Source organism: Sphaeramia orbicularis, chromosome 11 (assembly GCF_902148855.1).
Source record: "Sphaeramia orbicularis chromosome 11, fSphaOr1.1, whole genome shotgun sequence".
Classification (NCBI taxonomy): domain Eukaryota; kingdom Metazoa; phylum Chordata; class Actinopteri; order Kurtiformes; family Apogonidae; genus Sphaeramia; species Sphaeramia orbicularis.
Window position 1 is genome coordinate 2,499,527 of NC_043967.1, and position 144,179 is coordinate 2,643,705.

A 144,179-nucleotide genomic window follows, 5' to 3' on the forward strand; every position below is an offset into this window, starting at 1 on the left:
ATTAAATGTGATCTTACTGGTTGTGTAGTTCAAACTGAGTTGGAGTGTTTTGGGTTCACTTCTCTTGGCGTTTAAAATGAAGAATATGTGAACAATAGATCGGTCGATTTGACTGGTATTAAAGACTACTGTAGCATTTGCGATCACCGATCCAGAGCTGTGGAAAAAAAAAAAAAAAAAAAAAAAAAAAAAAAATATATATATATATATATATATATATATATATATATATATATATATATATATACTGAACAAAAATATAAATGCACGACTTTTGTTTTTGCTCCCATTTTTCATGAGCTGAACTCAAAGATCTAAAACTTTTTCTGTGTACACACAAGGTTTATTTCTCTCAAATATTGTTCACAAATCTGTCTAAATTTGTGTTAGTGAACACTTCTTCTTTGCTGAGATAATCCATCCACCTCACAGCTGTGGCAGATCAAGATGCTGATTAGACAGCAGGATTTTTGCACAGGTGTGACTTAGGCTGGCCACAATAAAAGGCCACTCTAAAATGTGCAGTTTTATCACACAGCACAATACCACAGATGTCACAAGTTTTGAGGGAATATGCACTGGTCATGCTGACTTCAGGAATCTCCACCAGAGCTTTTGCCTGTGAATTGAATGTTCATTTCTCTACCATAAGCCATCTCCAAAGCTGTTTCAGAGAATTCATGAAGAAGACTGTGCGAGGAAAATGGTGGTCACACCAAATACTGACTGGTTTTCTGACCCCCCTGGACCACTCAATACAGTAAAACTGCACATTTTAGAGTGGCCTTTTATTGTGGCCATCCTAAATCACACCTGTGCAATAATCCTGCTGTCTAATCAGCATCTTGATATGCCACACCTGTGAGGTGGATGGATTATCTCAGCAAAGGACAAAGGAGAAGTGTTCACTAACACAGATTTAGACAAATTTATGAGCAATATTTGAGAGAAATAGGCCTTTTGTGTACATAGAAAAAGTTTTAGATCTTTGAGTTCAGCTCATGAAAAATGGGAGCAAAAACAAAAGTCGTGCATTTATATTTTTGTTCAGTGTATATATATATATATATATATATATATATATATATATATATATATATATATACACACACACACACACACATATATATATATATATATATATATATATATATATATATATACATATATATATGTATGTATACATGAGTAAAATAGTCAACAACACTGTAATCTCTCTGTGATGTGGAATATTCTAAGTACAATGTCTATATTTTTTCATCTGACATAATCTCTTATATTACCCAGTATTACTGCAGAGGGAATTCATTCCTCAGACTCTAACACACCACTGAAGGCTTTTCATCTGACACAGTTTATTCAACTAAATAAAGTTTCCCTGGGGTTAAAAGATAAACATAATGATAATAGTAATACCTGAAAGTCATTCTTGCAACTCCTTTATAGAATGCTTCTGTTGGACATGTGGTGACATTGGGGCAGCCATAGATGCTCTGGAGCTACAAAAAAAAAAAAAAAAATACAAGAAACTGTGCATTATACACATAGGAAAATTTCCTTTATATACTTCTATTCCCCTGTGCCTTGTCCAGGGTGACCAGGGCATCCTGATGTGAGGTCAGATACTGGAACAAGACATTCATGGAGTAGGGCAAAGAATATGTACAGATGGAGTTCCACTACGGTACCAACCCTATGGAAGTAAATCTGGTTCATCAGATTTTGAATTATAAAAGTCATTGAATTTCTAGCATTGAATTTTTTTGCACTGAAGTGAAGTATATGACTTTTTTGTCTCTGAATTCAACAGTGTTCATAAATTTAGGATAAAAAAAAATTCAGATGCAAAAAACTCAAAAGCAAAAAATTCAGATGCATAAAATTCAGATCACACATCTGTGCTGACCGTCTGCATCGGCATCACTTGACCAACCTAATGTAACTCGATTGACTGGCTGTCATTTCGACTTGAGATAGAATCGATTGCTTATCCTTGGTGTCCCAGATGTGTGATCTGATTTTTTTCACGTCTCAATTTTTTGCATCTGAATTTTTTACTTCTGAAATTTTTGCATCTGAATTTTTTGCTTCTGAATTTTTTGCATCTGAATTTTTTTAATTCTAAATTTATGAACATAGTTGAATTCAAAGACAAAAAAATCAGATATTTAATTTCAGTGCAAAAAAAAAAAAAAATCAGATACTTAATTTCACTGCAAAAAAATTCAGTGGTAGAAATTCAATGGCTTTTATAATTCAAAATCTGATGAGACAGATTTACTTCCATGCAACCCCAGTGAGAGAGGAGATACCCAGAGAACGTGGTAGAAACAGACAGTTGCTTAGAAACCCTACATTTCCACTCATTAGGAATCAGCTACTAGCACGATGTTCAAATAGAAAAGAAGCTGCTATCACAACAAGGGATTAATAAAGTACAAAAACATGTCTCATCCATGATACAAAGACCTACAGCAAGAGGGAACCAGGACAACAGATCAGCCTGAGGGGGTTTCATCAACACCCCCCCAAAAAAAAAAAAAAAAAAAAAAAAAAGGCCCAAAGCTGAACACAAGCTAGTGCTGGAGATACCACACTTTTATCATTCAATACGATACTGATTACTTTTTTGGCATATACATTCGATACTTTAAGTGATTTTTTTGGTTAAAATATTACACTTAAAAAACATTTCACATGACAAATACTGTCCATTTAACAGCTGTGATGTGCATAACCTTTGGTGGCCGTTTTTCAAGCAATGAAATAAATGTAGAAAAACAAATAATAAATGATTAACAAAAATATTAATGAAAATATAAAAATAGAACACAAATAACAAATCTAAATATGAAATGAATAAAACTGTCCATATAAAACTAGAGGAGGCATCTGGGGAGAGGGAAGTCTGGGCATCCCTGCTTAGACTGTTGCCCTTGCTGGTAGAAAATGAATGGATGTCAATATAAAACAAATAAATAGATAATTAACACATATGAATAAAGTAAAAGGAAAGAAATAATACACATGAATAAAAAAAAAAATACATAATTTCATTGAATACAATGAAATGGTCATATCTCCAAAGACCTTTTTTTCAACCAGACCTACACATTTCACATTTTTATAACAAAACAAAGTTAGAAAAGAATAAAATTGACTGCAATTCTGATGGAACTGGGCTAAATTTCAGGTTTTTAAAAAGGTTGCTAGTAAAGAGATTTGCGGACTTGGAACTGACTTTGAATCGCAACAAAAAGAAGTCGGTGCATGCGATTGCATTGTGAAACACCCGCCCCCAAGACTTGTGATTGGCCCGGTATAAAATAGATAGGGCATACACTATATTGCCAAAAGTATTTGCTCACCCATCCCAATAATCAGAATCAGCTGTTCCAGGCCCTTCCATGTCCACAGGTGTATTAAATCCAGCCCTAGGCATGCAGACTGCTTTTACAAACATTTGTGACAGAATGGGTCTCTCTCAGGAGCTCAGTGAATTCCAGCGTGGAACTGTGATAGGATGCCACCTGTGCAACAAATCCAGGCGTGAAATTTCCTGGCTCCTAAATATTCCACAGTCAACTGTCAGCTGTATTATAAGAAAGTGGAAGTGTTTGGGAACGACAGCAACTCAGCCACGAAGTGGTAGGCCACGTAAACTGACGGAGCGGGGTCAGCGGATGCTGAGGCGCAGAGTGCGAAGAGGTGGCCGACTTTCTGCAGAGTCAATGGTACAGACCTCCAAACTTCATGTGTCCTTCAGATTAGCTCCAGAACAGTGCACACAGAGCTTCATGGAATGGGTTTCCGTGGCCGAGCAGCTGCATCCAGGCCATACATCACCAAGTGCAATGCAAAGCGGTGGATGCAGTGGTGTAAAGCACGCCACCACTGGACTCTAGAGCAGTGGAGGAGCCTTCTCTGCAGTGACCAATCGTGCTTCTCCATCTGGCGATCTGATGGACGGGTCTGGGTTTGGCGGTCGCCAGGAGAACGATACTTGTGGGACCGCATTGTGCCAAGTGTAAAGTTTGGTGGAGGGGGGATTATGGTGTGGGGTTGTTTTTCAGGAGCTGGGCTGGGCCCCTTAGTTCCAGTGAAAGGAACTGGGAATGCTTCAGCAGACCAAGACATTTTGGACAATTCCGTGCTCCCAACTTTGTGGGAACAGTTTGGAGCCGGCCCCTTCCTCTTCCAACATGACTGTGCACCAGTGCACAAAGCAAGGTCCATTTGGACATGGATGACAGAGTCTGGTGTGGATGAACTGGACTGGCCTGCACACAGTCCTGACCTCAACCCCATAGAACACCTTTGGATGAATTAGAGCGCAGACTGAGAGCCAGGCCTTCTGTCCAACATCAGTGTGGGACCTCACAAATGCACTTCTGGAAGAATGGTCCAAAATTCCCATGAACACACTCCTAAACCTTGTGGACAGCCTTCCCAGAAGAGATGAAGCTGTTATAGCTGCAAAGGGTGGACCCACGTCAGACTGAACCCCATAGACTAGGAATGGGATGGACCTGACATTCATATGGGAGTCAAAGCAGGTGAGCCAATACTTTTGGAAATATAGTGTATTTCACAGCGAATGGAGCCGTTCCAGTCCGTTTGTATTGAATACACTGAGAAAACAGGATGGCTGATACTTAACTTGGGCCCTAATAAATATTTCAGCCCTAAAAAGAAGAAACAGAGCAGAAACAATAGGACCGTCCCCATCAATGTGTCACTGCTCAGGCCCTAAAAACACAGTGACTACATGAAAAACAGCTAATAATGAATAATTCACAGAGAGTGTTGGTGTACTTACCAGCTGACTGACTTGCGTATACATGGTCTGGTATTCCTCAGATGCTGGGTTGAGCAGTGCAGCAGTGAACACTCTGTTAGTGATCTGCATTGGCAGAAAAAAAGCCGTCTGCGGCTCTGAGCTGAGCTCCTCTACAGCTGTGAAGTCATGCAGCTGAAGCCCGTGGACGTTCAGGAGGCCTGTGGGTTTGAGTGGGACGGTATTTTACAAAACATGATGAATATGGACCAGGATCTGCCCTCTTACACTGTGGTTTCTAGTCTGCTTTGTTCACAAATAGTCACAGCTACAGAAAATGAAGAGTTTTTCAAAAGAAAATGTAGAAATGAATCAGTTAAACAGGGCATTTGTGAGGCTACAGAGGTACTGTATGGATTCAGCTGGGGGGTTTCATAGGTTTTATTCTCCTCTATGAAGGAGAAGCTCAGTTTGTGTGTTATGTTTGTGTTTTCTTCTCCAGGACCAGACAAGGCAGGCCTTCCTCTAAGACAGGGGTGGGCAGTCCTGGTCCTAGAGGGCCGGTATCCTGCATGTTTTAGATGTATCCCTCTTCCAACACACCTGGTTCACATGATAAGCCTATCATCAAGATCTGCAGAAGACTGATAATGACCTTCAGGTGTGCTGGAAGAGGGAAACATCTAAAACATACAGGATACCGGCCCTCCAGGACCAGGACTGCCCACCCCGATCTAAGATGAATCAACTTCTGGTTCCTCCTGGTTCCTCCTGGTTGATCTACTGGTTCCTCCTGCAGGTGTTGGTTCTTGATGTGGTTCTGGTTCCCTGTTCGGTCTAGGTTCTGTGTTGTTTCTTGTTCTTTCTTTACTCTGCTCGGCTCCTCTACCTCCACCTGGCTGAGGCCGGTACCAGCTGAACCCACAGCCCAGTTCTGTCTGACATTTTCTTTTCTGTACAGGTTTTTCTTGTCCGTCTCCTACTTTTGCTTCCTGGGGGGTTTGTTGGGTTTCCTCTGTGTACAGACTTTTTAAGGCCTTGATCTGAATTTGTGAAGTGTCATGAGATACTCATGCATTAGGAATGGTGCTCTATCAGTAAAATAGAATTGAACTGAAATAATAATAGAATATATAACATATAAAACTAGTGTGAAATGGTAAAATATATTCATCAATATTTATCAATCTTTGGAGTGTTTATCTGTCTCCCTGTGCATCAAAAGGTGAAGTTTTATGAGTTAAACAATCACTGATGTAACTTAAAAATAACTTCCATGGGTGAAGGATAGACCATCATTAACCAGGCACAAGAAGAACTCAAAATCTCACAACAGCTTTGGAATATTGTATTATCCATGATATGTTGATTTTGTGATATATATATATATATTTTTAACTGAAAATATTTAGGTGTACAAGGCATATAAATTTTGAACAAACATCAAGATGTCAAAAAGAAAAAGCATTTGAACAAATAAATTTAAAAATGGATAGATTTAAAGACACAAAGCAGAGTAGATAAATAATAGTATAAAAAAAAGTTCAGGCTATTTTAAAGAATTGTTTATAAATTGCCAGGGTGCTAGTGCTTTTTTTTTTTGTTAAAAATAAATTCAAATGATTCAATATATTTTTCAAATTCCATCAGAAAGATTTTAAAATTTGGGTGGGTTTTTGGGGTATTTATTTTTGTGTATATGAAATTTTCCAAATAGAATGATCAAATTTACAACAAATTTTAAATTATAAATGTCATGTTCAAAATATGTAATTACATTTTGAGATGCTATAGTTATTTTTTCTTTACTTTTATATGTGATATATTTTTTAATTTTAGACCAGAAGTTAGAAGAGTGTTCAAGTGTAGAGTAGTTTCAGGACAAGAGTGACAAAAGTTACACATTTCTTCCACGTCAGAAAATCGAGACAAAATAGCGTTGGAGGGATATACAGTACGTTGTGTAAAATCTTGAGATGTATAATTCTAATTTTGTTTGTAATACAGTATTTATATGGTAATGTCCATGCTTTTGACCACTCAATTTCAGAGGAAGTTGAGTTCCATAATGCTTTACCTCTTGGGGAAATGGTCCACTTTTCATGCAGTGCATTGTGATTGACTTTGTGATACAAGAAGCTCATGAACATATAAAATACACAACTGAAAAAAACAAACAAACAAAAAAAAACACACCACAAAACACACTGCCCAGCCAAAGAAAGTCATACATGCAATATTTGACTGCATCCCCTTTAGTTTTGATTCCAGGAGACATTCACTGTATTTAACTAAACACACAGTTCAGATCCTTCCATTGGTCAGTACTGCAGCGGTTCAGAATGTTTCAGCTGAACAGGTTACTGAACTCTACCTGCTGCAGTCAGTGTCCTCTCATGTCTTTAATGTCAAACAGATTGGACAAATCCAGGACTGATCAGGATCATCAGGCTGGTGACAGAACGGTTCAGGGAGAATGACACATCATTTACACATGGATTAGCCTCTATAAAGTCCAGACTCTAATGTGGGATATGATGAGGACTTGATGCAACGGTCCGATTCTCTATCATCAATAATTAAATATTAATTTTTTTTAAATGATATATATGTTTGTATATATCTATATCTATATCTATATCTATCTATGTATCTATGTATCTATGTGTATATATATATATATATATATATACTGTATGTGGGTTGTTTTAGTTGGTGTTTTTACTTTTTTTTCCTGTGTTTTATTTCGTGCTGTGCATTTTGCAATTTCGTTCTGTAACAGCATGTGGGATGTTTTTATTGAATGACAATTAATTTATCTGAATCTGAATCTAATGCAACTATGAATGGAACAAATGTTATGAACCTTATTGTGACACTACATAAGCATTATGTGGCAAAAAAGATGTGACAATGTATGTCACCTGTCATCAAAACCAAAGGTGGTGCAGTCAAATATTGCATGTAAGACTTTTTTTTGGCAGTGTGTGTGTTCTGTACTGATTAATAATCCCTAATATGTTAGTCAGTCACTTAGAATGTACACATTGGAATGTTATCATCAAGGTTTTTAAAACCCAAATCCAGTGGTTTCCAACCTTTTTTACTCCTGACCCCATTTTAACATCACAAATTTCTGGTGACCTCAGACATTCAAAACTGAGACTTTTTTTTGCTAAAATTTATTTGTTTTTGATCATGTAATAGTTTGCTATACTATGTTGCAAATAAAGGTTAATTTTACATGACATTTAGGCTATATAATATCAATTTTTATTAGTAAGTTTTAATTTTTAATTTTTTTTTTAGCAATTACTAGAAATTTCAGGTGATCCCATTTGAATTCCAGGCGACCCCACGTGGGGTCCCGACCCTAGGGTTAAAAACACTGCATTAACTGCTCCCAATCCCCTTTTTAAATTGTGTGGTGCAGTCTGTTCTTTCTCAAACTGATAAAATCTTGCACCACAAACATCTGAAACCGGCATTCAAGGGGTTAAACTGAAATGAGGAGGAAAGAGGGTCTTATTTAGAGGTTCACCTGGGGTGTAGATCCACCAGCAGCACCAAAGTTTGCATTGGAATAACGGCGATCCTTTTACAGTGAAACCTTGCCCCTTTAGTGAGTTTTTTTTTTTTTTTTGTCTTTTTTTTTAATCAATTACTAGAAATTTCAGGCAACCCCATTTGAATTCCAGGTGACCTCACGTGGGGTCCTGACCCTTAGGTTGAAAAACACTGTCCTAATCTTAAGCATCTTTGATGAATTGAGAAATATTCATATTATAACTGCAGCTGAAGTTTGTTGTAAACGAGTAAGAAACTAGAAGCACTCGGAGAGCGCAGACCTCCGCCAAGGCTGATCAGTGGCGCCCCCCGTGGGCCCCCCCACCCCCGATCACCACCAAAATTTAATCATTTCTTCCTTATCCCATTTCCAACAAACCCTGAAAATTTCATCCAAATCTGTCCATAACTTTTTGAGTTATGTTGCACACTAACGGACAGACAAACAAACAAACAAACAAACAGACAAACAAACAAACCCTGGCAAAAACATAACCTCCTTGGCGGGGGTAATTAATTTACTGTTGGTAAAATGTAAGGGGAAGTTATGTTCAATAGGATGAACTACTTTCTTCAAAGTATTACTAAAAATACTGTATATATTAAAAAAACCAAACAAAACCAGACAAACGCCCCCTCCAGTATTTTTCCGTGCTCACCTGATGCAGTGATGGTTGTTAAACAGAGAACGTTGGTCCACAGCCTCCTCATAGTGAATGCAGCCAGGAGACGCTGATCTATGGGATGTCCTTTTGTTGTGTTGTGCTTCATGTTAAGCGCTTTTATTTGTTCCAGACTTTAATGGGCAGGGATTAAAAGTCTGAAATGAATGGTATCACTTCTATGAAAGTGACTTGAATAAATGTGCTTCACATACTCCTTCAGTGTTTACATTGGCTGAAAAAGACAGCGTCTGTGTACTTCACAAAACAATTACCATCTAATCTAAGGTTGACTTGAAGAACATTAATGAAAGGAACCTGATGTATTCGCCTTTGTTAGGGTTGAATACCACAGGAAAAATCCTCTGAGTTTGTTTAACTTCTGTTTGCAATTAATTCAGTAGAAACAACATACGTCAACACTTTCCATCCAAGCTGATGTGAGTTCTGCACATAAAGGCAGTGTGTGACAAAAAAGGACACTAAACAGAAAGATGTTTAAAAGAAGTACAGGTATGCATTTTATTTTGGGAAGTCTTACTTTTATGGGCAACGGTGTATTTAGAATATAAAGTTGGAATAAAATATTTGTATGTCTTTCCATGAAATGATAGTGACAATGTGATTTTTTTCTTATTGATAAATTAGAACTGAGACTCAGTCTATGATCATTAGACCTGGTCAAATGGGATTAAATAGGATAAAAAGAGGAATGTGTCTGAAAACAACAGTATTACAACTTTAGGGAAAACAGTATATGATATCCAACAGTAACTTTAGTTTACATGAGATGACACCTGGCATCAGTGTTTAGCTTTTACACAGATCAAATAGATCATTATCTCCGCCAAGGAGGTTATGTTTTTGCCAGGGTTTGTTTGTTTGTTTGTTTGTTTGTCTGTTTGTTTGTTTGTTTGTTTGTCTGTTTGTTTGTTTGTTTGTTTGTCTGTCCGTTAGTGTGCAACATAACTCAAAAAGTTATGGACAGATTTGGATGAAATTTTCAGGGTTTGTTGGAAATGGGATAAGGAAGAAATGATTAAATTTTGGTGGTGATCGGGGGTGGGGGGGCCCACGGGGGGGGCCACTGATCAGCCTTGGCGGAGGTCTGTGCTCTCCGAGTGCTTCTAGTTCATTCATTCATTCATCATCTGAATCTGCTTCATCCTCACTGGGGTCACAGGAGTCGCTGGAGCCTGTCCCTGTCGTATCAGTCCCTGGACTCCAGCCTGTTTTGTCTGTTTTGTTTGTCTTGTCCTTCGTTTCCTGTTTTATTTTGTTAAGTTTCCCTTGTGTGTCGTGTCTGGTGTCTTTACTTCCCTTACCTGATCACCTCCACCTGTGTCTGATTACCTGTCCACGCCCTGATGTGTTGCACCTGTGTCCAGTTGTCTCCCCGCCCTCTTGTGTATATAAGCCCTGTGTCTTTGTTTGTCTTCTCCTGGTGTGATTACTTACCAGTGTCTTTGGATTCTGGTCATCTGCCTGTCTGTCTGTTCTTGACCCGGATTGTTTCTTATCGACTCCTGAGCTTCGCCTGACCCCTGCCTGTACCTCAGCCTCTGATTCTTCTCCCGTGGTCGACCTTCAGCCTGGATTTACGGTACGTGAGTTTGCCTTTCCCCAATGTCCTGTTGCCTGTCTGCTTGTCCTCCTGTGTATGACCTGGTCTGTCCCCTGACTCTCGTTTGCTTCCTCCTAGTCGGGTTACCCTTGTGTGCTCCCGACCCGGGCTGTGAGGCTTATCATTCGGATTCGGACTCCGTGATGAATTTGTGACGCAGCTTCACTGAAGACTCACCCATTATCTTTTTGTGTGAACTGTATTTACTGACTGTGTTTAATAAACACACTTACATTGGATCTCTGTCTGAGGTTCTAGCATTTGGGTTCAGATCTTGTACTACCAGTCCTAACAATCCCAGTTACTTATGGGTGAAGGTGGGGTTCACCCTGGAGGAGTCACCGGTTCATCACAGGGCTGACACAAACAACCAGTCACTCTCACATTCACACCTATGGGCGATTTAGATTGACCAAATGGATCATTCTTTACTAAATACTCATATTAAATGGCAGAAATACTGGACAAATCATAATTTGATGATAGGATACACTCTAAGTCACACAACGTGAAGAAGGCAGAAATGATAAATTACTGTAGTCTTTTATCTTTGTATTTTGCTGTTTCTCAAATACCTCATTTATTTAGCCACAGTCTGTACAACCTGTGCCTTATTAACAAAAATCCCAACAGAAAAATCCTGATCGTCATTCAAGGTTGTTGACATTAATGGTTTTTAATATTTTCAGCTAATATTATCAGTAATATCATCTGGGGTGACACAGTGGTGCAGCGGTTAGCAGTCGTGTCTCACAGACAGAAGGTCCTGGGTTCAATTCCAACATCAGTCCATGGGGGTGGGACCTTTCTGTGTGGAGTTTGCATGTTCTCCCTGTGTCTGTGTGGGTTCTCTCCAGGTACTCCGGCTTTCTCCCACCATCCAAACACATGCACTGATAAGTTAGTTAATCTAAATCACCCATAGGTGTGATAGTGATTGTCTGTGTATGTTCAGCCCTGAGATGAACTGGAGGCTTGTCCAGGGTGTACCCCGCCTTCACCCCTATGTAGCTGGGATAGGCTCCAAGCGACCCCCGTGACCCTAGTGAGGATGAATCGTATTCAGAAAATGAATGAATGATCTGCATTGTGCAAAAAAAATTTCACAAAACCAGTGGTAAGAAGTAACAGAGTACAAATTCCTTACTCAGTACATTTTGGAGGTTTTTAGCAGGTATTTACTTTCCTCTTTCAGCTCTGACATTTTAACACCTTTACTTATACTTTTACCCTTACCTTTATTATATATATTTACTATATAATGCATTTGAGGGGGAATATGTGTTTTATTCATCATACTGCTTATCGTTAGCCTAATTGCCTAACTCATACACAAATGGACAAAAGTATTGGACACTTTGAATTCAGGTGTTTCTTTTCAATAAATATCATTGCATTGGGTGGTTTGGTTTAAATTCTCATCTTTACTTCCAAAATGTTAAGTTTTTACTTAGTTTCTTTCAATGCTGACTTTTTTTATCCTTGACTTTGATTTTAAATGTTCTTCCTCTAAATTTCTAAAATATTTTTCATGCTCTGAATAATAATTTTCTACCACAACTAACCATCTACTTTCATCACATCTCACCGAAGAAGAAAAATCTAACATTAAACTTTAAGGAAATATTGATGTTCCTAAACTTTATGGACATAAATATTGGGACACATGTCTACAGCTGTAAGATGTCCTGTTCATGAGAATTGGACATAGAAACATCAATATTAACCCTTTCATGCATGAATTATGAAAAAAGTATCAAGATTTTTAACCTCCTGATACCCAGGAATATACAAATATACACGTTTTGGCTTTTTTTTTTTTTTTCAGAACTGAATAATTGCAGACATTGGAAACATTATGTTACAACAGTTTTTTCAAATGCTTTTTTAAAATTATTTTTTTATGGAATGTCCTTTGTGGTGGACAGTTTTTTTGTTGGTTTGTTTTGTTTGTTTTTTTTAAAGCTGTGAAACTCTTGTCCTCCAACAGACAGTAAACCCATAGATGGGTCTTTGGAGGTTAACTTTATGAGATCACGGAGCATCCAAATTCTAAAACTAAGATACTTTTTTTTCATTGTATTTCTTAGGGTCTATACAGACTGCCCCCATGTGGTTTGGAGAATATTATCTTTATAACCCTTTGGAAAGTGAGTTTAAACTGTGTCCACAAATGTGGACGTCATGTATGAAAGGGTTAATAATCAAAGTATGAAAGTATGTTAATGTCGTTGGTAAACGTCCTGTGCTTCTAACTCCAGTCCAGTATGCGGCAGTAATGTTCTTTTGTGTTGGTTTTCCAACCGCCATTAAAACCCAAAGGGGAAGAGGAGGGACCTCAACCGGAAGTAGCTGTAGCAGTAGCAACAACACTAGCAACATTAGCCACCGTCGACACAGAGACGGACTACATTTCTCCCATAGTTTAACCTTATATTTACCAAAACGTCTTACGCAATGAGGTAATTTTATTTAACACACCGTGCATTAAATCTAAATGTGTTTCACCGTTTTGTGTAAAAGTGTTAGTATTTATCTCTTTCTGCTGTGTGCCGATGCCATGCTACTTCCATTAGCCTGATGCTAACAGCCTGCATTGTTCGGATTCTGTTCAATAATGTTACTAACCGTATTCAGCTATAAAAGAGTGGTTTACCATGTTAGCATGTCGGAAGTGTAGGTTTTGACAGAGGTCTGTTTTGACTGACTAATTTGATGGGTAGTATCGTCAAACCACGCTAACAACGAACGAATGAATGAATGGAGTCGTCCATTTTGGATTTTTCTGGTTATATGGATGATCAGAAGGTTCAATTAACTAGGTCGTGTGGGGTTGTAAATGTCTCGTCTGGAATGTCTAAGGTTTGTTTGACTGTCAGATAAATTGTGGTCTATAACAGTCTTGTGTTTGTGTCCAGAGGGGACCGCGGCCGGGGCCGGGGGGGCCGCTTCGGGTCCCGAGGAGGACTGGTACAGGGGTGAGTGAAGCATCTGTCTGTTTATCTGTCTACACTGAACCAGGACATGGTGTTAGGACGAGGAATATTATGGTGTAGAATTAAAGGCAGTGTTGCTGTCATAGTCCAGGCTCGTAGGAGGGTCATTTACCTCTGTTCACCTCCATTTATATCATCCATTTATCAGATTCTAGGTAGTGGTGTGCATTGGCAAGAAGCTGGCGATACGATACAAATCAGAATATTAGGATCACAATACAATATATCACAATACTGTTAAAAAGGCAATTTTTTGTTTGTTTTAAAAAAAAAAAAATTTTCCTGGAAGAATTCACAAATCCCAAACACATTTTTATTTGATCACAACAGGATCTAATGCTACATCACAAAATTTTCCTGTGTTCGAACTAAAATTCTGTTTTACAGACATTACAGTTTAAGATCCTGTTCAAATGTTCATGTTCTATTGGTTCATAACTAACTTCAGAACATTATTTGAGTTCAACCCCAACAAAGAAACTAACATCTGCCTCCCAGACGGTAAAAAATGCTTTTAGGATGATTGAAATAACCATTATTTAATAAAAGAGTGTTAAATAAAAATAAATAAGATATAAAACATAAAGAAAAACAAAAAAAATGAACCTCTGCTATATCTGCATTTGAATAAATACCTAAAAAAATCGATACAGTACTTTCTAATATTGATACACTATTGTGAAATGAAATCTCGATATACTGCAGAACCGATGTTTTCTAACAACCCTAATTGTAGGAGTAAGTACTTCATATTTTGTCATGTCAAAATTCAGACAGATAATGGATAATTACGTTTTAATTATATATATACATCTAAATGTAAGACGACAAGTTTTTCCATTGGGTAATTTTTAAAAATTATTTGCGCTTTGAATTTAATAACAATGATAATAATAATAATAATGATGGATTGGATTTATATAGCGCTTTTCTATACACCCAAAGCGCTTTACATTATTGACCCATTAAAATAAATGTGTTAATAGGTTATCTGTCACTATAAGGATGTGGACATGGCTAGTATCAGGTGATGAGCTTTGGATCATATTTCACCATTACACCTGTGAACAGATTTACATTAATAGATAAATGATGACACCACAACTTCTTTATGAAGAGAACCTCCTCATGGGGGGGTTCTCTTCATAGCGACCCACCCTTCATCATACTGGTAGGGAGGGTTTTATTCTTCATTACGATAGTTCTCTCAGGAGTGTAGATTTGTGAAAAGGTTTTTTCCTCACATCAAGTTTTGTTAATTAATGTTATATTTTGCATAAACTCTTAAACTTGCCTTGTTTTTTAGATATCGACCTTTTGTCCCACACATCCCCTTTGATTTCTATGTGGTGAGTAGAAGGACAGCTTGGATTGGTGTGTGCCTGTGTGTGTCTGTGCTGGACTCACTGTTGTTTGTGTTGTGTGTCACCAGTGTGAGATGGCCTTTCCCAGGGTCAAACCTGCCCCTGATGAGTCGGCGTTCAGCGAGTGTTTGCTCAAGAGGAACCAGGACCTTAGTCCAACACCTGCTGAACAGGTGAGGTCCAACTCTCACACTAACCCCATTCTGTGTCATTCAGTTGTGTTTTGTTCATGTGGTGTGTTAATCTTATGTTCACTTTCCTGCGTTTAGTCCTCCATCTTGTCCTTGGTGACAAAGATCAACAATGTCATTGACAACCTGATTGTTGCACCTGGAAACTTTGAAGTGGTGAGTAATGAAATAACATCTGCAAGGCGCAGTTTGTTATCAGGAATGCAAATATTTTGAACAGAAAAATACTGTTTCAACCCAACTTATTTAAATCTGTACTATTTCGTATTTGCTCAGAATGCTCAGACTTCACTAAAACATTGGACAATACATGTGAAGAAGCATCAGTGTGATGTGTGAATATTTTCAGAAACACCAACATTGATTGTTAAACATGCTCTAAGTGTAAACAAACATAAACCTCATTCTCCAGGGTTCGTACACATGCTTGAACGCCTTGAAAATGCTTGAATTTCAATGTTATGTTTTCAAGGTCTGAAAAGAGCTTGAATTTTTGTTCACGTGCTTGCAAGCATAACTCTGTGATGTGATTTATTTATTTTTAATGTTAACTTGGTTAGGTCAAGGTTAGAGGACAAGCCAAAGCTTCTTACATACATCTTCTTCATCAGCTTCTTGATACATTTTGATACATGTCAAAAAAGAAAATGACTGGTGCTCTCAGGTAGACACTAGGTACATGTCTATCTTGTTATTATTATCTTATGTTTTATCTTTGTCTCAGTGTGAGTGTACCTGAACAAAGCCAAGTGGCTTCCCTTTTTTCAGATAAAACTTTGTGTTCTCCTTTGATTTTAGATGTTTATAGCATAATACAATGTACATCATTGTGATAAAAAGTGGGGAAAAAATATATGTGTACATGTATTCTTGTAGATATGTATTTTACCCCAGTGATAAGGTGCTGTGTTGGAAAAATTGGAAAATGACCCTTAAAAGTGCTTGAATTTGACCTTTAAAAATATGTACGAACCCTAATTCTTGCATATGCGACATTACTAAAGCATTTCCAGGATGTGGTTTATAGTCAAATACAGTCTAAATATGCATTAAAAGTATACATTTGGCATTAAGGCAAGTACCAAAGGCTTACAGTGAAAAATTACCCAATATCAGCATGTTTTTTTACTTCTTTGACTTGGTAATATATTTAAGTTATTATTATACCTAATTAGTTAAAAAATATACTAATGATATGTACCTTCATGTTCTTTTAGCAAATCGAGGAGGTGCGTCAGGTTGGTTCTTATAAGAAGGGAACAATGACAACAGGACATAATGTCGCTGACCTGGTCGTGATCCTCAAGATCCTTCCGACATGTAAGTGACACCGGCCGCTATGACATCAAATGATGTCATAACGAAGGTGTTTGCAGCCAGTAGGCAGTGTGAGCTGTGGTGATGTGTGTTTTCTCTCAGTGTGTCATGGTTAGGCTCCAACTCATGGTGATATGATGATGTTTTGTTCTGTTCAAGTGGAGGCAGTTGCTGCTCTGGGCAACAAAGTAGTGGAAACCCTTCGCACTCAGGACCCCACTGAAGGTAAAGCACTGTCTGAACATGCAGGCCTTAAATGGCAAAATGGAGTCATTTCAACTGGTTCTAAAAAAACATTTTCATCTGTGCAACTTTCCCATTTTCACAGAAAGAAAAGTACAATTACAAATCATGGGACAAATTTATTTTCATCAGCTAATCTACATTTTTACACACTCAGTGGTTAAATAACATGAAAATCTGAGTGTGTTTACCACAGTGCAGGTGAAATTAAGCAGTGTGTTTCAAGTATTCTAGCATTTTCCATCCAAGCTGTTGAAATGAAACTGAACGTTACTGTAAGTTACAGTTCTATGCATGTTGTATGTACTTTTACTCATTAGATTAGCTCCTTTAAGTGTTGACATTTTTTGACAGCAGCTGGTACTGGAGCAGTTCTGTGTTCGATATGCGTACGTGGTCAGTAACGTTTCCATGTTCTGTGTGTGTGTGTGTGTGTGTGTGTGTGTGTGTGTGTGTGTGTGTGTGTGTGCTGCCTTTAGTGTTGACCATGTTGACCAATGAGACGGGCTTTGAGATCAGTTCAGCAGACGCCACGGTTAAGATCCTCATCACCACTGTCCCACCAAACCTGCGCAAGCTGGACCCTGAGCTGCACTGTAAGAGCTAATGACAAACACATCTGGGACAAAAAATACAGTTGATTTAATAATTAAAAAATATTTTAATGGTCAACTATAGTGTAATCTTTCTATTTCCACCAGTGATGGTGCCAGTTTGATGGTGTTTGCTTTTGTTTCTCCAGTGGATATTAAGGTGCTGCAGAGTGCTCTGGCTGCCATTCGTCATGCCCGTTGGTTTGAGGAAAACGCCTCTCAGTCAACGTGAGACAATTCGTTTATTGCTTATCAAGCCTTTTTTTCTTTTTCTTCTTTTTTTTTTTTACCAGCTCCAGTGATTGCTTGACCATGAATAAACTATGCTTTAGTTTTTCCCCTTTTCATGTTATATGTGTTCTCTGAAGAATCCAGTTTTTAAAAGGATGCAATAGCACAGATAGCAGATAAATCCTCTTTGACCCATTGAAGTCTAACTTTGTAGGGATCCTTATGCATTTTATTAGCATTTTAGTGTCTGACATGTTGTGCTGTGTCTCTGTAATGGGTTTGTTTCAGCCAAGACTCTTTCATATGTTCAAACTTTAGTGTCAAAGTGCTAATCCGCCTCCTGAAGGATTTAAGGCTGCGCTTCCCTGGGTTTGAACCCCTGACCCCGTGGATCCTGGATCTGCTGGTAAGACCATACTTCAGCTTCACATCTTCTTGCATCTAAAGCCTTAAACATAAATGTACTTGGTGGGGCTGACTGATAGAACCAGAATGAAATTGATGGCAGTATCATTTTATATCATAAATAACATCACAAGTTACACATGTGTAAAATCTTGTGTCTTCTACATTTATTTTGTCTTGTTGCATCCTTCATGACATTTCTGTCATCATTTACCTCTGTTACAGTTAAATTAAAATCACAAATACTTATTCAGTGTTGTGTCAGGACCAGAAATCTTCCTTTAACTCAGTGGTTTCCAACCTTATTTGGCTTGTGACCCCATTTTAACATCACAAATTTCTGGCAACCCCAAACATTCAAAACTGAGACTTTTTTTTTTGTGGCTAAAATTAATTTGTTTTTGATCATGTAATAGTTTGCTATACTATGTTGCAAATAAACATTAGTTTTAGACAACGTTTAGTCTATATAATGTATATTATTGTGGACAGAGGCAGTAAATCCAGGTGTAGATTACTGCACAAAGGGAGACTTTTATTTTCCTTGGTCAGGATCTGTCCAGTCAGTCCAGCTGTGATTTACAAGGAGGACAATTAATACTGAACAAACAAGAACTGAAACTATGAATTATTAAAGAGCTGCAGCATCTGAAACTGACCACAGTGAACATTTGACAGATAAACAGAACCACAGTGCTGCAGTTTCACACTCACAGTTTGTCATGTCTGTTATGGGAAGGGATTGTCTCTGTCAACTCACCATATATTTTTTATTAGTAAGTTTTTGTTTTTTTTGTTTTTTAATTTTATCAGTTAGAAATTTCAGTTGACCCCATTTGAATTCCAGGCGACCCCATGTGGGGTCCCCACCCCTAGGTTGAAAAACACTGCTTTAACCAATAAAAATCCAAACAGACACTGGAAACCAAAGGCGTTCACTGGTCTAAAATGTTCAATAACTTCTGAACCACTAATTCTATCAGTCCATGCCAATAATTGGTGTAAAATACAGTTCTTCATCTTTTCATGGTCATCAGATATGACCCATTTGGACGTTCAGAGGCTCCGTAGTTACCGTGGAAACACTGTCATCTTCTACAACATTGATTCCCCGGTAAAACCCATGGAGTTGGATCAATGACAGTGGATGGACACACTGGGTTTATGTTCAGTTAATGATATATTTTACTGAAAAAGTCACTTTTACTTCAGTTTTCTCTGTTCTTATATGTATAACCCTCAACTTTAATCTGAGCTTTTTTGAACGTCTACACAATCCGTGAATTAAATATAGGAAAATACCTGATTTTCTCTGAAAAAACACAAAATACAGCGGATAATATTACAATAAATGGTGATAAATCACTTAAGAAAAATTCAATATGGAGAAAAAAATATTTTAGAACTGCCACAAAAGTAGTGCTGGGTTTTCATGGGTGAAGCATGAAAGAAAATATTTGACATTTATCTTGTGAATTAAAGACAGTGACTGATTTGAGCATTTTTTATCAAGAACATGTGTTCCTGTTTGGAATGTGGGTGAACTGGAGGCTGTTGTGTTTCAGGGCCACTCTGCAGTGATGAATAATCCGTCCAGGCAGCCCCTGTCCCTAAACGTGGCCTATAGGTGGGTTCCCGTCCACTCGGAGTCACTCCATGAAACCTGCCCCTGACCTTTGTGTTTGACGGTGTGTGTCCTGTGTGTAAAGGCGTTGTTTGCAGATGTTGGCTGCCGGTCTGTTTCTGCCGGGGTCGGTGGGCATCACAGACCCCTGTGAGAGCGGGAACTTCAGAGTCCACACAGTCATGACTCTGGAGCAGCAGGTACGTCTGCTTCTACTGCTGCTGTAAGTGGTGTTGACTTCTGAACGGTTCACTGCATCATAATGGTGTTGTGTGTGCGTGTGCGTGTGTGTGTGTGTGTGTGTGCGTGTGTACAGGACATGGTGTGTTTCACAGCCCAGACCCTGGTCAGGGTTCTGTCTCACGGAGGCTACAGGAAGATCCTGGGCCTGGAGGGCGATGCCAGCTGTAAGACCATCTCATCTACACTGGAGTCACATGTGTCCCTTCTCAGCTCCTTACATCATCCATGTACTGTAAAAACACAACTGTACACTCCTGATTAGGGCTGTGTATCGGCTAGAATCTGGCGATACGATACAAATCACAATACAAGGATCACGATACGATATATCATGATACTGTTAAAAAGGCAATTTTTTTTATGGGTTTTATTTCTTTTTTAAAAGATTATTTCCTGGAAGAATTGAATTACACCAGAAATCTGCGCAAATACTAAACACATTTTTATTTGATCCCAACAGGATCTAATGTTCTATCACAAAATGCTCCTGTGTTCAAACTGAAATTCAGTTTTACAGACATTACAGTTTCAGATCCTGTTCATATTCTATTAGTTCAGAACCAAAATCAGAACAGTATTTTTGTGCAATCCCAACAAAGGAACTAACATTATTTAATAAGAGTGTTAAATAATAATAAATAAAATATAAACAAAAAACAAAAATGAACCTCCACAATATCTGCATTTTGAATAAATACCTAAAAATATCTATAGAGTATCGGGAAATTAAATATCGCTATATATTGCAGAACCGATATTTTCTTACAGCCCTACTACTGAACGCAGTCTGAAGACCAGGGGGAGAATTACAGCAGAATTACTGTGCATTTTTTCTCTTTTGCTCCTGTTTCTTCTTTCTGAATTTTCAGTAAAAGCTGATTACAATCCACCAGCACCAAATGTCAATACACACAGTACATCCAGTATAATCTGTGGCCCTGGCAATGATATACTGACTAAAACAAACTAAAAACTGACGTAAAATAAACACAAATAAAATCACAGGTTATGAAGAATGTGTTTGACATTAGTTCCATCTACCCCCTTCTGTAATAAATAATATTATTAATTCTAACTGAAGTAGACTGGTGCAGGTATAGTTTAGCTGATGTTAAAATGCAACAGTTATGTTTTAAATGTATTTAAATTGTAGAATATTTTTCTGTGGGCCACCCTCCACACAACACTGTTAATGGTAAATAAGAAATGTAAGATGGTGACAGGATGAGCAGGTGAAATGTGGGTTGGTAAGAAAATGAGCAAATACTGAAAGTCTAACTCAGTCATATTAAATCTAAATCTATGGTCAAGCATGAGGACATGTGGAAACAGATGGTTGACGGTTGTGTTTTTGCAGATTTGGCCACTGAAATGTCCACATGGGATGGGGTGATCGTCACTCCATCAGAGAAGGCGTACGAGAAACCTCCAGAGAGGAAGGAGGAGGAAGACGAGGCTCTGGATGAAGGAGGAGACGGAGAAGATGAGAGCATGGAGACCCAGGAGTAATGAGGAGGCCAGGCTGAAGCAGACGGATGTGCAGGAACACACACACACACACACACACACACACCAGCCTCAGCGTCTGCACAGCCTCCAAGAAGAGTTAAAGGTGCTGCAAAAACAGAAGTGCATCAGCTGTTCCAGTCCCAGTTAGTAGTCATGTTGTTTTCGTTGAACTTTGTTTTTACATCCACTTTGTATTATTAACAGGAACTTCCTGAATTAAATGTTTTTTTTAAATTTAACTTGAGTCTTGTTTATTAAATAGTACAGCGTATTGTGTCGTATGAAATGTCTCTGACTTCGGGGCTGTTGTTGAACGTCGGTTCATCAGACTGGTTTGAAACCTGAAAAGTGACGTTTGGCTGTTTTTTGGTTTAGCTGAGTCAGTGAAGCAGCCGTTACTCTGAGTATGCAGCGACAGTTCAATCAAACATCAGTGATACGATGGAAGGTTTTCACTCTTCTATTTTAAACCTGGTCCCAGCTGGTGCTTGGTTCTGACCTGTCCACAGTGTGGACCACATACATTTAGGTCTGAACCGTCACAGGTCGGTTTACGTCAGTTTGGACCGTAGGCAGGTTCCATCTGAAAACAGGTTTCTTTGAAGTCTGTGGTTTTTTCTGTGTATTTGGACCCTAATAGTTCAGATAGTTTGAACTTGAACCCTCCAGCTGCTGCTAAACTATCTTTAGATTTATTTTAGCAAAAATCCAGTGAATTTCTACAACCTGTTTGAATTCCTTCTTAATTTATGTTTTAGTTACATCATGACATTTGCACATATCAGGTCCAGACCTCAGACCAACATTTCTCCGGTTCAACATAATTGTTTGTCGTCATCAGCGGTTGTAGTCCAGACTGAAAATATGTCCAAACTTTGAGCAGATTACCTCAAATGTTCAGGTGTTGGTTGAACGGGACAGAGCAGCACAGCCAATGACCTGGAGGGGGCGGGGCCTGAAGTGTCTCATGTGCATTTAAAGGGCCAGCGCTCCAAACCACCTTTCTGGTGTCAGAAACAGGTTGAAGATGGACCTGTGGAGTTGAATGAAGAATTCAGAGCCAAGCAGAGCATTTACAGCAGGGCTCTCAAACTCATGTTCTTTAAGGTTCCACATTCAGCCCGATTTGATCTGCAGTGGGCTGGACCAGTAAAATAATAACAGAATAACCTATAAATAATGACAACTCCAAATTTTTAGCTTACCGGCCGACACCCTGTGAGCTGTTGTCGTCATGCGGCGTCCGTCTGCGTCGTCGTCCGTTACAAAAATTTCAATTGTCTTCTCCAAAACTACAATTCCGATTGACTTCAAACTTGGTCTACAGCTTCTTTATGATGATGTCAACAAAACTTAGTGAAATTATTTGGATCTGGATCTGATTCTGGATTTGGTGCAACTTTGAAAAATGTCCCTATTATCAGAGATAGGAAGTGGATGGATGCAATAACTCAGTAAATATAAATGATCTCCAGTGTAAATGTCTCCAGTCCAGTCCTGATGGGGAGATGACCCAAACATAATGTCCACATGCTGATCAGGATCTTCTTCTGGATCCGGGAACTTACGGAAAATTTAACATGGGCTCTTATGGGGAAAACATTTCAATCGTCTTCTTCTCCCAAACTCCAGTTCTGACTGACTTCAGACAGCTTCTGTATGATGATGTCAACACAATGGATTGAAATTATTTCGATCCAGATTTGATTCTGGATTTGGTGCCACTTTGAAAAATGTTCCCACTATAACAGATAGGAAGTGGATTGATCCCATAAATCAGTATCAATGATATCAAGTTGGAATTTGAATTTTTTACAGATCTGATTGGAATATGAGCAAAACATGGACTATTTCTGTAATAGAATAAATACACAGAACTGGGTGAGAATAAAGGGCATCTGGATACATTTCCCAAAGCTTTGAATTTGGCCGGTAAGATACAGGGCCATTGGTCCTATTTTTGTCTTTGTTTTAGTGCAAAAAAATTCCATTCAATTATGAAAATACTTATTTTTATAACAAAAAAGATGTGAATAACCTGAAGAAACTGAAATTTCTTAAGAAAAATAAGTGCAATTTTAACAATATTCTGCCTCATCATTTCTCCATGTGCATTCTGGATCAGATCTACAAAGACACTAAACACTGAGGAACAGGCAGAAGAGTTCAAATTGGGCTGAATTGCCTTTAGAAATTTCAGGTTTTTCATATTTTATTGTTACAGGATAGTTTGTAAATGTAAACATTTTCATAATTTAATGTTATTTTTTGCACTGAAAGAAAAATTTGAAGTTGTCATTATTTATAGGCATAATGTAATATTATTATTTTCACATCAAACCAAGAAGAAAATCTGCAGTCATTCTTTTTTGTGGGTTCTTCTGCTGTTATTTGACTGTAGATCAGATTGGTCTGTATGTGGAACCTGAACTAAAATGAGTTCCACAGCCTGGACTGTGGAATTTTTACACTTTGCTAATTCATCCCATGGGCCAGATTAGAACCTTTGGCGGGATGCATTTGGCCCCTGGGACGCATGTTTGAGAACCCTGATTTACAGTTTATGGAGACCACAGGGAAATGTGGGAAAAGAAAGAATTCCATTAAAAAAAGCTAAATATCACTCCTTTAAGTGTGGTTTAGACCAGCTCTAAATGTAAAGTGTCATGGATAACTTTTGTGATGATACGGCACTATATAAATAAATTTGATTGATTGAACTGTAATGACAACTGAAAGTATCAAAGGTGGCTCAGCATGAAGATAATGACAATAAGAAAAGTGTGATCACAAATATATCAAATACTGTCTTTACTGGAATATGTGATGTTTAGATATGTTAATACATTAGAGTCAAAGTTTAAAACAATGCAATTTCAAACGTAGTTCATCTTTTATTATTTGCTCCTCGTTTCTGATAAAAGCACAAACTTTGTGGGAATTCCACATGAAGTGTTGTTAGGCCTAAAATACAGATTATTGGATTTTTAGGCTTTTTAAAGAAACACGATAACGAAGACAGGCACTGACTTTTGCATAAAAACGAAAACATCTGCTAGAAAATTATTCAAAAGTAACATATTATATTAATGAAGTCATTACATCAATTTAATGACTTAGTAGCAGTTACTTATAACCTGACTCATGTTAAAAGGAACCGTTACATCACACACACTAACACAGTAACAGATGGATTCCACAGTTCTACAGATTTTTGGTAAATTAAGCTGTGAAACATTTGGATGAAAACCCGACTTTAACCGACACGTGGTTTCTTATAAAATGGGTCATTTGGTTAGTCTAGAACAGAAACCAGAACTGAAAGATCATGTTGTTACAACAGAAGTGGAACAGTAGAGAAGACACCACAGCAAAACACAACTGAACGTCTTCAGATGGACACAGAACTAGACCGAGTGAAGAACGACACCGATAAACTCTGCACGTTCATCCACCTGCAGAGCACTGTCACTAAAAACTCAGAAAAGTCCATCGTTCTCCAAAGTGTTCATTCATGTTTAATGGGAAACATTTGATCATTAAATTAGTTTAAATATGCTGCAACAAGACCAGAAATCTGCCTCGAAATAATGATCTACCATTATTATTTAACAAATTATCAATATTCATATTATTCTGAATTTGACTGTGGTGGACTGTGGTGAACTATGGTGGACTATGGTGGAATATGGTGGGCTGTGGTGGACTGGTGGACTATGGTGGAATATAGTGGGCTGTGGTGGACTGTGGTAGAATGTGGTGGAATATGGTGGACTGGTGGACTGTGGTGGACTGTTGGGGCATGTGTTGGACTGTGGTAGAATGTGGTGGACTGGTGGACTGTGGTGGACTGTGGTGGACTGTTGGGGCATGTGTTGGACTGTGGTAGAATGTGGTGGAATATGGTGGACTGTGGTAGAATGTGGTGGATTGCGGTGGACTGGTGGACTATGGTGGACTGTGGTGGACTGTGGTAGAATGTGGTGGACTGTGGTAGAATGTGGAGGACTGTGGTGGAATATGGTGGACTGTGGTGGGCTGTGGTGGACTATGGTGGACTGTGGTGAAATATGGTGGACTGTGGTGGTATATGGTGGACTATGGTGGAATATGGTGGGCTGTGGTGGACTGGTGGACTATGGTGGACTATGGTGGAATATGGTGGGCTGTGGTGGACTGGTGGACTATGGTGGACTATGGTGGAATATGGTGGGCTGTGGTGGACTGGTGGACTATGGTGGAATATAGTGGGCTGTGGTGGACTGTGGTAGAATGTGGTGGAATATGGTGGACTGGTGGACTGTGGTGGACTGTTGGGGCATGTGTTGGACTGTGGTAGAATGTGGTGGACTGGTGGACTGTGGTGGACTGTGGTGGACTGTGGTAGAATGTGGTGGAATATGGTGGACTGTGGTAGAATGTGGTGGACTGCGGTGGACTGGTGGACTGTGGTGGACTGTTGGGGCATGTGTTGGACTGTGGTAGAATGTGGTGGAATATGGTGGACTGTGGTAGAATGTGGTGGATTGCGGTGGACTGGTGGACTATGGTGGACTGTGGTGGACTGTGGTAGAATGTGGTGGACTGGTGGACAATGGTGGACTGTGGTGGACTGTGGTAGAATGTGGTGGATTGCGGTGGACTGGTGGACTATGGTGGACTGTGGTGGACTGTGGTAGAATGTGGTGGACTGGTGGACAATGGTGGACTGTGGTGGACTGTGGTAGAATGTGGTGGACTGTGGTAGAATGTGGAGGACTGTGGTGGAATATGGTGGACTGTGGTGGGCTGTGGTGGACTATGGTGGACTGTGGTGGACTATGGTGGACTGTGGTGGTATATGGTGGACTGTGGTGGACTGTGGTGGAATATGGTGGGCTGTGGTGGAATATGGTGGGCTGTGGTGGACTATGGTGGGCTGTGGTGGACTATGGTGGGCTGTGGTGGCCTCTGGTGGGCTGTGGTGGAATATGGTGGACTGTGGTGGAATATGGTGGACTGTGGTGGACTGTGGTGGAGTATGGTGGACTGTGGTGGCCTCTGGTGGACTGTGGTGGCCTCTGGTGGACTGTGGTGTCTGGTTTGCGTTTCTTCAGGGCTTGAGTTTGAGCCAGGGGTGGATCATAGTTAGAATGGACAGAACAGAGGAGGCCAGACCACAGGCTCCCACCACCCCTGGTCCTGTACTGTAAATGCCCAGTCGGTCCAGGGGGATGAATATGTCACAAGTGTTCTTGAGCAGGTCCAGCAGCAGCGGTGGGTTATTGTACAGCACTGTGACCAGCAGGTGGAGCTGTTTCTGGAGCCACGCTGATGCTATGGATGGGGCCACGGCGGCGCTGGACGGGTCGTCTGAGGGCGAGACGCTGCTGGACGGGGACGAAGAGGCTTTGGTGGCTCGATAACGTGATTCACACTCCATGAGGAGACGAAGCTCATACACATCACGAGTTAGGTTCAGGATGAGAGCGAACAGATAATACCTGATGATGGAAACAAAACGTTCCAAGTCAGGATCAAGTAGAAGTAGTAAAACTGCCAAACACACACTCATGCAAATCACACACACCAGAAAACCATCCCAAAGACAAAGTTCTGATGATAAACAAAATAGATGATGAACAGAGTCTCCTTCAGTAGAGGGCAGAAGGCACAAAATGACTTTGATTTTCCAAATAATTCACATATTTTATCCACTTTATTACTAACGTTGATAATTCAGTTTACAGCACAAAAAAACACATTTAGTGTTTCAACTCTACTTGTGGTCATTTCAGTAGAATGAACTAGTATAAATACTAGTCAGATAAATTATAATATTAAACACAGGTGACCTGTGTTAATAGAAAATGCAGTTTTTAAATGTGATTTCATTTATTAAGGAACAGTATGATCCCCATGATTCATGGGGAAAATTTAACTTACAGATTCATAAAGTACGCACTAGGTTAAAAAGTTTCTGTATGACCATCTGTGGAGTCAAACTGTGGAACAAACTGTGTGTGGAGATAAAACAAATATCAAACATAATTCAGTTTTAAAAAAGATATAAAGAATTGATTCTTGAGAGGTCCAGTATTTAATAATGACAATAAGGGCTGTTTGTTTATGGATGATGTCATTGATAAATCTGCTGGAATTATTGAAGAAAACTGTTGAATTGTTGAGTCTGTTTGTATGACTGGACTGCCATGAACATTTTGTTGTGTATAATTCAGTTACTGCATTATGGATTTGTTATGGCTCGATGCTGATATTAGGAAAATTGTATTGTTTGATTGTTGTATTAAGTTAGTGATAAAGGTGTAAAAGCACTGAGGGGTTGGATTAAATAAGTTTAGACTTCTTCCAACTCCTTTTGCAAAATTCAGACTTGTATGTACTTTAAGATAGATTCTGTTCATTTAAATGTTATATTGTTTTTGTCTTAATTTTCTTCATTTTGTTTTATTTTGTTTCTTTGCATGTTTGAAATAAATAAATAAAATTAATAAAAAAAATAAAATATCCGTAAACCTACCTGGTCCTATGTGAAAAAGTTATTTCCCCCCGTTACCCTTGATTAACCACATTTTTATTATTTTTTTAATGTTCAATTCCAGTGTCCACATCCATCTGATCAGTACCAGACCAGTTGAATCAAGAAATAACTTCAACAGAACACAAAGAACACTGACAAAGTGAAGTAGGATAAAAGGTCTAAAAACACCAACCCATCGTGTCATTGAAAGAAATTCAACAACAGATGAAACAGTCATTGACATGTATCAGTCTGGAAAGGGTTAACAGCCTTTCTAAGGCTTTGGAACCAGGGTGAGAACCATGATCCACAAATGGAGAAAACCTGGACCAATGGAGAACCTTCAAAGGAGACGGACCACCAACAGGACTGCAAGAACGGAAGAACTACAGAACCAGGACAACATCTAGAGACCTGCAGGCCTCAGCTGGACCAGTTAAGGTCAGTGTCCAGGACTGAACCATAAGAAACAGACAAAAGGGAATCCAAGGCCACAGCTGGATCCATGGGAGAGGTCAAAGGTCAAAACCAATGATGACCAAAAAGAACACAAAGGCTTGACTCATGTTTACCAAAAATCATCTGGATGATCCTCAAGACTTGTGGGTGTTGAACAGACTGAAAAATCAGGTGAAGGTTTACATCCTCACAGGTTTTCCCTGGATCATCTCTGGATCTGCTGCTGTGCTCCTGCTTCTCTCCTGCCTGCATCGTCATCACTCATTTATCCATATAGTTGTGATAGTGTTTATTATATAGTTCCATAGACGGTAGAGGTTTGTATTATTTGTACTAACAGATGCAACAGTAGTATATCCACTGTTAGTACTTGTATTTGCAGTAATACTAGTATTAACAGTTATGGACGTTTGTTCTAGTTACTGGTACTTATACAAACACCAGCTGTTCTAGTTTTTAACAGTTCTAGTTCAGTTTGCTGTGCATTCTGTCCGTCCATGGGAGTGGATCTGTCCTTCACTGAGGTTCTCCCTGAGGTTTCTCTTTTTCCACTTGGGTTTTTGGAGTTTTTCTTCTTTGCCGAGAAGAAGGGTCTAAGGACAGGGGATGCCCGGGACATTAACCCATTTCCTTCATCCACTGTTTATTTCACTGTTGTTTATTTTCACATTCAACTGATTCTGTAAAGCCCTGTGAGGCAACCTTGTTGTCATATAGGGCTCTACAAATAAAACTGAATTGAATTGAATGCATCTCCCCCTATTCCCACCCTCCTCCAATCTCTCTCTGTCTGTCTCTTCCTTTATCCCTTTCTCTTTAACCCTTTATCTGCTCATGTCAGTGGTCCGTCCTCCTCAGTCAGGGTCTACTCCAGGTTTCTGTCTGTTAAGGGTAGTTTCTCCTTCCACTGTCACCAAGTGTTTACTCCTGGAGGATTCTGTTGGTGTCTGTGAATTGGCCTAAGAGTCTTGGTTAAATGTTAAGAGTCATGAGATAACTTTTGTTAAGATGTGACATTATATAAATAAATGTAATTGAAATTTGATTGATTGAAGGTGTAGGAGAGTCCTGGTCCAAGTCCAGACTTAAATCTGATTGAGATGCTGTGACCTGACCTTAAACAGGCTGTTCATCAAAAACCCTCCAATGTGGATGAATGAAAACAGTTCAGTAAAACAGAGTGACCCTAACTCCTCCACAGTGAAGTAGAAGGTTCAATGACAGTTACTGTAAATGCCTGACTGCAGCTGTTGAGGCCACGGGTGGAACAACCAGTTCTCAGATTTAACAGAAATGATGGATTTGCCATGTATGCTGTTGATGTTGTCAGCTATACTATTTTCTGCTTTAAAATACACACTGTGGGTTTAAGTACGAGGTTTTCAGGTAATTGATAAGACTGAAAGCTGTGCTGCTACTGACCACTTTATGGTTCTTTAACATTGCTCTATTTGTCCTTCATTATTCATAAATCAGGTAATGGCAAATTCTGCAGAGTTGTATCAATGAGCCTCTTACAATGTAAATACATAAAGCAGAAAAGTCACTCCATTCACCTGAAAGACCTCTGACTCCACTTGTGCTGGTCCAGTTTGGGGATAAGGCTTGTTTTTCCAGCCCACAGGATGTTGTCACAGGCGAAGTACATGGCCCTGTTGAGGTGGCTGATGGTCAGGCACAGACGGAGGACGCTGTCGGACAGGTGGATGGCCCTCTTCGCCGCCTCCAATGCTTCCACCGAGTTCCCCAAACGCAGCACTGTCAAACAAACCCTCATCAGTCCTTCAGCTCCGTCGTATCAAAAACACAACTCAAACACACTTACACTTTCTGGTCAGACTCATGTGTGCTTCCAGCTGCCTGATGGTTTGATGGAGTTCCGTCCCCGCTCCACCCTTCTGGACGGCGTAGCCCAGCAGAGTGCAGGTGTACTGGGCAGCCCTGGGAACACAAAGCACAGGGGGAACACGTTCAGCTCCATCCTAACACAGGTCTAGTCCCATTGGACAGAGGAACCCCAACAAACCCCAGAGACAGTAGCAGGGACACAGCAGACACCTCTACCAGATCTGGACCGGGAGTGGGTGGACCTGTGCCCAAACCAGCTGGATGGAGACTAACACCTGAAGAAAACACCTGCTTCTACAACTACAGACCAACAACTTCAACTACACACAAACTACAATAACTACAGACCAACAACTATAACTACAGACCAACAACTATAACTACAGACCAACAACTACAACTACACACCAACAACTTCAACCACACACAAACTACAATAACTACAGACCAACAACTATAACTACAGACCAACAACTATAACTACACACCAACAACTTCAACTACACACAAACTACAATAACAACAGACCAACAACTACAACTACCGACCACCAACTACAACAGACCAGCCACTACAACAACAGACCACCAACTACAACAACAGACCAACAACTACAACTACCGACCACCAACTACAACAGACCAGCCACTACAACAACAGACCACCAACTACAACAACAGACCAACAACTACAACTACCGACCACCAACTACAACAGACCAACAACTACAACTACCGACCACCAACTACAACAGACCACCAACTACAACAACAGACCACCAACTACAACAGACCAGCCACTACAACAACAGACCACCAACTACAACAGACCAACAACTACAACTACCGACCACCAACTACAACAGACCAACAACTACAACTACCGACCACCAACTACAACAGACCAACAACTACAACTACCGACCACCAACTACAACAGACCACCAACTACAACAACAGACCACCAACTACAACAACAGACCAACAACTACAACTACCGACCACCAACTACAACAGACCAGCCACTACAACAACAGACCACCAACTACAACAACAGACCAACAACTACAACTACCGACCACCAACTACAACAGACCAACAACTACAACTACCGACCACCAACTACAACAGACCAACAACTACAACTACCGACCACCAACTACAACAGACCACCAACTACAACAACAGACCAACAACTACAACTACCGACCACCAACTACAACAGACCAGCCACTACAACAACAGACCACCAACTACAACAACAGACCAACAACTACAACTACCGACCACCAACTACAACAGACCAACAACTACAACTACCGACCACCAACTACAACAGACCAACAGCTACAACTACCGACCACCAACTACAACAACAGACCAACTACAATAACAGAATAACAACAGACCAACTCCAGACCAACTACACACCCCCTCCAGCCCCACCAGTGCAGACAGTCCCGGGGTAGTCTCAGCTTAAGCAGAACAGACATTTAGTTAAAGTTTTGGAGGCGGACCAAAGTAAACCGGACTAAACCTGCAGCTGTGGTTCAGGTCTGATGTGGGCTCATGGTACTGGGGTCTACTGTAGGCCCGTGTGTGCTTCATGAAGTCTGTATTTTACCGGATAAGCCTCTCCTTGGCTTGGCTTTGGCCGTTGAACCGAACCCAGAACTCCATGTTTGTGTGTGGTTCTGTCAGAGCCTCTTCCTCCTGCTGCTGCTGATGCTAATGATGCTAACAGTCATCCAGATGGACCCGGTCCACGGAAGTTCGGCTTCAGTTTCAGTGTGCTCGGTGTCTCCGTGTTTTCACATCAGCTTCATCTGTTTCAGTCCCACACTAGATCCCACCTGCTTTTCCTTAGATCCCACTTACTTCCGTATCCGTCCACCAGATATTTGTTTGACTTTGTTTTTAGCATCGACACCAAATGGTGGAGAGGAACGTCCTCCTGTGACGTCATGACGGTGCCGTCGTGCGTCACTGTAAAATGAATGTTACGTCCACTCTAGTTTGTAAAGATGCATGAGTGTTCATGCACAAAAAAAAAAAAAAAGTGTTCATGCACAAACTCCGCCTCCCTCCGTAACAACACATTAACGTCTCATAATCATCCTATTAATTAATCAGATATAATCTGTTTTGTTAGCGCCTCCTATTGGACTGGAGGACATATAGCGCACAAAAAGATTTACAATGTCACAACAGCAGCATTTTATGTGTATAATAATAATAATAATAATAATAATAATAATAATAATAATAATAATAATAATAATAATAATAAACACCAAATGTTGATTTCATGTTAAGCTGTACATAATGACAATACACTTCATAACAGACTAAAAATGATCTTCCAGTATTGAAGGTAAAGCTGAAGCTCAAAGTTAGAGTGGATATATATACAGTAGTGTCATTTTTTAAAGTATGAGTCCGTGATTTTACTCTTTGTCATGTGGTAAACTGGTAAGTGACTTGTTATGTTGTAAATGTAAAACTTGTGTACATAAATGAGCTCAGCTTTTTAAAACGTTGACTGCAGTGTACACTTAAGTTGTTTGAAGATGCAGTGCAAACTGTAACATCTTTGGAAGCTTCAGTAACAAAAGAAACACAACAGAACATCTGAAATATGAACGAATTTGAAACAGAAATATCCAGCAATGGCAGATTTACCTACAGGTGCCCCCCCCCCCCCCCATGAATGTGGAAGATAAATGGATTTAGAGGGTGTGTGTTTGTGTGTAAAAAAAAAAAAAAAAAAAAAAAAAAAAAGCAAAAATTGTAAAGAACATTCATTCATTCATTTTCTGAACCACTTCATCCTCCAGAGGGTCGTGGAGTGCTGGAGCCTATCCCAGCTACCTGTGGGTGAAGGTGGGGTACACCCTGGACATGTCACCAGTTCATCGCATTTACACCTGTAGCAATTCAGATCAACTGAGACTGACAAAAACTGTTAGTGCATGTCTTTGGATGGTGGGAGGAAGCAGGAGAGAACATGCAAACGCCCCACAGAAACACCCCACCCCCATCAGCTGGTGTTGGAGTCAAACCCAGGACCTTCTGCTGGGAGGGACAGTGCTAACCACTGCCCCACTGGGGCACCCAGGTAAAGAACAGGTGTGTCAAATTTCAAAAGAACTGGGTGAATAGCATCCAATAAATCGTTTAGACAAAAATCTCAGATGGATGGAAGGACGGACAGAATTCCTGGTATATCACTGGGTGGGCAGGGGTATAAAAAATATTGATGTATGATTATTTTAAAGCAGCTGTTTAGTGCGTGTACATTTTTTCCATGAAGGTAACCGGAGGACACAAGGGTTAAAACTTATTTCAGTAGCTTGTATGTTAGTGGACACTTAAAGTCAATCAATCAAATTTTATTTATTTAGCACCACATCATAACAAAAGTGATCTCATGACCCTTTGCATTTAGAGCTGGTCTAAACCAGACTCTTAAACCAATTCACAGACACCAACAGAATCCTCCAGAGTAAACACTTGGTGACAGTGGAAGGAAAAACTACCTTTAACAGGTGGAAACCTGGAGCAGACCCTGACTGTAGAGGATGGACCACTGACATGAGCAGATAAAGGGTTAAAGAGAGAGGGAGAAAGGAAGAGAGAGAGAGATTGGGGGAGGGGGGAATAGGGGGGAGACACATGGATGCACAGCAGAGTCCTCCCTGCTTACTCTGAAATATTCCCATCATCATATTCCAATAATGTAACTGGATTTTCCTTCAGTCCAACTCCACATTATGGCAGATGGATCATATTCAGTTCAGTTCAATTCAGCTTTATTTATAGAGCACATTTCATGCACAAGGCAGACTCAGTGTGCTTCACAACAGGTATATAACATAAAAAACAATCATAAACTAGATAAGCACTTGGAGAGCGCAGACCTCCACCAAGGCAGATCAGATCACCACCAAAACGGAATCATTTGTTCCTTGTGCCAGTGTCAACATTTCCTGAAACTTTCATCCAAATCCGTCCATAACTGTGAGTTATCTTGCACACGGACAGACAGACAAACAAACAAACAAACAAACAAACACTGGCAAAAACATAACCTCCTTGGTGGAGGTAAAAAGAGAGTGCAAGTGTAAGTAAGCAATCATATGTACACACACTTAAACTCACACGTGCACATACTCACACACAACTCAACAGAACACTGTTGAAAAAAGGTACGTTTTCAACCTGTTTTTAAAAATGTCTACAGATGTGTCCAGTCTAACTGCATCAGGCAGGTGTTCCACTTTTGTGGGGCATATACACTAAGAGCTGCCCCCCCCCCCCCCCCCCCCCTTCTTGGATCAGGTGTGAGGGATGAGTAAGTTGCCCCTGCCTGTTGACACTGCTGAAGTGTTCTTTTTGGGGTGGAAGTGATGAGCATGTCTGTGATGGACTGGGGTCCAAGGCCGTGTAGTGGTCTGTACACCAGGAGCAGGATTTGGAAATCAGCTCCTTTTAACAGGTGACCAGTGCAAGGATTTAAGAACACCTGTGATGTGTTGATATTTGTTGGTACCAGTGAAAATACGTGCAGTTACATTTGGAATGAGTTGTAACCTGTGAATTGGGAGTCCAGTGAATAAACCATTACAGCAGGGCTCTCAAACTCATTTTCCTTCAGGTTCCACATTCAGCCCAGTTTGATCTGCAGTGGGTCGAACCAGTCAAATAATAACAGAATAACCTATAAATAATGACAACTCAAAAATTTTGTCTGTTTTAGTGCAAAAAATCCCATGAAATTATAAAAATACTTACTTTTATAAACTATCCAAAAAAAAAAAAAGATGTGAATAACCTGAAAAAACTGAAATTTCTTAAGAAAAAAAGTGCAATTTTAACAATTTTCTGCCTCAACTTATCCTTTCTACATGTGCATTATGGATCAGATCTACAAAGACACTAAACACTGAGGAACAGGCAGAAAAGAGTTCAAATTGTCCTTAATTTTCTTTAGACATTTCAGGTTGTTCATATTTGTTCAGGTTATTCACATTTTATTGTTACAGGATAGTTTGTAAATGTAAATATTTTCATAATTTAATGTTATTTTTTGCACTAAAACAAAGACAAAAATTTGAAGTTGTTAATTCAAGATTTTTTGCTTAATTAAGGATTTTTTTTTTGCTAAATTCAAGATTTTTTGCTTAATTCAAGATTTTTTTTTTTTGGCTTAAATCAAGATTTTTTTTTTTTTTTTTTTTTACTTCATTGAAGATTTTTTTCCTTAATTCAAGCTAAAAAATTTTTTTTACTTAGTTATGATTCAAGACTGTGGAATTTTTGGCTTTGTAAAAACATCTCACCGGCCAAATTGGAACCTTTTGTGGGCTACATTTGGCCCCTGGGCCGCATGTTTGAGACCCCTGCATTACAGTAATCTAGTTTGTTTGTTATGAATGCATGGATTTGTTTTTCATGGTTAGTGGATCATATGTGTATCACACATGGTGTTCTTTTAGTATGTTATTTAAACAGATTGACGGTATTTGTTGAAAGTTTTTCCTTCAGATGAACCATCCTGACAGGCTGAATGTGACGTCACATTTAACTGTCAAAGAAAATCCACTCAACAGAAAGAGTGAAAATAGAGTGGTTTTATTCAGTGCCAAGTGTAAATATTTCAAGTATCATGTGACGACATAAGGGCAGAGGTTGCAGTTCAAATGAATCCCTACATTTTACAATAATACTTTATTATTTGCCTATTCTTTAGTAATGGCTGACACTGATTTCAACAGTTTTTATCATTTGGTTGTCTCTGAATCCAGGGGCAGCAAGACCACAATGAAATGGACTATTCTATCAGTGCTGCTGAAAAGTGGTAAAAAGGTGAAAAAGGAGATCTGTGTGAAAAACTCCATGAACCAGTTTGGGTTCACAGGTTAAAAACAGGTTAAAAACAGGTTCACTGCTGCAGTAACTGACTCTGACAACCCTGAGTGTCCTTCATTTTTCTGGTTAACGTTAGACAGGTGGAACAGGGCCCTGGTCACCTTACATATCATGAGTCTATCTATCTATCTATCTATCTATATATACATATATATATATATATATATATATATATATATATATATATATATATATCAGGGTAGAGACTGCGATCTGGTAGGATCGGCGATTCTACCAGTAGAGACTCCGATCGTAGTCTCTACTGGTAGAAACTACGATCCTGCCAGTAGAAACTCTGATCGGGTTAGGGTTACAGTTAGGGTTAGGGTTAGGGTCAGAGACTACGATCGGAGTTTCTACTGGTAGAGACTCCGATCGGGTTAGGGTTAGGGTTAGGGTTAGAGACTCTGATCGGAGTTTCTACTGGTAGAGACTACGATCGGAGTCTCTACTGGTAGAATCGCCGATCCTACCAGATCGCAGTCTCTACCCTGACATATATATAGCCAAAGGTATGTGTGTGTGTGTGTGTTTTTCATACATAACACTGACATTTTCTGTTTTTCTTTGGAAAAATGAAGATAAAATAATAAACTGAAACATTTCCACCATAAACCGACACTGAAAAGTCACAGATTGGTGGATAAATATTGAAGTGTTTGATGCTTAATAAACCCAGACACCAGACATAAAATAAATGTGCACTCATTATTTTTATAATACACAAGTGTTTTATTACATTGTGTTTTATATTACTACACAGCCTACTGTTTTCATACTGAAAGTAAAGACACATAGTTGTCATGTGACCGATGGTGTTTCTGCAGAGCTGTGTAGAGCAGCTGGGTTGGACATTCTTAATGGCTCATACAAACTTCGTGAGATGGAAAACAACGTATTTGTAAAACATAACAGTGATCATCACATCATTAAATGTGCCTTGAAAACATACAAAACCACGAGTACCAGTTTTGAACATATGGTGTTGTGTTATACTCACAAAATGATGAGGCAGCTCTTCAAACTGGGGGCACTGTCTGTATTTAGTGTGAGTTTCACTGCTCATATATTTGATCCAAAGCCCTTAAATTAAAGCTGACTGTACAAAACCAAAAGTCCAAGAGTTCACATCCACTGTGTGGTAACTGAGCCACGAAATAACCGTGAAAATGTGTCAGTGTTACTGACATTTACCTTCACTGATCAATACAGGAGCAGGTGTGAGCTCATCCCATACAGTTAATGTGATCAGTTCAACAGAGGAGCAGGATCAATGACCTGCTGATGATCAATAACCTGCTGATGATGAATGACGCTCAGTTTGAAAAGTCTATTAGAACACGTCCCTGAATATGGCCAGAGGAGAGCACATTAATATGACATCTATATGTTGTTTCATCCATGCTGAGATTAAAATAGTGTCAAGTTTACTAGTTTATATTATAGTTTACACTCACAAAAGACTAAGGCAATAAATAATACTACTCACATACAATGAGTGCTTCAGTAATAGTTTGTTTTATCTATATAAAGCAATGAGAGACATTTGATATTGTCCATGAGCTACACAGTTTACCTGAGGGAACCACAGAATGTCATCAAACCAAATCACAATATGCAACGGGCAGAACATGGGCCGACACAAACCTTGTGCTTGTGTTCCAGACCGGTGTTGGTGCATCTACTGCAGACGGAAAAAGGCACAAATCACAAATATGCATATGGTCATGGCTGATCTTTGTAAAGCTGCTCAATCCGATGACAAATATATTCCACAGTTAACTGATAGGCTCAGTTTATGGCCTTCACCCAAAAAGCTCGGCTCACTGACAACTTCACCACAACTACTCCAACGGTCCGACGGTTCTGCTTTGACTCAACATTTCACCTTTTAGCGCTGATTCCATTTATATAACTAAACTGTTTGGATTCCTTTAAGACTAGAACTGGGCGACAAAGACATATTTACTGTCATCTAATTGTACGTCCTGGTGCAGTGTTCTGCTGTTGGGTCGCTGGAGTCTATCCCAGCTACATAAGGGCAAAGGCGGGGTACACCCTGGGCGAGTCGCCAGTTGATCGCAGGGCTGACATATAAAGACAAACAATCCATCACTCTTACTTTCACATCTATGGGCAATTTAGATTAACCAATTAACCTATCAATGCATGTCTTTGGAGGGTGGGAGGAAGCCGGAGTACCCGGAGAGAACCCACGCCAGCGACAGCACTATCCACTGCACCACTGCCCCCACTTGACTTAATTTCATTCATCAATATTTTTATATTAAAAAGATTTCATTATTACAATAGTGTTGAATGTCGAAATTATTATTTTAACAAGAAACAATCATCCTTTGTGTTGAATAAGAATTCAGATTTCACTGATTTGCTTAGTAAAAGATCCCTTTATGGATAGATTTGGTGTGAATTCCTTGGACATTTGGTGTGTTCTGATGCATGACTTCTGCTGTTGACAGTTACATACATCTTTATATCAACACTATAAATAACCTCTAACGGTGAAAAACACAAGCACAAAGTCATGAAATCAGACATTACAGCTATGATTTGTCTTATGTGGTCAGGTGTCCTCTATAGTTTGTATTTTGTTTTATTTGTGTTTATCATCTTTATTTACATTCAGTGATCAGGTAAATAGAACTTTTATTTGCTTGCTTGCAAAGTCAAACACAGTCAGTGTGGAAACAAAAAGAGGTAAATGTCTGTTCTGGGGGTTTCTGGAGGTCTTGATCTGTGCTCTGACTATATTTGAGCGCCAAAGCCTCAGGAACGTCATCGACCTTTTCCATGTGATTTGTTTTCCAAAGGTTTGACCGTCGGTTTGATGTGGACACACTTCCATCCAGGGAGCAGGGACAACAGATTACTTCCAGATCGTTTGACTTTACAAAAAATGTGACATGACTGGTTTTGAGACGTCTAAAAAAAGATCTCCAAATCCGAACTGAGAATGTGTATGTTGCTGATCTTGAACTTTCATTGGTGTTGGACTGAATGGTCTCCTAAGTCTCTACGGTGGTGTTTCCAAACCAACACATTCAACCACTGTTGGGTTTGTCACTTCTGTGTTTTTTGGCTAAAGCTGAATGACAGGTTCTTTGCATCACTGGCCAAGAATTCCATAATTCCATTTGAGGACGTTGTAATTCAACTGGTCTGACAGGAATAAAACCCTCCAGTGCCTCCTGTGGGCTCTGTTTTCAGGTTGTAGAGAATTTACACTGTGATGGAAGGTTGTGTCCACTCATCAGTGTTTTCACATTCTTTAGTCTTTTGACTAACTATGGCACACATTTTCAAAATCTGGATTTATTTTTTTTTTCCACAATTTTGGTTCCTCTAGCTTTAACTCCACACTCAAATATATATGCAGTTTAATGTTGGGTGGAAATATGATTCATATTTTTATTCAATTATACATTAATAATATCCTAGCTATGGATATTACAGTACTTTTCAGCTGTTTGATTCCCATAGAAACATCAAAGTGATAGTTTGGATTTGTGAAGTTGGGTTGGATGACAAACTTCTACAGTCAGTGCCATGATCCCATTTCAGAGACAGACATAGGAAAAAGAATCCAAGCACTGTAGGGCTGTAGACAGCGACATGCTCCAGGTAATATACTACCATTCTCTCAGTTCCATACTCCGCCTCTGAGAGCACTTTATCCTTCTGCTTGTGACTCAGAAGGCAAATCTAACCCTGCCATCTTTAAGGACATCTAATGCTGCCTTCATGTGCTATGGGAATTATAGTAAATGTTGGAATTGGAGAATTGCACATGAATGCCCCCTCACATTGTTTTTTCCACTCGAGAACTGGGGAAAAAATTTGATCCACAAGCTGAAAATAACCTTTGACCTTTTCAAAATGGTGGAGAGCAACAAGGGATTCATCATAAATGATAAACAACGCTTTTATGAACGTTCTGCTGCTGTTAACAGACGATTTTGCACATTGATATTATACACAATTTACAAAAAAGATGCTGTAGCATATGAATTAACTGGTCCAAAACTGTTATACCCCAAGTAACAGGTCACCATAAACTGTCAGACATTTTTCATTTCGTTATGTCAGCACTTGAACACAACACATTCATAATATCGAATTCACAAGTGGAAAGGATCATCTTCCCAATAGCACCTGAAGACAGCATGAGTTCCTAAAATGGACATTGAGGATTCAAGGTTCAAGGAGGGTAGGGGGTTCAAAATGTGGAAACACCTGAGAAACACATGTGGAGGCTCCTGTTGTTTATACGCAACAAATAAATGTAAAGGAATGAAGGTTTATTTTGAACCAATCATATCTATAAATGTACAGACACTGGTGCAAAAAGCTAAATATTCATTAAAGTGTCATCTTAGGTAATGACTGTAGGTTCTGGTGTCAAATACATGGAGTTAAATCATGTTCCACAACATACATGTATGTTTACAACGGGTTTGGAAGTGACTTCATTGTAGAACAATGACCCAGAACTTAGGTCTGAACTCAGTACGAGGCGTTTAGAAGAAAACCAGCACCTGGTGGATGTGCATGAGAGGGTTACTGATCAAACACCGACCCAGTCACCTCCTTTAAGAACTGCTCTGGAGTTTGGAACTGTGCCACAGCTGCTCAGGGAGCAGTTTTACACAATGTTCACTTGTACCAGTACCAGTACATCTATACATGTATGTGGTCCAAATAAACCTTCACTCAGGGTACCAAAGGGTACTGAGGAGTACTGAGAAGTACTGAGTACTGTACTGAGGAGTACTGAGGAGTACTGAGTACTGCACTGGGGGGTACTGAGGAGTACTGAGGGGTACTGAGGGGTACTGAGGAGTACTGAGAAGTACTGAGGACTGCACTGAGGAGTACTGAGGAGTACTAAGGAGTACTGAATACTGTACTGAGGAGTACTGAGGGGTACTGAGGGGTGCTGAGGAGTACCGAGGGGTACTGAGGAGTACTGAGGAGTACCGAGGAGTACTGAGGGGTACTGAGAAGTACTGAGGAGTACTGAGGGGTACTGAGGGGTACTGAGGAGTACTGTGGAGTACTGAGGAGTACCGAGGAGTACTGAGGAGTACCGAGGAGTACTGAGGAGTACTGTGGAGTACCGAGGAGTACCGAAGGGTACTGCGGAGTACCTAGGAGTACTGTAGAGTACTGAAGAGTAATGAGGAGTACTGAGGGGTACCGAGGAGTACTGAGTACTGTACTGAGGAGTACTGAGGGGTACTGAGGAGTACTGCTTCTGTTCCAAATGGTCAGTCTGCTAAGTAACAGTACAATTGCTTCATTTCTGTACTTCAATAGAGCTTTCAGGTATTTGTAGTTTACTCAAGTATTTTTCTTACATTTCCTGCTTATTGTGTCAACTTTTTATTCTGATCAGAAATTTAAATTTATTCTGAAACAAAACTGAAATCTGACTTCTTATTCACCAAGGTGTATCTAGATGACGCTGACTGAAGACGAACGAACAGAGTAACAGGCGTTATCATATGTCAGCTGTGTTACTGACGTTGGAGTTCATGTATTTAACTTTCATCTGTTCTTTTTTGTTTTTTTTTTACCTGATTTGAAGTTAAACTATTGATGTTATATTAATATGAAGTGAGGTTCAAATGTCTTTCTACATGATCAGCGGGCAGAAATGTTGTTCAAAGGCCTACTTTTGACGTGAATACTGACTTGTATACATTTCCAAGCCTCTACTTATACATAAGTGCCAGTACTTCTACTTGAGTGAAGAAACTGAGTACTTTTGCTACCTCTGCCAAATTGGTTCAACAGTTACTACAACAGACCTAATGTTCTGCAACACTGTTAAGTATCACTACACATTGCAGACAAATAAATAACTTGTAGATAAGTTGCATGCCATCAGTACACTTTAAAGTAATGTGGTGTAAAGGTAGAAAACATGTGAAAGAGGATGTTGCCTTCAGGATCCTATCAGGGCTTCATCCTGGCACTTCCACTTCCATTGGATGAGCCCTCACACACTGACACTGTCAATCATGACTAAAGTGTGTGTGTGTTTTCAGCAGAATCCTGTGGACTGCAGATGTGAGGTATTCTGGATGTGGTGATTTACACCAACATTTGGTTACATACAGGGTAGCACTCTTAAGGTAACAAACAAACAGCAACTACTTTAAAGCTTACTGTTTTTGGTTTTTTTAGTTTTTCGTAAAAAACAAACAAACAAACAAAAAAAACCATACAAAAAAAAAAGCCTGGGCTGAGCGTTATAGGAAAGATAACCGCTATCGATGCTAACAGTACAAGCACAGAGATGATGAACACTGGCTTCATTAATTTCTACATCATTTATGTTGATAGGATGTGAAAAAAAAGCACAATAGTGTTTTCAGTAAGAATTCACGGTCAGTATTTGATGAGATACGCAGTTATTAAGCTGCTCCTGGGAACTTACATGCCAGATATTTCCATGCCTTTGTTTCACTTCTGACTGTGCAATACTTCTAGAATTCAAAGAAATCCAAAGTGCATATAGAGAAATGATTTCTAAAACACAACACATCCCTGGATGTTTACAGTGCATACAAATGTCTTCAGGACAGATACATTGTTCAGTACACAATCTTGAAATCTACCTTCAGAGATCCACCTCCTGTGCGTCTGAATTTACACTGTAGAGTAAAGCATTAAAATCAAAGACACCAGCAGTTTTCTGTGTAGCCACAGATGTTTTGGTTGTTGTGTAGTTGCCTGTGATGTCCGCATGATTGTTACAAGCACAATGTATTTTCTGTCTCTAGTGTTTTTGATTCATTTTCTTTGTAAATCAATTAAACATCATATTTGGCCTCAAGCAAAAATATTCCAATGAGTTTGTCTGTGTGCACATTCGTCAAATTCAAATTGGAATTTAATCATTGATTGTCCTGGTCAGTTAGCTGGACCTGGGTCAGCCAAGGGCATAGTGTGTAACACCTCATCCAGAAGCTGCAGAGCGCGATGCAGATGGACCTCCACCCAACAGGGGGTGTGTTTGATGCTCTGCCGAGGGTAGTCAGGCCCCCAGCCCTTCACAAAGCTGAGCCGCAGAATACACAGGCGCCTCAGGTCGTCCACGCCGATGCCGGCTGCAGCAGACAGACCTGTCCATGGACACAACAGGACAGAGGTCAGGATGGGCTAACACACACCACACCATCATGTGTTAGTCACATGACCACATGACACACGGTCTGCACACTGGGGCTGTGCAATTAATCGAAATTCAATTACGATTTCGATTATTACACGCAACGATTATAAAAATTATGTAATCGAGAAAAAACGATTATTAATTTTGAGTTGTTTTAATTCACACGCACACAAGCTCCCATGAGCTGCTCTGCCCCGCCCCCCTCTAAGCTACTGCTGCCAGCTAGCCGGCAGGTCCACCCGAAGAGGAAAGTTGTACCTAGCGGTCTGGAAAAATGGCAGGAGAATCACAGCAGAAGTGCTTGGTAAACAAAAAAGGCAAGTCAAATTCAATCGTATGGAATCACTTTGGGTTTGATGAAGAAGACGAAGAGCAAAAACACATCACGTGCAAAAAGTGTTTGGTAGTTGTGTCCGCACCGACCGCTAACACAACAAACCTTTGTAACCATCTAAAGTTTAACCACCACGACCTTTATCATAATCTTATGAAAAACTAAAACACATAAAAACAACTCCGTCTACAACTTTGTCTGCAATGCAATCTTCAGTCTCCGAATCTCTTTACGCTGCAACTCCCGTATTAACCTAACCTAACCCGTATAACCCTAACGTATGTATTCTAGATGGCTGATGTATACAGAAGGCCTGAACTGAAACCTCACGGCACGCCACTGAATTTACTGTTTCATATTACATTGAACATACTTGAATTTATAATTTGCACTTTACGTGAGTTTTTTTTTTTTTTTATTGCTACAGTTCTATGGCAAGTCTATAGCAGTTTAATTCCAGTGCACTATTTATTTACAAAAGGAAACATACTTGAATTTACAGTACACTTATTTGCATTCAAAGATTTTTTGTTTCATATAAAAGTGAACATACTTTGTTTTAGTGGTTAAAAGCTTTATTTATGTTTAAAGAGTATATTTTACATTGTTTTGCAAGAAAAAAATAAACAACTTTAAGGTTAACAAATAATTGTTTTTAATAATCGTGATTTCAATTATTGCAAAAATAATCGTGATTTTTTTTTTTTTCTATAATCGAGCAGCCCTACTGCACACCATATCATGTCACTGTTTTATTCCAACACAACCTGCAGAAGAAGGAGTGTGATTTATCATGGAAAGCACCGTCACATCCTGTCAAACCCATAGATGTTACTGTACATACGATGACGCATCCACGTTGTAAGAAGACATTCAAGTCTCTCTGCCTTGGAGTTAAAGGTTGTGCAGTTTTTCCCACTTGTTTCTAAGGACAGTGCTGTCCTACTAAGTTCACCGATACACTTTATCAAACACATTGTTCTGTTTCTGTTTGAATTCCAGAAAAACCTATGGAAAATCCAAAACTGTACCTCTCCTCTGGTTTTTCACCTTACGGCCTATTCATTTTCAGTCGAGGACAAAATAATTTCTTGATGAAGCAGCATTATTGTCAAATATAAAAGGACATTGGACTGATCACCAACACACTATTATATCAGACTGTTGTTTACTCATCATTATTTACACATCAGTGTCACACAACACATAGAAAGCAACTCCCAACCTTTCATATATAAAACTAATGTGAACTATGCAGTCTAATCCATCTAATCCAAGACCAATAACTAAATCTGGCAGTAGGTGCCAGGGATAACTGAGCCAATTTAAAATTGATTATCAACTCCAAATGAGGCGGTGAAAAAAACTCCTTGCCCAGAGTTGAGATAGAAGTGCGAGCCTTTGTTCAGACCAAAGCACATACAAATACCAAAGCATCAGTGACACTCACTGACTGCGGGTGCGATGCCTCCAACACTGCCTGGACCTGGGATGTTTCCAGCCACTGCAGCCGCCTGCGCAGCTGCTGCAGCCTGCGCAGTCGCTGCCTGCTGCTGCATCTGTCTGTGGCACTGGCGCAGGTCAAACACCTACTCAACACACACAGCTTTAGTCACAAGAGCAGCACAGCACATGGACATTCAATGTGAAGAGATCAATGAGCTTTAGGAATGTTTGGGTTAGTGTTTGTAAGAACACAAATATGCACACTAACTACCTGTGACAACACTCATGATAAACATTTCTGCCACTTGACAATGACATACATGCGCAATGTTAGCAACATAAATGTAAATGTAAATATATCTGCATTCACAATTTAGTTCAAATGAATATAATTCCAAGAGACAGGGTTAGCATGTGTGTGTAGGATGTTAAATGCAGTCTAACCTTTATGTAGGCTCCAGGGTAGATCTTATGCACAGCATCGCCTGGTGCTCTGCCTGCTTCCCTGTCCAGGTAGTAGCTCTGTACAAACACAGCATGGTCGCTCATACAGCGCATCCACACATCGCCCTCACCACGGCACTCCAGCTGCACACCTTTGCCTATGTGTAACCTGGAACACACAGGAGTAACAGGAGTACACAGGGGTGCATAGGAGTACACAGGAGTACACAGGAGTACACAGGGGTGCATAGGAGTACACAGGAGTACACAGGGGTGCATAGGAGTACACAGGAGTACACAGAAGTGCACAGGAGTACACAGGAGTACACAGTAGTACACAGAAGTGCACAGGAGTACACAGGAGTACACACAGGAGTGCAACACACACTATGAGTGGCTGCACTTGCTTTCATTCATCATTTCACAGTTATTTTCAGCCATGGATGTCAGAGGGTTAGGATCAGAGGTCAGAGGTCAGGTACAGAGAGTTAGAGTCAGAGGTCAGAGGTCAGGGACAGAGGGTTAGGGTCAGAGGTCAGTGGTCAGAGGTCAGGTACAAAGGGTTAGGGTCACAGGTCAGAGGTCAGGTACAGAGGGTTAGGGTCAGAGGTCAGGTACAAAGGGTTAGGGTCACAAGTCAGAGGTCAGGTACAAAGGGTTAGGGTCACAAGTCAGGTACAGAGGGTTAGGATCAGAGGTCAGAGGTCAGGTACAAAGGGTTAGGGTCACAAGTCAGAGGTCAGGTACAGAGGGTTAGGGTCAGAGGTCAGGGACAGAGGGTTAGGGTCAGAGGTCAGGTACAGAGGGTTAGGGTCAGAAGTCAGGCACAGAGGGTTAGAGGTCAGAGGTCAGGTGCAGAGGGTTAGGATCAGAGGTCAGAGGTCAGGTACAGAGGTACATGTGTGGCCCTGCATACATCACATGTTACCTGGCTCTCTCGCTGGCATCTGTGCGGTGGACATTACTCAGCTGTCCGAGGCAGAAGCGGTCCCCTCCTGATGGGTCCACATATCCGTCCACCGTCACCATGGGGCAGCTGGAGGGCACCTTAAACATCTCTCCAACCTGAACATCCATTTCAAAGTAGGAGATGGAGCACCAAAACTCTGGGCCTATGATGAAAACACACCAAACAGGATGTGACAGATACTGTTGCGTCCCGTGTCTCCTCAAAAAGGAACATTCTACTTCCTGTAAAAAATATTTGCATGGTTATTTCTTTTGAATGTGTTCTTCCCAGTGGGGGGGCTTTGGGGGTATTTAGGGACCCTTGGGGCAGTCTCTCAGTCTTTTCTTTAAGACTTGAAGGTAACAGCTTCCAGACTGGACTAAATATTGCAAAATTCACTGCAGGGGTAAGTTGTTTGTTGAAGTCTTTCTGCTTTTTAGTGGTGGTGTTGTCATTGCTTTGTAAATACTTCATCTTTGCTCGGCACTGTTTTTGTACTTACTTTGTTTTTCACTTTTTGTGTAAATATTTTTGCACGTTTTTGAGGAGGTGGAAGAAATTAACTGATCCATCTTTCTTCTGTTCTTGAAAATGTTGAGTTTATAATGAACCCATGGCAAAATCATGGATAACAGTGAGGGGAAACAGATAATGTAAAACACACACAATGTACAAATCTTCATAAATAATCATGAAAAAGTTTTAAAATCCCTCTGAACATTGCATTTTAATGTCTACTGTTATAGACAACTTCATTTTTGTTTATTTAATCAGGCCCTTTGTTTCACACATGATCTGTCCTTCCAGCCTCAGTGGTTCCAGCTCCAACCTCTGCTACTTTGGTGTTTCCAAAAAAATCACTGTTCACAATGCACACAACATAATTGTGTAAATGACGATTTATGAGTGACAGTGACTCACCCTCCACTGGAGCACGAGCAAAAAAACATTTAAGCATCAGTGTTGTTAGGATAAAGTCATGTCACTGCCAAGTCTGTGTCTGAGTCTGTGTCCCAGTTCATGTCCAAGTCCATGTCCAAGTCCATGCCTCAGTCAATGGTCCAAGGTCCATCAACACATTTTAAGATGCACACAATCTTTATGCACTGAATTGTCTTCTAAAAGGGTTGTGTTATTTTGTCTAATTGTGGTTTTATCAACATAACAGATAGGTTACCATCGTGGTATAACTATGGTTGGAGCTATGGCCTGTAAACACTAGGGCATAGAAGTTCCTGGGAACGTTGTTGTTGAGGTAAACACAGGCTCTTATAAGAAATGATTAACATTGTAAAGGTCAGTAACCAAGTGCTGCAGTAAATTCACTCATGGTGCCTTGACAATCCAAGATCACAAAATAACACAAAACATGATTAACTGAATGGTAAACATGATAACACAGAACATAGAGTAATATAACATTGCAAAATGAGCGTAACAGTTTCACTAATCTCTGTAAGTTGTTGATACATAAACTCAGATGTCTCCAACATGTCCTCTGGGATGGTCACTTGCAAACATCAGCAGCTGAATATGATCTGAGTGATCTGAAGCCACTATTATTTTTACAATGACACCCTAATCCTAACACTGCAGGTTAACACACCTACAAAAAAGTTAATGAAACAAACACTTTAATTGCTGATAGACTCTTAAGAATCACAATACACTGAGTTAAAGAAAACATTAGCCGAGCCAAAGTAATGCTAATGCTGTGTTCCAGGCCGGTTTTTGAGCCCGTAAGTCATGACTTCAAACCATGACTCACAACTTTGTCACGTTCCAGGCAAGTCATGCCAAACTGCCTGAGCGCAAGGAATTGTGGTAGCTAGATGTAAACAAACCATCATGGTGGACCGTATGTTATGCTCATTTACAATCATTTCTATCGCCAAAGGTGTTTGTTCTTCGCTTATTTGAGGGAAACAGAGGTGGAAAAATGGTGCATAATACAAGAGAAGCTGTTCTACCTTTTATGTTATTTGTATATTTGGATTTGTATTTGGTATTAATTTATTCTTGCACTCATTGGACTGAAAACTAGCTAACGCTAGAGCAGCTGCTGATTATACAGAACATTTGCAGATAAATAATGTCAGAGCAATACCTTGTTTTAATAAACAATCTGCATAAACACCACATCCATGGGGGGGCGCCATTACTATGTGACGTCAGAACTCGGAAGTGGGAGAACATGGATCTAGTATGAGTTCACGGGTTTGACTGCCATCCCAGTGCATTTTTGCAGGTAGGAGGTTGGAAAAACAGGAGTTACGGGTTGCCTGGAATGCAGCATAATTACCCACAACAAAGACTGATGAAGCCTGGACACCATGACTGAAAGGAGCTGCTGAATCCCAGATGACCCTCCCGTCTTAAGCCTCTACACTACCTTCTGTTTGCTTAAATGATTGTTTTCTGCTGTAACTTCTGTAAACAGTTTTCCACTATAAACAAGCTTCTTCAACCAGTGGACCACATGTCACACTCCTTCACCCCCAAAATGAAACACATCGTATCATTCTTTCACTTCAAAATTAAAGACATAAACTTGAACCATCACTCTTGATCCAGAACCTTCACATCTCCTGCTGACCATCCATAGCCTTTCCTCCTTCTGACCTTTCCAAAACTTTCTCTTTCATTTAACTCCCCCTTCCAAACCTCCTCTCTCCCTTTCATTCAACGCTTTTCTCCCCTGTCTCACCACTCTAATCATTGATATTTTAGATTCCTCCCTCACCTCTGATACTGTTCCCTCTTTGTTCAACTTTGCTGCCTTCACAACCATCCTCATGAAGCCTGGCCTGGACACTGACAACTTAAATAATTTCAGACCTTTATCGAACCTAACATTTCTTGCACAAATAATGAAATAGTGCATCACTGTTCAACTCAAAGACTATGTCCAGTCTGTTCAAAGTCACCCATAACCTCCTTCTGACTCTGGCTTCCTCAACATTCTCATTCCTCAACCTCAGGGTTGCGTTCGACACCATCGAACCATTCCATCCTCCTCAGTTGTATAAAATAATCCAGTGGCACAACCGCCTTTGGACTCTACTGCCATCACTCACATTTTACTCATTTGCCACTTTTACACATAGATCCCTGAAAAAAGGTGAGATGGTGATCCCACCTTTTTGCCACCATTAACCAATTTCCACAGCAACGCCAAAGGAGTAACAGAGGTGAGACAAGCTGGACTTTTACACAGCAAACCTGTGTTCTGGAATCAAATGGGCAGTGATGCAGCGCAGTGCATAGTGTGACGTTTTACTTGTGCGTCGGAAATACTCCGAGCATAGCAGTCTTGCTAACCTCTCCATAGTCTTTCACCATTCTACAAATGTTAGCATGGATAGAGTCCTCCACCTGAAGTGACAACAGCTCGCGGATCTCGGCGTCTCCCCAGTTCAACATCTTTCTGGTCGCGTTGATAGGTTTGTTTACTGTACACGGCCCACACTCATTTTTTTGATCTCACTCATTTATTTAGGAACCATTGATTTTGAAGCAGTTTTTGGCCGTTGCCATGTTGCTAACAACTACAACAACAATAACAACAACAACAACTCCTCCTACTACTACAACAACAAAAACTACATCTACAACAACTATGACAACAACTATTACTATTACAACTACAACAAAAACTACCACTACTACTACTACTACAACTACTACTACTACAACAAACTACATGTACAACAACTACTACTATTACAACTAAAACAAAAACTACTACAACTACTACTACTACTACTACTACTACTACTACAAAGTACATCTACAACAACTATGACAACAACAACACCAACTACTACTTTTACTACTACTACAACTACCACAGCTAATACTACAACAACAACCACAACTACTACTACAACAACAACTACTACAACTACAACAGCAACCACAACAACAACAAGAAAAGCACTCGGAGAGTGCAGACCTCCGCCAAGACAGATCTGTCTGCCTCCTGTGTGTGCGTGTTTGTTTTTGTTTGTTTGTTTGTTAGCAAGATAACTCAAAAAGTTATGGGCCCCCCCCGACCACCACCAAAATTTAATCATTTCTTCCTTGTGCCAGTATCAACATTTCCTGAAAATTTCATGAAAATACGTCCATAATTTTTTGAGTTATCTTGCTAACAAACAAACAAACACACACACGCACACAAAGCCAAGCGATCACGATACCTGCTGCTGGAGGTAACAACTACAGACCAAGAACTACTACAACAAGAACTATAACTACAACATCAACAACTACCACAAAAACTACAACTACAACAACTATGACAAAAACTACATCTACAACAACTTTGACAACAACAACAACAACTACTACTACAACGACAACTACATAAACAACTACAACTACAACAAACATAACATGCGTGCACTTGAAAACCCTGGGCCTGACTTATCAGGCGCACTACTGCCCCCAGTGGCCTGACTTACCAGTGCATGGCAAAGTTTTTGGACAGACGGACAACCAACTGAAGACAATGCCCTTCAGCCAGTGTGGCTGAGGGTAAAAACTATATCTAAAACAACTATAATAACAACTACTACTACAACAACTACAACTCCCCCTCACCGACCTCCAAAACCCACCCACCCAATACAGTCGTTCTTCAGAACCTTCACTTGCTCAAATGGTCATATCCACTTTAAATTTCTACAAAGCCCCAAGATCGCCTATTGTCCCACCAAATCTGAAGACCCACAACTTCTGTTTTCAGTGTTTTGTATTATGTTTTAATACCTGAGTGTAATGAATTAGCTTGTTTTCTGTTTTTGTATTTGTACTTGTTTATGTAAAGCATGTTTGAGCACTTAAGTGCTACATCCAATCCTTACCTTTCCTAAATCCTATCATATTCTGTTTATTATCAGCACAACAACTCCAGTCCACACTCACACATAATACTGAAATACAATTCAGAAAAAAGGAGAGGAGGTCTACTCTGACATTTGTCACTACAATGGATGATAATGGTAGTGAGCATGATATTCTCACAGTAGTAAGAAAATATTTCAGTCACATGTAACAAAACTATTGGAAATCACAAGCAACTTTTTAAGCTAAATTAGTAGATGCACACAATTGTCAAGACATACATAAATTGCACTGACCTGGATGATTTGACACAGCAGGAGGGAAAGAGGCTGAACCATGATGCTGGGACCCTGAAAGACAAACATGTTTGTTGGTTATTAGATGAAATGATGACCCACTCCCCTTATATCTATAAGGGTATTTTATCCTCTCTATCACAGGCCGCCCTGGTTCATCCAACACTCCTAATGTTTACCAGTTCCATTTGTGGGTCAGCAGAGCAAACTTATTAGCAATGGTGGAAGGACTGGAAGATGAAACAAGTTCAAAGATGGAATCACAGTAAACTTGTATCAGTAATGAAAAGCTTTGGACAGCTTGGTTGTAGGTATCAAAGTGTAAATTTCTTCATATTTACAAAATACTGTACAATACAATACAGGTGGCCACTAAAAACATCGAAAGTCTTTCTTTATGCTTTTGTCAGTTAAATTAAGGTTGAAGTTAAAAGGATAAAGTTTAAAGTAAAGGTTCAAGGATGAAAAAAATCACAGCTTTTTAGCATTTAGCATTTTAGAAAATGTCCCAAATTTTCTGAAAATGTATTTGTACATTTCACACGATAATTTTAATACTAAACCAAATGTTTTTATTAGTCACAGGTCTGATATATATCTTACAGTGGTGGTTTGAATGATGAAGAGGAGTCTGTTGAAGACCAGCGCCGTTCTGCTGGGGTCCTATAGGAGTATAGGAGGCTGTGCTGCTGCCTGTCCAAACAGCTGCATTACAAAATAATCAATCAATCAATCAATCAATCAATCAATCAAGCACTAAATACATACAGTTGGTTAGTGTACTTCATCATGAACATTTGAATGTGTTCTTTCATTTAAAATAAATTTAACACTTACTTTAACACTCTACTTTTCTACTTGTTTGACCATTTGCTGTGTTACTACTGTGGTTACTGCTGTGTTACTACTGTTATTACGTGTAACTACTATTGTTATTACTGTGGTACTCTTACTGTAGTTGGTTCTGTGATACTCTTACTTATTTTTAAAATCACTTCAATTTATTTTGTAATTTCCCCCCAGTTGGACTGCGCTGGAGGTGAACTGTAGCTGGATACGGTTCACCTCTGTTAGCCCATTAGCAAACATTTACTGATTGAAAGAAAAAGAAGCATTTGATTGAAATTAATCAAATGACACAATTTCTTCCTTTACATTTTTACAAGCAAAATTTGGCATGTTTTTCTTCATTCCTTTAAGGTCTGAAGAGTGATGGACAGTGCTTTCAGTCAGGGATGTAAAAATCCAATTCATTAATCTGTACATGAATGATGTACAGTGAGTGTGTGTGTGTGTGTGTGTGTATGTATACACACACACACACACACACACACACATATAAATAAATAAAAAAAAAAAAAAAAAAAAAAAATATATATATATATATATATATATATATATATACAGTATATATATATATATATATATATATATATATATATATATATATATATATACACACACATAATAGGAGTACCTTTTGCATAACTGCCTGAACCCTTATGGTATCAGATAACTGAATTTATAGTCAGTACCTTCATCTGAACAACATTTACATTTGGCCAATTTTAGACAGACATGATGATGATATACTCGTGCACTGTGCACAATAATCATTTGACTACTTTCAATCTGTCTGCCAGGAAAAAACGTATTTGATTAACTAAAGAGAAGTCCTGGAAGTCTGTCAGTGGGTCACACACATCTGTCAGACATCAAAGCATTGTTTTCAACCTAAGACTTTAATAACAGAGGAAAAATTGAATAAATGGACCACCAAATCTCTTATTAGATGGATTAGGTAAAATACATGACAACATGGCGACTTCTTATTTTACAGAGAAATTCAATGTAAGTCTTGAGGACCCAGTGCTTTTTAGAGCCAGTATTACACTTTATGATACTTCTGCATGGACTTCATTTTGAAGCTGAGGAATTTGCCCCTTGGTTTTAAAGATAAGAAGGTTTTATTTGGTAATTGTAATTTTCAGCAAAATGCAACAACAAAACTTGGACAAAAACTCACTGTGGAAGGCAGCCTGACTCTGAGTGTGTTTATTGCTGCTGTACCCATTCTGTCCATGTGAGTGGGGTGGAGGTAGAGAGGCCTGTGGTGGGTGGGGAGATTGTGAGGGTGGTTGGGGAGTCTGTTGCTGAAGAGGGACTTGAGTTGGGGTTGGGGGTCGTGGTACAGGGACTTGAGCCTGCGGAGACGCACTTTTAAGATGGCCATCACCGTGACCCCCCTGGATGGGGATCATGGAACCAGAGCTGGACACTGAAAACACAAATTAAAAACACATCAAGGGGTGTCAAAGGTGCACATATGTCACTTCTGCTGTTGTAAGGAAGCTGAATCTGTAATTCTACTGCAGCCACAGTCTGTGCTGTGTTGTACTACCAGAGGAAACAATACAGGCTCTACAATGGACTCAAAATATAAAAGTCAAAGGTAGACCTTTGGAAAACGTATCTACTAGCTGCTTGTGTCCAAAGTGAATTGAGCCTCATGTCATATGGCGTTTCAAAGATTCAGAGTTATTTTTTTGTTGCTGTTGTGTTTTCTGTCTGTCTCCTCTGCACTTTGTTTTTCTGTATTTTGCTGCTGTTAACAGTGAAATTTCCCCACAGTGGGATCAATAAAGTCAAATGTTATCTTATCTTATCATATCATAAAGGAATCCCCTCTATGCTCAGATTCAATCCAATGACAGCTCTTGAGATAATGTCCAAAAATATACTGTAAAAGCAACCCACAAGCTTCTGAAAGTTAAAAAAACGGGATGTTCTGCAGTGGCCAAGTCACTTGATTTCAACCAAATAGAGAATACTTTCAGTTACTGAAAACAGCAAAGCAGCAGAAACCAGCACCAGTTACATTTGAGACTCTGAAAATGAAGAGACAACTTCTAAATTGGTTGCACTTCCTAAATGGTTAATTTAATACTTTTGTTAAACCCCTGAATTAAAGCTGAAGGTCCAATCACATCTTGATTGCATCATTTTAAACCCACTGTGGTGGTGAACAGAGACAACATTATAAAGTCTGTGTCAGTGTCCAAATACTTATGGACACACTCCCTGTATTAATCTGAATACAGGGAGTCTGAAGTGATAAATGAGAGTGCTGTTTTTAAAGGAAAGTACATTAATGAATGCATTGTACTTGTACTAATCCTGGGAATCTAGGAACTCCCAAACCTTACTCACACTCACACTTATATTCATGTTCAAAAGACAAATCTGCCTATTAATAAACCTGTGCTCACATGCTGTATGTAAAGCATCTTACAAGACCAGTATTTCATACGTGCAGTTAGGAGCTGCTCACCTTTTGGGGAGACAGGCAGGTTGGTGTATCTGCCCACAGGGGGGGGCTCCGGAGGTAGCTGCGCATTGGGTAGGGGCTGTCCATAGTGGTCCTGGGGGGGGAGCTTCAGGGCTGCTTGGTGGTCAGACAGAGGCATTCCAGGTGGTAGGTCCATCTGAATACAGTCATGAATGTACTCCTCTTTGATTAGCCCACCAGAGGCCACTGCAGGGGACAGAATGAGGTGATGGTCAGTGTAGGGAATGGACAGTAACAAGGACTAGATGATTAAACCATCTCAAAATGGGAATGGGATAAAATTAAGGCTGATGAGGATGGAAAGCTTATCACACGTTAACTGAATATGGATAGAGCTAACAGCACACAAAATAGTAAAAAATAGCTTAATATTATAACAGTGAAATGGTAAATTTAGGTAGGTTTTCCATAAAATAATAAATAAATCTATTTCTAAATCAATAAACAAATAAATCATCCGAGGCTTCTCAGCCTATTAGTAGGATAATATCTGTGCAACAGTCAGGTAACAAAAAACTGCTGAAAATGTATTTTGGTTTCAGTTACAGAGAAGCTGCTTGAAGTTTGTTGGAATAGTCAGGACTGGGGTTGCATTCAGGGTACCACAGGCTACCGAATGTCAAACCAGAGCTACTATACAACAATACAGACAAAGTTGTCTCAATACAACTTATAGTTGAATAAAAATAACTGTGCAGCATTATTGTCCTTCTGTAAAAATAAAAACTACACAACAGTCACTCCTAATATTAAAATAACATTGGCCAATTTGAAATCTGAAAATATTTTGTGACCTAAATTTTACAAGACATTTACACATATGACTAAGATGAAGGATTTCACAGTGTCATGAGATAATTTCTAGTATGATTTGGCACTATGTAAATAAAATTTGATTTGATTTAATCTCTTAAAGTCGCCTCTTAAAGCCACAAAAGTCAGTTCTACAGAATAAATAATTATGGTTACAATCTTATACAAAAGTGGTTTTGGTCTCTATAAATATTTTTTCCTTTTATGACAACCATATGAGGAATGATTTTTAAATAACGCTCCAATTTGAATGATGTTGGGGCTTAAAGTTATTACTATCTGTGTTTCCAGCGCTGTAAGAGCTTTGTTTGACAGATCATTTGACCCTTCTGTTTACTGAATAAAACATATTTCTCCTGGCAGACACCTCTACTGCACTTGTAAATGTGACGTTGTTAATTCCAAAAGCCAGTCTGTTAGCGTAACTTTGCTATGTCAGCTAATGTTCACTTCATTTGTATTGAATTGTATAACCAGTCAATTGCTCACTAGGTCAGCTAGCGCTAATTAGTGTATTGTGTAAATATTTATACAGTACAAAAAGATGAGATTATTCTTATCACATATTTGTTCACATTTATCAGGTACTGTTTCATATGACACTATTTATGTAAATGTACAGTCAACAGTATTTTCCAGTTCATTTTTAGTTGATAAACACAACAAATATAATTGCAAATATGGATAAGGTAGGATATTACACAACCTGTTTTTGGCATCAACTAAATTACTTATATACTACAGGGTATCAAAAAATGCCTGATATCAGTTGGAACCAAATTTTAATACCTAAGATCTGTACCTCCAGCCATAAGTAAAATGTAATTTCTTTGGGTAGACAGACACCAAATAAACAGGGTTTCATTTCACATGTCCAGTCACTGAAGCTGTTGTGGTGCTGACAAAGGAAACCTCACCTGTAGTTTGAAGGCTAAGGCCAACTGTCAAAGGAAGAAGAACAAAAGAAAGACAAAGCAATGAAAATTCAAGTGGTGCCATCATACAGAAATTGAAGCATTATTTACATAATTACTTCAACAACATAAGGTTAATCCAAAGAAATAAAGAAAATAGGGACAGAGTCCAGAGCAGAGTATGTATGGAGCTGTCGTACCGATGCCTGGTGACACTACCCTCTCATAATGGTAGGGGTTGACACACACGTTATCATACTTCAGGTCAAAGGCATACTGGCAGAACTTCACATGCTTCAGCTCATTTTTGTGGAGGTCAGGCCAGCGCCAAAGCCGTGCATAAATCACATGAGGAAATCCCTTCCTTCCCGCCACCTGAGGAGAGAGGACAGCATTATTTAACTGTTGCCAACAAACAACCCAAATCCTAACTGATGACAATACCCTGTGGCCAGTGTGGCCGAGGGTAAAAACCATGATGTTGGTTAATCAGTCTTAATACAAACACTGAAAAGTAATGGATGGGAAATATGAGTAAGTCTGCACTTTCTTTTCAGATTTTGTAAAAATGTGTTTGACATTTTGAAACAGTTATGGGTGTAAAGCTAAAGCAGTTATAGTTAATGGCAGTGATCCAGGTGTGTCCACAGCTGTGCATGTATTAGGGTTAATGGACAGACCTGCAGGCGTCCATCCAGGGTCCTCTGGATGGTGACACACTTGCTGGGATGGACTCCATTGGTCGTGATAGCAGTGATGAGCGAGTCCAACTCATCCTTCTTCTCCTTCAGTTTCTTCACAAGGCTCTCGATGGCTCGTTTGGCAAACCCCTCATTCTCTCCACCCTGACGGTGGCACATAAGACTGTGGACGATGCTGAGGCAGGCGTCGTTGCTGCTCGGAGGATTTACTGACATAATGCTGCACAAAAATGTACAAAAATGTTATGCACTTATTCACTAAAAGGTATATTCTAAATGATAAACAAGATTTATAGGGAAATCTGTTTTGGAAAAAGCTGAAGTGTACATATGATAGCAAAGCTGAGTATGCACAAAAATCTAAGTCAAACTAAATGCTGAAAACCTACTTCACCTACTCTTTGAGCCTACACTGTTTTATTGATTGACAATCTCTAACCGTAACCAGTACTGACACAAGGCCCAGTCTGTGTAGTCCTGCTCTATATGTACATACACATATGTACATATGTCTACATATATTTACATATGTGGGAATTAGATTATGTGTTTCATCTGGTCACTGAACTGTGAGTCACAAAATGCTTGGTTAACGATTAGTGCTGCAACGACGAATTGATTAAATCGATCCAAATTGATTCTTAAAAGAGTTGGCAACAAATTCTCTTGGTGTCAATGTCAGTGGTTTGACATTTTAATTGATTTTCTAATTGATGTGTAGAATAATAAAGTCCAAAGGTGCTGTGTTTAACAGCTGTGCATGGCTCTGTGCTACTTGATGTATCTTACCCTTTACTCACTTAATACCCCATATAATGGCATATAATAGTGTTTTTCTGGGGTTATGTCTGGGGTTTAAAGCCTGAAAACCTGCAAAAGGTATTAACAGTCAAAGTACCCAAGCACATATATACCATATATATTTTCAAAATTTATTACCTGGTGTTAAGAGGTTCAACCACAGAGTGACCAGAGAGTTGACTGGCATCATGGTGGCCCAGCTCTGAATCAGTCCCTGAGGTGAGGACACATGGGTAAATGTCAGGGATGGTGGTGAAAGAGCCACTCGCATCATTATGAAAAATGAAACCAGGAATAAGCACATTCACTACAAATACAGAAAATACAAGCAAATATGCTGCAAATGAATCTTTGACAAATGTAATCTTCACAGATTGCACTTCTAAAGTGACTAATGCCGCGTTTCCAATACATGGTACCGGCTCGGCTCGGCTCAGCCTTCTCGCATTTCCATTACGAAAAAGGACCTGGAATCTGGTACCCGGTACTAGTTTTTTGGTATCACCTCAGCCTAGGTTCCAAGACTGGGGACCAGATACTAAAAGGTGACGTGTAAACACTGCAGACCACTGATCGGTCAGACAGTTTTCTCTGTGACCCATCATTTTACAAAAACCAGATGCGGAAGTTTACAGTAAATATAGCGGTAGGTTATTCCACATGATGACAGTCTGTAAAACTACACCATTCAGTCAGGAGATTCAGTCTTTGGTGGCCGATGTAAAAATTCAGCATGAGTTTGATGAGACAACACACAACAAGCGAGTTTATCAGTGACTCTCTGAGCAGATGACACGGAAGTAACGCGCCGCATCGCTATGATGTCCAGGTACTGTAAAGTCAGTAGTATCCTGTAATGGAGACGGTCTCCAGGAATAGTATCTGGTACCCGAGTCGAGTCGAGTTGAGTCAAGTCAAGTCGAGCTGAGTCGAGCCGGTTCCACATAGTGGAAACGTGGCATAGGTCACAACATGCCAACTATGGACCAAACATTATGTTTGTGTCTTCACCAACACTGATAGCTACACTTAAAGGTTACATACTAGAATTTTTAATTTCAAGTTCAAAAAAAGACTTACAATTATCATTTGAGTGTTAAAATAAAAAGAACTTTGGAGTTTAGCCCAAGACATCAATGCACTGGATTGTAGAGGTGTGTACTGAGTATATACACAACAACAGTCAACAAGATTAATGTGACCACTGGAGGGACAGAGTTAGATGATAAAACTCAAAATAGACTTATAGTGTAGCTAGTAGCGTAGTAGACAACATGACACAACACGACAACACAACACTTCATGACACGACACGCTGTATATCTGATTGAGGTAAATCGGGGAGTCGATGTCAGGCTCATTCTTGGCATACAGTTTGATGCCATCCATGTAGAGGAGGTGGCTGATGGTTTTTCCACTTTGGAACCTGTGCCCAAAGTCACTCTGCGATGATCTGGCTGAGGGGGTTTAGGCCTATGCTGAGCAGTTGGGGGGGGGGGGCAGAGCATCTCCTTGGTAGATGCCACACTTGATGCTCACCTGTGCAACTGGCTTTGAGTTGACCTCCAGAGTCATCTCCTATCGCCTAATTGACTTCTGGATGATTAGTGTCCTGTCGATGTTATACAGCTTTAGTCACTCCAGTATCCATGTGTGGCATTGAGTCATAGTCTTTCTTGTAGTCAATCCAGGCAGTGCACAGGTTGGTGTTCCTGGTCTTTGGTCTCTGTTTGGCTCCTCTGGTGTTATTACCTATTCCTTTCTGTGCTCCGCTCATGTATTGCTCCATGTGTCTACTCATGCCGGCTACTATGATGCCTGATAGGAGCTTCCATGTGGTGCTGAGGCAGGTTATAGGCCGGTAGTTGGTGTTGTTCCCTTCTGGGGGTCCTTCATGATGAGGACTGTCCAGCCTTGGGTTAGCCACTCTGGGTGGGTCCCTGACATAAGCAGCTGGTTCATCTGTGCTTCTAGGCATTCATGGAGCGCAGTCAGCTTCTTAGTCCAGTAGGTGTGAATCATGTCGGGCCCTGGTGCCACCCAGCTCTTCATTTTGGACACTCTTGTTTGGATGTCTGCTAGGGTGATGACTACTGGGTCTTGTTCTGGAAGTTGGCTGTGCTCTGCTTGTACGTAAGCCTATCAGCCATTGGGCGTTAGTGTTATGTGTTGCCTCTTTCTCCAAGATACTCTTCCAGTATTGCTCAGTCTCAGTCCCTGGGTGGATCTGTTGTTATTGTCTTGTTGTTGATCCTGTCACTCTGCCATTGAGAATAAACCTTAGCTGGGTTGGTGGAGAACTTCTTGTTTATTTTCCTTTCCTCTACTTCTCTTGCATACCTCTTTAGGCAGGTACCTAGGGCTGTGAGCCTTTGCTTAGCGGTCTCCAGTGCCTCGGTTGTGGACAGTTTGTTATATTTCCTGGGCAGCTCTTTCCTTAGATTCAAATCTCTGCTTAGTTCTGCTGGAAAGCTGACTTCTCGCCATGGCGCCACGATCTTTGCCTCCAGCCATCTTCTCCAAGGGGAAATTCGCTCCTTCTGGCTACTCATGCTCCTCTTGTAGCCAGGCATCTCTTGGATGACTGTTGCCATTGTACACATCAGCTGACAGGTCACAGTAAAGTTAGTGGCACAAATAGTTAGTGCAGTGTTCAAGTCCTCTAGTAGAGACTGGTCTAGTACTTTGTTATTTAGCCTGGGCAATTTGGAGGTAGTTGAGTTCCCCCAGGACTTCATCATTCTCTCTCTCAGGTCATCCACCCTTGTGTTCAGTCAGTCTCCCTGATATGTCTATTCATAAAAATGAAAATTTCAAAAATGCCGATATTGATCAGGCATACAAAATTATATATGAACCATAAGTTGCTGATAAAAACTGACATTTGTACGTTTTACTCTCTCAGACATGTTTTGTTTATTTTCATTCAAAGATATAAATGATGGCTTTTACAACTTCAAATCAAAATGAAAAAATACATCTACATCATAGACAAAAGACAACAAATAAAGTATTTAACACAATTAACAAAATAAGCATATCAACAAAATTTTCCTTGTGAGATCAAAAAGGTCAATATTGCAGTACAGTGATGGTTTAAATGAATGTTTTAAAACTTTAAGCTTTCTTTTCCAGTTTAAGACAAAGGTTGATCATAAATCCAAAAGTAATCAAATATAAGTTCCATCAATTAGTACATTTTAACAGAGTGACAAATTAATCTGTATCCTTTTCCTTTATAAAACAGAGTTATTACATCACTGATTCTAAAATTCACACAACAGCAGCAGATAGAAACTCAGATACATTGATATGAGCTTGGGCAGATATTCTCAAAATTAAATTAAAATGCCTGAGAGATTTGACTAACTTTAGAATCTCCATCTTTAAAATGTCCATGAACACTGTCAAACCTTTACAAGATCTAGAACAGTTGCCCTTTCCTCTGCATCTCCAAAAAGAACTGTTAGGAAAATGGTGGAAAAACTGTAATCATTTAAGTAACTCTTCATAACCTAACTGTTCTTGAACTGAAGCATTGATCTTAAATTACAGTCCAGTCCAGTACTCTCCTGATCTTCTGTTTGTTTATTCTATAGAAGGTGGAAAAATGCACAAATAAATTGTTTTAAAAGTGGGACATTGTTTAAATATGTGGGATGTGGGATCAAAGACTCAAAATAAATTGGGACACCAAGTTCTTCACCCAGTATGATTAATATTCTAGTATTAGTATCCTAGTATTATTACCTTAAAGTACACTCCAACTCAAAGTAACAAAGGCTGATAACTCCATGCTTCATTCCACAGTGTGACCAAACCTCCAACATCAGTGGATGGATCCATTACTTATAATAATGTAAATATGTACATGGGTGTTTGCCATCAGAGTCTCCCTGCACTAAACTGACTTTTACATTTTACAGAAAAAGTGGTAAGATCCACAAACACTTTACACTGAAAGTATATTATGCATGTGTGAAATGTACTGTCTTTGACTTAATTACAAACCAGGTAACTGACAAACCAGACACCTAAATCAAATTAACCCATAAAGACCCAGTGCTACTTCTGTAGCAGTTATAACATATTTTTTTCTCTATATTTAACTTTTCTTGAATGATTTATCACCATTTATTACGATATTATCCTCTGTAATTTTGCATTTTTTCAGTGTAAATCCTGAATTGTCCAATATTTAATTTAATGATCGTGTAAATGTTCATTAAGGCTCAGATTAAAGTTGAGCATTATTATATCAAAAACAGAGAAAACTGAAGAAAAAGAGACTTTCTCAGTCAAATCTCTCATTAACTGAACATAAACCCAGTGTGTCTATCCACTGACATTGATCCAACTCAATGGGTTTTACTGGTGAATCAATGTTGTAGAAGATGACGGTGTTTCCATGGTAACTATGGAGCCTCTGAACGTCCAAATGGGTCATATCTGATGGCCATGAAAAGATGAATAACTGTATTTTACACCAATTGTTTACACGTATTGATAGGATTAGTAGATTAGTGGATCAGGTACTAAACATTTTAGATCAGTAGATGCTTTGGGATGCCAGTGGATGTATGGGTCTATATGGTTTAATAAATACATAAATAAATGTGAATGACCAAATATCAAACTCTGGGTAATTTATTAGTAACTGTGTAACTGACAAAAAACACTAAACAATCTTTTGGACAGTTTTTTTTCCCTAAAACTTAGCATTTCCAGTTTGGACCACTTACATCAGCCTTCAACCATTACGGATGGCAACTTCTACCAAGACCCATTATTTGTACGGTGTCCTGTCAACACCAAATAACTGTCTACGCCAGTCAGTCCATTTCTAGTAATTGCCTTTAATGCATAATATTTGCAGAAGCAAAATACATGTAGTGGGATAACATTTTGCTGGTGAAATACAGGAGACTTTATTATAGAGCTGCATAAATGGAACATTATGTAAAAGTTTGAAAAGCTCAAAATTGTACAGGAGACTGTAAATAAATTCAGTACTTTTCCCATATAGCATTACTTCCTCATATGCATGTTATAATCTAACATATGACAGGTGGAGCATTGAACCGTGTCCAGGCCTTATCTGAGGTACAACACAAATGAATGCAGGTTTGGAGGGTGAGTCTAACACAGGGGTGTCAAACTCATTTAAGTTCAGGGGCCACATTCAGCCCACTTCGATTTCAAGAAGGCCAAACCATTAAAATAATAGTATAAAAACCTATAAATAATGACAACTCCAAGTTTTTATCTGCGTCTTAGTGGAATAAAAAACATTACATTATGAAAATATTTACATTTACAAACTATCCTTTCACAAAAAAGATGCAAATAACCAGAAAAAAATTAATTTCTTTTTAAAAAAAGCACAATTTTAACAATAATATTGTATAATAAACTTGTACATATCAATTACACGCAATGTTACACAAACTTTTGGTAAGAGGCATAATATTGAAATTTGGAAGTTTGGAATGTGGAACTAAAATAAGAATAACATCTACAATATTATGTGTCAACTTATGAACACAACTTACAAATCGGATCTACAAATCCATAAAATATTTAGTAACAGCCAGGATATTTTTACCTCCGCCAAGAGGTATTGTGATCACTTTGCTTTGTGTGTTTGTTTGTTTGCGTGTTTGTTTGTTTGCAACTTTACGGGAAAACTATTCCACCCATCTTTCCCAAATCTTCCCCACAGATAGGCCTAGGCCCTGGGACCAACCCATTACATTTTGGGCCAAGTAGGCCAAAGTTCAAGGTCACAGCAAGGTCACAAAATCTACAATTTTCCTATCTCTCATCATTGAGCAATTTTTGAAAATTCATAAAAATTCAAAATGACTCTGATTAGCCTCCAATTTGATCCACCCGTAGCTTAGAACAATATCTTGTATCTGGCACAAAATTGTCCACATCCACTGTGGAATGTGGACTCTGTGGACATTTACATTTAACATTGAAAATCCAATTTACCACACATTTAAAATTATAACTCAACAAATATTGATTGGAATTTAATATAATTTGACGTACACATGACTGGTACAAAGCTTCAACTTTTTTCTGCTGTATGAAACAACCTTGAAATAGTTTAATTTAAAAAGAAATAGTCGATCCACACATGCACACCGTTCGGGGTGCTTGGCGGAGGTTTGTGTTCTCTGAACACTTGTTAAAATTGTACTTCATTTTCATGTTGTTCACATTTTATTATAAGGGTTATTAGACTATTATTTGACTTTAGATCACATTGGGCTAAAAGGAGTTCAACACCCTTGACTGTTCATATCTTCAGTGTAATTTTAGCACTCCATAAAATCCTGCCGGATTGGAACCTTTGGAGGGCCAGTTTTGGCCCACGGGCCACATGTTTGACACCTGTGGTCTAACAAGTCATTGAATCTAAAATGTCCCGTTCCATGGGTATATATTACAGCATATTAGTATAACTTCAACACCTTATCTGAAATACACACATCTGTCCAGGTCTGACCTTAAACATCATACAGGACCAAACCATATCTGATGTGAAATATATATACACTCCTTTTATACCCAACAAAGGCAGCTGACCAAAAACCACAACCATCCAAAAGACAGGGACATGACAGACAGCCCATGGAACCAAGAAGAACCAGAGACACAAACAGAACACATACATGACATGAAACAGAGTGTGTTTGTGTGTGTTGGACTGAACCGACAGCACATTAAACACACATCAGCCACAGTGACCAACAGTGACAGCAGAGGATTTACCAACACAACACAGGACATTAGATCAAACACTGGCTGACTCCTACATATATGTGCATACAGGTTTATGGCTCCGTGTGTGTTGACTGTATTTGTACTTACACATCAGCATGTATAGGTTTATAGGTCTATGTATTTGTACTTACACATCAGCGTTTATAGGTCTACGTATTTGTACTTACACATCAGCATTTATAGGTTTATAGGTCTACGTATTTGTACTTACACATCAGCATTTATAGGTTTATAGGTCTATGTATTTGTACTTACACATCAGCATTTATAGGTTTATAGGTCTACGTATTTGTACTTACACATCAGCATTTATAGGTTTATAGGTCTACGTATTTGTACTTACACATCAGCATTTATAGGTTTATAGGTCTACGTATTTGTACTTACACATCAGCATTTATAGGTTTATAGGTCTACGTATTTGTACTTACACATCAGCATTTATAGGTTTATAGGTCTACGTATTTGTACTTACACATCAGCCGGAGGAGGAGGAGGAACTTAGACGGAGAGCTGAAGGTGTGTGTGTTGACGACAGATGGTTTTTGTGTTTATTCCCTTTTCTTATTGTTGTTCTTCATCCGCTGACGTCACACTCATGTCAATATTCGAAGGATTCCAGCTAAAGCTGTGTCTGTGTGAAGGTGCAGTGCCTTGGCGGAGTTTTTCTCTGTAGTTTTATCCTTTTATCGGCTCAGCTGCCTCTGTCTCCTCGTGCATCCTGCCTATTTCTCTCGCGCACGCCAAAATAACAATAAAGGGGAGACGCCGTGCGCGTCAGTGTCTCGACATGTTTCAGCCAATAGGAGGCCTGCTCTCACAGACACTACCGCTGCCAGCCAATGAGAGGCTGGCTCTCACAGCAGGACCACAAACCAGGGTCTGTCTGCTCCGTCTAGATTGACAGGCCCGCGGGTCTGTTTTTTTAAGGTGGCGCCGTATAGATTACGAACCCCCCCCCCCCCACACACACACACACACACACACATACACAGTCTTCAGAGCACACATAAGTCTGACTTTATCTCCATTAACTATCACATACCTCCTCTGTCGTTAGTGCATGAGTGTGTGTTCTAATATGATGTCGCTCACAGATACAGAGGCTTTGGTCCAATGAACATCTGAACAGTTTAAATGTTTCTAAATGCCCCATCAGATGGAAGTCCAACAGGATCCACAAATCCAGGGGAGGACTGAAACATCATTTTCTTAGTCTAGGCTTTTTTTTTATTTTTTTTTTAAGCCTTTTGGTTGCTGTTCTACATATTTCATGCTGTCAAACTCCTTAATGTCATATTAAAGCGGAACTATGTAACATTTTTACCTTAATTAAACAGCCTCAAAGTAATTGTGATGGTTAAATGGGTGTAAGAAAATGTTGGTTCTGGAATATATCACGATATTTAATTTCACAATACTGTATCGATATTAAAAACTGTATTGATATTTTTAGGTATTTATTCAAATGCAGATATGGCGGAGGTTCATTTTTGTTTTTCTTTTTTGTTTATATTTTATTTATTAGTATTTAACTCTCTTTTATTAAATAATGGTTATTTGAAATATCTTAAAAGCACTTTGTACTGTCCGAGAGGCAGATGTTAGTTCCTTTGTTGGGACTGAACTAAAATAATGTTATGTTAGTTCTGAGCTAATAGAATACGAACATTTGAACAGGATCTTAAACTGTAATGTCTGTAAAACAGAAGTTCAGTTTGAACACGCGAACATTTTGTGATATAACATTAGATCCTGTTGTGATCAAATAAAAATGTGTTTAGTATTCGTGCATATTTCTGGTGTAATTCAATTCTTCCAGGAAAAAATCTTTTAAAAAAAGAAACAAACAAAAAAAGCCTTTTTAACAGTATTATGATATAACATGATATATCATATCGTGATCCAAGTATTGTGATTTGTATCGTATCGCCAAATTCTTGCCAATACACAGCCCTAGTCCTGTTAGCCTAGATCTCATCTCTTGCAAGAAACGGCACAATTTACAGCACTACAACACAAATACACCCCCAGCCAGGTAGGCTAGGTGTCAACACAAGCCCACCATGCCTTCATTTCACAGGTGTTTACCATGGTGGAGAAAAAGAAGAGGTGGCAGTTGTCAGAGGATGCTAAGAAGAAGAAAAGAGTGCGTGACCAAATGAGTAACAAAACAAGAGTCTGCCTTGGTTCAATTCAGTTCAGTTTTATTTGAAGAGTCCAGTATCACAAGAAGGTTGCCTCACAGAGCTTTACAGAATTTGTTGAATATTAAAATAAGCAACGGTCTAATAATTAGTTAGGTAAACAGTCGATGAAGCAAATGGATTAATGTCCTGGGCATCCCCCCCATCCTTAGACCCTCCTTCTCAGCAAGGAAAGACTCCAACAACCACAGTGGGAAAAGAGAAACCTTGGGGAGAACCACAGTGAGGGACAGATCCACCCCCATGGACGGACAGACTGTAGAACAGGACTGACGGACATCCATTTGACGATGTAGTTCCAGTCTGTAAGAATGCAGTAGGGTGGGGGCATATGCAGGCAGCTCAGGGGGTACATCTACATCTGAGGTGCAAGTAAAGAACTGCGCTCATGACAAGGCAGGAAACCCAGGGGTGGTGGTTTCCACCGGACTGGAACCAGGTCTACACTCCATACTATCTTGTCCATACTATCAGTGGAAAAGACACTTGTCAGGGACATGTCTGACGTTAACAATAGAGTCATGGAAAAATGTGGCTGTTTGAAGGATAGATGGGTGAAATTTACACCTAAAAAAAATAAATGAGTGAAAACACTGCACATACTTTGACATATCCTAGTGGTGATAAGTGGTTGTAGTGCATGTAAAAACTGACTTTCATACTGCGGCCCACCCACCAAGCCACCACTGATGTTGACACTGTTCACAGGTTGGGTTATTAATACTAAGAGCTGAGATTTATGACAGTTCAACTGAAACTCTGGTACTGAGCCAGACCATGAAGATGTTTGCAATAGGGCGAGAAGAGAGTGAACTGGGGATGGCATGTAAACAAATAAGTCATCTATGAACTGGACTATCAGAGGTTTTTCTACCAGTATTGAATGATTTAACCTTGCATTTTTTCATTTTACAAAAGTGGTCAACTCAGAGGATTGAAAGAGGACAGAGTAGACACTTTGATGAAAAAGTACCATTACTTCCTACATTTTCATATAAATATCTATTGTTTTCAACTTTTTTACATTTTCAAAACAGGCTGGGTTAGTTTAAATGTATTTTAGGGGAATTATTAATTATTTTTTTTATCTTGCATCATTGTGAATATTGTCAACATTAAGACAGATGGCTTATGCCCCCACTTAAGATTAGTGGGAGAAGAAGGACTATTCAAAGTAAATATTAAACATGTTAATTATTGCTAAATGTCTCTGAAATCAAGCATGTTGAACCCAGAGTCTGTGGAGGAGGACTGAGTGCAAACCGCTGTGACCTAAGGCTGTGGCTGTGCTTGTTTTTATGTTCTTGTCCTTATTTTATTTTATTTGACTCTGCAATCTTCTATGAGTTGTTAAATTGCTTCAAGTGAGATTTGGATGCTTTTAGAACTGTAGAATGAATGTAAAACGATAAGTAAATGATGAACCTTCTAGACGTGTCACAGTTTACCAAAGTTGTGTTCTGTTCAGCCCATTACTGCTTCTGTGTCTATGGTCATGTGTGGGTTTTATATGCGGTCAGCCCCTTGGCCGCTCACCTGGCTGAGCTCACCTGGGTAATGTTGAGCCCACCTAAACAGTTAGTTTGTGTTGAAATAGGTAAAGTATGGTGTCATCCCCTATATGACTGCTGTTTGAGTCACACAAGCTTTTCATTTACAAATACAAATAGAAATTGCAGGCAGAGTTTAGTCAAACATTAAATTTAAGGGATATGACATGTCATCACACACAGTGAAATTTGGCTCTGCGCACATATTCAGAATAGCTTATGTTCATATTCTCTTGTTTAACAAAAATATTGTGTTAACAATTTAGCAGTTACAACAAATATAAACAAAGTCCCTCCCATTTTCAAAGACTCAAATAGCCTGTTTCCTCGTTATTCTTTATCAAATGAAGATAAAAGGACTTAACTTGATTTACAAATGTTAAATATGCATTTGGTAGCTGTTCAGCTGTCCAAAGAGGTATCAATGCAAGTGAACATGGCCATCATTGAGCTGAAATAAAAACAAACTAAATCTGTCAGATATTGATAGCAAACACTATAGCAGCGGCCAAAACGAACATTACGGTCCATTCATAAAAAGAAAAAGTCCACTGGTGAGCACAGCAAGACTAAAAAGCCCAGAAGGACACTGAAGACAACTGAAGTACATAGGAAAAAAAAACTGATGATAGAGAAAAACCTTTTTACAACATCCATCCAAGTAAAAAACACACTGAGGAGGTAAGTATTAAAGTCTATAATCAAGACACTCCTTCATGAATGTAAATATGTTATGTACGTAAATGGACGATACATAATCAATATTTCAAGCCAATATTTTAATAAAGATTATACAAATTCCACTGAGACTGTTTTGCTGTCATCCAATAAAACAACGAATCAGTCCAAACATGACCCCAGTCCATCATCAGTGTCACTCACACTGGACTGTGGATACAGATTTTTAACTGATCGACTGATTAAAAATCTGTATCCACTGTTATCTGTATCGATAGATAGATAGATAGATAGATAGATAGATAGATAGATAGATAGATAGATAGATAGATAGATAGATAGATAGATAGATAGATAGATAGATAGATAGATAGATAGATAGATAGATAGATAGATAGATAGATAGATAGATAGATAGATAGATAGATAGATAGAGCACCGCATCATGACAAAAGTTGTCTAATGACTCTTACATTTAGAACTGGAATAAACCAGAGTCCTCCAGAAGGAAACACTTGGTGACAGTGGAAAGAAAAACTACCTTTAACAGGTACAAACCTGGAGCAGACCCTGACTCTGGAGGATGGACCACTGACATGAGCAGTTAAAGGGTTAAAGAGAGAGGGATAAAGGACGATAGAGAGATTGAGGGAGGGGGTAGAAGGGGGAGACTAATGGATGCACAGCAAACTGAACTGTACCTGTTAAAAACTAGAACTGCTTTTACTAGTATAACTACCAATAACTAGTACAAATACACTTCACTGTTAATACGACTACTGCAAATACAAGTACTAACATTGAATATACTACTACTGCAGCTGTTCATACTAATAGTAAAAACATCTATGTAACTATATAATAAACACTATCACATCTATATGGATAAATAAGTGATGATGATGAAAACAGGAGAGAAGCAGGAGCACAGCAGCAGGTCCAGAGATGATCCAGGGAAAACCTGTGAGGACATAAAGCACAGAGACTCCAGGGAAAAAGGAGAGTCAGTAACATGGGGCGTAAATAGAAGAGAAGAAGACACCAGGGTTAGAGTTAGACTGTGGATACAGGTGGAGTTTAACACCAGGGTTAGAGTTAGACTGTGGATACAGGTGGAGTTTAACACCAGGGTTAGTTAGATTGATGGAGTTCACACCACCAGTGAGTGACAATGAAATGAATGAATAATGAACTCTGTAAAGCGTTTTCTTCACAGCATTAATTTTTGTGGAGAAAAAACAGATGTCAACACTAAAAAATATGAAATAGCCCATAAGCCAGAAAAAAATAGTCACATAAACATAATCCCTTAATGATTTCATTGTTTTGTGCTTGATGAAGTTGGTGTGTTTTTCCTGTGTCTACATGGGTTTTGTCTCCACCTTCCACATAGACCTTGTCTGAAAAACCTGTGTCCTAAAGCATCTGCCTGTGGTCAGAGAATGGCTGGGGTGGAGTGGATCTTTGAGCTTTCCCTGGATTTACGCCTCACCTCATGCTCCTCCACTGAGATAGCATCACCTCTGTTAGAAGGTGGATGCAGTGTAATACCAACACTGTTGGAAGGTGGATGCAGTGTAATACCAACACTGTTGGCAGGTGGATGCAGTGTGGAGCCTCTGGTGACTCTGCCTTGAAAAGGTCCCAGAGGCGGTTCAGCTCCTCGGCCTGCGAGGCCTCACCACCATCAGGGTGGAGGTTGGGGGTCTGTGGTGGGTGATGTGCTGGACCTTCTGCCATACCTGCCTGGACACATTCCCAGTCCTCTTCCTGTGGGCTGCCTTCCACACTTCCATGCCCTTTTCAGATGGACTCTGGTGTCTGTGTAATGTGCCTCAGTGCCAGATGTGAAGGCAGTGTTCGTCAGCCTGCTGCTTTTATCATCGGGGCTTTCTGTTGGGATAAACCCAAATGTGCTGGTCCACACTGACGTCGTCTATGAAGGACTTGATATATCCTCAAAACAGCTGATTTTCAACACTCTGCAGCATGGTATGGGAAATACATTATATTGTTCATCTTTTCTGTATGTCAGCTTAATCATTGCTTTGTAATATCTTGTGGTAAACAGATATTTTTAACATTGTAAAACAGCCAAAATTACCAAAGTCAAAAACTTTAAACTTTAATGCTTTTTGTCTTGTTAGCCAGAAATTGTTATCTAGTAGAATATTTTTCAGGAGCATGGACCGTATATAATTAGTGGATGGAGGAACAGTAACATCACCCATTGTTTTCTGAACAGTGGTTTTGGGACAGTTATTTGTGATTTGGGGTTTTTGAGCTTGAACTGACCCTGTGGACTTCAGAGGTGAAAGTACATGAGGCAAAGAGCTCAGAGGGGTGGGAATGCTATATGCCAGGTTAGTAAAATTATGAAGTTCATTAGTGATTAGCTCAAAACAGTGCTTTTGCACTTTCCTAATAAAGAATATTAATTATATATTAATTATACAAGTCTAAGATACAAATGAGAAAATAAATCAAATAATTCTGCTCACAAACTACAACACTAAGACTAACCTAGTAGAGACCCAATAAAAACACAGTTAAAGTACTGGATCAGTAAACAGTATCAGTAAGAGTAGTAGTATCTATACAGTGTAAAAATACCCATCTCTAGTGTGGACGTCATTAAAATTAATAATGTGTATATGATGAATACACGAACCATCAACGCTGAAATTCTGTATTCAGCAATATAAAAAAATATGTTTAACAGGACATTTATTAGTTTTACTTAGGCAGCTAATGAAGTACATTTCCTTGTGGGATGCTGGTGATTACATCTTATCAGCTGCAATAAGATCCCATCATCTTTGCATGTATAAAATTAATTAAAGTAACTCATTACAGCTGGGTATATGTGTTAGAGGTGGAGTACAGTGACTTATTCAGTCCATGCAGGTTGAGTTCTGGTGTCCAGCTCAAGGCTCTACAGGAACATCTGACTGATCCCATCCTCTTGTGAGATGATGTTGCATTCTGGTTGAAGTTAATTTCCAATGCTTACCACAACAGACATGAAAAACTGCTACCATCACTCACAGACCAACAGACCACAAATGTCAGGTGCTTTGCTGTTTGGCACCAAACACCAAGTGTACGTCTGATGTTCCTGAGACCCCCCCCCATATCACACCATGTGCATGTGCAACCAAAATGTAAATATGCAAATAATATTTAATTTTTAATTGAAATTTTATATTTAAATATTTATATACATACAAAATTTCTTAACTTTTCTCTACATTAATGATTTATATTTGATAGTTTAAAGCGGATGGGAAGGCGTCGTAACCTTCCATCTACAATCAGCATGTGTGATGAACAAAGACATGAAGGACTTCTAAAACCACCTTTCATACACTGTACAACTGGACTGCATTTTGGCACTAAGGGAAGAACCTGTGTCAATGAAGTGTTGTGTGTTCAGGTGGGTGTATGAAGCCCTGGCTTCTAAAGGCTCATTACAAATTGACAGAACAAAAACATTACATGATACTGAAATGAATGTCCATAAACATGAGATGCCAGAAGAGCCAGGAAAACCTCTTTTCCCTTCTGATGAGACATACACATAATAAATGTTTACGAAGATACTGAAAACAAAACACTTGTGGAATACAGGCCTGACAAATTATCTACATGCATATGCGAATAAAGTAACAGGGAGAAAGATGAGTACACAACTTTGCCCATGTTTGTTTTTAGGTTTCTTTTAATTACAACCATCGTTTCATCATCTTCAAACATATCATCATTAATAATTGTCATTTCAGTTGTGTCATTTTTGGAGAGAAAAGATTTCCTACTTGCCCTACATGTCACTTGTGCCCCTTTAGTTCCCAGTCTTCTATATGTACAGAACACATGTTAGTGTATATTTTATAAACAACCCTTAATACATGTGAAAAACAGACGTTATATCATATAAACTTGAAGACAACACGTGCTATCAGATTCCTTATTATCATATAATATTAAATCACATCAAGAGCACTGGGCTGTGTACCGATACGGAACCAGAGATTTATACATAATGGGCACATGGGAGAAAATCATGGAAAGCAGTGTTAATACCAATTAGAAAAGTCTGGATAACTGTCCACCTGATCAGCCAGACCAGTGTCATCATCAGACATGTTTGTTCTGAACTTCTATGACACTTAGTGTGTTAAGTGTATAGAAATATTTGTCTCAACATCAGCTGAAGAATTAATGGACATGGAGCATTATTATTATTAGGCATATGTATTACTCACTTTATCAATGGGACCGGGTACATATCTGAACACAAACTGAATGTTGGATTTTATTCCGAAATGGAAGCATTCATGTTCCGTGTTACTGACAGACGTGCACCTCCGACTTGTCATCCTCATTTTCCAGTATTTCTCCGTCCTTCTTGGTTGAGACACTTCAGTATTTGCTGTGGAAAACAGCAGCAGTAGTATCAGGGTTTACTGGGGGAGCGGGAGGTGAATACCCCCGAAGCCTCCAGCATGGTCTTTCTTCGGGCTGTTTCCTTCGCCACATTGTGATTGAGTCGCCTCAAACGTTCCTGAGTACAGAACATATACAGCTGGTTACACATACTCACAAGACATTATTCGGATATTACAGGTGTACATCTAAATCTGTTTATTATTAATTTAGTGACCTTATTGAACTACTCATCTTCTTCGTGACATCAGTAGTCTCTGATATCCTGATTTAGTGTTTAATGACAGTTTTATGGTCAGAACAGGACAGACTCTCTCTCTCTCACACATACACACACACGCGCGCGCGCACACACACACACACACACACACACACCTGTATTTACCTGTGTTTAACTACATAATCCCTGTGAAACACCATAAAGTTATCATTTCTATTTCATGGCATTTTTCTTGAGATAAAGATCTTCCTATTCAATCTGTTACTGTTTTACAAAACTAACAGAAACTTTCTGAAATTCACCTCATTTTTTGGATTTTAGTTCAGTTTTACTATTTTTTTTTAAAAAATGTATTTCATTTGCTCACTTTTTCATTAAAAAATACAAAAAGAACACACAAACACTGCCAGTGCTAAGGTAAACACACATATATGAAGTAAAATGGGTATTAGCATACAGTCCACATGCTATGATTAGAGATGATCCTAATGGTCCGAATAGAGCAAACTCTACAGTTCAGTCCTTTGAGGTTTCAGGTTGAGTCCTCTTTTTTTAATATGATCAGTAAAGGATGAAATTCACCTTTAAGTAAAACCACGAAACAATGAAAGATTGATTATAGCTATAGCATCATAAAATTACATCATGATAGCTATAGCTGCTGAGAAGGAGAAATAACCATAATATAAAGATTATATGGTAATATGATATAAAGTTATACAATGATAATTATTCTGATTATTTTATATTTGTATATTATATTTATATTACTGCCTGAATCACGGTTCTAAAATTATTAACAATAAAGCTGCATGACCAATAAAATAGGGGATAACAAGAGCAATGGTCGTGGTAATAGTACATCTATATTCTAAGTAGTGCATCTATATGCTGACCTGCTTGATGCTCCTCTACTGTCTTTACTTTGTGTGTCTGTGGTTCAGTGGTGAGTGCATAAGGGAAGATAGTGTAACATTCATCTGAGCTGTTTAGTTGAAAATAACCATGATGCTTCTGAAAAACCAGCTCAAGCATGAACCAGAACAACGGTAAACAACATAATGACATTAAGCCACATCTTTACGATTCCATATGGACCCTGTGACTATTTGAGTCCATGTTACAAGTACATTTTCAACATTGGATCAATAGCAGAGCACTGACCTGAGCATTCTGCAGAATGTTGTTCACCAGGACCACTCTACGCCTTGCATTCAGCAGTTTCTTTACATATGGGTCCAGGTCTAGAGCGACCTTTTGATGTTCATTTATCCTGCATAATTCTGCAAAGAATATACAACACAAGACACACACAGCACCAAATCAATGACAAGCACATTCCACAAACCACTGACAACTTAAAAGTTTAACAGATAGAAAAGAAACCAATGAGAGGAGTCCATTACCTGTGGCCAGATTGTCTATGTGTTCTCTCAATTCAACCTGGCTCTCTCTGCAAAATGAAGAAAAAAAACCCACATAGTGCATACAGTAACATTTTAACACAATGAACAATCATGTCGATTCTGATTTGATCACAGTCTGATAACAATAAACGAACACATCCGCAAAGGAAATACAGAGCAAAAAGTAGGATATTTCACCGGGAACACACAGCAAAAATAACAGATCATGTAAGACATCAGGCCTGAAAACTATAACACTATGGAATCAACCCATTCCAAATACTTCAACATCTGTGGTCTAGTGCTCAAATATGAACAGTCTCCTCCTCAGAATCAGGCACAATGACAGCTGGGTGGTGACGGAGCAATTTGTCACTTAATCAGTTAACTAATGAGTGATCAATTAAATTACCTGACTGAATGGACATGTAAATCCAGCTGTTGAATCGCAGGTTTCAGGAGGTCAAGCAGCCCTTCAGCAATAGCATCTCTACTCGAAGAGGTTTCTATCAAAGTTGCTGCAGCCATTTTACTTCAGCGCCGACACAAACAGACCGGAAGTGACGCACTACGACGCGGCAGTCATGAGGTCTCCATTTTCTCCTCCGAGGATCGGGAGTTAGCAGCACCATCTTAGGAGGACGCGTCACGAGATTCTGTCGTTTGTAGTTCATTCTAGTGTACATTTGGAAGGAAAACTGACTACAGTTGGAGTTCACTCCTTTACGAACGCGTAGTTAGTTAAACATAGTGTAGGTAATCTAAAGGAAGAATCAGAACAGCCGTCCGCCTGCTGTGGTACTAGCTAGCTCAACCTAGCTGTTAGCTACCTTTAGCTTGTCTGCTCTCAGTCGGCCGAACATTCAGTAAGTAAATACTCAAAATTCTTAATTCGCTTTAATTCAGTTTGAAGACATGAAGTAAATGAGTAACTAGTGCTTGAAGTTTACCCCTCACTCGTATTACTATCGAGCTACCTTGTACCATCAAAGTTATTTAATAAGTTTAACCATTGTATTGAGATACGTTCGTAAGTTCTACCATATGTCCACAATTTCAAAGTATTTCAATATGAGTTAATATATTGCTATGCATTATTATTCGCGTCAGTCAGTGGGAAAGAGAAGGATACTACTGTTTCTGTGGGTAATCCACTGCTGGTTTGGTCGATGTTTGTCCAGACAGCTGAGACCATGCCTAGATACGGATTAGTTTACGTAAAGTATCATCAGATAACTGGGGGATTGTAAATCACTCTTACTTGTGATTTATGTCTTGACTGAAAGAGTTGGTACGGTTGTCTCATTATAAATGTTTTAATGATCTTCATAAAGCCCATGTTTATGTTCTGATGCATAGGTATATGGTTAAGAGGAAATATACACGTATATTGCTTGTGCAGGGATTTAAACACTAGTCTCATAATCCTGTAAGGTACAGCAATGCCAAAACTATGAGAGCATTTTTTTGTTTGCTTTAAAACAATAGCCCTGTTTTCATTTTTTTTTTCTTTAAGACTACCACTTTACAGGGGCTGATGTTCTGTTTACTCTGTCTCCAGGAACCTGCAAGTGAAGCCTGTCAAAATGAGTGCTGCCTCTTCCCAAAAAGTCGTCTTGAAAAGCACGACTAAAGTGTCCCTGAATGAGCGGTGAGGCGCCACGCACCCTGTCAGCAGTTAGTCTACAGATCCAAGGGCCAACCTTGGCTTGTGAAGGTTCTAGTTGTGTCTGCGGAAGCCCACTGTTGGGTACAGGACCCCACATGGATGCTTTACTCACTGGCATTGTTGTGTGCACTGTTCATTCAGTTCTTTTCCCTCTATCAACATTTGTTGCTAAACAGACAGACCTAAATGTGATTATGATTGGACAGAAAGGAAGAAGCTTTTTTGAGCAGTGTACACATCTAGACAAGGGGAGAGGGTTGTGGTCAAATTTGGTAAGCCTATGGTGGACTAGGCCACTGTCCTGAAAATGCCTTGGCACTCTTGCTCCCTGCACAGTATACAAAAAGTATACTCCTCTGTAAAGGGAGAATAAGGCTAAAAGTGAACATGAAAGTGGGGCCATTTTAATGAGTTCATCTCTCTCAGGCTTTTCTTTCAAACCAGCTAAAGTAAAGCATGCTGTCACCAGTTCTCTCTGCTTTAGGTTATTTTCTTCCTCTTCTCTGCTTCAAGTCCATATGACAAGGCACCCAGTCCGAGCTTGGACGTGACCAAGAGCTCCCCTCGCCTTCCGTCTCCCCTCCTGTGCTCTGATCAGTGAGTGTTAACATCAGGTCACGGTCTATGCTGTAAGTGGCTGGGTGGCCGAGCACCCCTCATGTCCAGGGCCTCTGCTGCAGCACAGTGACACCAGATGCCAGTCAGCTGGAGGCCTGTAAGTGGCAAATTGTGCTGTTCTTCTAGCACCTTCTGTCTGCCTCTTTATTTCAGTCTCTTTCTATTCTCAGTTGCATTTCTATTTCCAAAGCAGCCTCTCATCTTGTGCTTGGTTTGAATTCAATTTAAATAGGAATTTATCTGGATTGTCAAATGATTGAGAGAGAGAAAATGAGTGCCAGCAAGTGGAAGAAGCCTTACATGACAAGAGGCTCTGCAGTCCATGTGGCTGCATCCATAATATGAGAAATGACTTGATGTGGAACCCTACTTCCTCCTCCTCCTCTCTATATCCCCTTTTACTTCCTCCCTCTTTTTTCCTCCCACCTCTAAAGCTTCACTAACATGCTGAAGAACAAGCAACCCACTGCGGTAAGCATTCGAGCCACCATGCAACAGCAACATTTGGCCAGTGCCCGCAATCGGCGCCTGGCCCAACAGATGGAGAACCGGCCGTCAGTGCAGGCTGCTCTCAATCACAAACAGGTGAGGCTATGGTCATGCTGCAAAATGTGTCGTTGCCTTCTTGTTTTACTGAAATTTACTGGAATATTCTGATGTAGAAGTAATTTTTACAACATAGTCAAAACTTGCATAAAACCTCACAAAAATAGCTTTTTGACCTTTATCATAATTATCCATATTGATTGGTGTGAAAACATTCATAGGAGCACATAAAGATTACTTAAGCTCATGTCTCAGTAACACCTCTCTAGCACCAAGGAGGATATTAGTTTTCACAGGTGAAATGTTTGACATTCCGTTGACTTTGTGGAATGTCCATTTAATATAAAACAACTCCAGTGAATGATGATGCTCTTTGTCTTATAACTGTCATGTCTAATATTTGCAAGCTTTGGTCTTTTTAAATTTTTTTTGTATACATTGCAGTTTTTCAGACACACCTTTAAGTATCTGCTTTTAATGGTCCTAACTATTGTAACATCTCTTAAATGATGGCAGTTATTGGTTCTAACTATGTATGCTCAGTAGTTGTCATGGAATTGCATTTGTAATCACACTATTTTGGCTTTTGATTAGTAGCAGCTCAACCCTCAATTATCACTGCAGTTGTTCTATTGCTAAGTGCAGACATGTTGAGTACTGTTCTAAACTGATACGAGGACATGATCGTTGGCATATTGAATCTGTGACATGGCTGTGGAGTGTGTTCTCCTCATAGCCCACAGATAGTTGTCAGATCAGTGCACCCTGTTTGACATGATAATGTGTAACAGAGCCTGAAGCAGCGCCTAGGAAAGAGCAACATCCAAGCCAGGCTGGGCCGGCCCATAGGAGCTCTGATGCGAGGAGGACCATCTGGAGGAAGAGGAGGCATGAGGGGGATGACGAGGGGAGGCCTGAGAGGACGATCCAGAGGAGGAGTGATGAGAGGAGCGCTTTCCCTCAGAGGTGATGCTCATGTCCGCCATGCGTTTTCGCTGAAGCAATGGCGCCTCAGACTAAGTGCTTCTGGTGTTGTTTCCAGGGAAACGCATGCCTCCAGGTGGGCCCATGCGTGGCCGAGGCTCCGCTGGCCGTGTGATGATGCGTAGAGGAGGCCGTCACAGGGGAGGAGCAACGGGTCGAGGAGGCGCTCTGTCACGGGGAGCAGCACGGGGAGGAATGGCCAGAGGTCAGACGTAGATAATTCTGCTGAGTTTAAAGTGTGTGTAAAGATGAAATAAGTATCTGAATAAATAAGTGTGTATTTAACCATCCATTCAAATTAGAATAAGAAAATGTGTATAAAACAAAAAAAATTCAATGAAAAGTCATGAAAATTAGCAGTATCCTCTTGGAGATAAAGATGGACGAAGTTGACCAGTGCATGGAACCTTTTCCACTAGAACTACTGTTAACACTTAAAAGGGCCCACAAGGAACAAAAACATCCAGTTAAATTCTACATTCTTCAGATTAATTAACCTGCTGCAGTGGACACCATTGGATCATAGTCTGAAAAGTAGCTACAAAACAGCCCAGAGTTTAATCCATGTTTAATACATCACTTTACAAAATAAAACAAACTAATGGCAACACCAGCACTTCCCATGTTATTCTATGGTAAAAGGCAGGCTTTCATAAAAATATTCTAAATGTAGAGTACATCTGCACTTATTCGTATTCCCTCGCCTGCCCATCGGGCACATACATGTGTATAGTAAATTGCAGTTTTGAAAGTTTTTAATTTTTATTTGGTGAAAGACCACCCTGTTTTATTAATTCCTAATTTTTCACCTCTTCGACTTTCTGAGTGGTCATTTTTTGATCTTGATCCAATAATGGTACTGTGTGCCATCATAATGGAGGCCTTGGTTCCCTAAAACAGGTGAAGGTTTGAGGACCAAGGAGATCAGAAGAGCTATGACCAAGGAGAGACACAGCAGAGCTCTTCTTCCCTTTTCCCTTTGCTTTGTGGAAGTGTTTTCAACAATGTGACTTGTCACATGTAAAAGAGATGTGTGACACACACTTGGATTATACAAACTACAGCAGGACCATAACTAACAATTAGGTTTTCCTCAATCTTTAGTTGTATTAGTTGATTAAAATCATCAAATGCTTGATAAAACTTGTATGTGCTGAAAATAAAAACAAACATTCCTACGTGGCCTACTGACACTCAAACCTCATCTGTCATAAAATTCAGGGGTAAAGAACAGCTGTTGCACTTGTGTATCTGTGTAACTCACCTATTTAACATTAGAACTCCAAAGTAACATTTCCTGTTGTTAAATATCTTTTGCTTCGACGCTTTCCTCGCCTTCAACTTGTTTGCTTTAATGTCTGGTGGGAATGGCGATGAGTCGAGGCGATAACCCAAGGAGCTTCGATCTGAGAACCATCTCAGATTTTGTTGTATACAGACTTTAATCAGATGGTCTTAATTTGGGTGGGGGGGTCTTCTGTGGAATCACCATTGTTTCTATATGTGTTTGTGCTTGACAGGTCGCGGGGGTTTGCGTGGACGTGGTTTTGCTGCCCGTGGTGGTCGCGGCCGTGGGCGGGGCCGGGGTGTCGGGCGACCTGCGGTGACCCGTGAACAACTGGACAACCAATTAGATGCGTACATGTCAAAGACCAAAGGTCACTTGGACGCTGAACTGGACGCCTACATGGCCCAGGCCGACCCCGACAGCATGGAGTGAAGCTGAAGATGCACCAGACACGACTGATACACTGAACCCCGCATACAGTGAAGGGTTTGCACCAGACTGATGGGCTCACTGACGTTTGCTTAGAATCATTTAGACAAGATGGAGGCGGAGCTGTAGAACAGGCTCATCTGAACGCGCTTTGACCACAACTCTGCTGTGTAACAACTCGCTATAAACATTTGAAGACTTTGTCAAGGGACCTTATACACACCACACTTGTCTGGAACTGGCTCATGATCCTGCTGTATTCATCCTCTGGTTGAATCAGTCTTTTTTATTAAAAAAAAAAGTGTACTCATTATTTTGGCTTTGACAACTTACACATACTACATTGGCATATCTACTTGGTCTTTCTTAAAAAGAGAAATATGCGAAGAGTTGTATAAGAGTATTGCCATTTGTCGTTTTGTATTTAAAAGATGTAGTGTTTTTGGGGGGGGGGGGGTTCTGTTTGTTTTTGTTTTGTTTTTATTTTTTAAGCCTGTCAGTTTTATCGGGGAGTTGGTGTTCTTTACCTGTTCTTGAAATAATTTGTTTTAATGATATCAGTTTTATAGACTTTAAATGGACTTGCATAAAAGATTGACCACAAATGATGCAAGTAATGTTGTCTATCCCAAGTCTCAATTAAAATAGCCGCTTATGGCAATCCAAGAATATGAGGTTTTTGTATATTTTCATGGAAATAAAAGGGACAAAGACTGAGATGTATGATTGTAAAAACAACCCACTATAACTAAAAGAGCGTGTAGATTTCAATGGAGAATTCTGTACAGGTGACAACAAATGGAAACACTAGACTTAAAATCTATTAATCCTATGTGATGAGGCATTGTAAAATGGAGAAGACTACAGAAAAAAGTTTTTGTACATTTACAGTAAATGTAAAATTCATCAAACACCATCTGACTTTAGTTTTTGTTTTATTAGTTTTAGTAATTTTCTATTGATTACTTATAAATGACTACATCTGAGAGGAAATCTGAACTTAACATTTTCTGCCTGTTTTTATATCGGTGTACTTCAGCCATCATGTTCACCGGACCAGTGTCAGACAAGCCTGTTTGTTCCTACCCTAACAGAACTATTATAACTATTCTTATAGCTATTAATATTCTATTATTGTAATTACTATTATAGATATTATTAAGATGTATTAACTCTTCTAACTTTTATCATTAGAATTATTCTATCTTTCATGTTCATCTGTTCATGGTTGGAATGTTTGGTCGGGGTCAACTCCCCAGGAAATTTGTCTTTAACATGCTTTTCTGCCTTCTGATTAATATTCATCTATTTTCCAAACCGCTTGGTCCTGACAGGGTTGCAGGGGGCTGGGGTTGAGATCAACCAATGGGTGAAGGCAGCAGTTTTTGATAAGTTTTATTAATTTATGCCATCAATTTATGGGGGCAATGTTTTGATTTATGAGAAGGGAAAACACCAATTCAGACATCAGGTAATGGAATAGAAATTGCATTCATTTATTCTGTATAATAGTGATATATTCTGTAAACTACAACCCGTAAAATATCTAAAGCACAGCTGCAAAAATCATCTACACAGATTATTCACTGAATTAATTTTGATGCCTATTTTTACAAAACTTCACAGATATTTGGATCAAAAACAAAAGCGTATTTTCCTCCTCAGATCTACATTGTTCTCATTCCATAGACCATAGTTGTTTGAACATAGTAACTAGTTAGTAGAAATTTTACTTCATTCTACATAAATCCTACTAATGATAAAGAAATACTTGAAATGGTAAAAAAATTTAAAACGCCCAAAGATGACCGAAGCAGGAGCCTGGTTCGCGTTGCCGGCAGTAAGTCAGACCTGTTCCAGGTGCATGTTGGACTCCGGCAGGGCTGCCCTTTGTCACTGGTTCTGTTCATAATCTTTATGGACAGAATTTCTAGGCGCAGCCAGGGGCCGGAGGTGGTCTGACTTGGGGACCACAGGATTTCATCTCTTTTTGCAGATGATGTTGTCCTGTTGGCCTCATCGAACCTGGACCTTCAGTGTGCACTGGGGTGGTTTGCAGCTGAGTGTGAAGCGAACGGGATGAGGATCAGCACCTCCAAATTTGAGGCCATGGTTCTCGACCGGTAACAGGTGGCCTGCACTCTCTGGGTCGGTGAGGAGTCTTTGCCCCAAGTGGAGGAGTTCAAGTATCTTGGGGTCTTGTTCACGAGTGAGGGAAGGATGGAGCGTGAGATTGACAGACAGATCGGTGCAGCATCTGCAGGGATGTGGTCGTTGTATTGGTCTGTCGTGGTGAGGGAGTTGAGCTGAAAGGGGACGCTCTCCATTTACCGGTCAATCTACCCTCACCTATGTCATGACAAAGGACAAGATCCCAGAATCAAGCGGTCGAAATGAGCTTCCTCCGTCGGGTGGCTGAGTGCACCCTTAGGGACAGGGTGAGGAGCTCCGTCACCAGGGAGGAGCTCGGAGTAGAGCCGCTGCTCCTCCACGTCAAGAGGGGCCAGCTGAGGTGGATCTGTTTCGGATGCCTCCTGAACGCCTCCCTGGGGAGGTGTTCCAGGCATGTCCCACTGGGAGGAGACCTCAGGGAAGACCAAGGACACGCTGGAGAGATGATGTTTCTTGGCTGGCCTGGGAACGCCTCGGGGTCCGCCAGGAAGAGCTGGAGAAGGAAGTCTGGGCGTCCCTGCTTAGACTGTTTCCTCCATGACCCAGCCACATATAAGAGGTAGAAAATGAATGGATGGATGGGCATCCAAAGATGAAACTGATATTGACATGAAGCTAATAAAAAACACAATAGAATTCATTGCGCATCCATTAGCATACATATGCAACCAATCTTTTCAAACAGGAATATTTCCAGATAAAATGAAGATGGCAAAGAGTTGTTCCAATAGACAAATATGGGACCAAACATTTATTTTCATATTACAGGCCAATTTCAATACTCTCTCAATTTTCAAAAATCATAGAAAAATTATTTTTTTACACACTTGATAATACATAGAAAAATGTGGATTATTAAATGATCACCAATATGGATTCCAAAAAAATCCTACCACCTCAATGTCTGTGACAGAACGAGTAGAAAACATATACACATCAATTGATTAAAAAAATATATACAGTAGTATTGGTATCTTTTATTGACCTAAAAAAGGCTTTTGATACGTTACATCATAACATCTTTTTACAGAAATTTGAAAAACATGGATTTTGAGGACCTGTGCAAGCATGTCTGCGCAGCTACTTGGAGAACAGGTAACAGTTCATTCAAATAAATGATGTAAAGACTGATTTGCAAAGAATGACCTATAGAGTTCCACAAGGATCAACTCTTAGGTCTAAACTCTATTTTGTATTTAAATGATGTATGTAATGTGTCAAATGTTTTAAGTTATGTCTTATTTGCAGATAATACCACCCTGTACTGTTCTGGTAAAAATTTAAGTCTATTGTTGCACACTGTGGAGAGAGAGCTACATAAAATTAAGATACGGTTTGATATAAATAAGTTATTAAATATAAACAAAACTAAATTTATCGTATGTACAAAAACACAAAATTAAAAATTAAATTAGAATAATACTCAATATATCAATAGAGAGAGTATATGTAAATGAGTTCCTAGGTGTGATCATGAATTGAACTGGAAATCACATAAAAAATATCTAATCTAAAGTATCAAAAGCAATTGCAATAATATATAAGTATAGATATACCTTAAATAAAAAGGGCTTGTTCTTAATATACTGCTCCTTAGTAATGCCGTACATAACATAAATATACATTAAAAAAAGTGCCGTAAGGGCCATTACATTTACAACTTATGAGCCAACAAATGAATTATTCATTAACTTGCAAATACTAAAATTTTATGATCTAGTCGACCTATACCCTTTTAAAATAATGTTCAAAGTTAAAAATAACCTCCTGTCAAAAGCAATCCAGGAAATGTTTAAAATTAGAGACCGTCAATATGATCTTAGACACAAAACACAACAAGCATCTCTTATACAGTATGTAGTCACAGCATCAGTGGAAATGTTCAGTAAACAGAACCTCAGAAAGTCAAAATATTTAGTCATGAATTTATTCTAAAAAGAATTCAGTGTCTTTATCAGAACATGATCCTGTTTGCTCAACATTTAACATTGCCCCCAAGCATAACGTCGCTGTCGGGTGGAAACCTCTTATCTCCAAAATGGTTATTTTTCAGAAAACTGGAAAAAAAAAAGTATGTTCAAAGTAAATAAATGGAGAAAACTCTTTTCATTGGTTAAATATTTCTAAAAAAAAAAAAAAAAAAAAAAGATCTTAGAGGGACTGAAATATTCACAAAGAAAACATTTTGAACAAGAAAAGGACTCGGAGAGTGCAGACCTCCGCCAAGGCAGATTCACCATTCACCACCAAAATTTAATCATTTCTTCCTTGTGCCAGTATCAACATTTCCTGAAAATTTCATTAAAATCCGTCTGTAACTTTTTGAGTTATCTTGCTAACAAACAAACAAACACGCAAAGCGATCACAATACCTCCTGGCGGAGGTAATAAATATTATGAAATCCTGTTTATCAGAGGAGTAGATCTGTGGAACAGCTGCACAGATGAGTTGAAACTATGTAACCTCTCTCTCACCTTAGAATAAATAAATAAATAAACATAACTTAAAATAAACAAAGACATACATGATTGTGTACATTGTTTTTAATGTTGGTGTGTGAATATATTATGTTTGTCAAAGTTGAAGACATGCTGTAGGATTAATGTATAAAAGGGAGGTAAAATAAGTGTAAAGCTTCAGCCTACTCCTTTTAAGTCTGACTGTACACATTAACTAACTAATTAGTGAAGTTTGTATTATACATTTTTGTTCTCATGGAGTGATTTGTTGGATCTACAGACTGGGTGGATCTGTGGATTGTGTTTGTTCTCCAGACTGAAATAAATGAATAAATGCAACAACAGCTTGTGGAGATAAATGAAGTACAGTCTGTGCTGCAAACACATAACAGAAAGGTGGGTGTATTTCCTGGAAAAATTGTCTAATAGGAAAATGTATATTTACAGTTACTGCATTGCTGTGTTACTGAATGAGTATGAAACGTTTTGATTTTAGAATTTCCGAGGTGTCATGAACGCACCGTAGAAATATCGAAAAGCAGTTTGAATTGTCGTAACACCGTGTATATAAGCCGAAGCAGCACGACAAGTTACCCTTTCGTCCACGCTGTGCACAATGGAGAGCATGAGTCCGCACACCAGGTAATTTGGACCGTCTTATTTGCTGTTCATCATTTGTGGGAAATGATAGGACGAGTTTAAGGTGTCTGCTCAGGTCCACACACTGGCCTGTGGGGTTTGACGGACTTTCCGTCCTCCTGCACCACGTGTCTGTCCCTGGTCGGTGTCTCGTGGGCTGGTTCTATGGCCTTTCCAGCCTTTCATACTTTCAGAAATGTATATGTGGTCTAACTTTGGGCTATCACATGGATCTACTCTGTCTTAAATTAAAAAAAATGCCTGGTAAGTTTTGGGTGAACCAGAGCCACAGTCTAGTCCACATGGTGGAGCTGCCCTCCCAGTGGCTGATCCCAGACCAGCTGTGGACACACAACTGCAGGTTTTGCTTTCACCTCTGCACTCCCATTGCTGAACGGTGACAATGAGGCCTGGTACAGTTATGAACTAATCCTAACGAGCTCCAACTCTGCATTAAACTTAAAGTAACTAATAAACCTGGAATTAAACCTCAAACTGTGTAAACCTGGGGCTCCTCTTAAATCTACCTTTCCTCCCACGTTTCCCGGTTTATAATCCAGTTGCTAACGTTCTAAATTCATGACCCATCAGCCCCTTTTCTGCTGCAGGATCTTTAACTTAACCAAGAACCTTGGAAAACCTCATTGTTTCCACCAGAATTACCTGGTATACTTTCCCTGAAAAAGCAGGCGGCTGTGTGCTGAACGCTGATTAGTGGAACACTTCAGTCACCCTCCAGTGACATCTGCATACCAGTTTATTCCATTTCTACTACACTTGTGTTTTGATCATTTGAAATGTGGAGCAAAAAGGAAGCTGCAAGAAGCAGATGGATGATAACGTCCATCTGGAGAATGCACTATTCAGCTGAAGCTGAGCGTATTCATCTTACTCCTAGAGCGTTCCAGTCATCAGTCTGTCCATCTGAACACGTAGAGTATCTAAGTAACACACTCAACACTGCCTAGAGCTCATTAAATGTATGACAAATACACTCTAAAGAAATTCAGTGGGACTCTGAGTCAGTGACTTGACCAAGCCTCATCTGAATAAATTTTCAGGAATTTTGAGATGCAGTGGAAACCTAAAACACACAGATTACCAGGAATCATTTTACCCAAGTAAATAATATCCTGGGAATCTGGTGGAAAACGGGCTGATGTTTCTGATGGTGCTAAGGTTTGTTGACCTGTGTGCAGTAGAAAACCTCATGTCAGAGTAATGTTCTGAATGTTTTTGATGCTTTTGATGTAAGGCTGTTTTTTTTTTTTTTAATGTAGGTACAGAAACAGTGGGTGAATGGGGTCATTTCATGCCGCCATGAGGAAGTGAGGCCAAAATGTGAAGCTAATGGAGCTGCCAGCTTCAGGTAAGAGCAGTGACAGAATCTGTGGTCAGTGTAGTGGTGTGGTGTGGCGTTGGCACAGTGAGAGTTCTGGTCCAGTCCAGTGGACTTCAGACAGAACACAGTGCACACAGCACTTGGATCTCTTGCAACCCACTGCTGTTAATTTTCTGCAGCAGTGTTACTTCTGAGAACTGACAGCCGCTGCATTTATCATCAGGCTGATGGAGTTTGAACAGTGTATAGTAACGGTGATCTAACACTGATGTGTGTTCCTGTGACAGGTGCTGAATGAGCTGCAGGGTAAGTTCTCCTCCCTTCGATCACTGCAGTTTGAATGTTATGATGATTGGCATAAATATGTTCAACTGCTCTGAACTGTGAGTGAAAGCTGCCACTCTGAACAAACACTGCTGTCATAGTTTCATCAGTTGCTGTTGATGCTGGTGGTTCTTACTTTGCTTCTGTTGGTTGTAGGTTCCTGGTGCAGGGAGTCACTGCCTTGTTCCTCCAACATCACACATGTAGCAGAACTGTAAGTACAAGCTGAACCGACACTAGACAAAACTGCCTTCATCTGAGTGAATTCAAACTATTTTTGATAGAAGAACTTATTTTTCTTTCATGTGAGTTGTGAACACGTTATAAGAGTCTTGTCGTTGGTTTGTAGTTCCTCCTAATGTGTTTGGATTAATGCTGTAAAACCCTAATGTACTGATGTTGGTCTAGTACATAAATGGCATTCAGTATCTGAGTAAGTTGATTGTTTAGCACAAATGCCAAGTACAAAAAGAGATGGCTGTGGTAAACAAGGCCAAATGTCCCCTGTTTTCCCTGCTTCCTTTTATCTAATAGAGTTTGTTTGGCCATTCCATAATAAACATCATTATGGAAAATGTTGTGTTAATTCTAACACATTACATAGGGTTATTGCTGTCATATCTACATCCAGCTGCTTGTTCTGGTCTCGTCATAAGACGATGCTACAGAAACTGCCTCTGTCTGGAGTCCTGGTCCATTTGAAACACTGTGCACATCATGAATCCATAAATAACTAGACTGGCTGAGCGTGGCTTTGGTTATTGCAAGTTTTGTCTCAAGTTCAATTTGGAATGGCATAAGTATTAATGTCTAACATGACTTAAGTTGTCTAACTGGGTAATGTGGTACATTGACCTACACAGCTCCATTCCAAAAGGAACCCTGACATTATGTTAAATATTTTGTATAAAATGGAGGAAAGGTTGTGTGTCTGACTGGTTTGTGGGTTCTGTCTTCAGGTGTTTGCAGTGGAGGTGCAGAGGTGCTACTCTACAAACAGCTCAACGGTAGGTCGCTGAAAAGACTGTGCTGAAACCTGAGGTTTATCCTGGCCGGCTCGTAACTGTAGAGTTGTGTTGTTGGAAGCACCTCAGACAGTAAATCTGCAGTTCGCTTTACTCACATGTTCACTACCGTTGGGCTTGTGGGATAATGCTGCAGTACATAGACCTGCACTGGGACTGACTTCAGTACAAGGTGACCATGTTGATCTGAAAACAGTTCCCTTCACACCTGTGTTGGTTTGATCCAGGTGTGAAACCTTCCCTGGACTGAATGTGTTTGTCATGTGGAATTAAAGCAGTTATTGAATATTAGCCTGCCTACCAGTCACACCATTGACGAATGTTCTAAATCCTGTAAACTGATTCAGATCTCTTTCATGTCAAATAACACGCATTACAATATGCAGAAAAGTAAACATAGAGTTTTTGTTCAGTATTTAGTTCTTAATAGGTTAAAAAAAATCTGGTTTTACCAGTGTATTACTGATATGATTCCAAACTAATTTACTTTCCATGAAATTAACTAAGTGATACAGCTGTAAACTGACACTGTTTGTCTGTTTGTCTTCAGGTGCCGTTCGGGGACAATTTGCTGCCAGAGGTAAAGTGTGTGTAATTACATAAACTTGCTTGACAGCACTGTGTGGTATCTGCACCCAGTGGCTCCCTCCACTGGTCTGTTCAAAAGTCAGTGCGATATCAACCCAACATCTGGCATCGTTGGTCTCCTTACTGCTGGTGTTTGGAGTCCTGGTATTTTTGTTGAAACACACAGATCCAGTGCTCGTCCTCCACCTGTAAAGCTGTGAGGCGGTGTAACTTTTCTATTAAATTGTTCTAATCTTTCCTGCAGGGTGTGTTGCAGCGCTGCCATATTATTATCATCCCAGGACGACAGGTATGACCAGTGGTGGTTTGTTCTGTCCTGACACACTCTGAACTGTAGGGCCACGTCACTGGAAATGCCTCTAAATCAGTTTAACTTCACTCACATGCTCAGGTCCATTAAACTCATCACTGCAGAACACAAACATGGACCGCATTAAAGGAACAAAACTGTAACTGAACATGTTTTTCAACAGTACATTAGGCCTCTTTATTATATATCTGTATTTATACCAGTCAACAAAATGAACTTTGTCCTGAGCTGTGTTCAGCTGAATGACCTCAGATGTGAGTGCTTCATGGCTGTAGTCTGGGTGGGTTTGGTCATATACCAAGGCTTTCAGGCAGCTCAGTTCCTGATTTGCTGTGGAATTGACCAGAAAACAAATGTACCCAGTGGACTTGTACAGCAGCTTGCTGACATGCTCTCCTGGGAACATGACTAATAATGTTTGTGTTTTTTTTTGTTTGTTTTATAATGTCTTGAATGTAATGGATCTGTCTCCTGTATTTTCAGACAGCAGCTGGTACAGAGTCATCACTGAAGACTGAATAGCCGATAAAACTATTGTACTTTCCATTGTCACTTGAATAAAACTGCAGCTCTTGACTTTTGTGTCATTTATTTATTTTTTGGAATAAGGATTGTATCAGACAGATAAACGACGTGTAGAACATGAGGACCTGTAGACCTTTTCACAGGTGCCGTTTTGTACTGTTTCGGTAGAAGATGCACAGGCGTGCTAACACTAATGTTAAAATGGCCTTAGCTCTCGTGTTTAAACATGACTTATGCTTATACGAACAGCACACTCCAAAGATTTTACACATGCCTGTATTTTGCAGTAGCTTTAGGATTATTGTGCCAGACTGAACAGAGTGAAAGGCCTACAACATGTTCTGGAAGGAACTGGTTGAAACATTGACTGTGTCAATTAGAGGGAATGACACCTTGAGAAATAAAACAAAATTCAGCTGTGTATTTTGTGGTATTGGTATAAAGTAGCAGGAAATGTAGACCTGGGTGTAACTTAATTCACAACAGCTGCCCTCATGGGTACATGAGTGTTCACTGGGTTACTGCAGCTTTGGGAAATTTAAATGGAACAGATTATTTAATGTCTGTCACGGTGATCTCGGGTTGTTTTCTAAGGTCCATATGTTTGTAGATGGAACAGAGTTCAGTTGTGTATTCACACCTCTCCAAATGAACCCCCCCCCCCCCCCCCCCCCCAGGCTGTGTCTGAATAGTCCTTCATGCTTAAGAAGCTTCTTGAATGAAATGACCCAGAAGTATCTGATATTACCTTGATAAGAGTGGTAAATAAACTTACCACTCCTCACCAATCTTACAATATAAATATAAGGTGGATCACTACTTCCTTTAGTATCTCCTTCAGCATAGGATACACTGGATCATCGTTTATGAAAGAAGAGGGAATGCCATCCCACTATTCACTGACATCGCCAGATCTGATAGTTCATGAAAACAAACCGTCAACATATCAGACAAGAAATGCATTTTCATCTTCCATGACTATCTAATGTACTGATAGGTTTTGTACTTTAAGCAGTTGTTGATTTTAATGCAGCAGAACCTGTGCTTAGTTTTAAATTTGAGGATTGTGTTACAGGTCTAACCCTGAAACATGGGGTGGTGTAGGTGGAGGTTAGTGGTAGCTCAGTTTAACCCATAAAGACCCAAAGACCCGCCGATGACCAAAAGCATCTGCTCATCTATAATGTTCAGTACCTGTTGATCCACTAATCCTATCAATACATGCAAATAATTGGTGTAAAATACAGTTCTTCATCTTTTCATGGTCATCAGATATGACCCATTTGGACGTTCAGAGGCTCTGTAGTTGCCATGGAAACACTGTCATCTTCTCCAACATTGATTCACCAGTAAAACCCATGGAGTTGGATCAATGACAGTGGATGGACACACTGAGTTTATGTTTAGTTAATGATATATTTTATTGCAAAAGTCACTTTTTATTTAGGTTTCTATGTTTTTGATAAAATAACCCTCAACTTTACTCTTAGCTTTTATGAAAATCTACATGATCAGTAAATCAAATATAGGGAAAAATACCCGATTTACAATTAAAAAAAAAAAAAAAAATACAGAGGATAATAGTATAATGAATAATGACAAATCACTTAAAAAAAGATTAAATGAAGAGAAAAATTCCTTTAGAAACAGCCACAGAAGTAGGACTGGGTCTGTGTGAGTCAAACAGATAAAGTAATGGTTTCCACACTAGCACTTAATGCTAATTCTACCGTGCCAGATGTCCTCAGCTCCTCACCTGTGGGTCATACATTGACAGTAGAATATAAAATGTGTAGCACAGAGCCGTGGCCTGAGAGGTGACCTCAGACATGTTGTAGGAGCAGGGGGGGGCGCCCCCTGGTGGTACTATATAACATCACATCAACCAGACTACAGCTATTACAACCCTAACCCTAATACAAAACAACAAAGCTAACAGCAAACACTTTCAATTCCAATTCTCAAAATTTGTGATGTTCCATACCACAGATTTCCTTTCCGATCTGATTCCGAGTAAAATTCAGGCTGGTATCGGCGATACCGATCCAATTCTAATACTTTGTACAAATACACTTAACGTCTGGAAAACCTAACAAAAATTGTATATTTCAATGAGAGTAATTATTGTTTAATTGTTAAGAACTAGGGTTAATCTGATAGGTTAATCGGTTAATCTAAATTGCTCATAGGTGTGAATGTGAGAGTGATTGTTTTTCGCTGTACCATATGTCCCCCCCCAAAAAAAAAAATTACAATGGGACTTTCCGCATTGATAACTTTCAAAATAATTAAACAATCTAAATGCTGTTGCAGGGTATGAAACTATAACTTGTTACCTACATCTTGCAGAAAACCCCATTTAATTTGGTTCAGTGGTCACAGAGAAATATGGATCTTTCTAAAGCATGTTATGGGTTCATTCATTCATTCATTCATTCATTTTTGCACCTTATCAACGTTTGCAAAACTCAGAAATCTGCTTCCTTTTTGATATAATTCATTATTCATTTCGTTCGTTGAAAATGAAAAGAATCAGTCACATTTTCAAAAGAGCTTTTTTTGTGTGAGAACACAATGAACAACTTCGTATTGGTAAGGCGTGAACACAATGGACAAAGCGCCTCCGTACAAAACTTGGAGGGAAGAGACTTCTGACATGTTTTACACAGATCCACATTTCTCTGTGAACACTGAAGCAAATCCAGTGGGGTTTTCTGCAAGATATAGGGAAATAATTATAGTTTCATGCCCTGAAGTTGCATTTTGATTGATTCTCTATTTTTAAAGTTATCATTGCAGAAAGTCCAATTGTAATTTTTTTTGGGACATACGGTATGTCAGCCCTGCAATGAACTGGTGACATGTCCAGCGTGAACCTTCACCCATAATTAGCTGGGATAGGCTCTGGTGACCCCCACGACCCTAGTGAGGATAAAGCAGGTTCAGATAATGAATGAGCGAATGAATGAATGTGAAGAACTATGATAAAATTTTAAACTTGCACATTAATTCATGTTCCATGAACATGTTGAGATGAAACATGAAAATACTGAACATGAAACACTTCAACAAAAGTATCCAACAGTGACACGTTCCCTCATTCAAAGTTACTGTTAAGGAACATTAACTTATTTACTGTTTTCCTCTTTAGTCTGTTCTGTTTTTTGCTCAGAGCCTCTCCTGCCTTTGAAAAGACCCTCCCTGCTGGTCCAGAAGTGGCAGTCATTCCCAGGGTTCTCACCGCTCGTTTGCTTAGGGCTGAAGTACTGACTGAGAAGTGTGATGCAGTACACACCAACCCAGGCGGAAGAAGAAGTAGTTCCCACCAATCACATATCATTCAAACAAGGTCCCAATAGTTTAGCTCACAGGTGTCAAACATGCGGCCCGGGGGCCATATTCGGCCCGCCAAAAGGTCCAGTCCGGCCCTTTGGATGAATTTGTGAAATGCAAAAATTACACTAAAATATTAACAATCCTTTTAGTTCAGGTTCCGACCAATTCAGACCAATCTCAAGTGGGCAGGATTCAGTAAAATACCATCATAATAACATATAAATAATGACAACTTCAAATTTTTCTCTTTTTAAATGTAAATATTTTCATGTATGTATACTAAAACAAAGTATAATTTTGCAAAAAATATGAATAATCTGAACAAATATGAACAACCTGAAATGTCTTAAGAGAAGTAAGTACAATTTCAACAATATTCTGCCTGATACTCAATGTTTTGTGTGTTTGTAGATCCACTGTGATCTGTAAGTTCTAATGTACATGTGGAAATGATAAACTGAGGCAGAATATTGTTGAAATTATACTTATTTTTTCACTTTGTTCATGTTACTCACATCTTTTGAAAGGATAGTTTGCAGATGTGAACCTGTTCATAATGTAAATTTACTTTTTTCATTCTAAAACAGAGAAAAGTTTGGAGTTGAGATTATTTATATATTATTATGTTATTATTTTACTGGTTCGGCCCACTGCAGATCAAACTTGACTGAATGTGGCCTGTGAACTACAATGAGTTTGACAGCCCTGGTTTAGCTACTTTCCATTGTGTTCTTCTGATATTCATTACTTCAAATGACCGAAGTATCAAAAGTATTGATATTTTGATTTGTGAATCGATTCTAGAGCCCAAAGATCTGGTATCAGAGATATCAATATTTCAGTATCGATCCGTACATTGCTACTCAAAATGCACAATCAAGAAACAGAGGTGAGCTCAGTTTAACTCCTAGCTGCCCTGACTGAAGCCACCACAGTGTGTCTAATGGAGGGGCAGCGATAGATTGAGCCGGATTGGCCCATGGAGGTGGGCCACTGGGTCAGTCAACAAGCTGGAGCCAAGTGTGGTTACAAACAAGGATATGATAGTTTTGGATCTTTCATTATAGTTTAGTTTTATTTAGTTTTGACTTTTTTTTTCTCTAATTCAGTTAGCTTTAATTCATTTTTAGAACAGGTTTGCTAAATTTTATCAGTTTTTTTTTTTTTTTTTTCTAAATGCTTAGTTTTACTTTAGTTTTAGTATTAATTTTAGTTTTGTCATCTCTTTTCTCTTCTTCTCTATCATCGTATTCAAATAAATCCCAGACAGGACTCTGCTGCTTTCTCCCAACTTTAGTCTCCATGTTTCCAGGTAGAGTGGGGACCAGAAGATGACTGGAAACCACAATTGAACACAAGTGACGGACCCTTAAATATCATATGGTGCCAGCAGAGAAAATTGCTAGAGCAAAATAAATCACTTTCGTGTCAATCCGACATTGACAAAGACGAAAACGAAGGGAATTTTATCCATAATTTTTATCCGTTTTAGTTAGTTTTGTAAACACACAATACAGTTTCAGTCAGTTATCCTTTTTTTCTTTTAATTATAGTTTTTATTTATTTCAGTTAACGAATTCCATTCTAGTTTTCGTCATTTTGTTAGTTTTTGTTAACGATAATAACCTTGGTTACAAATCGTGGAGGGGAACCCACATAGTGGAATTTGCATCTCCATGAAAACAGAGAAAGAGGGTTAAGTCCAGGGAGGAGGCAGCGGTGGGCCCAGAGCCATAACCAGGTCATCATACAAAAGCACATGATAACAGTCACACATGTAGCACTTCAGAACCAATGATGGAAAAGGTGAGTGTTGAGGAGAAATGTGAATCTTGTCAGTGATGTGCAGACATGAATGTGTTGAGGGAGTTGATTCCAGAGAGAGGTAGCAGCTATGGAGAAGACTTGGTCATCCTAGGTTTGGAGTTTGGTGGAAACAAGAGATTTGGTTCAGAAAAGAGGAGGCACTGGTGGGATGGGAGTCTGATTCTGAACCAGGTCAGTGTTAAGGGGTCTGCTCACTGTGGGCTTTGGGAGTGAGAAGGGGTTTGACCTGAATGTGTTAGGGAACAGTTTCTCAACCTTGGGGTCGGGACCCCACGTGGGGTTGCCTGGAATTCAAATGGGGTCGCCTGAAATTTCTAAATAATTGATTAAAAAAAAAAAAAAAAAAAATTACTAATAAAAAATATAATGTGAGTTGAGAGAGATAATCCCAATCCATCAAAGACATGACAAACTGAACCTGAAACTGCAGCACTGTGGTTCTGTTTATCTGTCAAATGTTCATTGTGGTCAGTTTCAGATGCTGCAGCTCTTTCATAATTCATAGTTTCAGTTCTTGTTTGTTCAGTATTAATTGTCCTCCTTGTAAATCACAGCTGGACTGACTGGACAGATCCTGACCAAGGAAAATAAAGTTCTCCCTTTGTGCAGTAATCTACACCTGGATTTACTGCCTCCATCCACAATAATATACACTATATAGACTAAATGTCCTTTAAAATTAACGTTTATTTGCATAATAGCATAGCAAACTATTACATGATCAAAACAAATTAATTTTAGCAAAAAAAAAAAAAAAAGTCTCAGTTTGGAATGTTTGGGGTCGCCAGAAATTTATGATGTTAAAATGGGGTCAGGAACCACTGTGTTAGGGGAGGAGGCAGCAGCAGCGCCACCCCACACAGTGTGGTTTGTTAATACAGTATAAATAAACTGTGGTGTGATTTGTTTGATTTCGAGATAGACCAAACGTTGAAGCCAGGTTTCAGTAAGACACAGAAAGACCAGGTTATAGTCTGTTATGAATTCATAGAGAACAGGACCTTTAGTGTTGACCTAAACCAGCTCCAGTTGTTGATATGAGAACTGAAGATGAGGGCAGAAACTTTTACATAATATTTGTTCTGAAGTTGTAGTGAGAAGGATTTGGTGTGATAGGACCAAAAGAAAGCAACTGAAGATTTTAGAGTTGAGCTGAAGGTGGTTGTAATGTCAGAGCTGGAATAGGGCGGAGGCTGGTCCGACAAACTTAAGGCTGCGATGGGAACGGGGGAACAGGGTGTGAATGTGTTCTGTAAATAGTCACATGGAGAGGAATGTACAGTGTGTTGCTGAATATTTGTATTTGAGAGCCAAGTTTAACCCTTTCATGCATAGTGGTCCAACAGTGGACAGATATTCTACAGCTGTTCTCTTGTATTTTCATGGGTTTTGTTGTTTTAGTTCCAGATCAGCCAACACAGAGGACGCTTACGCACTATCACATACACTGCAGTTCATACCATTACTGTAACTTTGCTGTTCTTTTTTTTTTTTTTTAATCATTTTTAAAATTTATTTTCATTGTGCATCTTCAAAAGTACAATATAAAAAAATAAATAAATTCACATTTTATAATACAAGATTTTGTGACACACAAAGTGTACCCCCCCCCCCAAACTAATGGCGACCCCATATCAACCCAGGTAACTTTGCTGTTCTTGATAAGCCTGATCTGCAGTAACATGTTTGACTGGAAATCAATTGCAACAAAAATTGCGACTATAATAAAAACATCAGATTAGCTGCATTAAAAATGTTTTATTTCATAGTTTTCACACAGTATATCACTTTCTGATGTTGTCTTTTAAATACATGTTTCTTTGCTTCAAAATTTAAACACATGGTGTCCTGCTGAGTGGACATTTTTGAAACTATAAAAAAAAATAGGTTCATTAAAAAAATTCAGTTGCATTGTTTTTTCATGCCTAAAGAGGAATAAAAACACTCAAGAAAAAATCTTGACTAAGGTTCTCATAATTCATGCATTAAAGGGTTAAAGGGCTGAAGACCGCTGTTACTAAGGAGAGACATTCTGTTCCAACACTGGTTAAAACTGACACTGAAGCTGATGTACAGTTTTGTGGAGGCTGACTGAAATGACCAACACCGTGGCCGACAGGACCAGAAGTGAAAAAATGAAACGCCCAGAGATCAGCAAAAGATTTATTCCTATTCCTACACATCAGCAATCCAGGTGTAATGATTCCATACACTACACACTACACTTTATCCATCAAAAATAAACCAGTGTATTAAGCATTGTTACGGCCCCTGGGGTCCTCTTGGGGGAACTATGTATGTTTCCAGCTCTTGTCTTCCGACAGGTACCTGATGAGATGATCAGGAGCACCTGTGGCGCCCAGGGTTCCTGCCCTTAAATAGTCTGCCTGTAGTCTTCTCTCTAGCGCTCTCTCTCCGCTGGGCTCTCTGCCCTCACAGGTCCTTGGTTTGTCAGCTCTTGGGTTGGTTATGTTGTTTTGATATTTTGTTCTGTTTTGCACTTTTCAACACTCACATCAGCACACGTCCACTCATGCACACCTACACTACTGATATTACTGATGGCTCATTCACATTCTGTAAAATACTTTAGTTTGTTTTTCTCTAATTTGGTCTAATTTGGTTGAATTTGGCTTATTTTGATTTAATAAAATACTCTTGTGTTAAATGTCATTTATGGTGTGTTCCCCTTTTTTGTTGTGGCCTCTGAGCCAGGTCGTAACAAGCATTTTAAAGTTTTTTTTATCCTACAATTTACCTTTTTCATGTTGTTCATATTTTATGATTTTACTTTCCTCTGGATGTGCTTTTCTGTCATCTATAAGCACACTAAATCACCTTAAATATGCTGTGTAATGTACTGTAGATAAACTTCATCTAATAATAATTTTAATTTTTTTTCTTTTTTTTGCTGAGGCATCATTTGTGGTTGTGGATGGATCTTTATCATTTAGCAGTATTGTTAAAAGATTCTAGTGAGGAAGTACTCAGTGATTCCAAGGACCAAGAAACAACGTTCAGCAACTAATACAAAAATGTTCTTTCATGAGACTTAATGTTTAGAAATGACTTTCTGTAGCAGCACAAGTCCTCCATCTAGGGGCAGTGTGATTACACCATCAGAATGACTATATGTGGAACAGAGCAGTGAACTTGGGTTACACAATGTCCTTTAAAGGAGAAGTCATCGCTGTGCATGTGGAACAATACAAGTGTTTAGTGTGTGTCAACAGCAGTAACTCAGAGGTCACAGCAGCAGCTCACAGTGCAGGCTAAGGCGCTCTGTCACTGGTGTTTGCTTACTGTTGTGACCCACAAGTAGGGGCGTAAGAAACTAGAAAAGCACTCGAAAAGCACAGACCTCTGCCAAGGCAGATCAGTGCCCCCCCCCGATCACCACCAAAATTTAATCATTTGTTCCTTGTGCCAGTATCAACATTCCCTGAAATTTTCATCCAAATCCATCCATAACTTTTTGGGTTATCTTGCACACAGACAGACAGACAGACAGACAGACAGACAGACCAGTGCTGGCAAAAACATAACCTCCTTCACGAAGGTAACTATCGGTTCTGCAATATATCATGATATTTCATTTCACAATATTGTATCGATATTAAAAAGTACTGTATTGATATTTTTAGGTATTTATTCAAATGCAGATATGGTGGAGGTTCATTTTTGTTTTATTGTTGTTTTTTTTTGTTTTGTTTATATTTTATTTTTATTATTTAACACTCTTTTATTCAATAATGTTCGTTCCTTTGTTGGGATTGAACTCAAATACTATTCTGATGTTAGTTCTGAACTAATAGAATATGAAGATTTGAACAGGATCTGAAACTGTAATGTCTGTAAAACAGAATTTCAGTTTGAACACAGGAACATTTTGTTATAGAACATTAGATCCTGTTGGGATCGAATAAAAATGTGTTTAGTATTTGTGCAGATTTCTGCTGTAATTCCATTCCTCAAGGAAATAATTATTTAAAAAAAGAAACAAACAAAAAATTGCCTTTCTAACAGTATCATGATATATCGTGATATATCGTATTGTGATCCTAGTGTTGTGATTTGTATCGTATCACTAGATTCTTGCCAATACGCAGCCCTACCCACAGGTAAATTTTCCAGTCAAATAAAAGTCCATGCCTGCACTCAAACCATGTGTGAGATTCCATTCATAGCAGAGTCAGGTCTGAGGTGGTCATTAAAGACGACTCTGAGGTCACAGATGTGAGGAGAACAGAGTGGAGCTGTTGGTGGAAATGCAAAAATTTGTTAGTTGTGTTAACTGGATTTGGGACAAATTATGATGATGTCAAATTTGTCACAGTAAAGTTTTATAAAGTTGGTGAGCATCCAAGATGCAATTTCTCCGAGGGAGTGGGTTAGGAGTAGGAGGAGGAGGAAGACATGGACTTTGTTTTAGGGTTCTGGCTCCATGTTCTGTCTGGAAGGTAGTCCAGTATTTTAACATAAGTTACTCTAAGACCTGAATATACCTTTCCAGATGCATAAGCTGCCCGTTCCACAGACACTAATGTACGCCAAAACATATCACAGATGAAGGCTGGCATGCATGAGGCATCCATGGTTTCAATTATTTGAAATTTTGATTAATCCAACAACAAAACAGGTTTTTTTTTAGTTAGTTTATTTTTTTTTTTCCTTACCACAGTCTGTAAAGCAGTGTTTTTCAACGTTGGAGTCTGGACCCCATGTGGGGTCACCTGAAATTTCTAGTAATTGGTAAAAAAAACAAACAAAAAAAGCCCCAAAACTTAATAAAAAATATATGGTGAGTTGATAGAGATAATCCCAATCCATACAGACATGACAAACTGAAGCTGAAGCTGCAGCACTGTGGTTCTGTTTATCTGTCAAATGTTCATTGTGGTCAGTTTCAGATGCTGCAGCTCTTTCATAATTCACAGTTTCAGTTCTTGTTTGTTCAGTATTAATTATCAGCCTTGTTAATCCAAGCTGGACTGACTGTACATATCCTGACCAAGGAAAATAAAATTCTCCCTTTGTGCAGTAATCTACACCTGGATTTACTGCCTCCATCCACAATAATATACATTATATAGAATAAATGTCCTCTGAAATTAACATTTATTTGCAACATAGTATAGCAAACTGTCATATGATCAAAAACTAATTAACTTTAGCAAAAAAGTCTCAGTTTGGAATGTCTGGGGTCGCCAGAAGTTTATGATGTTAAAATGGAGTCACAAGACAAAAACGGTTGGAAACCACTGCCATAAAGCGTTGGCCAGAAAAGACACTTTGCATGTTTGGATAATATTCACATATTTCTTCTTCTTGTGCATGACAGATTTAAGATGGCATGGTGAACTGTGTTCAAACACAGTGTTTTCTGAAATTGTTAAGCGCAGCCTTAGGACTCAAAGATCATGGCTGTCTAATACTTTCCACCTTGTTCCTGTCTTTTCTTAGAGATTCTTGTCTACATTCTGGGCATCTTTTGATTATGTTAAACTTACTATTACTTAGATTATGAGATATTCAAAATCTTTGCATTAAATTAGGGTGACCATATTTTGATTTCTAAAAAAAGGACACTCAGCTCCGCCTCAAGATACTTGAATTATTACACGCTATGTAAGTACGGTAATATTCTGTGAAGAACACATTTCAGTGAAACAGGCATCTTGGAATTCTTTTATTATCCTAGCTGTAGAGGTCTCATAAAAACTGTTGTGTGTACGTGCTTATGTCCTTTTTTTCCAGAACTACTTGTACTTTCAAGATGTGGCAAGATCAGGTTTCGCTTCCCTGTGTGTTTTTTGTGAAATAACAGACAAAAAAAAAAAAAATGGAATTATTGAATTTTTGCAGGTTTTTACTGAATAAGGCACACAGAATGTACATCAATAAAAGATTTAGGATGTTTAACAAGTATTTGAATTTTGTCCCAGTAGTTTTTGTTTTAGGTCTCCCTCCATCTGTTTTGGACACAGTTGAACTCCGTAAAGCAGTTCCTCTCCAGCTGTAAATAAAGGCCTCCATTGCACTGCAGACACTATAGTTCTTCTCTTGCAGATAGTGCACTGTTGCCTTCCTGTGCTGACCTTCTGTATATCAGTGGAAACACAAAGTCTTTTCTTCCAGGGGGATTTGGAACTTTTCTGTATGCACGAACAGTGACAGAGTTACAGTCATTGAAATTGTGCTTGCACCAATACATATGGTTTAAAAGAGTTTGTCCTGATGAAAAACTATGAAAACTGGACATTTTTGCTAATTTATTAAAAGTGCCCGAACAGGACGTGAAAAAAAGACATGTCTGTGCAAAAGAGGATGAAGATGTTTGGTCACCTTACATTAAATATATAAATTAATTAATACATAAACACTTAAATTGTTCTACAATTTGTAGATGCAGTTCTTTGCAGATCAGTAAACTGTCAAAGACACAGATGTCAGACATGCATCCTGGGGACCAAATCCGGCCTGCCAAAGGGTTCAGGGGATGAATATGTGAAATGCAAAAATTACACTGAAGATATTTACAGTCAAGGATGTTAAAATCATACTAGGTCGTTTCAGTCTAAAGTGGATCAGACCATTAAAATACTATCATTATAACCTATAAATAATGAAAACTGTAAACTTGTCTCTTTGTTTTAGTATAAAAAAAAAAGTAAAATTGCACAAAAATCTTTACATTTACAGACTAGCCTTTTACAAAAAATGTGAATATCTGAAATGTCTTGAGAGACGTATGTGGAATTTTAATAATATTCTCCGTTATTTGATGTTTCGTGTATTTGTAGATCCCCTGTGATCTGTACATTGGGATTGACATGTATAAATGATAAACTAAGGCGTAATATTACCGTCACACTTATTTTACTAAAACATTTTTAGATTGTTCATATTTGTTCATGTTATGTTCAAGTACAGTTCATAGATGTAAACATTTTCATTATGGAATTTACTTTTTTCACTCAGAAGTTCTTATCCTATAATATTATTTTTCTGGTCTGGCCCACTTCAGATCATATTAGGCTGAATGTGGAGCTGAACTAAAACGACACCCCTGGTCTAAGATGTCTTGACTTGTTCCCAGTTAACTGGGAATTACTTGTTTCTAGCTGTTTCTTTTTAGTAAATCTAACTTTTCCAGCCTTTGGCTGCCCTCACCCCAGCTTTTCAAAATCAAAATTACCCCATTCTCCCTCCAAACTTTCAGTATTTTCTTAAAAAGTTTCAATATTTCATGTTTTCTATGTTCAATTGTGAATAAAATATGTATTTATCATTCCATCATGCTTTTCTTTACATTTTACACTGAATGTGTAGCTAATGTGTAGCTACAAATGCACAAAACAACATAAAGTCACGTGAGTTTAAAACACTGTTTATGTAAAAAAACCCAAACTATATTCATCCTTTGATGTGGTGGAATCTAAATCAACAGATGTTCTACATGTGAGTCTTTAACCTTCATGTGTTCTTCAAAAGCATACTTTTAATTTTCAGTAACTCAGACAGGGGTTGTGTTGGTTTGGAACATGTTGTGGGTCTTTGGGCTGCATTTCCAGATAGACTCCTATCATGGATAACATGTTTACTACATGCCCTGTTCTTTCAGTTTCCTCTACACCCATCTGCTGAACACGCTCCACATCCTCACAGCCATGCACTGTCCACGCGCTGCTTTGACGCGCTGATTGGCTAGAGTCGACGAAAACAATGTTTTTCCACCAATGAGAGTGGAGTGCACGCGCTGGGCCATGCTGTTCAGCCTAGGTTCTCACGCGCCCCAGAGGTGCTCATATAAAACCATCAGCTCGCCTTTGTTTACAGCAGACCAGAGTGGAGGCTCGCGCTCCGCAGCGGTACTTTACAGCTGTTGAACTAATTAACGACTGAAGGATATTTTCAAGAGTTTTTGGATACAATTAACAAACAACCATGGTGGCCATGACGAAGAAAATAAAAACTTTCCAGATCATTTTTTCGGATCCAAGTAAGACTTTTTACTGCGGTGGGGACAAGGTGTGCGGCCGCGTGGAGGTGGAGGTGAACGAGCTGACCCGCGTGACCGCGCTGAAGGTCGTGGGTGTGGGCTGCGCCAAGGTGGAGTATGCCAAAGGGAAGCAGAGGTGCAGGCAGGAGGCCGAGTACCTGAGATATGAGGAGCTCCTGAAGCTGGACGAGCAGCCCACAGGTACGGGTACAAACACAGACACTGAAGCTGTTTATGGGTGTGTGTGTGTGTGTGTGTGTGTGTGTGTGTGTGTGAGGGCTAACTCCTGGACCTGGGTCAGACCAGGCTGACTCATTAGCTTTAACCAGGGTTCACTAGTTCACTTTAGGTTGTTTATAAGTTATCCTAGGCTGTGACTGTCACAGAGGAGCCTTCATCAACACATGGCTGATGTCAGACTGTTTGGTTTTCAGATGCTGATGGATCTGTCCTCCTGAGACCTGGGAACAAATATGAATACACATTTGGATTTGAGCTCCCCCAGCAAGGGTAAGGCCACGTCAGATCAGTTCATTTGACAGTTTTTATACATAGAGGAATGTAGGTTTTGATTCTTTTGAACTTGTTTTCACAGGCAGCTGGTGTCCTCATACAAAGGCAAGTTTGGTTACGTCCATTACTACGTAAAGGCCAAGATGGACAGGCCGCACCAGCCCACGCTGGAGTGTAAGAAACAGTTTGAGGTGGAGGAGCCTCTGGATGTGAACACCCCAGACCTGCTGGTGAGTTCAAGAATTAAGAAGAAAAAACGCTTTCAGGCTTTATGCGAGGGGTTTCTACGTGTTTGTGGAAAAAAGACAGTTTGAAAAGATGATTTAAGTTATGATGTTTAGTTTTCACCAAATGCTCCATCTAGGTCAATACACCTCTGCAAGCACTGATATTTAAGTCCATCTGTGTAAATCTGAGGCCATGTGGTTTAAACCATGTCAAAACGCTTCTTTTTCCACAAATTTCTGAAGCCTCCTTGTATTTGGTTGAACGTCCAGATTTTTGTAAGCGCTATAACATGAATCTTCCCGCTTCTTCTCAGTCTCCCACTGGTGGCATGAAGGAGAAGAAGGTCACCTGCATGTTCATCCCCGATGGCCAGGTTTCACTCAATGCCAAAATTGACCGTCGTGGCTTTTGTGAAGGTGAAGACATCTGCATTAATGCAAAGTTTGAGAACACTTGCTCCCGTATTGTGGTGCCAAAGGCTGCCATCATTGCCAAACACACATACCAGGCCAATGGACGCACTAAGGTGTTTCGCCAGAAGCTGTCCGCGGTCCGTGGAAACCACATCATCTCTGGCATGTGTGACGCTTGGCAGGGCAAGACCATCAGGGTCCCAAAGATCAAACCATCCATGCTGGGCTGCAATATCATCCGTGTTGAGTACGCTCTTATGGTAAGCATTCACTTACAGCACGTGCACAGCAACATTTAAGTGAGTCTTTGGTGAGTTTGAAACTAACATGTTGTAATGAACCTTTCAGATTTATGTGCACATCCCTGGCAGCGACAAGCTCATCCTGGAACTGCCTCTGGTCATCGGGACTGCTGGTCTGGGCAGTCGCAGTAATAGTGTGAGCAGTCAGGAGGGTTCGGTCAGTAATTCATCCCAGAGCTGGGTGTCCCTCAGGATGCCTTCTGAACCCCCCAGCTACAGTGACATTAGCCGGGGCAGCAGCCTGGACCAGCCCCTCACACCCCTGCTTGATGATGTCGATGGGGATGAAAGCCCCATCTTCATGAATCCACCAAGCTTTGTGTTCCCTCAGCCACCAGCGTACACAGAGGTAGGTGTGTCCACACGACTGAAAATCTAAATACTTAGAAGGCTGCAACACGGTCTCATGTGCATAGTCATAAACCATCTCTATCCAAATATAAAATGTATTGTCTGCTTTGTTCAAAATGCTAGTTCTCAAAGTAAGTCTAAGAATTTGTGATTTCTTTGCAGACAGAGGAGGAGTATAACAGCAACGCCCGCATGCTGCCAGTGTGCTGAGCTCCAGCTGTGATTGGTCAACTGTGGTCCAACTCCTGGGGACCATTTTGTAAAGCACTTGAAATGGAGTAAAAGTCCAGGGCTCAGTGTTGGACGGACTGTAGAAGTGGACAGGAAGGAGCTGACGGGGTTCTGTCTCATGCACTTCGATGCTGATTCTCAGTCTTCCTCCTGGTAGTTTGCAGGCCATGGGCCAGGGGGCGGAGCCTGTGGCACGCTGCATTTCTGATAAAGCTGTTCCTTCAGAGCCTCAGCTGTCCGTCAGGGACTCACCGTCTATTTACAGCCACTTTGACTTTCCTGTTGGGGCCCAGTAGAACCTGGGGCAGCCCTTGACCTGTCGAGTTAGCTTTGCTCTTGAGCTCGTTTCATCTGTGTGATTCATTTTCATTCCAGTCCAACCTTGTACCTAAAGGGATTTTCACAAGAAGAACCAGTGATACTTTAAAGTTGTTTGTTGCTGTTTTGTCAGAAATATTGTTGCTGTTAAGAATTGTAGCACTTAGAGGAATCTTCCTCAGGTGCTAATAAAAGCTTATGAAGCTTCTATGTATATATTCTTATATACCCATGTTTGAAAAAAGGGGATTATTCCTATTTTATTGCACTTTTAAATGATGCGTCTTGCTGTACTACTGCCCAGGTTATTCTTGTTTGACCATATTTTTTGATGTGGACATTTTTTTGTTTTTGTTTTTTTAGTAAAGCAGTACTTTTTGTGTGATTTCCAGATCCAGGTTTGGTGGTTAACTGTAACTGCTTGATACCACATGTGCCAAACATGAGTTCATACAGCATGCGCACTCCAATATCATGGCACGCACCTTATATGAGGATAATCATTGTTTCTGATCTGCTGTTGTGCTAGACAACATTTCAGTGTAAGGAGTCCACTGTGGTGGTTTCACAACTTCTGTTCTTCAAAAAGAAATCCATGTTACAGACTGATTATGAGTATCTTTGCAATTTAACCTTGATACTTATGTATGTTTTTGTATGAAACCCTATGGGTTGTTTTTTAATAAAAACAAATGTTGAAAAACATCCAGTGTATCAGTGTTTTCCTTTTGGCTATTTGCTGATTCAAAGTTCCTGCAGTCATGAAAAGCCCAGAGAAGTCATAGATGAATTTAAAATGGAAATAAATATTTGTCAAAATAATTTTGAGAGTTAAATAGGTCACTCTCGAGATCCATCCAGATCTGAATAAAAGTATTAAGTAGCACCTAAAATGATGAGACAAAACCTTATTTACAAATGCATAAAGTTAGGTTAAGGATCAGTCAGCATGCATATGAAGTAATGCCTGTAAAGTCAAGTAAATGACACTGCACGGTCATGGAACGGACACTATCTGTCCTTGTCTGTAGTAAAAACATGAACCCTGTCTGACGTCTTTTAAAGTTATTCAAAGGTAAAGTGATCAGAAAGACCAAACAGAATGCCTGTCTTATGTTGGTCAATTTAGTTACTTTTAGGAATGGTGAAAATTATAGTAACTGGGTGTATTTACAGCCACCTGCTTGCATTCACATTTCTGAAAAATAAAAAAAATAAAAAAATCTAGTTTTTTACACAGTGGAGAAGTTGATATACTGTCGTATTGATAATGAGTAAATACATCATATTGCTTTCAATGCAGTGCTATGGAAAAAGATTTAGTGAGTTATTGTGTCTCTGCATGTTTGGACCAAAGAGGAGGAAGGCCTCCATGTACAAGGAGCTGCAGAAACCAGTCCAGTGAGTCCAACGAGTCACCTTCACTTGTGTGAGACTTGTGTCTTAGCTGTTATTCCTGAGGTCATTATTGACATGTAGTATTTATTCATCTAAAGTCTCCTTTGGAAACAACAGTATTAGTTGATATGCAGACATGTTTGTGTGCAGTCAGTTCCCTGTTCCTGCACGTCTCTGCTGACGTCTGTAACCACTGCAGCCCACAGATAAGGCAGGTGTTTATCTCTCAGTCAGTGTCTGATGACACCATACATCTGGAGGAGATGACTTTGACCCAAGCCTGCTCCTCCTAGTGATTTCAGTAACTTAAGAGCATTTTCTCTACTGTCTTATCATCATCAGTGTCATAAACAGTCCAGCCACACACAGGAAATAATTTACATTTTGTCTATTCCACCCAACGGCCGAGGAAACTTCAAAATGAAGGCAATGTGGAGGTGTTTGACAGTTTAGTGTCTTTCAAGTGTGGGTCTTAAAGTGGAGAGAACAGCTGCTGGGGAGGGTTCCAAAAGCCCTGCCTGCCATACAATGAGAAAAATATTACAATGCTTTGTTTTCCAACTAAGATTCCTTCTGGTCTCATTCTATTTGGGTCCTAAGTAGAGGTGGTGGTCCGGTGGTCTGCCTTTACATTTTCTTCTGAAATAAGGGGATCTGAAGAGTCTGATTTCTGCTTGTTGATTTTGATTGGCAGGTTGGTGTGACAGCTGAGTCGGACTGTCACTGTTTCAGTTTATTTAAAAAAACACATTTTTTTCTGACAGTAGTTGTAGTGAATAGTTTCCTAAAGCAACAACACTGTAAAATCCCATTCTTATGCACTGCTTTATGAAATGTTCTGCTCTGCTGACAACTGGCAATAACTGATGTAGTGTAACAGCATAAGTGAACACAGAAGACCAACACTTAAAGGAAGCATGGTGCTCATGTGTTTCTGCTTACAGCAGAGCAGTGGTTCCCGCCTTTTTTTGTCTCATGACCCTATTTTAACATCGCAGATTTCTGGCGACCCCAAAACTGCGACATTTTTTTTTGCTAAAATTAATTTGTTTTTGATCATTTAATAGTTTGCTATAATATGCTGCAAATAAACGTTAATTATAGTCGACATTTAGTCTATATAATGTATTTTTATTATGGACAGAGGCAGTAAATCCAGGTGTAGATTACTGCACAAAAGGAGAATTTTATTTTCCTTGGTCAGGATCTGTCCAGTCAGTCCAGCTGTGATTTACAAGGAGGACAATTAATACTGAACAAACAAGAACTGAAACTATGAATTATGAAAGAGCTGCAGCATCTGAAACTGACCACAGTGAACATTTGACAGATGAACAGAACCACAGTGCTGCAGTTTCAGACTCACAGTTTGTCATGTCTGTTATGTATGTGATTGTCTCTCTCAACTCACCATAAATGTTTTTATTAGTAAGTTTTCCTTAATTTTTATCAATTACTAGAAATTTCAGGTGACCCCATTTGAATTCCAGGTGACCCCACGTGGAGTCCCGACCCCAAGGTTGAAAAACCCTGTAGTAGAGGTTTGTACAACTGCCTGTTGTGTGCAGTTTACACACCTCTAATATAATGGTAATAGGATTGTATATGGATGCTTCTGTGAAACTGGGTTCATTTTGGTATCTGGCACTTTGCCAGGCTTTTAGACTCAATAATAAAAGAGAAATGTAGACTTATTTCCTCTCAGGATGGACCTAATGATGACCTCAGAGAAATGCAGAAGGATTTATATTCTTGCTCAGAGCCATACCAAAATGAATTAATTTTTAGTAAAATATTGGGACCAAAAATAGGACCCAACTTGGGACATGAAAAACTACCTAGGTGTCAGTGCATTAGATGTGAAAACATGTGTAAATGGTCTTCTATAGACTATAAATAAAGACACTGTGGTAAATGTGTCAGTCCCAGTGGTTTTTCTAATCCACACATGTGGGTTTGTCATCAATCTCAGTCTCGCTCCAGGTTTTGCATGTAACCCATTGTGTCCACTTTCATTAATTAGTTCGATTCCCAAAATGTACCTGTGAGAGAATAAAAAGATATTCAAAAACATAGTAGTGTGTCCTTTTTAACATGTTACATGCAGATTTTTGTATAAAAAAATTACATAAAAAACTGTAAAAATGTGTTTGATTTGAAAAATAGTTTCTGTTTTATCTCAGTAAGTATTTATTTTTAAAATAGACTCAAAGTGCTTCCAAACTTGCTTCATAACATTAGTCTCCATCTGGTTTAAATTTTTTAGTCCCTCTGTCCTGTTTTTAGGACCAGTTTCATAGAAGCACCGTGTAGAAGCCAATAATGTAATAACAGCCGATAACGTAATGATGGCCGACGATGTAATAAATTTGTCATTTTAAAAAAAGTAATAGGCCAATAACATGATAAAAGTCCTGGACCAATAATGTAATAACTTTTGGCCACTGACATTATAACTTATTGGCTGGTTATTACATTATTTTCCTGGTAAAAAAAAAAATGTTTGCAAATGTAGTAACTGAGCCAACAATGTAATAAGTTATAACGCTAGTGGCCAAAAGTTATTACGTTATCGGTTCAGGACTTTTATTACGTTATTGGCCTATTACATTTTGGAAACATCAAATGTATTATGTTATTGGTTGTTATTACATTATTGGCTTCTACACACCCATATATGTTAATAACAGTAATGTAAAGAATAACCAAAGACGGAATGTGAAACTACACATCATGGGCAGGGGAAATATGGTCTGATAAAAACCAGGAAGTTAAGTGTTTTTTGAGGGTTTTTTTGTACTGGGTTGCTTACAGCTTTCCCATGCTTTTCTAGACTCTTTCGGTTTCTGTTAGTTGAGGCAACATCAGGCCACATTGTGGCAGCTGAACTGGGGGGTCTGTGGTGGGTAAGTCCCATAATAAAACTGACTGTGGACTGAACCACACGCCTTTGTCATACAGTCATTTGCTCATACCACAGTGGGTCACTGCCAGGATTCACCGAGTACAACCCCAGGTTTTCCTCTTATCTGCTCTCATATCCATGAATACACACATATCTGAGGTACAGTTCTGTTAATGCTTGTGTGTGTCAGTCCTGCCATGAACTGGTCACATGTCCAGGGTGTACCCCGCCTTCGCCCATTCATAGCTGGGATAGACTCCTGCGACCCTAGTGAGGATAAAGCAGGTACAGATAATGAATGAATATATAAACATCATGGATCCACCTGGTCCTTTCTTTATTACTCATTCTAGTCTCTTTAAATAAACTTGTCACTACATGCTCTCAGTGTGTAAGAGTAACATCATTCCCATTTCATTATGATAGCATCATGTTCCATGCATGTCAGACACGACCTGTGATTGGCTGAGAAGGCAGAGCACTCCTCTCCTGATTGGCTGAGGCAGTTTTTCACGAGGGCGACCATTCAAGAGCTGCATGTTCACCAACACGCCCACAGTCTGTGAAGTCATTTCTAGTTGGGAAACACCATACTATAAATAGTATCAGTTCCAAAATTTGTATGTCTAACTTCTATGTTTAAGAAAAAAGTAAAATTCTATTATCAAAATGTTTACATCTATAAACTATCCTTTAAAAAATGTGAAAAACATGAACAATCATGAACAAAATGAAATTTATGATAAGAAAAAAGTACAATTTTAACAATTTATGCCAGTATTTGGCCTCAGTTTCTCATTATCACATGTGCATTACAACAAACAGCTCACAGTGGATCCACAAATACACAAAACATTTAATAACAGGCAGAATGTTGGCACAATTACACTTAATTCTCTTAAGACATTTCAGGTGTTTCACATTTTTTGTTTAAAGGCTAGTCCGTAAATGTACATTTTTTTCAAGTAATTTTCCTTTTTTTACGCTAAAACAAAGAGAAAAATGTGTGGTTTTCATTATATATAGTTTATTATGATTGGATTTTACTGATCTGACACACTTTGGATTGAATTGACCTAAAATTATTTTAACGTTCTTGATTGACAATGTCTTCAGTGTAATTTTTGTATTTCACTAATTCACCTCACGGGCCAGACTGGACCCTTTGGTGGGCTGGATTTGGCCCCCAGGCCACATGTTTGAGACCCCTGCTCTATGAGCATGTCCCAGTGGTTCAGCTGTATGTGGTCCTGAAGCCCCCACAGCGGCTGCTCTGATTTAGGATCAGTTTCCACTTCATTTGTTACTGATTATGAAAAAGAGACGAGTCAGAAATATAACTTTTTTATTAATATAAAAGTGAAAAAGAAAAGGCTCTGAAAAACACATGAACATGATGCATTTTCAACATGACTGAGTCTCCCTCTTATATGTTTGTTTTATATGTAAATGTTAAGTGTGTGTCAGTCCTGCCATGAACTGGTCACATGTCCAGGGTGAACCCCACCTTCACCCAGACGTAGCTGGGATAGACTCCTGCGACCCTAGTGAGGATAAAGCAGGTACAGATAATGAATGAATATATAAACATCATGGATCCACCTGGTCCTTTCTTTATTACTCATTCTAGTCTCTTTAAATAAACTTGTCACTACATGCTCTCAGTGTGTAAGAGTAACATCATTCCCATTTCATTATGATAGCATCATGTTCCATGCATGTCAGACACGACCTGTGATTGGCTGAGAAGGCAGAGCACTCCTCTCCTGATTGGCTGAGGCAGTTTTTCACGAGGGCGACCATTCAAGAGCTGCATGTTCACCAACACGCCCACAGTCTGTGAACTCATCTCTAGTTGGGAAACACCGCATCATCCCTTTCCTTTGTTCCTGTACTGTCACCAGTTACTCATCAGAGGAAGTACTTTGTGTAGGAAATCTGGTGACAAGAACTAAAGCTGGAGTTATTGAAACACGGATAAAAATCAGCATCAAGTGTCAATATGAAAACCACAGATGGTTAGAATCCCAGTTACAGCAGGTATCCTGGTCAAAAGGCCTTCACAGCCCAGATGTAAATGAAGAGTGAAGGTCTGTGGAAGAGGATTTTACTTCTGCAAAAACAGAGCCATATGTATAATAAGTAGAAAAGGTCACAGAGATCCAACAAATCCAGGATCTGGTAGATGACAGTATATTACAAATCCTGTTCAAAGCAAATAGAAATTCCCTACTGGACAACATCCTGGAAAAAATTACAAACAAGGAAAAGTCACTACAGTCTAAAAGGAATATCTTCAAAAAACCAAGGGTCTGGACCAAAGTGATGGAAGGTTGTATCTGTGTGAAAGGAATCAACATATGGAACAATCTGAATGACCAAACCAAAACAACTACAACAAATAAAAAAAAGAATCAAACCAATATGTGAAGAAAATATGACCAAAGTATTAAGATGTATTATATTACATGATTAGAAATGATGTATTATAATGTGTGTTATCATTATACAATGTATAATTATTTTATAATGTTGTTATATCATTGTATAAACCACAGGTATCAAACATGTGGCCCAGGGGCCAAATTTGGCCCGCCAAAGGGTCCGGTCCGGCCCTTGGGATGAATTTGTGAAATGCAAAAATTACACTAAGATATGAACAATCCTTTTAGTTCAGGTTCCACATTCAGACCAATTCAATCTCCAGTGGGCAGGATTCAGTAAAATACTATCATAATAACGTAGAAATAATGACAACTCAACATTTTTCTCTTTGTAAATGTAAATATTTTCATGTATTTACACTAAAACAAAGTATAATTTCACAAAAAATGTGAATAACCTGAACAAATATGAACCTGAAAAGAGAAGTAAGTACAATTTTAACAATATTCTGTCTGTTACTAAATGTTTTGTGTGTTTGTAGATCCACTGTGATCTGTAAGTTATAATGTACATGTGTAAATGATAAACTGAGGCAGAATATTGTTAAATTTACACTTATTTTTTCAGTTTGTTCATGTTATTCACATTGTTTGAAAGGATAGTTTGTAGATGTAAACTTTTTCATACTGGAAATTTACTTTTTTCACTCTAAAACATTAAGAAAAGTTTGGAATTGACATTATTTATATATTATCATGTTATTATTTTACTGGTTCGACCCATTTCAGATCAAATTTAGCTGAATGTGGAACTGAACTAACATGAGTTTGACACCCCTGGTATAATGTATTAAGGCATAAAGTATTATTATACAATGCATATAATGTGTATTACATTATATGATTATGAAAAATGTATTATGATATAAAATGTATAACATGTGTATAGGCTTGGACAGAGTTTATTTTTGATATGTGTGACATTTTTGGAGTTATTTTGTGGAGCTTCATGGGACTTCTTGGTCAGCTGAAAAAGATGGAGGAAGGGGGCGGAGTTTAGAAGTTGCACTTCATCCTGCTCTTTCTCGAACATGTTTTTTGTGTTTTTCATTCTTCATTTTTCTTTGCTGCTTTTGGTTTTAAATTTGGAATAAAAATAAAAACTGAATACAAATAAATGTGAACCTCCACATGGTGTAACCTGAACACGTGCTTCTTGGATCACAGTGACATGAGCCAGCGCCTCTGCTGTTCACTTCCACAAAGGCTGTGATTGGCTGAGCTCCTTGTGCATGCACGGTCCATGTCGGTCGCTCATGTCAGCGTCTTCTGCTTAGATCAGCTGTTGACAGGCAGGAGGAAGTTTCTCCAAACAGAACTTCCACTTTAGGGCGTTTTTGGGGCAAACATCCAGAATTTCTCAAGCTGTTTCCTGAGAGATTAAAACCATGCACTGATTCAGACTGTCCTCCTTAAATGTGGTCATGTGACAGAGATCACCAGACGAACATGCCTTAAAGTCACATGAGCTCAGATTGAGTGTTCACCTCTGGATGGTGGACAGATGATTCTACTCCTTCTAGATGTAGTTTATTGTAACACGGTTCTCTAAAACACCTGGAGGTGCTATCAATACTTATGTATTAATGAATTATTTATGAATTACTGCAACAGTGATTGTTGTTTTGCATTTAAATATTTTTTGAGTGGTGACAGCAAAGTTGCCTGAACAAAAAAATTCAGACATATTTATGAAAATATCTGTGAAAATCTTCTATGTAAAGAGTTTCATTCAGGTAAAAACAAGACACAACGATTACCATGTTTGTGTTTTGTACATCCACATTAGAGAACAATAAGATAAACTTAATTATACGTATAATTCTATATAACTGTGTAAACTATTTGTCCATATATGTGGACATCACAAGTCAAACAGTCAAAAGTCACTTTTCCATTGGACATATGCACAAAACTTCACTAAATGTCGAAAAAACAGAAGTGCGTTATGTTGATTTCTTCATTCAATTCCAAATGTGCTGATGAGTTTCTTTTTTCTGGTAGATGTCAGTAGACGTCATTCCATAAACATGAACATAAATCTGTGTTGTTTTGAACCTAGAATGCTCATTACCCTCTCTATCCTGTTCTAGATTAAAAATGATGTGGTTTCCTGGTGTGTCCACACATACACACACGTTTGGTTTAAACTCCTCTTCTTCTCTTGTTCTAACATCCATCAGCATCTGTTTATTACCTCTGCCAGGAGGTGTGGTGATCACTTTGCTTTGTGTGTTTGTTTGTTTGCATGTTTGTTTGTTTGTTAGCAACTTTATGAGAAAACTCTTCCACCCATCTTTCCTAAATCTTCCCCACAGATAGGCCTAGGCCCTGGGACCAACCCATTACATTTTGGTCCCAGTAGGCCAAAGTTCAAGGTCACAGCAAGGTCACAACATCTACAATTTTCCTACAGAGGTTGGACAAAATAATGGAAACACCTTAAAAAATCAACAAAATATAATTTAATATGGTGTAGGTCCGCCTTTTGCGGCAATTACAGCCTCCATTCTCCGAGGTATTGATTCATACAACTTGTGAATTGTTTCCAAAGGAATTTGAAGCCATTCTTCAGTTAGAATACCCTCCAACTCTTTTAGAGACGATGGCGGTGGAAATCGACGTCTTACTTGAATCTCTAAAACTGACAATAAATGCTCAATAATGTTGAGGTCTGGGGACTGTGCCGGCCATACGAGATGCTCAACTTCATTAGAATGTTCCTCATGCCATTCTGTAACAGTTCTAGCTGTATGGATTGGGGCATTATCATCTTGAGGTGAAGGTGTTTCCATTATTTTGTCCAACCCCTGTATCTCTCATCATTGAGCAATTTTCAAAAATTCATAAAAAATTCAAAACGACTCCGATTAGCCTCCAATTTGATCCACCTGTAGCTTAGAACAATATCTTGTATCTGGAACTAAATTGTCCACATCCACTGTGGAATGTGGACTCTGTGGACATTTACATTTAACACTGAAAATCCCATTTACCACACATTTTTCATTACAACTCAACAAATATTGATTGGAATTTAATATAATTTGACAGACACATGACTGGTACCAAGCTTCAACTTTTCTGCTGTATGGAACAACCTGGAAACTGTTGAATTTAAACAGAAATAGTGGATCCACACATGTACACGGTTCAGGGTGCATGGCGGAGGTTTGCGTTCTCTGAACACTTGTTTGTTCATGTGACTGAAGTTGGACTAAAAGGTCTTTCCATTGCAGTTTTACGTGATATACCAATTTCTCTACACTCAAACAAACACCTCTTGCCAGCACAAAAACTTTTCATTGAAAAGTGAGAGTGCTGGCAAAATTGTTGTTTTTCCATTATGCAAATTTTTATGTGCAAGTTATATTCGCACAATTTGAGGGTCAATGGAAAAGTAACTAAAGAATCACTGAGCAGTGTCATGACTTCCAGTGTATCTAGACTTTGTTGTTCTGTGTATTATATGTAGTCCAAGGTCATTAGTCTGTATGGTCTGAACAGACACACAGCCTTTCCTACAGTGGAATATCATTAGATACTGCAAGTTTCTATGCCTATGCGAGTGTGTGTGTGTGTGTGTGTGTGTGTGTGTGTGAAAACACCAGAGGGAATGTGGAATGTCTGGCTGAGCCTCCAGTGAATCAACAGTGGAAAACAAAAGTTCCTCAGTGATGACGGGAGATCAGCCAACAAACCACTCCTGCATTTATCAGCCACAGTCACAGAGGAAACGCTGCACATTCAACACAGGTTTGAGGAGCTCTGAGCTGTTGTGTTTAGACCTTTACACACACACACACACACACACACACACACACACACACACACACACACACACACACACACACACACACACACACACACACACACACACACACACACACTATGACAGGGGTGTTAAACTCATGCTAGTTCAGGGGCCACATACAGCCTAATATGATCTAAAGTGGGCCACATCATTAAAATAATAACATAATAATATATAAATAGTATCAGTTCCCAAATTTGTATGTCTAACTTCTATGTTTAAGAAAAAAGTAAAATTATATTATCAAAATGTTTACAACTACAAGCTATCCTTTAAAAAAATGTGAAAAACATGAACAACCGTGAAAAAAATGAAATTTATGATAAGAAAAAAAGTGCAATTTTAAATATTTATGCCAGTATTTGGCCTCAGTTTCTCATTATCACATGTGCATTACAACAAACAGCTCACAGTGGATCCACATATACACAAAACATTTAATAACAGGCAGAATGTTGGCACAATTACACATAAAATCTCTTAAGACATTTCAGGTGTTTCACATTTTTTGTTAAAGGCTAGCCTGTAAATGTCAATTTTTTTTGAATAATTTTCCAATTTTTTACGCTAAAACAAAGAGAAAAATGTGTGGTTTTCATTATATATAGTTTATTATGATTGGATTTTACTGATCTGACACACTTTGGATTGAATTGACCTAAAATTATTTTAACGTTCGTGACTGATAATGTCTTCAGTGTAATTTTTGTATTTCACTAATTCACCTCACGGGCCAGACTGGACCCTTTGGTGGGCTGGATTTGGCCCCCAGGCCACATGTTTGAGACCCCTGCTCTATGAGCATGTCCCATTGGTTCAGCTGTATGTGGTCCTGAAGCCCCCACAGCGGCTGCTCTGATTTAGGATCAGTTTCCACTTCATTTGTTACTGATTATGAAAACGAGACAAGTTAGAAATATAACTTTTTTATTAATATAAAAGTGAAAAAGAACAGGCTCTGAAAAACACATGAACATGATGCATTTTCAACATGACTGAGTCTCCCTTTTATATGTTTTTTGTCTTTTTTTGTAATGTTGAATCAAATGTAAGGGGTAGGAAAAACAGATATTTATATAAAAATGTACGGAGCAAAAGGAACGTCTTAAAAGAAAATAACTACCTGCTCAGATAAGCTGAAAACTCTGCAGAAATACAATATCAAAGGTTTTGTACAAAATGAACCAAAACTATAAATAAGTCATAGAGGGTCAGGTCCAGTGGAAGGACTGCTGTTCACATGTACAGACCAAGGTTATTATCATTAATGAAAACTAATAAAATGACGAAAACTAGAACTGTAAAAACATTTTTGTTAACTGAAATAAATAAAAACTATAATTAACCCTTTCATGCATAGTGGTCGCTCCAGTGGACAGTTCTTCTCCAGCTGTTCTCTTGTATATTCATGGGTTTTGTTGTTTTAGTTCCACATCAGTCAACACAGTGGAGGCATGTGCATCATCCTGTTTACTGTAATTCATACCATTACTGTAACTTTGCTGTTCTTGATAAACCTGATCTGCAGTAACGTGTTTGAGCGTAAATCAAGTGGTAATTGTTATTATTATTATGTTATTATGTTATTATTATGTTTTTTTTTTGCATGTCATCTTCATAAAGTCTGTAATAACTAGTATTAGAGTGTGTTCAAATGTGAGAAAACATCAGGTTAAGTTCATGAAAAATGTTTTTATTTCATAGTTTTCACACAATATATCACTTTCTGATGATGGGTTTTAAATACATGTTTCTTTGCTTCATAAATTAAATGCATGGTGTCCAGCTGAGTGGACATTTTTGTAACATCATGAAAAAAAAGGTCCATAAAAAATTTCAGTCGTATTGTTTTTTTCATGCCTAAAGAGGAATAAAAACACTCAGGAAAAAAAAATTCCACTCTACCTGGAAACATGGAGACTAAAGTTGGGAGAAAGCAGCAGAGTCCTGTCTGGGATTTATTTGAATACAATGACAGAGAAGAAGAGAAAAGAGACGACAAAACTAAAATTAATACTAGAACTAAGCATTTAGAAAATAAATGAATCTAATAAAAACTATCAAACCTGCTCTAAAAACTCATTAAAATGAAATGAACTAGAGAAAAAATTGCCAAAACTAAATAAAATGAAACCATAATGAAAAATCCAAAACTATTAGAACACAGGTGTCAAACATGTGGCCCGGGGGCCAAATCCGGCCCACCAAAGGGTCCAGTCCGGCCCTTCGGATGAATCTGTGAAATGCAAAAATTACACATTATTAACAATCCTTTTAGTTCAGGTTCCGACCAATTCAGACCAATCTCCAGTGGGTAGGATTCAGTAAAATACTATCATAATAACATAAATAATGACAACTCCAAATGTTTCTCTTTGTAAATGTAAATATTTTCATGTATTTACACTAAAACAAAGTATAATTTTGCAAAAAATGTGAATAACCTGAAATGTCTTAAGAGAAGTAAGTGCAATTTCAACAATATTCTGCCTGTTACTCAATGTTTTGTGTGTTTGTAAATCCACTGTGATCTGTAAGTTCTAATGTACATGTGGAAATGATAAACTGAGGCAGAATGTTGTTAAAATTACACTTATTTTTTCACTTTGTTCATGTTACTCACATCTTTTGAAAGGATAGTTTGCAGATGTGAACCTGTTCATAATATAAATTTACTTTTTTCAGTCTAAAACAGAGAAAAGTTTGGAGTTGACATTATTTATATATTATTCTGTTATTATTTTTCTGGTTCGACCCACTGCAGATCAAACTTGACTGACTCTGGCCTGTATTAGAACCTTGGTCTGGACAGTTGTTTTCCAGGAACTCAAGTTCTGCGCATGAGTCCTTGCAGTAGCATCTGCAGTGTAAACAGAAACAAACCCTTTAAACAGTCTGATCTGTGACTGAAACGTCTCAGTCAGCAGAACCCCCCCCCACACACACACACTCCTTTCTTGGTTTCCTCCTCGCTTTTTGTTTCTCTGCGTCCTTGACAGGAAGGAATGCTTGTGGGTAAATGCCATTCATCTGTGTGTTACATGTTGTACCATAACAACAGTCACACATGCTGCAGGTCACATCACAGACGTTGTGTAATGTGTTTTCTGCTGCAGCTGTTTGTGTTGGTGCAGGTCTGTGGTGTGTTCAGGAGCTGCAGGTTTCAACAGTATGTGTAACTGGAAACACAGTACCAAGAAACTGCACATGGAAACAGAACAGAACAGAACACTGCAGGAGAAACCAAAAACAGATTCAATACCAAAATATATTCTACACAGTTTTATAGCATAACTGAGTGACAGAAGACATCAACTATTTATTAATTTAATTTCAAAAATAAGTTTTAGTTAAAAAAACAGAAGCATGCATTTGATCAAATATTGATACGATTCAAAAGTCACCTTAAAGAAAAAGAAAGAAAGACAAAGGAAGGAAGGAAGGAAGGAAGGAAGAACCACCACAAACAAAACGACAAACAAATAATAACCCAGAAAATATACGTACAGTACTTAGCACTAGTGTGAAAGACAATGAATCATGTAAAGAGAGTGAAGAAAACAAAACACCTACATTTGTTTTTTGATGTTGAAAGACAGAAGTGTGATTTTGGAGCCAGTCTCCCACCTCAGCACCACATACTTTAGTAGACGCTGCCCTCTACTGGTCAAAGGTCTGAGCAGCAGAAGGTGATTTTCCTTCAGTGTTGACAGTGTCTGTGTTGGGTTTAGGACAGGACTGTCAAACAGGGTCCACATTCAGCCCAGTGTGGTCTGAAATGGACCAGACAGGAAAAAGAATAACAGAGAAAACAGTCACATGATGTAATGTGTACATCTACAAACTATCCTTTAAAAAAATGTGAACAACATTAATAACCTGACATTTCTTAGGAAAAATAAGTGCAATATTCTACCTCAAGTTGATCATTTACACATGTGTATTACAACCAAGGTTCTAATAGTTTTGGATTTTTCATCATAGTTTAATTTTATTTATTTTTGACTTTTTTTTTTTTCTCTAATTCAGTTAGTTTTAATGAGTTTTTAGAACAGGTTTGATAGTTTTTATTAGTTTTCTTTATTTTCTAAATGCTTAGTTTTAGTATTAATTTTAGTTTTGTCGTCTCTTTTCTCTTCTTCTCTGTCGTCGTATTCAAATAAATCCCAGACAGGACTCTGCTGCTTTCTCCCAACTTTAGTCTCCATGTTTCCAGGTGGAGTGGGGACCAGAAGACGACTGGAAACCACAAGTGACGGACCGTCAAGTGTCGTATGGTGCCGCTAGATAAAATTGCTTGAGTGAAATAAATTGATTTTGTATCAATCCGACATTAACAAAGATGTAAAGGAAGGGAATTTTATCCATAATTTTTTATCTGTTTTAGTTAGTTTTGTAAACACGCAACACAGTTTCAGTTAGTTTTTCTTTTAATTATAGTTTTTGTTTATTTCACTTAACGAAAATGTTTTTTCAATTCTAGTTTTTGTCTTTTTGTTAGTTTTCCTTAACGATAATAACCTTGATTACAACTTACAGATCACAGTGGATCCACAAATCCATAAAACATGTAGTAACAGACAGAATGTTGGTACAGTTCCACTGACTTCTCTGAAGACATTTCATGTTGTTCATATTTGTTCTGGTTATTCACATTTTTTATGAAAAGACAGTTTTTACATATAATGTATTTTTGTAATTTAGCTTTTTTACACTAAAACAGAGACAAATTTGTAGTTGTCATCATTTATAGATTATTATGACAGTATTTTACTGGTACGATCCACTTCAGATCCTATTGGTCTGAACAAGGCAGTAGGTTTGATTCTGACATTGGTGGAGACACAAAAGTGCTCCAAGGCAGCATTAATGAAAGTTGATGTATCTTTGCATTTGTGATCATAATTTCACATTATGTAGAGTTGAGTTAGTCCGAAAAACATCAGCTATTGACATGTTTACAATGCATATCTGAATAAAGACAATACAAGAATGTAATGCGTTCTGCAAAGTTATTCTAATGACTAACATATGCATCATTATTGAACCTCACCTGTGGATTTCCTGCTTCTTCTCCTCCTCTACCTCCTCCCTCCTCTCTACTGTTTGTCATCTGACATAAATATGTTCATGCACAACATATGAACAGATTGTGGATACACTGTTCATACAGTTTGATGGTACAGTTACTGCCTGAGCAAAACAGCTTTTACTTTCAGTTATTTCCTGTGATTTATTCCCCAAAAATATGGATAAAATCACATCTAGAATCACATTTAGAATCTAAGGTTTAATTGTAATTTCCCCACAAATTTTCTTTATTAGTATTTTTTAAACAGTGGCTCTATTCCATAGAAATACATGAAAATAATAAGTAAAAATAACTTTAAAAAAGTGTATCTGTTTGGCATTAAATAGTGTCTTTTATTCAGTGTCTACAGGTCTTTGTAGTACTTACTTAATCTGTTTCTCACAGCACGTCAATAATTAAAGGTGGGGTGGGAGAAGTTTTCCTGGAGCATTCTTTACTTTTTTGCTTAAAATCCCCTTCACACCCCGATTACAACCAATTAATTAAATGCTCTAACACAAAAATAAAAAAATGTAGTCACCTGTGGAATGGACAAGACTAAAAAACACCATCCAATCATTTTAAGCGCCCACTCGAAATGATTGAATGATGATACGTCTATCAAACTCAGCTGACATTTGTCGTCCCCCCCCCCCCCCCCGTGCATACCCCTCTTCGTGCATGAATGGAGCGTTCTCAGAGGCTTGGAGCAACCGTACAGGAAATGAAGTCAGAGCCAGAGCTTGGCTGTATTAATGGGGGGGGGCTTAATATCAAATACCACATTAGCCCTGATTTTCTGATGCTGCAAGATGTTCTGAGCACTCCAGTGTAATTTTTTTGGAATTTTCGTCCAAACCCCCCCACCCCGAAAATTCCTTTTTTTAACTCTGAAAATCACAACTTTCCCAGCTTCTCCACTCTTTTGTCCAGTGCAATGTATAAATATGTTCATGATGGGCCGTTTAATGGTCTTGTCAGTGCCATATTGTATGGTAAGAGTACTTTGTACTATGAAAAGTCTAATGTCAAGGTCTTGTTGGAGGTTAAAGGTCACCAAAATGCTGAGTTTTTTTCAAAAATTCATACCATTCTGACATTTGACCAAATCTGTCCTCAGTTCTGTTCCCTCTGGTTTCCTGGTCGGACCCCCCAAGGCCTTTGGCCCTTTAAAGACACATTAGAGAATAAATATTACAACATGTACATTCCATTTGAATTTGCCACCATTAGTGTGGAAGGAAACACTAACACTTCATTCATTCATTCATTTTCTGAACCCACTTTATCCTCACTAGGGTCACAGGGGTCACTTGGAGCCTATCCCAGCTACTAATGGGCGAAGGCAGTGTTCACCCTGGACATGTGACCAGTTCATCACAGACTGAACATATAGAGACAGACAATCACTCTCACATTCACACCTATGGGTGATTTAGATTAACCCACTGACCTATCAGTGCATGTGTTTGGATGGTGGGAGGAGCCAGAGTACCAGAGAGAACCCACACAGACACGAGGAGAACATGTAAACTCCACACAGAAAGGTCCCACCCCCATGGACTGGTGTTGGAATTGAACCCAGGACCTTCTGTCTGTGAGGCACCAGGTCTATCCACTGCACTACTGTGTCGCCTGCAACAGGACACATACAAGTAAATGTCAAAGTCATGAGAAACTGCTGTTTGTTCTTTTTAACATGTCTGTATGGAGAATACATGAGTAAATAGTTGTGTTTAATGTGTCTGATTGAATGTCAGTTGTTTGTGGTCAGTAGATGTGTTCTGAGGAGAGAACCTGAGCCCAACATTTGGAAGAACCCACATGAACAGCTTCATTCCAGGAAATATGCATTTGGACCATTTGGGTGACCTTTGACCTAGAATTTGACCTTGACTCTACACCTTTTGTGGTGCAAAGCACTCTGAAGACATGACATGTCTCACAAAAAAACATTTAAGGGCCCAACATGAGCAGATTGACACATTGTACTTTATCAAAAGTGAAGAAGGTTTGAAAGTTGCTAAAAAAAAACATGTTTGCAGGACTGAAAAAGTAATTTTTGGGGTGGTGGTGGTGGTTTGGATGAAAATTTAAAAAAAATTACACAGTAGTGCTTAGAACATCTTGTAGCATCAGAAAATCAGGGCTAAAGTTGAATCTGAAAATTTTCCTGAAATAAGCCCCCCCCAGTATTAGTTATATTAGGATGGAAAGTTCACCGGCACCAAAGTATTTTTTTTTCTTTTCGTTTTTCTTTTTTCCTTTGGTCACTAACTAAATCACTAGGAACTGTAACGTGAACCAGATTGGTCTGAACTGGGGCTGTTCTGTAAGAGCGGGGGTGTTGGAGGAGACTGAATGAGGTATGCATGGGCCGGGGCCGGGGCCGGGGCCGGGGCCGGGGCCGGGGCCGGGGCCGGGGCCGGGGCCGGGGCCGGGGCCGGGGCCGGGGCCGGGGCCGGGGCCGGGGCCGGGGCTGGGGGCAAATAGTTGCTGTGCAGCTCTCGTGAACCCTCGTGAACAAGCGTTGTGCGTACCAGTACTCTGGAGGCGTGGCTTTGAGGAATGTCTGAAGAAAGGGGTTTGGACTTTTGAATTGAGTATTTTCAAAATGTAGCAGCTCGAACTGTTTTTCTAAGATCTCCTACCCCACCTTTAATGTAAAAGTAGTTAAAGTTTCAGTCAAAGTTGATTTTTGTACATCCCAGTGTGGGGGTGGAACATTGTGTAGGTAACATTTAAATATTAGTACATGAGGTCTGTGGTAAGTTTGTGCATCTGTGTCTGAACTTTGATTTCATCCATCTGAGGCTGTGGAATTCTGAATAAGCACAAACAGAAGCAGAAAAAGAGAAAAGTGAATAAATTCAGGATTCTGAAACTCATCACACCCAGAGGAGACTTGTGTCCTGTGTCGAGGCTGACTACAGACAGAGGCTGACTCATTTTATTTCACAATAAAAAAGCTGCCCTGGCACTTTTTAAAAAATTGTATTGTAGGAGGTAGGTTGGGGTAATACTTTTCAGAACTATCGAATATAAATATATACTTCATATATTTGTAGCTCAGTTCTTGCTTCTGACTGGGCTGCATTTAGAACTTTCCTAAAAAACTCTATGAAGACACAGTGACAATTGCATCACCTCAGTAATTATTTATTTATTTATTTATTTATATAACCTTTATTTAACCTGGAAGTCCCATTGGGATTAAGAATCTCTTTTGCAAGGGAGACCTGGCTAAGGTATCAGCCATAAAAAGTCCAGACAACATAAAACACATACATGGTACACAATGAACAATAAAACACAATAACTGTTCAACCATAATGGCATCAAGAAAAACAGTGGCATTCTTCCTTCATTGCATTCTCCATGATACTTTTAAAATCATTAATAGAAAGGAATGTCTGTAGTTTTACAGTTTTTTGAAGATTATTCCACGACCATGGTGCATGATGGGAAAATGCTGTTCTTCCAAAGTCTGTTGGAATTAGTCAGTAATTTCACTATCACAGACATACACATTGTTTTAGAATGTTCAGTTTTTTTTGCTAAAATCACTTGTAATGAAACTGAAAATTTGAAAAAGTCAAGATGTTAAGTTGTGACCTTTAAACAGTCAGTGCTTTGTTGACTGTTTTCAGACCAAATATGATAAAACTTCACTAAAACTAGACAGACATTCAGGAATCCCATCTGTGAGACTCACATCAGTTCTTGTGGTATTTGGTGTGCTGTACATGTGCATTTGCAACCTTTCACATGTTATTCAATGCGATTTGATCGCGTGTCAATTTATGCCAAGATCTCTGGTTCTCATAACCCTAACCCTCAGTGCGTGGTATTTGACACATTCATTCAGATTGGACAGGGGGCTACTGACGGTGTGTACTTACACACAGAAAGCTTATAATGTGTACAGATAACAAGCCAGTTAAAAGTGGTCTGTATATTTACGCCAGTCATGATATCACTGTGCATGTGTGAAGGGGCAGAAATGGGAATAGTCCATGTGGCACTATCATTGTCCAAACTGGAAGGATACTAGTGGAGTTCCTGTTCAGTGAGTCTTTCCACGGTCCACCTGCTCTGAACCAACACAACTGAACAGCAACAGACCATCAGGCTAACAGTCAGAGCAACTGTTAGTGATGCCCTAGGAAACCATCAGGTGAGTCTGAGTGGGCAGCTGTTCGTCTACACCTGTAACTACAGTTATGATAAAACACTGCGGTAAACTGGGTCATTTAGGTTCTTGAAATCTCTTTTACTTTAAAGGCTTTTTATTTCCCTATCCACATGTTGCACTTTTTATTTCTACAGCCTGCTGCCTTTAATCCAGTTGACATCACTGTACTGAAGTAACTTTATTTTCCTGTTTGGATGTCAGCTTTGCCATGTTTGGACTTGGTGTGAAAAAGCAGACAGAAAAATGAATCCGAAGAGTTTTCATTCTCACTTAGAGAACAAAACAGAGCTGAAAAAGAAAGAACACATGTTTTGCAAAAAGCAACTCAACATGCGAGAGCTAGAGGAACATTTGAATACAGGATTGTGTCATGTTCATGTACTAAGATATTTTGTTTGTGTGTCTATTTTCCACATTACAGAGACACAGAGAAAGAAATTACAACTCTTGAATATGCAGCCACCAAGAGGAGGAGACACAGGAGGATCTGCAATAGAAAAGGCAGAGAAAACACAAGTGGTTACTGGTTAAACGGGTTTAACATGGTCCGGGCTCACAGGTCCAGTTAAATGCCCCTCACACCAAACATGACTTCCACATTGAGCTGGCGCATCATTTTGTGCAGCTTAGCTGTGAGGATGGCTCAACCCCAATCACAGAAAGATACGGCCGATGGGAGAAGGCTGTGGCAGACACATACAGACCAAACCCCAAAGTAAAGAAGTGGGATGTTCAGCTCCATCAAGTACAAGGAGCTTCTGCAGAATGGAGGGAATACTGTTCTGATTTACTAAACAATGACAGCTCTCTACCAACATCTGCTGTCCCTGAACCAGCAGATCAGGACCTGCCCATCTGTGTCCACCCTCCCACACTGGAGGAAACCACTGACACCACGAATGGCCTAAAGAGCAACAAAGCCCCAGGCCTTGGCTGCACAGTTACAAAAGAACACCCTCTTGAAATCTTTGGTCAGCAAATGAAGCATTCGTGGAACTTCAGATACCTTGGATCCATGATGGCCCCCAGTAGAAATGAGTGAACAAGACGAGAGGCCCCCACCTGGTCTGTATTCTGAGAGCTGGAGAAGATCTGGCCAAGGTCAATGCTAGCCATTAATACCAAAATGAAGTTCTTCAGCACCAGCTGTGTGTCAGTCCTTCTCCATGGATATGAATCCTGGATCATATGTAGTGAAATGGAAGACAAGATCAATGCATTCGCCACTTCTTCCTACAGGAACACATTGAATGTTAAACACCTTGACCATGTCTGCAACATACAAATACAAAAGTCAACCCCCCCCCCCCCATTAGAACAGTACAACAGTGACAGTTGTGCTTCATTGGTCACATTCTCAGAATGCCTGTGGAAGAGTATGTAGGACGGATGCACTATATGTCCCAACCCATGGCCAAAGGCATCCAGGTGGGCAGAGGACCAACTGTCCATCCTGTGTGTGGAACCTGCTGGGGCAGGCAGAGGGTGTCCTGAGGCCGCTGCTGCTCTGGCTGTGGATCGGAAATCGTGGATGAGACTTGTGTTCGACATCAGCTGAAGGATGATGAACCACTCACAGTACTTTTGAATGTAATCATAAGTGTATGGTAAGGTTTTATTTTTTTCTGTTTTTATTTACTTTACAATTCTTTTTATTTATGTTTTTTTTCTTCATTTCTTTCTTTCTGTTTTACCAATATGACTGAGTGTATAACTTGACAATTCAGCCAACTTTGTACAGTTCTTAGGGTGTCAACAATGTTGAATAGCATTTTAATGTGGTCCAGTCGTCATTACCAGGTACCTCACAAAACCCTCTGGACAGCTTTACATTGGCTAGTGGTGGAATACTCATTGGAATATAAATATTTATTTTAATTACTATGTTAAGAAGTTTTGTTTGTTTTGACTGACATATTATGCCGCATTTCCACTATGTGGAACCGGATCGACTCAGCTCAGCTCAACTGGACTCTGGTACCAGGTCCTATTCCAGACCGTTTCCATTACAGGATACTACCCACTTTACAGTACCTGGTCGTCATAGCAATGTGGCATGTTACTTCCATGTTGTCTACTCAGAGTTGCTGATAAACACACTAGTTGTGTGTTGTCTCGTCAAGCTCATGCTGAATTTTTACATCTGAACCTCCTGGACAAACCATGGTGTAGTTTTACAGGCTGTCAACATGTGGATTCACCTACAGACTGATTTACTGTCAACTTCTGCATCTGTTTTTTGTAAAAGGGCGGGTCACAGAGACGACTCTGACCAATCAGTGGTCTGCAGTGTTTACACGTCACCTTTCAGTATCTGGTCCCCAGTCCTGGAACCTCAGCGGAGGTGATACCAAAAAACTAGTACCAGGTACCAGATTCCAGGTCCTTTTTCATAATGGAAACGCAAAAAGGCCGAATGGAGTCGAGTTGAGCCGATACTGTGTAGCGGAAACTCGGCATTAGATTACTATGTATACAGGAAGGGAGGGCCCCCATTGGACTAGAATGGAGTTTGAATCTACACTGCCAATATCACCAATGTCCTTTCTACTTGCCCGTCTTCTCTTAAATATAAGTGCGCAGGAGTTAAAAGCAAATTTAGTAGTTAAGAATTCAGTTAAAAGTTCGGGGTCACGTTAGGAAACATTTTAAACTAAATGATGCATGTAGTCTCTCACCTGTAATGTCTAACTACCTTTTTGTACCATCTCAGATGGATTCGGCATTTGCAGTTTGGCACAATAATGGTCTGGTTTACTGTCAAGATTTGTTTATCAATGACAGTTTTGCATCATTCACATATTTATGCGAGACACATAACCTCACAAAATGTCATTATTTTAGGTATCTTCAAGTCCGTATCTTTGCCTCTATGTACTTTCCAGGATATCCATGCTCCTCCAGTAGAGGCTTAGCTTATTCAGTCTTGAAGGTCAATCCATTTAATAAATGAGCTGAATCAAAAATATCTTTGCAGATCTGGAGCAGTCACCCCCACATGTAGGATAAGATAAAACAGCCTGGGAAAATGATACTGGGGAAACTCTTTCAGATACTTGGCCAAATGTTATCGCACACATACAGTATATACATCTTCCTTATTTATTAGAAACTAAGTAATTCCATTTAAAGTGGTCCACGAACTTCATTATTCCAATGACAAATTATCTAAACTATATCCTAATGTTGCCCAACCTGTCCCAGGTGTCATTACTCCATAGTTACTCTGGGTCATAAGTTTTGGTCATGTCCTAAATTTTCTAACTTTTGGACTCATGTTTTTCAAGCACTTTCTTCAGTATCTGATACAGTAATGCCACCTAACCCATTAACTGCCATTTTTGGAATAGTAAAAATTGAAATACAGTTCTCCTCCCTTCATAACAATGCTATTGCCTATGCATCATTACATGTCCGCCGCTGGATACTGTTCAATTGGAAAATTATTTTCCCTGGATCAGGGAAGTGATGCTGGGATCAGAGCTGGAAAAACTTTCAACGAATGGAACAGAAGACCAGTGTCATAAAACTTGGTCATCATTTATTGCATATATTAAAAGATTTTCCATAACCTGATCTCATGTAGATGGTCTTGAAAATGTAGGAGGTTGTGTTAAAATAACTGGAGGCATTGTCTGTCACAGGGAACGAGCAACGTAGGCTGTCAGTACTGGAAATGTCACATGTAGTTTCAGTCTGAGTCACTGATACAACTTATCATTTAGATTGTTTCATATGCATGTATTCCCTTTCGTTTTTTTTCTAAATTTATTTTTGATGATGATGATGATTATTATTATTAATTTTATTCATGAGACGTTCTTTGTATTTATGTGGGTACCACCTGGAAGAGGGAGAGGGGAGGGACTGGGGGATAACAAACTGTGTAATTAATGCATTTCGGTTCATTGTGAAATATGCTTATAAAATGATAAATAAAGTTGATAAAGAAGTTTTGTTTTGTTTTTTGCACTTTGTACCTTTTGTAACTTGTACCTAACACTTTGTAATGTAATTGACTGAGTATGTGAGTACAGATAACTTGGTATTTTAATTGATGACACTGTCTTTCACCCCTCACATACAGTAACTTTTAAGGAGAGTGAAACTAAAATTGTTTTTTTTATTTCAGGACAAAAATTTGTCTCTCTTTTGAGGCTAAGAAGAGACTTGTTGCTGCCACTTTTATGTCTGTGCTTGATTATGGGGACATTATTTATATGAATGCATCGTCTCAGTGTTTACATGCTCTTGATACAGTTCACGGTGCTCTGAGGTGTATTACTGGCCTCAGAGCTCGTACTCATTGTCTTTTATAAGCTCCAGTTGGATGGACAGATCATTTTACACGCAGACTGAAACACTGGTATTCTTTTTTTTTTTTTTTTTTTATAAATGTACTTTAGGTCTGCTTCCATCATATTCACTGGTCTACATCTGTTGGAGTGACTTAAATAATTACAGTCTTCGGTCTCAGGATCTGTTATCTCAATGAGTTCCAAAAGTTAGAACAGAACTGGGAAAGAAAGATTTTAAATGTTTGGCTCCTGCTGCCTGGAACAACCTGCAGAAGGAGATCAAACTAAAGGAATTTGTCTCTTTTAATACATTCAAAGTCATTTTAAATGAATGGGGAAAAAATAAATCTGGATGTAGATGTTTTACTAACTGACTGAATTTGTCACATCCCTGTCTACTCTGCTCTCTCTCTCTCTCTCTCTCTCTCTCTCTCTCGCTCTCTCTCTCTCTCTCTCTCTCTCTCTCTCTCCCTCTCAGCCACACCTCCTCATCAGTTAACTCTCATCAGTTAACTCTGTTACTCTGAACGTTCAGCTGAAGCCCATTAGGCTGGGTGTATATATTCACCCCTCTGGCCTCTGTTCAGTTGTTTCCACCTTGTGTGATACTCTCCAGTGTTTTCTCCTGCCTGTACTTCTGATCCTGTTCGTTCCTGACCTGCCCCGCCTGCCGCCTGGATTATCACCAACCTGCCCGTCTGACCACGTCTGCCTGTCTGAGCCCCAGTAACCGACCAGTCCTTCGTTTAACCACGTCACTCTGCCTGAACCCCAGATTACCGACCTGCCTTCCATCCCCGACCACATCTCCTGTCTTCGCCCCTCTGGTCTTGTTTGGATCTCCTGGTTACCGACCCTCCGCCTGTCTCCGACTCATCAACTGCCTGTTCCTTGTCTGTTGCTTGGTTGCCTTTGAATAAAGACTGCTTATACTGTACCCCAGTATCTGCGCTTGGGTCCTCTGTTGTACTCGATACAGAACTGGGTTCTGCTTTGAGTTGCTTTTAAGTAACATTGTTGTTATACTTTAAGTACCTTTTAAAATAATGGTCATGTTTTATGTGTATGTTCTTATCTAGTGTTCTATGGTTTTCGTACTGACTTTTATTGTGTTTTGTGTATACTTTTTATGTATATTTTTAGTATGGCTGTGATTTCTATTTTGTGTAACTTCTGCAGCTGTCTTGACCAGGACATTTTTGAAAGAGATTTTTAGTCTCATTGAGCTTTTTTCCTGGTTAAATAGAGGTTATAATAATAAGTTATGTCATATTGTCCTCCAAGCATTATTTCCTTGAAGGGCGCATGTGCATCAAGCAACCGGCAGCAGTGGCATCCTTGTCTGATTTGTTTAGTTTTGTTTTTTGTCATTTTATCTGTAGTATGCTGTACTGAAGTTGTTTTTCAGTTGTGTTAACTGGCAAAGAGTTCCACTTTCCATCACAACGGTGGATCACCTTTCAACAACTGCAAAAACAACTTGTTACTTTGTACGAACATGAAATGGCACGCACTGACAATCCTGCTGACAGTGTTTTTACCTGGCTTCAATACACCTGAGACCTCCTGCTTGGATTTAACAATCCCAGAGACACTGGTCCACCGTTAGACCTGGGGCCTCATGTATAAAGGGTGTGTACGGCCAAAAACGTGGCGTACGCCCTTTTCTATGCTCACGTTCAGATGTATAAAGAGTGAAATGACCGTGGACATGTGCAGTCCTCCATGCCACCTTCATGATGGGAGTACACACGTTTCTTGTACTTTTGAACCGTTGGCAACATTTAGAGGTGACACTGGGAAACTGTTAATAATGTGACAAAGGTAATGCCTCAGTGTGATGTGCACATCAGAGATACACAGATGAACAATGAACACACCAACACACCATCCTACTGCCAGAGCAGCACATCCACCCACCAGACCAACTCTGGACCCATTAGTGCCAGTCCTGCCTGGGAGGTCATTCAGGCCGGCAACATGTGATTTCAACCAAGGCTCGCCAAGGGTCAATAATATAAGAACACAAAGGTGATTCGTCATTTGGTTGAAGAGGTCTAAATTTCCACCAAATCAAAATTACAAGTTCCCCCCCCCCCCGAGATGAAACAGTCAACTAGCTGTCAATCAAACTTTAGCGCTGGTTTGCTGACTGTCATTGGAGAGGGGCGGGGCCTAGGAGGAGCAGCATCAGCCAGATGCCAGGGCAGGAAGTGGGTTTAGCCCCACAACGATGTGGGCCGAGTATAGTCAGGGAGTTATTTTCACCAACAATGAGACACAGACTTCTGTTTGACTAATGTGAAAGACAAGTGTGTGTGCGTCTGATCTGTGGGCGGAGCCTGGCACTCGGTAAAAGATGCAACGTGGAGTGGAATTTCATCAAAGTTCACAGTAACTTTTCTGGAGATTTTCTGGTGGGAATCAGCCTTTGTAAAGAGAAGGTAAAAGAACTGAAAACTAAAGACAGTCCACGCTCACTAAACTGACCAACTGAAAGGTTGGTGACCCCTGGTCTAGGGTATCATGGTGTCACATGCACTTATGAACATCTCTAATCTTGATGGTATTTGTTATGGACAAACTGGTACTGGCATAGAAGTCCAGCAGCAGAAGGTTCAGATCAGGCAGGTTGTTCCTGCCAGTCACACCCCTCCTGGTCTCACTGTTGTTGTCCATGTGAGCATTGAGTTCCCAAGGGGAACGCCTTTCAACAGCAACAAGAGACTCCAAGAAGACAGGGTACTCTGATCTGCTGTTCAGTGCATAGACCAGGGGTGGGCAGCTCTGGTCCTCGAGGGCCAGTATCGTACATGTTGGAGATACTTCCCTCTTCCATCACACCTGGAAGTCATTCCATTGTTATCAGGCTTCTGTAGAACTTGATGATGGGCTGATCATTAAGTGAACCAGGTGTGATGGAAGACGGAAATATCTAAAACATGGAAGATACCGGCCCACGAGGACCTGAATTTCCCACCCCTGGCGTAGACAGACCACAGTCAGAGCCCATTCCTGAAGGTCCACTGGGTACAGTCCAACGTACAGACACTGAGTTATGAGGAACTGAAGGTAACCTAGTTAACACCTGCTCTGTGCCTCGAACCCTGGGAAACTCCAGAACAGAAGAGTCCAACCCCCTGAAGGAGACTGGTTTCATAGCCCAGCTGTGCATTTAGGTCACGGGTGTAAAACATGCGTCCCGGGGGCCAAATCCGGCCTGCCAAAGGGTCCAGTCTGGCCCTTGGGATGAATTTGTGAAATGCAAAAATTACACTAAGATATTAACAATCCTTTTAGTTCAGGTTCCACATTCAGACCAATTCAATCTCCAGTGGGCAGGACCGGTGAAATACTATCATAATAACATAGAAATAATGACTAGGCCTGTAACGGTACACAACATTTTTGGTTCGGTACGTTTTTGGTTTTGAAAGCCATGGTTCATTTTTTTTCGGTTCGGTACAGGAAGAAAGAAAACCCCTCAAAATGTCTTTAATACATTTATGAATTTTTGAACATTTTTCCCTCAATTTTTTGAAAACTTTGAATATAGAAAAACAGGAATATAATTCTGCTGCTATAAATCAAATAGAAAATAAAATAAATTATTAATATTACTAAATGTATTTTAAACATTAGTATTGCACTTTTCCCTGACAGGTAGTTCTGATCAAACAAGAAAAATGTAATCACAGTTCTATCAGTTCACAATTCGCATAAAAATACCAAAAAAATTCCACATGAAGTGCAACATTAACAAGAGGACAAACTGGTATTCTGTTTAAATAAACTGAAGAGCAACTTTGACAACAAAAAATTAACCAAATTATTTATTTTAGGACAGATAAACTCTTTAGGCCACTTTGTGTATGTGCGCACGCGCATGTGTGTGCAGGGTGTGATTTGTCGGGGGGATTTTTTTTTGGTCGGAGCCGGGGGGTGGGGGTGGGGGGGTCCATAACTAATGTAACAAACGCTGGTGTGAAACGAAAGTGAAACCTTATATACTTTCAACGTCCAACTCCGGGTTCTATTCCTCGTTATACAGTGTGCGTGAGAGAGAGAGAGAGAGAGAGAGAGAGAGAGAGAGAGAGAGAGAGAGAGAGAGAGAGAGAGAGAGACAGAGAGACAGAGCTAGTGTATTTTAGAACTACCGTAGCTCATAGGGGCCAAACAATGTCCATCTTATTAAAGTGTCTTTCCTCGTTGTTGTCTTTCATCGGGACCTGAACTGATCCCAAACAGGACTGTACTGATGGTGGAGGGTCTCCAGTCTCTTCCTTCCAGGCTGACATCATATTTGTTGTTTTTTTTTAACCTTATACACAGTAAATTTGCCAGTGTAAAAAATGCAGTGTCAATGTATTTTAATTCTTTCGGAGTTATTCCAACAATGGACAGAGTAAAATTTAACAAGATAACTTCCAGTGCTGGTGAAAATAATTGGAGTTAACAGAGGTTTTACACTGTCAGTGTCATATATTCAGTGTTAGAGTAAATCGACTCTCTCAAAGTTAATTCAACACCGATAAGAGCAAGATACCTTTCAGTGTTAAAAAATAATGACTCTGAAATGCACCGCCCACTAACCTCCAAGTTCAAACTGAGTGAGAAGTTGGACTGTGGCATCGCCATCTTCCTCGCATGGAAAAAACTGCGTTTGTACGTTTGTGTAAATAAACTATGGCTTTTGTTATTTCATCCAAGCAGAATCTGTGCAAGAATAAAGTTACATCATCATTGTCAATGTTGGGTACGTGTTTTCAAATACCGAATTTCAAGTAGATAATGTGATATCGGGTCGGTGGCTTTCATTTTACATGTCATTTTATGTTTGCTTTTAATTGCAGTATTTCATTTTTACTTGGAATAAATTGGGAACAGAAATAATGTTATCTTTTTTGGCCCCTGCAGACACTGGGACTATAGTACATCATATGTAACACTGGTAGGAGGCAGTTAAAAATCAACACTCTTTGGAGTAATTTATTTATCAACATGTAGTGTTAAGTAGGTTTAACACTGGAAAAGTTATTTCTTAACACTTAACTCTTCAGTGTTGAATGTGAACAACACTGTGTGTTATTTCTCACATAGTGTAAAACTTGATTGACACTAATTAGTGTAGTGTAGTGTAAAATATTAACTCTTCCCAGAGTAAATTTGACTCTGGAAATGTAACTCTATGTTCAGTGTAAATTTTACACTTTGTAGATAGGGACCATATGTTCACTGAGGTAGTGTTAAAATTAACTCTTTAAGTGTTATATAAACACTGGCGATTTTATTGTGTATCAGCTGCTATTTTGTATTTCGGGTCAGTGTGTGCGTCCTTTAATATGTCCGTGTGGAACTTGCCCAGCTTTAAAGTTCCGCATCAAACAATGTCTTTCGTTCCTTTTTCTTTTTCTCAACATACTGTGCTGTTTCGGTACAGCTGTGTACCGAACCGAACAGGTGTGTACCGAAACGGTTCGGTACATGTACCGTTACAGGCCTAATAAAGACAACTCCAAATTTTTCTCTTTGTAAACGTAAATACTTTGATGTATTTACACTAAAACAAAGAATAATTTTGCAAAAAATGTGAATAACCTGAAAAAATATGAACAACCTGAAATGTCTTAAGAGAAGTAAGTACAATTTAACAAGATTCCACCTGTTATTAAATGTTTTGTGTATTTGTAGATCCACTGTGATCTGTACGTTATAATGTACATGTGTAAATGATAAACTGCAGCGGAATATTGTTAAAATTACATTCATTTTTTCAGTTTGTTAATGTTATTCACGTTGTTTGAAAGGATAGTTTGTAGATGTAAACCTTTTCAAAATATAAATTTACTTTTTTTGCTCTTAAACATAGAGAAAAGTTTGGAGTTGACATCATTTCTATATTATTCTGTTATTATTTTACTGGTCCGGCCCACTGCAGATCAAATTTAGCTGAATGTGGAACTGAACTAACATGAGTTTAACACCCCTGATTTAGGTGAAGCTGACAAAGTCGTTTCAGTACCTCTAACAACAACTCAGACTCCTTTGCGAACCAGGGGGTGACGTCCATGTCTCCAGTACCAGTTTAGGTGACTAAACTGTCCTGTAAACTGTACCTCCTTCAAGCTGAACCTACACAGTAGAGATCCTGTCTGGGGCTAAAGACCCCCCCCCAACACATGTCCAAGGGTCATTTGGGAACTTAAACCCATCCACCAGTGGGGATGTGGTTCCCTTTGTATTACTGAGCTCTTTTCCCACTATTACCATATTATTACTGTGCTGTGATATAAAATAAATATTTAAGACTATCGAATATCCAACATAATAAACTAATGCTGTGATTCAAACTCCTAAGTCTTACTGTATATTAATACCAAAAGGATTTACAGTCTGAAAAATAGTTGTTCTTCAGTCTTGTGTGACAACAAAGGAAGAGGCCGAGGTGACGTCCTGTAACGGCGCCCACTCCCACCCACCCAATTCTACACCCCATATGGAACCCCTCCCAAGAGAAACAGCATCAGAAAGGCGTGGATGTGAGTTTTATGATGTGTGTGTGAGGCCAGTGCACCAGTCTGGAAATAGGGGACACATTAATCTTATTTGTCATAACCTGTCCCTGGAGACGCTGAGACCCCCCCTCCGACCCCCCCATACATGCTCACCCACACATGCACACAAGCTGACCCCCTCCTGTGAGCACCGGTATCAGCGGCGGACGGAGAGAGTGAAGATAATTATACGTGATGGTTAAGAAGGTGGAAACAAGACAAAGGCCAGACCCATGGATGTGTGTGTGTGTGTTTATGTGTGTATGTATGTGTATTGTGTGTATGTGTGTGTATTGTGTTTATGTGTGTATGTATGTGTATGTTTGTGTATGTGTATTGTGTTTATGTATGAGTGTGTGTGTGTGTGTGTGTGTGAGTGTGTTTATGTATAAGTGTGTATGTGTATTGTGTGTATGTGTGTGTATTGTGTTTATGTGTGTATGTATGTGTATGTTTGTGTATGTGTATTGTGTTTATGTATGAGTGTGTGTGTGTGTGTGTGTGTGAGTGTGTTTATGTATAAGTGTGTATGTGTATTGTGTGTATGTATGTGTATTGTGTTTACGTTTATGTGTGTATGTCATCACACACACATAAACATAAATGTGTATGTGTGTACGGGTATTGTGTTTGTGCCTATGTGTGTATGTATATGTGTGATTGTGTGTATGTGATTGTGTGCATGTGTGTGTATATGTGTGTGTTTGTGTGTGTATGTATGTGTGTGTTTGTGTGTGTATATGTGTGTGTTTGGGTGTATGTGTGCATTTGTGTGTATATGTGTGTGTTTGTGTATATGTGAGTATAGGTGTGTGTGTTTGTGTATATGTGTGTATGTGTGCATTTGTGTGTATATGTGTGTGTTTGTGTGTCTAGGTGTGTATGTGTGTTTGTGTGTATAGGTGTGTGTATCTGTGTATATGTGTGTGTGTATGTGTGTTTGTGTGTATATGTGTGTGTATGTGTGTATATGTGTGTCTATGTGTGTTTGTGTGTGTGTGTGTGTTTGTGTGTCTATGTGTGTATATATGTGTGCATATGTGTGTGTTTGTGTGTATAGGTGTGTGTATGTGTGTTTGTGTGTATATGTGTGTGTATGTGTGTATATGTGTGTGTTTGTGTGTCTGTGTGTGTGTGTGTGTTTGTGTGTATATGTGTGTGTCTGTGTGTGTATGTGTGTTTGTGTGTATGTGTGTCTCTGTGTGTGTATGTGTATGTGTGTGTTTGTGTGTATATGTGTGTGTCTGTGTGTGTGTGTATGTGTGTCTGTGTATGTGTGTCTGTGTGTATGTGTGTGTATGTGTGTTTGTGTGTATATGTGTGTGTCTGTGTGTGTGTGTGTGTGTAGGTGTGTCTGTGTGTGTGTATGTGTATGTGTATGTGTGTGTATGTGTATGTGTGTGTCTGTGTGTGTGTATGTGTATGTGTATGTGTGTGTGTGTATGTGTATGTGTGTTTGTGTGCTGTGTACTTTAACACTACTTGGTGATGATTAAACTCAACAGAGCTGGATCCGTGTGCGTTTCATCCTGTTCTTCCTGTTCTGCTCCTTTTCTGTGCTGTAGCCTTTGTCTCCTAACCTTCAAACCATAAAACTCCACAGAATGAGTCTGTGTGTGAAGTGTGCTTTTGTGTAGTTTTGCACAAATGTCTCATATTGTAACATCAATATAAAACGATAGTTTTCATTGATGGGTTTTGTTTTAATCAGTGCTTCATTCAGTCTGTTCAGTTGAATTCATGTACATGAGTCAGTTCACCCAAAAGTACAAATGTCCACTTTTCATACATGATTTATACACCATTTCCTGTTGAAATGACACTTTGGGATATGTTGCACTTTGTATTTAGTTTTCCACAAATAAATAACTGTTCACTGAACACAAATCTCAACAGAAAAAGACAAATGAAGCCAAATATGTTCAGCTCAACACATCCATGCAGTAAATGCCTGTTATGATTTGGGTGAACTGATTCTGCAACACAAACAGTTTTCACTGGATTTAAAAGATTAGTTTCTCTTATGTGTTTTTTTTTCTTTATTGCAAATGAAAGATGTAATTTATAGATAATTTCAAATATACTTTCAGTTGCTGTTTGGTGATCACTTCGCCCTCTGAAACACCTTCCACCATTTCATATAAGCCCCCCCGCCCCCTTGATTGACAGTTGTCTGTCTCTGTGTCTGTCTGTCCCTGTCTGTCTGTCTGTCTGTCCCTGTCTGTCTGTCTGTCCCTGTCTGTGTCTGTCTGTCCCTGTCTGTCTGTCTGTCCCTGTCTGTCTGTCTGTCTGTCCCTGTCTGTCTGTCTGTCCCTGTCTGTCTGTCTGTCCCTGTCTGTCTGTCTGTCTGTCCCTGTCTGTCTGTCTGTCCCTGTCTGTGTCTGTCTGTCCCTGTCTGTCTGTCTGTCCCTGTCTGTCTGTCTGTCTGTCCCTGTCTGTCTGTCTGTCCCTGTCTGTCTGTCTGTCCCTGTCTGTCTGTCTGTCCCTGTCTGTGTCTGTCTGTCCCTGTCTGTCTGTCTGTCCCTGTCTGTCTGTCTGTCTGTCCCTGTCTGTCTGTCTGTCCCTGTCTGTGTCTGTCTGTCCCTGTCTGTCTGTCTGTCTGTCCCTGTCTGTCTGTCTGTCCCTGTCTGTCTGTCTGTCCCTGTCTCTAGAGTCTCTGTCTTTGGCTCTGTCCCTTTCTTTGTCTCTGTCCCTGGCTCCTGAGCCTCTGCCTCTGTCTCTGTTCCTGTTAGGGTTGGTATATGACACCTCAGGAAAAGTCCAGGGTGAGGGTTGGGTTCAGGGTTAGGTTCAGGGTTAGGGTTATGTTCAGGGTTAGGGTTATGTTCAGGGTTAGGGTTATGTTCAGGGTTAGGGTTATGTCCAGGGTTAGGGTTATGTCCAGGGTTAGGTTTAGGTTCAGGGTTAGGGTTATGTTCAGGGTTAGGGTTAGGTTCAGGGTTAGGGTTATGTCCAGGGTTAGGGTTAGGTTCAGGGTTAGGGTTATGTTCAGGGTTAGGTTTAGGTTCAGGGTTAGGGTTATGTTCAGGGTTAGGGTTATGTTCAGGGTTAGGGTTATGTCCAGGGTTAGGGTTAGGTTCAGGGTTAGGGTTATGTCCAGGGTTAGGGTTATGTTCAGGGTTAGGGTTATGTCCAGGGTTAGGGTTATGTTCAGGGTTAGGATTATGTTCAGGGTTAGGGTTATGTTCAGGGTTAGGATTATGTTCAGGGTTAGGGCTATGTTCAGGGTTAGGGTTATGTTCAGGGTTAGGGTTATGTCCAGGGTTAGGGTTATGTTCAGGGTTAGGGTTATGTTCAGGGTTAGGGTTATGTTCAGGGTTAGGGTTATGTTCAGGGTTAGGGTTAGGTCCAGGGTTAGGGTTATGTCCAGGGTTAGGTTTAGGTTCAGGGTTAGGGTTATGTTCAGGGTTAGGGTTAGGTTCAGGGTTAGGGTTATGTCCAGGGTTAGGGTTAGGTTCAGGGTTAGGGTTATGTTCAGGGTTAGGTTTAGGTTCAGGGTTAGGGTTATGTTCAGGGTTAGGGTTATGTTCAGGGTTAGGGTTATGTCCAGGGTTAGGGTTAGGTTCAGGGTTAGGGTTATGTCCAGGGTTAGGGTTATGTTCAGGGTTAGGGTTATGTCCAGGGTTAGGGTTATGTTCAGGGTTAGGATTATGTTCAGGGTTAGGGTTATGTTCAGGGTTAGGATTATGTTCAGGGTTAGGGCTATGTTCAGGGTTAGGGTTATGTTCAGGGTTAGGGTTATGTCCAGGGTTAGGGTTATGTTCAGGGTTAGGGTTAGGTTCAGGGTTAGGGTTATGTTCAGGGTTAGGGTTAGGTTCAGGGTTAGGGTTATGTCCAGGGTTAGGGTTATGTTCAGGGTTAGGGTTAGGTTCAGGGTTAGGGTTAGGTTCAGGGTTAGGGTTATGTTCAGGGTTAGGGTTATGTTCAGGGTTAGGATTATGTTCAGGGTTAGGGCTATGTTCAGGGTTAGGGTTATGTTCAGGGTTAGGGTTATGTCCAGGGTTAGGGTTATGTTCAGGGTTAGGGTTAGGTTCAGGGTTAGGGTTATGTTCAGGGTTAGGGTTATGTTCAGGGTTAGGGTTATGTTCAGGGTTAGGGTTATGTTCAGGGTTAGGGTTAGGTTCAGGGTTAGGGTTAGGTTCAGGGTTAGGGTTAGGTTCAGGGTTAGGTTCAGGGTTAGGGTTATGTTCAGGGTTAGGGTTATGTTCAGGGTTAGGGTTATGTTCAGGGTTAGGGTTAGGTTCAGGGTTAGGGTTAGTTTCAGGGTTAGGGTTATGTTCAGGGTTAGGGTTATGTTCAGGGTTAGGTTTAGGTTCAGGGTTAGGGTTAGTTTCAGGGTTAGGGTTATGTTCAGGGTTAGGGTTAGGTTTGGGTGTGTGACTCTCCTCTTCTCTCTCTCTTAGGTCTACAGTTGATGACTGATAACCAGATCAGATGCTCCTTAAACGTTGCAGTCCAGTCAGATCTAAGGTAGATTCCAGGAATAATCACAGAAGTGTTAATGAGAGGATCCGAGCCAACTTCCACTTGTCTTCTGTTTTCTCTTGTACAATATTTAATAGTGTGAGGAGGTCTGTTGTAATCCAAGCTACGCTGCTTTGTTACCCAAACCTCCCTTTGTGTGTGTGTGTGTGTGTGTGTGTGTGTGTGTGTGTGTCTGTAACACAGCCTGGGGGTTAATTAGTGCATAGTAAACAGAACACATGTGGCAGTTTAATATCCCTGTGCCTTACAGCTCATTTCACACCCCACCCACTCTGTTGCTGTGTCCCTGTGGTGTGTTTGTGTCTGTGGTCAGGGTCGCAGGCATTACCCTGTCACCTACACACACACACACACACACACACACACACACACACACACACACACACACACACACACACACACACTGACAGTGTGTGTGTGTGCTGGTGCAGGTGTGTGTGTGGTTCAGAGCTAATTTAAAGGAGATGAGGTGTTTCTTTCAGGCTGTGGCCCCTGTCACCACTTTAATATGAAAAAGACAGAAGAATGGCCATCTATCTATCTATCTATCTATCTATCTATCTATCTATCTATCTATCTATCTATCTATCTATCTATCTATCTATCTATCTATCTATCTATCTATCTATCTATCTATCTATCTATCTATCTACACTGTTAAAAAAAATCTGTAATTTAACAGAATGTTCACTGTTTATTTTACAATTTTTCCTGTATTTTTAAGATACATGAAAATATCAATGAAATGACAAAAACAGACTGTGATTTTACATGTCAAATATAAAATTACATGAAAAAACTGTAACTGTGAATAACCATAAAATTTCCATTTTTTAAAAGAATTTTTTTCTTTTTTCACAGAAAAATACACTTAAAATACATTTGTAAATGTATCATAATTTCACAAATATTTCTTTTCTTTTTATGAGATTAAACTGTTAATTTGAATTTTAATACTGTGGAAAAAAAATAAATAAAATGAGATAAAATTACTGACAATTAACCGTAAAAAAGTATCTGTTCTGTCAGTTTAACCAGACTTGTTTGTTAATTGACAAATATCTTGTGTAATTACAGGAGGTTTCACAACAAAAATGTTGAATAAATGTATTTTTGTGAATGTATAACATGTATAAGCACTGATAAACTGTCTAAATACAGTTTTTATCAGTGGATTGGACAACTGAGTCTCATTGAAAATTATTTATATACATTTATAGGTAATTTGATTGTTTTAATGCATGTCAGTATTATTTATTAAACATTAAAAAGTCAAAAAAAATATGCAAAATCTCATGTAAAGTTAGGGCAAAAAACTATACTTTAATAATGGAAAATTACAGTATTTTTATGAGATGGTTATTTTCCGTTATTTTACAGTATTTTTTTGGCGCCCCAGCTGCTGGAATGTTACTGTTTTGTTTTTTTGTTTTTTTTTAAACTTTTTTACCTCCACTTATACAGTATAGTGGTTTGTAGATAAGCTTCAACATGTTTTTGCGTGTACAGTCAAGTTTGTGCATGTTTTTACACAAACACACCTTTAGTAAATCAGACCCTCTGTGTTTTACCCTTCCTTATACACACAGTGCCTAGCATTAGCGTTAGCATATAGTACACATTAGTATCAGTGAGTTACCACTGACAGCACTAGGACACAAACTCCAGATGTTCATGGGTACTGTAGTCAACAGCACTGACAGGACAATGAACATATATGTACTGGTTTTAATGGTGGAGGAAACCACCACAGACTGGAGACAACAGATAAACTCAACACAGAAATGGTCTGATCTGACCAAGAATCAAACTCACAACCTTCTATCTGAGCTGGAAGTGTTGACCTCCACATTCAAATGCACCGGCCCATTTACAAGTTACAAGTTCATTCATTCCACATACTCTCAAACTAATTTAGTTGACTACAGCTTTTTAATTGTTCTGCCTGGGAGACCCTTAATATGTAGAAAGTCCAGTATATATAAACTCCAGAATATATAGACTCCAGAATATATAAACTCCAGTATATATAAACTCCAATATATATAAATTCCAGTGTATATAAACTCCATTATATATAAACTCCAGTATACATAAACTCCAGTGTACATAAACTCCAGTATATATATATAAACTCCAGTATATATAAACTCCAATATATATAAATTCCAGTGTATATAAACTCCATTATATATAAACTGCAGTATACATAAACTCCAGTGTACATAAACTCCAGTATATATATATAAACTCCAGTATATATAAAGTCCAGAATATATAGACTCCAGAATATGTAAACTCCAGTATATATAAACGCCAGAATATATAGACTCCAGAATATATAAACTCCAGTGTATATATAAACGCCAGAATATATAGACTCCAGAATATGTAAACTCCAGTATATATAAACTCCAATATATATAAATTCCAGTATATATAAACTCCATTATATATAAACTCCAGTATACATAAACTCCAGTGTACATAAACTCCAGTGTACATAAACTCCAGTATATATATAAACTCCAGTGTATATATAAACTCCAGAATATATAGACTCCAGAATATATAGACTCCAGAATATGTAACTCCAGTATATATAAACTCCAGTGTACATAAACTCCAGTGTACATAAACTCCAGTATACATAAACTCCAGTATATATCAACTCCAGTATATACAGGGTGACACAAAAAAACGGGAACTTTTTAACAATCCAATAAAACCAAGAGTGATGGAAGAAAAATATTTTATTCATAGTAATTGAAACCTTAAAACATGCCATTTAAGAAACGATGGAATTTTCATTTTTTAAAAATTACTTCCTGTAGATGGCGTCCTCCTGTACGAATGCATTCTTGAAATCTGCTGTTGAGGTTCCTCATTGACCGCTGCAACATCTCAGCTGGGATACTGTGAATTTCATCCTGAATTCTCTGTTTTAACTCATCCACAGTTCTTGGTCGAGTCGTGTACACTTTACTCTTCAGATAGCCCCACAAGAAAAAATCACAAACGGACAAATCTGGCGATCTAGGGGACCAAGGAACCTTACCGAATCTTGAGATCAC

At 39.2% G+C, this 144,179-nt stretch overlaps 6 protein-coding genes, 1 long non-coding RNA gene and 1 other non-coding gene across 9 annotated transcripts; 5 read left to right on the forward strand and 3 right to left on the reverse strand.

The window, feature by feature from the left end:
• Positions 1 to 12,960: 12,960 nt before the first annotated feature.
• ilf2 (interleukin enhancer binding factor 2) lies at positions 12,961 to 21,585 on the forward strand. Of its 2 annotated transcripts, XM_030146732.1 has the most exons (14): positions 12,961 to 13,092; positions 13,549 to 13,608; positions 14,933 to 14,975; positions 15,059 to 15,163; positions 15,260 to 15,337; positions 16,399 to 16,501; positions 16,658 to 16,723; positions 17,221 to 17,337; positions 17,484 to 17,562; positions 17,884 to 17,971; positions 19,536 to 19,597; positions 19,680 to 19,794; positions 19,911 to 20,001; positions 21,195 to 21,585. In XM_030146732.1, exons 1-14 carry the CDS (start codon positions 13,088 to 13,090, stop codon positions 21,344 to 21,346), a joined length of 1,164 nt encoding a protein of 387 aa, XP_030002592.1. In that variant the 5' UTR covers positions 12,961 to 13,087; the 3' UTR covers positions 21,347 to 21,585. The 2 variants fall into 2 exon arrangements, with proteins under 2 accessions (XP_030002592.1, XP_030002593.1); XM_030146733.1 differs by lacking the exon at positions 13,549 to 13,608 and having other exon boundaries at positions 12,991 to 13,092.
• Positions 21,586 to 26,432: 4,847 nt separating this feature from the next.
• On the reverse strand, positions 26,433 to 32,213 carry pex11b (peroxisomal biogenesis factor 11 beta). The gene is made up of 4 exons (XM_030146737.1): positions 31,797 to 32,213; positions 30,151 to 30,266; positions 29,882 to 30,083; positions 26,433 to 26,829 (listed from the first exon to the last, which is right to left on the reverse strand). Exons 1-4 carry the CDS (start codon positions 31,850 to 31,852, stop codon positions 26,439 to 26,441), a joined length of 765 nt encoding a protein of 254 aa, XP_030002597.1. The 5' UTR covers positions 31,853 to 32,213; the 3' UTR covers positions 26,433 to 26,438.
• A 5,412-nt stretch (positions 32,214 to 37,625) lies between these two features.
• Positions 37,626 to 65,754, reverse strand: smad10a (SMAD family member 10a). The gene is made up of 13 exons (XM_030146730.1): positions 65,470 to 65,754; positions 58,338 to 58,413; positions 57,378 to 57,618; positions 56,898 to 57,072; positions 56,701 to 56,724; positions 54,953 to 55,156; positions 53,648 to 53,899; positions 52,225 to 52,326; positions 51,622 to 51,675; positions 46,457 to 46,640; positions 45,529 to 45,697; positions 45,089 to 45,227; positions 37,626 to 43,254 (listed from the first exon to the last, which is right to left on the reverse strand). Exons 1-13 carry the CDS (start codon positions 65,471 to 65,473, stop codon positions 43,043 to 43,045), a joined length of 1,836 nt encoding a protein of 611 aa, XP_030002590.1. The 5' UTR covers positions 65,474 to 65,754; the 3' UTR covers positions 37,626 to 43,042.
• LOC115427981 (uncharacterized) lies at positions 65,032 to 70,581 on the forward strand. Its single transcript, XR_003936566.1, has 3 exons — positions 65,032 to 65,042; positions 68,881 to 68,890; positions 70,468 to 70,581. It is a non-coding gene; the product is annotated as an uncharacterized LOC115427981 (long non-coding RNA).
• Positions 70,582 to 73,122: 2,541 nt separating this feature from the next.
• snapin (SNAP associated protein) lies at positions 73,123 to 76,071 on the reverse strand. The gene is made up of 4 exons (XM_030146740.1): positions 75,914 to 76,071; positions 75,502 to 75,548; positions 75,260 to 75,378; positions 73,123 to 73,993 (listed from the first exon to the last, which is right to left on the reverse strand). Exons 1-4 carry the CDS (start codon positions 76,027 to 76,029, stop codon positions 73,886 to 73,888), a joined length of 390 nt encoding a protein of 129 aa, XP_030002600.1. The 5' UTR covers positions 76,030 to 76,071; the 3' UTR covers positions 73,123 to 73,885.
• Positions 76,072 to 76,082: 11 nt separating this feature from the next.
• On the forward strand, positions 76,083 to 81,704 carry chtopa (chromatin target of PRMT1a). Its single transcript, XM_030146738.1, has 6 exons — positions 76,083 to 76,367; positions 77,063 to 77,152; positions 78,223 to 78,373; positions 79,126 to 79,300; positions 79,377 to 79,523; positions 80,839 to 81,704. The coding sequence occupies exons 2-6, from the start codon at positions 77,088 to 77,090 to the stop codon at positions 81,036 to 81,038; spliced, it is 738 nt and encodes a 245-aa protein (XP_030002598.1). The 5' UTR covers positions 76,083 to 76,367; positions 77,063 to 77,087; the 3' UTR covers positions 81,039 to 81,704.
• A 7,907-nt stretch (positions 81,705 to 89,611) lies between these two features.
• LOC115428990 (small nucleolar RNA SNORA8) lies at positions 89,612 to 89,749 on the forward strand. The gene has a single exon (XR_003936719.1). It is a non-coding gene; the product is annotated as a small nucleolar RNA SNORA8 (small nucleolar RNA).
• A 13,656-nt stretch (positions 89,750 to 103,405) lies between these two features.
• txnipa (thioredoxin interacting protein a) lies at positions 103,406 to 106,646 on the forward strand. Its single transcript, XM_030146731.1, has 6 exons — positions 103,406 to 103,786; positions 104,020 to 104,095; positions 104,181 to 104,328; positions 104,640 to 104,999; positions 105,088 to 105,390; positions 105,555 to 106,646. The coding sequence occupies exons 1-6, from the start codon at positions 103,531 to 103,533 to the stop codon at positions 105,600 to 105,602; spliced, it is 1,191 nt and encodes a 396-aa protein (XP_030002591.1). The 5' UTR covers positions 103,406 to 103,530; the 3' UTR covers positions 105,603 to 106,646.
• Positions 106,647 to 144,179: the final 37,533 nt, after the last annotated feature.

What these genes read in the sequence shown, in the direction of transcription:
- ilf2 (XM_030146732.1), top strand. An exon ending in CGAGGAGGACTGGTACAGGG is followed by an intron (nt 13,609 to 14,932) that starts GTGAGTGAAGCA and finishes CTTGTTTTTTAG; the next exon opens with ATATCGACCTTTTGTCCCAC. An exon ending in GTCCAACACCTGCTGAACAG is followed by an intron (nt 15,164 to 15,259) that starts GTGAGGTCCAAC and finishes TCCTGCGTTTAG; the next exon opens with TCCTCCATCTTGTCCTTGGT.
- pex11b (XM_030146737.1), bottom strand. Translation starts at nt 31,852, where the DNA reads ATGGAGTTCTGGGTTCGGTTCAACGGCCAAAGCCAAGCCAAGGAGAGG. An exon ending in GCCAAGGAGAGGCTTATCCG is followed by an intron (nt 30,267 to 31,796) that starts GTAAAATACAGA and finishes TTGTGTTCCCAG; the next exon opens with GGCTGCCCAGTACACCTGCA. An exon ending in TGGAGTCAGAGGTCTTTCAG is followed by an intron (nt 26,830 to 29,881) that starts GTGAATGGAGTG and finishes TTCCATCATCAG; the next exon opens with GTATTATCTGTTCGCTCTCA.
- smad10a (XM_030146730.1), bottom strand. An exon ending in CCTTAGCCTTCAAACTACAG is followed by an intron (nt 55,157 to 56,700) that starts GTGAGGTTTCCT and finishes TGTCCCCTGCAG; the next exon opens with TGGCCTCTGGTGGGCTAATC. An exon ending in GAGTCAGGCTGCCTTCCACA is followed by an intron (nt 52,327 to 53,647) that starts GTGAGTTTTTGT and finishes TTTGTAATGCAG; the next exon opens with CTGTTTGGACAGGCAGCAGC.
- snapin (XM_030146740.1), bottom strand. Translation starts at nt 76,029, where the DNA reads ATGGCTGCAGCAACTTTGATAGAAACCTCTTCGAGTAGAGATGCTATT. An exon ending in TTACATGTCCATTCAGTCAG is followed by an intron (nt 75,549 to 75,913) that starts GTAATTTAATTG and finishes TTCATTTTGCAG; the next exon opens with AGAGAGCCAGGTTGAATTGA. An exon ending in CATAGACAATCTGGCCACAG is followed by an intron (nt 75,379 to 75,501) that starts GTAATGGACTCC and finishes TATTCTTTGCAG; the next exon opens with AATTATGCAGGATAAATGAA.
- chtopa (XM_030146738.1), top strand. Translation starts at nt 77,088, where the DNA reads ATGAGTGCTGCCTCTTCCCAAAAAGTCGTCTTGAAAAGCACGACTAAA. An exon ending in AAAGTGTCCCTGAATGAGCG is followed by an intron (nt 77,153 to 78,222) that starts GTGAGGCGCCAC and finishes CCACCTCTAAAG; the next exon opens with CTTCACTAACATGCTGAAGA. An exon ending in CTGCTCTCAATCACAAACAG is followed by an intron (nt 78,374 to 79,125) that starts GTGAGGCTATGG and finishes AATGTGTAACAG; the next exon opens with AGCCTGAAGCAGCGCCTAGG.
- txnipa (XM_030146731.1), top strand. Translation starts at nt 103,531, where the DNA reads ATGGTGGCCATGACGAAGAAAATAAAAACTTTCCAGATCATTTTTTCG. An exon ending in TTTGAGCTCCCCCAGCAAGG is followed by an intron (nt 104,096 to 104,180) that starts GTAAGGCCACGT and finishes TTGTTTTCACAG; the next exon opens with GCAGCTGGTGTCCTCATACA. An exon ending in GTGTTGAGTACGCTCTTATG is followed by an intron (nt 105,000 to 105,087) that starts GTAAGCATTCAC and finishes TGAACCTTTCAG; the next exon opens with ATTTATGTGCACATCCCTGG.